Below are 112,863 nucleotides of genomic sequence, written 5' to 3'. Positions count from 1 at the left end.
ATAGAAAGGCAGTTTCCTAAGTTCAAAGTTTTGAAGTGTTTTCTCACACAAAGGCGGTTAAACAAGTTCATGACACTAGCTCTCATTGTTCAGCTCTTTTCAGCTTTCAGATGGCACTAGATTCTTATTCCACCTTATCTTTGTGTCAGGTTAACATATCTTAACAGTCGGCTCTCGAAAAATAACTTTTGTTGCTGTGGTCTTTTCTCGTTTTGCTTAAAATATGTGTTCTCTGCTGTACTTGCCTTCAGAATATTACATTCCAAACAATATGGATGTTCATCTTTTTTGTCTGTTTGGTCTGCTTTCTTAATTTCTGACGTCTTATACATTTTTTAGGGTCAATAGCCTTTTTTTCCTCGTTTCTTGTCTGTCATTGTTCTATTTTTCGTATTTTTCAGATGCAGAAACAACACAGAAATTTCAAAAAATGTCCAAGGTACTCCTGGACAGTGTCCCCCTTCGATGGACACAACTGATGCCTGTTCTCTCTTTCCAAGGAATGTGAATTATTTGACTGTGAGACCTCCTCTAGTTTGTGACCTTAAGAAATCAGATCTTGGGGAGAGTCCCTTCCTACCTGACTGGCCTCCCATAAGGCTGATGCTTATTTGGCCAGAGATGACCTCAAGGCCCACCAAATTGAGCACAACTTCCCTCTGGGGGCTTTGGCTTTTCATCTTGAGTTTATGGATCAATTCTAACCAAGAAAAGCCCATCAAATCAATACTTCAACACCCAAGTTGAAGTTTAATCATTTTGGCTGCTGCTCTTTAATATTCCTCTAGCATGCATGCAGTCCAAGGAATATAAAAATTCTGGTTGTGTAGAGAACCAAAGTTACTTTCATGTTCTTGGAAAAGTAAAAGTTCTAAAATTACAGTTACAAAGTTAAAGTTATTCATATTGTTATGTAAAGTTTTATCCAGTGTTCTAGGAATTTTTGATATTAATAATCAGATTTTTTTAATTTTTAAAATTTTATTTTGGTAGCTCAGTTTTATGTTGTTCTTCACCAAGTGTATTGATGTCCATTTTGTTATGTCTACTTTTGTGCCCTTCTCTTTAAAGCTTTTGTTTTGTGTTTGTTTGGGTTTTTTGTTAAGAGCTCCAATGAATTTCTTAGAATTCTCTAAGATTTCATATAATTACCTATTGGTAGCTCCTTAACTTGATACCTGTTCATACCATTAGACATTGTTACATGCTGTGTCTATCTCTGGCCTATCATTAACATTATCTTAGGGATTATGAATTGGCAAAAAGTTCCCAAAAACTTCTTACAGACCTTAAAACAAATTTTAAAGCTACATTTCTGTACATCTAGTACATAATGTCGTCTTAGCCATTAATGTAATTCCTTTGGATAAAGATAATATATTCAAGAAAATATTGGGACCAAAAATACACTTGTTTCTTGCCCATATATATAGATGTATATTTTTTTTAATTTGGTGTTTGTTTATTTTGGTTACATTGAATATAGATTTGCTGAACAGTTTTGATGTTATTACTTATTTTTTTAATAAAATTTGTATTGTTAAAGTGCCTCGGGAATTATTTTCTAATAAATCATTTCATATAAAAGCTGTAGATCATATCGTATAACTAGGAGCATTGTTTTGCTTTTCTAATAAATCATTTCATATAAAAGCTATATATAATATCATATAAGTAGGAGCATTGCTTTACTTCTAGTTACATAAATGCCAATTGCTTGGCCTACAGACTGAGAGCTTTGTCTACTGAGTGCCTCTTGCATGTTTTCCTCCAGCACAGTTAAAAGCATGAGTGGTTTTCTTACTCTAAAATCAGAACTGCTTGAATGTACTTTGAAACATTGAAAGGCAGTGTCAGTGGCCACTTGTTATGTAATATACTTCTCACAATTCATAATCAAAAGAGTTGAATCCATTAGTTTTAATTTTCCAAACTGACTTCTGCTGTAAATGATTTTCTATAATTTCCAAAAGTGGTTTATATCATAGTAGTGGACTTTGGTGATGCTCTAGTCTTCATTTCCACATCTGTCTAGGATGTTTTATCAATCACCATCTTTCTACCCATCTTTTTTTTTTACTTTTTTTATTATGGTAAAATATAAAATTTGCCATTTAAACCTTTTCCAAGTGTACAATTTAGCAGCGTTAATGGCACCCAATTTTTCTTTAAGTTTTAAACTTTTGCCCAGAAATAACTTCTTTGCATTTTTAACATAGGTCCTCTTTTTATTTACAGATTTTTTCTATCTCTGTCCTAGTTCAAAAATATGAAAAACCACATTCTTGCGATAGCAGTATTTTAGGTAGAGGTACAGCTTTGTGTTCTTCCATGGGATTCTATGTCTCGTAATATGTATCAGGTTATTTTTCTTAAAATATAATAGTCTTAAAGCTTTATATCCTGTAACATATTTTTTTTTGCTTTGTTTGAATAAAATGTTTCACACAGTCAATACTAAGCTTGCTTATTATAGGCAGTTAGTTGAGTTTTACTTGGTGGTAATGGGTTTTAGCTTGACAGTCTAATCCCTCTTTAGGTTATTCTAAATCGTTCTTTTGCTTAATTCATAAATAGCCATCTTGTGCATGTGTGCTTTTTGGTTTCAACTGAATAAAAGCTATGATCAGCTCAGTTTCAATCCATCACCATTATTAGAAAAATAACCACTAAACTACAGAGACTTAGAATCTTACCCTTCTTTTTGTCACATTTTGGCAAAACACCTCTTTGAGACTCATTTATTTCTTCAGCAAATATTTATTGAGCATCTACTGTGTGCCTGGCACTGTTCTAGGTATTGGAAATATAGACTGAAATCTCTACCTTCAAGGGGCTTATATATCAGTGGTGGGAGACAGACAATACAAAATAAATAAAATTATAGAGTGTGTTAGTGATCAATACTATGGAGAAAAATGGGGGAAATAGCAAATATGAATTGGTTGATAGCAAATTAAAATTGGTTGACCATTTTAAATTTAATGGTCAGAGTAGGCCTCCTTGAGAAGATGGCATTTGAGTAAAGACCTGAAGGAGATAAGGAAGTGAGCCACTTGGGTATCTACCAGAGGAGCATTCCAGAGAAAGAAAACTAGTATGAAAAGCCCTAAAGTGTATGAGCCTACCTCATGCATTGTTGGTAGGAATGTAAAATGGTTCAGCCACTATGGAAAATGATTTGGCATTTCCTCAGAAGTTAAATACAGAATTACCATATGACCCAGCAATTCCACTCCTAGGTATATATCCAAAAGAATTCAAAATGGATACTCAGATACTTGTACATACATGTTCATAGCAACACTATTCACAAAAGCTAAAAGATGGAAACAACCCAAGTGTCACTCACAGATAAAGGGATAAATATGGTACAATGGAATATTATTCAGCCACAAAAAGGAATGAAGTGCTGATACTTGGTGCAACATGTATACACCTCTTAAATATTAAGTTAAAAAATTCAGTCACAAATGATTACGTATTTTATGATTCCATTTATATGAAATAGCCTTAATAGGCAAATCCATAGAGACAGAAGGCAGATTAGTTGTTACCAGGAGCTGAGGGGAGAGGGCCATGGGGAGCAACTGCTTCATGGGTCTAGGGTTCTTTTTTAGGGTGATGAAAATGTTTTGGAATTAGATAGAAATGGTGATTGCACAACATTGTGAATATACTAAATGCCATTGAATGGATCACTTTAAGATGATTAATTTTATGGCAAATGACTCACATCGCTTTAAAAAAACTTAGCAAGTTAGGAATATGGAGGAAACCTCCTTAACCTAACCTAATAAAAATCTACAGCTAACATCATAATAATGAGAGGAAGGGGATAAAAAGGCCCTGAAGTAGGCCCATGCCTGGATCAAGCAACGTTAACAGGACTGACTGATGGGGCTGCAATAGAGTTGGAGGGGTGGCTGGAGGAGTAGCAAGAGATGGGGCCTGAGAGGTCATGTGGACCATGTAGTATAGTGACCTATAGGCAATTGTAAAGATTTGGCTTTTATTCTGCAACAGGAAGCTGTTAGTGGATTTTTGAATAGGATATTTTATACCTCAATAAAAATCTGAACAAAACCCCAAAATCTTTAAGTACAGTGTTAACAGAATTACTGTAGCTGCTGTTTTGAGACTAAGCTACAAGCGACCAAGGGCAGAATCAGGAGGATCAATGTGAAGGCTATTGTAATAATCCAGGTGGGAGGTAATGGAGACTTAGAATAGGGTGGTAAGAGTGTAGGTGATAAGTGGCTTCATTTGGGGTATATCACAAAGGTTGATGGTTTGGATGTGAGGTGTGAGAGAAAGCATTGTAGGAGACAGCATGATCATTAGCCTGGGCAACTGGAAAGATGGTGTTGATATTAACTGAGACAGAGAAGACTAAAGGACAAACTTGAGAGAGAAGAGTAGGGCTTTGATTTAGGACATGTTTGAGTTTAAGATACCTATTAGATATCCAAGTGGTGTTGTCATAAACATTCGAATATGAGTTTAGAGTTGAGGGGTGAGATCCTGGTTGTTGGTAACGTTTATTTTTTTAAAAGTCACAAAACTGTATGAGATCACCAAGGGATAGAATAGGGGTAGAGAAAAGACAAGGTCCACAGACTGAGCTCTGGAGTATTCCAAGAACAGGAGGTGAGGGAGACAAGAAGGAATCAGTGGTGGAGACCAGTGATGTGAGACGAACACCAAGGCAGTCACTGAGTTCTTGAAACCTTGAGTGCCCTATTTGTAAAACATGGGTGTTAACTTGTTCTACAGTTCTTGGATTTTGTGACTCTATTTTGATTATACCTAAACATCACTTAACAATTTTTTCTTATGAGAAAATGAATTCAGAATAGTAATCATTTCACAACATATATATATATATATATCTCAAAACACCACATTGTGCACTTTAAATATACAATTTTTATTTGTTAATTTCATCTCAATAAAGTTGGAGGAAACAAAAGAATGCCACATAACCACTATCCCCAACAGCAGAAACTGGGACTCTTTTGACATTGAGAAAATGAAATGTCCCAATTACTCCTAGGCACAGTTAACTCTGTACATGTAGTCTTCTGTAATAAAAGTAATGCTCGTCCATTTCTGTAAAAGAAGGTATGTAGGTCTAGAACTAATGTCCATAATTTAGAAATGATCTGCAAAATAAAAGTCAAATGGTCAAATTTAGGAAATGCTGAGTTAAAGTTAAATAAAGTTCTTTATTATGAATTTTTCATGCTGCATGTGGTCTATGATTCTCTAAGGGGAAATTCAAAGGGCACTTACTTGACCCTGGAAAATGCTCCCCATACTTAGTAACTTCTTGATGTTAATTTCCATAGAATAGTGTGGAGAATGCTAATCAAGTATAATCATTACTCAGACTTTCTGAATTGAGAAATATAAAGTAGTTGGGTGAATGTATTGACTAAGACGAACTTGTAGACATTTCATTCACATTCATGAATCACTTATAATGTCGAATATGTAACTGGAGGCTAGCAATATTCATTTTCATATTTTTAGAAATTATATCAAGAAAAATAATGTTCATTGTTATATTTACAAAATCTAAGAAATACATAACTGGGACAGACCAGTTATTTGTGTTGAAGGGTGTGGTCACTTTATATGATTTCAAACTCAAGAACCTTCAGACTATCTTAATTATGTCTAGCTTCTCTCTATAACTCATTATGCCTAGTTTATTAATCTACCCACTTGCCTACCTTGGAACTATTACTATTTTTAGCCTATTATATATATTAAAGAGTGTCTTACTCTGTAAAGTTTTACTTCTTGCTTAAACAGCTTTAAGAGATCTTCCTGATACTAGGATTATAATATTTGAGATTCAATACCCAACTCCACAGTACCTTTACAGGGACCGTGCAGTGGAGTGGTTAAGAGCCCAGGCTTTGCAGCATACTGCCTAGGTTGGAGTTCCTGCCCTGTCAGTGACTCTAGATGTAGGTGACTTTGGGCTCTGTGCCTCAGTTTCCTCATTTGTAAAAAGCAGGTAACAGCATCTACTAGAGTTGAGGGAATTAAGCAAATTAATACTGTAAGAGTATATGACACTTAGAACAATGATTGGCACACAGGAGTGTTAAGTCAACACTGTGAATATTATTGTTAGTCTATTACTACCTTTCTTGCCTTTATTTCTGTCTTCATTTTATTCAGAAAGAAATGGCTCTAATCTTCATCCAATTTTTCATTTCATCATCCACATCACTTTCACAATCATTTTCATTAACTCTTTTCCTAACCCAGTATATCTTTCTTAAAAGTCACTGTTGAAGCACCATAGTACTAAAGGTAGGAATTCCATTAGAGTTTTGATGTCTCAAGCTCACTAGACTTCCATTTTTAGAGAACATCTATGAATTCTTCTAGGATCATTTTAGTCAATTTTAGACATTTGTCTTTTATAAATAGTATTGGGGTATTTTCCCTAAATTATAGCACTTTATACTTGACCACACCATGGTTCATCTTGTACTCATACTCATACACCTCACTTCTCTGATTTTGAGACCCTTCTGTAGCTTCACTACAGTCACTTTGTTATTTGACCACCTAGAAATGCTTACTGTTGTCAACAAACTTGGAGAGGTTACTGTGCATTTCTTCTACTGTTTTTAATCCTCCACCCTAAAAAACATCATACTGAATGGGGAAAAGTTGAAAGCATTCCCCCTAAGAACTGGAACAAGACAAGGGTGCCCACTGTCACTACTCCTATTCAACATAGTGCTGGAATCAGGCAAGACAAGAATATCAAGGGTATCCAAATCGGAAAAGAGGAGGCCAAACTATCACTCTGTTGGCAATATGATCTTGTATCTGAAAAATATTTGTTTATCTATATCACTGTGATGTACAGTGGGTGAAGAGAGTACAGTCTCAGAATAATACAGTCCTAGGTTTCAGTCCTGGCTTTGTATTTAACCAGCTGTATAACCTTGGGTAAATTACCTGCATTTGTCCAGTCTCAGCTTCCTCATCAGTGAAAGGTATGTAATGATAATTTCCTTGTAAGGATGCTGTAAAGACCATATATATGCAAGTGTTCCTCAACTTATGATGGGGTTGCATTTGATATACCCATCTATAAGCTGAAGATATAGTAAGTCGAAAATGCATTTAATACACTAGCCTAGCCTACCTTAAACATGCTCAAAACACTTACATTAGCCTACAGTTGGGCAAATTCATTTGGCAACACAGTATACTGTTGTGTATTAGTTGTTTACCCTTGTGATCCTGGGAGCTGTGGCTTGCTGCCACCACTCACCATCACAAGGGAGTCTCCTACCACGTATCACTAGCCCAGGAAAATATCAAAATTCAAAATTTGAAGTACAGTTTCTGAACCATTATAACTCGGGGACTGTCTGTATAACCTATATATATGTATAAAACTTGGCACGGGCATGACAAAAAGTAGGCACTTTTTGTGCTGATGCTACTCCTGCCCCTACTGCTATTGCAGCTGTTATTGCTGTTATTTCTGTTGCTGCTGCTACTACTATCACTACTGCCACTACTGCTGAGAAGAGACCTTGGAAACTACACATCAGTGGAATCCATTGACAGTTTTGGTGGCAATCCATCAACATGGTGGTTATTTGTAACTTTGGCTCACAGTTCCCAGGTCTTGCAATACATTCCTTCAAACTGCTGGGTGGATGACGTCTTATCACAGTGCTTTAGTTACATGTGGTGTAATTCTCTAATGCCGGAAATGAGTGTAGCTCTGGCTTTTTCTGTCTAAAGGCTATGAAATGATACTGCCTTGTTGAAAACTAGTACACAATTCCTTTCTGATTTGAAGGAAAGCATTCCTTTTGTGTTTAGAGAATCCCTTCTTTAAGAGAAATTTATTTATTACTAGGAATTTGTTTCCAGAAAGAAATGAATTTTAAATCAATGAAATCTTAGCTACTTGTCCAATACTATTAATTGTATGAAAGTATGTAATTGTAAATAGCAGTAGTAAAGTGTTCTTTCCTTTTGTAAGATTTTAAAATGATTTTTTTAAAACACCTGGTTTCTCAGACTAGGGTTATTGTCGCTCAATCTTGGAATTGCTTTTTTTTGTCTGTTTTTCCCTCATCTCCATTTTTTCCCCTCCTCCATCTTCTCCAATATATCTACCTAAATAGATTCATTATAATATAGAAGGAAAGTTTTAAGCTAGGCAAGTTTCTTTTTGTTTATAAAAAACTTTGGGAATAGAATGGGATATTTCTATCTAGCAAATCTTCAGAGCCCCAGAGCATAAGAATTCTTGGTAAATCAGATACCTCAAGCTTGGAAGAGTAGGCTACTTAACCAGTTGTCTGTCTTATTGATTGAATCAAATGTCTTAAAGGCCACAATTTCAAGTGATTTTAAAGGTTGATTTAGTTCTCTGAATGACTTACAAGTGGCTTTGTGGTCAAGCTACCTCAGTTCTGAATAATTTAAAAGAAGGATATATTCAACATAGCTTCACTTTGTTTTTACTTTTTTTTTTTTTAGACATGGGGTCTTGCTATGTTGCCCAGGTTGATCTTGAACTCCTGGCCTCAAGTAATCCTTTTGCCTCAGCCTCCCAAAGTGCTGCGATTACAGGTGTGAGCCACTGCACCCAGCCTACACAGCTTTATTTTTAAAACTAAATGATTGGGAAATACCTGAATGATCTTCCATTTTCATTTCTTCCTAGTGCCCTTTATATCAGGAAAATTGAGTACAGTATTATATATATACATATATATATATCTGTCCATAAGTTATATTTCACATGTTATTTTATTTAAATCTTCAAAAAAATCCTATAAAGATTTTCAATCCCATTTTACAGTTGAGGAAACTGAGGTAATTGTCATTCTGAAAATAAAAGGTATCAGGAAGTACTGAGTTGTTCACATTATAGAAGCACCATTTTCCCTACTCTGGTTTTAGTCAAATCAGAGCATTTTCTTTAATGGAAGGTCTGCTGACTTCTTATCTGTAGACAAGTAAGCAGTCCTTCTTTAGAGGCCTAAAACTTCATTATCTTCGTAGCTGGCTTAATACAGCTATGGCCAACTTGTTGCACAATCACTATTTTTGTTGTTCATGGAGAACTGAAAAGGTCCTTAGAGGCCATCTCTTCACATCTCTGAAATGGTGCAAGAAACTCCTCTAAAATACCTCTTTTTTAAAAGTTCCAGTTGTTCAAGCCAGCCTGTTTCTAAACTTTCCATCCCCAAGCCTTGCCATCCCCTCTTGGGAGGATAGTTTGATCCTCAGGTGCCTTCTCAGACCTTACCCCCAGGTTCTGGGCCTAAGCCTCACTTAAGAATGCCTTCACCACTTAAAGCCCTGGCATCTAGCATCAACTTCCATCTGATCTACTACTTAATCCTAAATGAAGCAAGGATAGGGTCATTAACTTCGGGCCGAAAAGCTCATCCTCCTCTCAGCTTGAAAGAAATAGAGAAGGATAAGAGAAGTTAACATTGTGCTTGGGGCTGTGCAGTTAGGCAGATCTGGGATCTCCCATGCTCCAGTACTTGGCAGCTGTGTGGCCCTGGGCAAGATGCTTTGATCATTCTGTGCCTCAGGCTGTTGTGAGGTTAAGGGTGACAGTCCACGTTAAGCACATAACATAGTACTTAGTAGTACTCAGGGTGTGCTCAATAAATGTTAGCTGCCATTAGTAATTGTCATTATTTCAGTTGAAGGCATAGAAGCTGAAAACTAGTTGTGGTCCAATATTATCTTTTCCGTGTAATGATCTCCCTGGAAGGACAGGCAGAAAAACAACACGGGTGGGGGGGGATCCCTCTCCTTTATATGAAGCATCAGGTTTTCCACCTGGGATTGGTGGGTAAGGGTCAAGTCAGCCAGGTTTCTTATCTGTCCTTGTACTTAAAGTACTTCCTCCAGTACTTTAAATTCAGAGGGTCACTTTACTTACTTTATCTCTGGGGAAGAGATGAAGTACCACCCAGAGAGTCAGATCAGGTCATGAGGTCCATTTCTCATTCTAGTTCAGCTATATCGTGGCTTAACAGAAATTTCTCTGTGCCCCCAGTGGTCTCTCTTAAGACTACCCAGGCTTACTTACCTACCTAACTTCAAAATCTACCTCCCTGGGCAGGTGAGGTGTTTCTCAACATCTCCCCTCTCTCCCTCCCTGCTGCCAGGCTAGTAGCTCTTACCAGGGTTCACAGACTTCCCTTAGGAGAGGTAAGCCTTAGTGATTTGAGGCAGAGTTAACTTCAGAGCACCCTCCTCAGCCCATTCCCTTTTATAAGAGTAACCTCTCTAGTTCCAGGTGTCTAAGTGCTCAGATTTGGACCAGGATTAGCTCCTTCCTTTTGGGTGTCCATCCCAGGAAATCATCAGTACTGGTCAGAAAAACTACTGGTAAACACTTTCCTGCCTCCTGCCTTCACTAATCTTACCAGCAGGAGGCGCATAGCAAACACGCAATCTCTTTATTGTATCATCAATCTCATCTTGTGCCTTGAGTCCAGAGTGGTACTCAATGTGGAGGTGTTTATAGTCAGGATTAGTCTTCAGTAGTCTCTTAAAGTTAAGAGGCTCTTGCCTGCTAGTTTCAGGCGAACAGCCCAAGGGCATAGGGTATAACTGGGACAGTTTCCTTTAGAAACATTTAGAGCCTGAAAGGATCCGCCTCGCCAGGCCATGTTCCCTAGTTAACCAGATCACCCTGGGGTTCACGCAGCTGGTTTTGAAGCTCGGGCTCAGGAAAAGTAGATTCTGATTTTAGAACTCATCAGGAAGTCTAGGGGCAGCCACACACACACACACACACACACACACACACACACACACAAACACGCACACGCAGAGACCTGGAGGCACATCAGAATCACTTGTGGACATTTTAACACTACAGGTTCCTGGACCCGCTTTTGGATCTACTTGACCGGAGCATTTGGGGTTGGTGCCCCAGGAATCTGTACTTTAACAAGTCCTCCACTGAGTTCATGCAGTCAGCTATGAACGAGTATTTGGGAACCACTAATCCAGGGGAATCTCTAGGACCCCCATCTCAGTCCTGCTGCCCCAGCACCAGCCCTTAGGGGCGTGGAAGTCAAGAGGACTTGGGATCCGAACAAGGTTTTAGCCCATGTGGCCGCTTCATTTGAATCATGCTGGGATCTTCAAGGGACTTAAAGAGATCTCAGAGGGAGTAAGGACCCTTTCCTTTCAGTGAGGCGATGAGGGATGGCAGGTAGAGGGGGCCTCTTTAAGGTAAGATGGCAACTCTGTCCCCTCAGGTGTTAAAAGAGAATAAATACTGGCCTCTCTCTGCATCTGCTGGTCAAAATTGCAGGAGAAGCCGAGCCTTGCCTTCAAGGGCGCTCTCAGCACATCTGCACACCCTCCGCCGCCCCTAACACATACTCAGGGTGGGCTGCAGTCAGCTTCCCTCAGGGGGTGGGCTACTGCAGCTACTCTGGGCTGGGTATCCCTCCCCGCCACTGCTCGAGGTGGTGGTGCACAGAGCAGCACCTGGTCCTGGGCTCTCTGACTGGAGGACCCTACTGAGATCGTCCACAGGCTGGCTCTGGGCCCCCGAGCAGATGAGCAGACACTGAGGGAAGGGATAGTGCAGGGGGTAGGGGGCAGTGACAAGATCCTACAGCCCCAAAGGCTCAGCAGTGCAGTCCAGCTGGCTGTATTGTTCCCAGATACTGTTCAAGGCAGGGACGTTTTAGGGACTCCTTTGGACTCCCAGAGCCAACACTTCTGTCAGCCAACTGGGCTTCTTGGAGGTAACCAGTCAGGGGCATCCTAGTCAGGGAGGAATGTCCCAGACGCCTCCTGTATATTGAATGGCCTGCTGGCCAAACCCCTGTGAGTCAGGGAGACTGGCTGGGGTAAACCTGGAACCCCTGCAAGGGCCCTGGAGCTCGGAACTCAGTGGAAGGACAGTATAATATTGTAGAAAAAGCCTAAACTTGAAGTGAGACAGATCTCATTTCATCACTTACTACCTTGGACAAGTCACTAAATCAGTGCATCCATGTTCTTGTCCATAAAATGGAAATCATTATCCCTACCCCAGAGGGTTAAAGGAGTATTAAAGGAGATAGTGAATGAATGTAAAGTGTTTAAGCATAGCACCTGGCTTATGGTAGACATTCAAATGTTAGAAGTTATTTCTCCAGGTCCTGTCTCCGTAGCAAAGGTGAAGACCCAGGACACACGTCTAGAGAGTGAAGGGGCACTGTAGAAGAGAGACGGCAACAAGCATGGATAGTTCCAGAGATTGGTGAAGCCAAATGAGGAGCCTGGAAGCACCCTACTTCCTTTGAAGCCCTCCACTCCTCACCACCCTCACGGCAACAAGGGTCTCATGGTTCTCTGGCCTTCTGGGTTCCTTCCACTGCGTATTCTCTGGGTCCAGCCCATTCCCAAATCTTCTCCCTCAGTTTGAGGGAGGCCTGAGCACCCTATGCAACCCTGCTGTTGCCAGCAATCAGTTCTGGGGCTGCAAAAGGGATCTTACTAGCAATGCTAGGGTCCTATTGAAATATCCTGGCTCTGTATTAGGATACCATCTTCCCCTGCATCCCGCCCCCTGGGAGAGGAACTGGGGACCCCTGCAAGGAACTAAGAGAAGATCTGGGTGGAGTCTGAGATTCTCAGGATTCCTTATGACCACAGTGGGGAGCACCAGGACTTCTCAGCTGTCCCCAGGTGGCTGAGGGAGAACAGTCTCATACTGTGGGGTGGGACAGGATCAGGCTGGTGAGGCACAGAGGATAGAAGCAGGCAGGACTGGTGAGTGCCTGCTATTTGCAGCGAAACCACCAGAACCTTGGCAAGACCAAAAGGTGACAGTCTAGTGGGAGTGTTCAGAGTCTGGTTTTAAGGTGGGGGCCAGTCAGCATGGAAGTGGCACTGCCGAGGGCCACACTCAGGAGTCACCCAGGAAGCGCTAGCTATCTGTCTAAGAGGAGCTAAGAAAAAGTGGAGGCTTTCCTTTTTATTTTTTTAAGAGACGAGGTCTCTCTCTGTTGTTCAGGCCAGAGTGCAGTGGCATTGTCATAGCTTACTGCAGCTTCAAACTCCTGGACTCTAGCAATCACCCTGCCTCAGTCTCCTGAGCAGCTAGGACTACAGGTGTGCACTACCATGCCTGGCTAAATTTTTTTTTTTTTTTGTAGAGATGGGGTCTCACTATGTTGCCTAGGCTGGTCTCAAACTCTTGGCCTCAAGGCATCCTCTCACCTGTCTCTCAAAGTGCTGGGATTACAGGCGTGAGCCACTGCACTCACCTGGCTTTTCCTTCTTGCAGGTCAGCAAGCCTGCTGAATCTTTCTAAAGTTTACTGAGTCTAGATGGTGCTAAAATCCACTGGCTTCCCACTGCACTTAAATAAAACCCAAACTCCTGGTTATGGCCCACAGGGCCCTGGTACACCTGGCCTTACCTACTTCTCTACCTCATCTCCCACCACTCTATCCCTTGCTCACTCTATTCCAGCCATGCTGGCCTCCTTTCTGTCCCTCAAACATGCCAACCTCTTGCCTGCCTCAGGACCTTGGCATTTGCTGTTTCTTCCACTTGGGGTTTTCCTCCCCCTGATCTCACAACTGGTTGCTTTTCTACCTTCAGTCCTAAGCTCAAACGGTATCTCTTCAAAGATGGCTTTCGTAACAACTCAAGCTAATACTTTGTCCTCCCCAACCTCCCTTACTTTCCATTCATTTACCCTGTTTTATGGCCCTCAGATTCCTTGTCACTCTCTGAAATGAGCTCATTTAGGTATCTCATTTCTTGTTTAGTGTCTGTCTCCTTTATGAGAGCAGGATTTTATTTGTTCACCTATGTATCTCCAGGACTTAGAACAGTGGCACATAGTTTGTTTACTGCCCGAAAGGTGTCAGAGGCAACCCAGGTCTAAGAAGAGGTAATCTTGGTTAGGGGATTCATAACACTCAGAACATTGTCATCCTGGCCCTGTTACAGCAGAAAGAGACCCTGATCAAGAGGGGCCGGGACCCACTGAAATGCACTCATTACGATAGACAAGTGCACCTGCAGTCACTGAGAGGTGGCCCAGACCTGCAGCCAGGTCCCAGGAGCCAAAAGGCACCACAACAGGTTGGGTCTCAGGCAAGGAGTCAGCATTTGGAGTCTGAGACAAGGTCATGGGGTACTCTATCTGAGAGAGGCATAGCAATCAGGGTTTCAGCAAGCAGCTCATCCACAGACAACAGGACCGCAGCCCCTTGGGTGAGATTCAGGGGCCAGCCATTGGATGCGGACAACTGGTAAGAAAAGCAGCTCTAACTAGAGTGCCAAGCAGGTTGCAAATGCTAGGATCCAGACAGAAGCCAAGTGATGAGAACCAGACTGGGAGCTGGGCTGAGCCTGAGGCCAGATGGAGATGGGGTGGGGTGGAGAGGGCAACAGGGACGAGCCAGGCAGGACCAGACAGGCTCTTTGGGTGGGAAGCACATCTGGTGTGTGTTACCCTTTGCTGTCTGGGAGCAGAGGTGCATACACCTAACAGAGGAAAGTGCTCAGGAGCTGTCTGCCTGGGACTCTCTTACAGCAGGATTCCAACGAGAGAGCCCCCTAAAGAGCACCCCTCAAGCAAAGAAATCCACCTGGGGCCATTGTAGATAGGCCTTTCTAGCCACTTTTAGTTACTTTAACAACTAGACAAGGGGCTTTCACATCAATAGGACCAGATGTAGAAGAAATAACTGTAGTATTCTGCTGGGGAAGCACCAAAAACTCCCATTGGCTCCAAAAGCAAGTACAAACTGGTCCGCCCGCGGTGCAGGCCCTCCCGAGCCTCAGCTCCCCACTAGTGCTGCTCAGCTCTCCTAGGCCAGACTCCCAGTTGTCTTCCTGTCCAACCCCCAAGGTCATTCCCGCCTCCCTACTTTTGCCCACTCCCTTCCTCTTTACCAATCCAAATGTACTTTATTCGACATACCGAATAAGTCCAATTATTTTTCTGTGAGCGCTCCTTGATATTGAATATTTAATGCTCTCAATTCCCATGGCACAACCCCACACTTGGTGACATCGTTGTCTAATTTTTGTTCACAGATAGTTTCAGCATGTACATTGCTCCTGCCACTAGATTATGGGGTCTTTGAACATAGGGGACGTGTTCTCTTGGTGTGTTTCTTCCATAACACCCAGCAAAGGGCTGAGGACATAATAGATATTTGTTAGCTTGAGTCCTGCCCCATCCAAGAAAGGGCAGGGTGCGGCAGAATGCTCTTGGTGTCTGAGACTGCCTGGTGACAAATAGGAGGCAGGATCTAACTATTCTGGAAGCAACTGGGCCCACTGGGCAACCTATACTTTTTATTCTTGAACTTTGGAAAATAGGGAGAGAGCAACCTATCTCAGCATCCAAGGCATACATCTAGGGAACCCAGGAAGTACTGATTAAGTCCGTATCTCCTTTCAAGACTTCTCTATCCCTTCATCTGCGTTGGCTCTATAGAAAAACATATCTGGCCCGTGTCCTATCCCCACCAGGCGTTTCTGCCCACTGATGATACCGATTGAGAGAATTAATAGTCCTGAAGAAGTGACTCAAACGATGAGCGTGTCAGGAAGCATAGGAAGCTGGTAGGCAGTATGCCTTGGCACAGGTACATCACTCTAGGAGGGCAGGCAGCCTCTTCCTGTCATCACAATCAGAAATGTCTTCTTGGAGGAAAGCAAGACAAAAAGTCATTGATAATCTATACAAATTTTATTTTGATATCAATTTGTATGGAAACAAGCAGGTGTCAGCGTTATGCAGGCACGAAAAAAAAAAAGGGAAAGAAAAAAACTCCAGTGATAATTTATCTCGTATTTACACCATTTGGTTTCAACAAGGACAGGAAGCTTTACTGTTAGCTTCCTGTGGGAACTCCAGTTTCTGCACCTTCCCCTGCTGCCTCTCAGTGTCACGATACAACAGGGATTTCTGGGCCTTCAATCGGCAAGCCAGGCACATGAAAATTGACTCCACATTCTGGCTCTCTTTGGGGTCCTTGGCTGATGTTTCAAACAAGAGCATGTTGTGGGCATCAGCAAATTTCAGGGCTAAGTTGGAGGGCACCTGGATCTGTTCCCTCAAGTCACACTTGTTGCCCACAAGCACTTTTGGGACTAGTGGGGGCACTGCATGCCCATTGCATTCTTGGATCCACATTTTGAGGTTGGTGAAGGATGTCATCTTGGTGACGTCATAGACAAAGACCACAGCATGCACATTGCGGTAGTAATGCTCCACCATGCTTTTGCGGAAACGTTCCTGACCTGCTGTGTCCCACACCTGAACCTGGAAGAGATAAAAACCCATATGTGGAGTCAGAAAAGGAAACATGAACAGATAGGAGAAAACATGGTTCTACAGCATTATAAAAATGAAGTTACACTGGCCAGGCATGGTGGCTCACACCTGTAATCCTAGCACTCTGAGAGGCCGAGGCAGGAGGATTGCTTGAGCCAGGAGTTCGAGAGCAGCCTGAGCAAGAGCGAGACCCTGACTCTACTAAAAATAGAAAAATTAGTCTCTACTAAAATATAAAAATTAGCCGGGTATTGTGGCATGTGCCTACTGTAGTCCCAGCTACTCAGGAGGCTGAGGCAGGAGGATCGTTTGAGCCCAGGAGTTTGAGGTTGCAGTGAGCTATGATGACACCACTGCACTCTACCTAGGGCGACAGAGTAAGACTCTGTCTTCAAAAAAGAAAAAAAAAATGAGGTTACAAGCCCTGACACAGGAAGTGGTTCTTTGACAGATTAGCAGCATGGACTTATCAAAGCCTAAGGAGAAGTTTCAGAATTTGTGTTCACTGAAAATCTTGAGTTAAAAAATCTTGAGGTTTTTAGTTGAAAAACTGGAAATGTAAATTGGTCAACTTTTCTGGAGGGCAATTTGGCAATATCATCAAGAACTTTAAAAATGTTTACAACTCTTAGAGCCTGTAGTCCCACTTCCAGAAATCTTTACAAAAGAAACAGCAGGCCGGGCGCGGTGGCTCACACTTATAATCCTAGCACCCTGGGAGACTGAGGCGGGCGGATTGTTTGAGCTCAGGAGTTTGAGACCAGCCTGAGCAAGGAGCGAGACCCCATCTCTACTAAAAAATAAAAAAAAAAAACAAATTAGCTGGACAACTAAAAATATATAGAAAAAATTAGCCGGGCAGGGTGGCCAATGCCTGTATTCCCAGCTACTCAGGAGGCTGAGGCAGGAGGATCGCTTGAGCCCAGGAGTCTGAGGTTGCTGTGAGCTAGGCTGACGCCACGGCACCCTAGCCCCGGCAACAGAGTGAGACTCTGTCTCAAAAAAAAAAAAGAAAGAAAGAAAGAAATACCAGAGGCTGGGTGCGGTGGCTCACACCTGTAATCCTAGCACTTTGGGAGGCTGAGGTGGGAGGATCTCTTGATGCCAGTTTGAGTTTGATCACTTGATGTTCAAGTTCGAGAAAAGAAATAGCAGGGATGTGGTCAAAATTCTGTGCAAAGATGTTAATCACAATATTATTTAGACTTTTTATAAAACAGGAAACAACCTAAACACCCATCAGAAGAGGAATAGCTAAGATGTATATCTAGACAATGGGCTACTATTGCACCCATTAAAAATAATGTTTTCAAAGACTAAATGATAAAGGAAATGCTCACAAAATACATGTAGGTGAAAAAAGCAGGATACAAAATTTTTCATATGCTATGGTCCCAATTTTTTAAAAGCACTAAACATAGACATATGCAAAGACTGGAAGTGTATATATCAGAACATTAATGATTATTTATGTGCAATGGGACTATAGGTGATAATTATTTTCTTCTTTTTTTACATTTTCCAACTTTTCTGCTAAAAGCATGCATTACTTTGTTTTGAGTTGGGTTTTGTTTGGCATTACTTTTTTTTATTATTTTATTATTATTATTTTTTTTTGAGACAGAGTCTCACTCTGTTGCCTGGGCTAGAGTGCCATGGCGTCAGCCTAGCTCACAGCAACCTCAGACTCCTGGGCTCAAGCGATCCTCCTGCCTCAGCCTCCCAAGTAGCTGGGACTACAGGCATGCGCCACCATGCCCGGCTAATTTTTTTCTATATATTTTTAGTTATCCAGCTAATTTCTTTCTATTTTTAGTAGACATGTGGTCTCACTCTTGCTCAGGCTGGTCTGGAACTCCTGAGCTCAAACGGTCCTCCCACCTCAGCCTCCTAGAGTGCTAGGATTACAGGCGTGAGCCACCGTGCCCGGCCTGCATTACTTTTTAAAGAAAATAAAGTTAGTCTTAAAATCTCACCTTCTAGTTCAATTTATTTTTAAGTTCACTTTTTTGTTATGTAGAAGGTCATTTAACTCACTGGATTTTTCTTCTGCATCTCAGCTTTTGGGATAAAGGCCAAATTTTGAAGAAAAACAGCTGATATCAGTAACATATGCAAAGACACAACTCCCAGGGGATACTCTGGAGTCAACACACATCAGCCTAATCTATTACCGTTTATACAGCCAATGCCTTGGACAAGGGAAATTCATGCTCAGAATGAAGGTCCCAAGGCCCTATACAATTCTCAGTTATCAAAGAAAATTTGATTATGGCCACTAATTGACTACTACAGCTCTTAAAACGGAGTATAGCCTTTATTTGGAGTTAGCCGTCAGTAAGTATAATCTAGTAAATATAATTGAATCTCTCAGCTGAGTGAAGATCTTACAGGGCCCCAGAGTCATCATTCTAAACATTAGTTTTCATTGTCCAGCCTCCCCTGTACCTCCTCTATCGACATGGCCTTTAAGTTCCTTTGGCACAACCTTCGGATTTGCCCCTTCTTCTATTTCAATTTTCATGTCCCTCAGCCAGACCCTGGTCTCCTCACTCCTGGACTACAGCAAAGTCTTTTGGATTCCGATGTCTCCACTCCAGTGCCTCCTGAATACTGCTTTCAGACTAGCCTTCCTAAATCCCTGCTTGTATCCTCGTGTCATCCTCCTCTTCAGGAAATTACCATAGCCCTCTACTGCACGGGGCATCAAATGGAAAATTTTCTGCCTGCCATAATTTGACCCCTCCCAACCTGGTTTCAAACTACGCAGCTCCACCTGGTTCGCCCCCTCCTGTGCACATCTGGTCCTGCTTGTCCACCCTTCCCCGTCGAATTGGCTGCCCCCTCATTGCCCTGCACCCGTTATTCAAGGTTTGGCTTATGCTTCCACCTTCTTCCTCACACCTTCTCCAACTTCTTTTCAATCGTCTTTTCTTAGAAATTTCTAGTACACTTTGAGTCTGTATCGTACCACTTAGAATATATTTGTGTTTTCTAATTGTTTCATCAGTGCTCCTGGCGTCTTTCCAGCTAAACCGTAAGCAGCCTTTGGTTGTCATCATCATCGTCATTAACAGCATTATCAAAAGGCAGGATTGGCCTGAGCCACCAAAACTACAAGCAGCCTAGCATCCTAGGCATCTGCTAAGGCGATTTCAGTGAGAATGTCTGACTTTGGTCGCACAGAAAAACTCAGTCCTTGAAGGCTGATTTGCTTCTGCAAGCAGAGACAGAACAAATTTTCATTTCTTCCATATCTCTGTTGTTCTGAGCAGGAAGAGGGGGAGAACAGGCCAGGAGCGGGATGGAGGTCAGTGAGAGGAGAGCAGGTATAGGCCGAGAATATCATCACCACTTGGCACATGATCCCCCTCCCACCACCGCCCGCCCCACCCCCCAGTCTTAACTCTTGCCTCTGAGTAAGCCTGAATCCCTAGCAGCCCTCAGGCATGTGGCAGATGCTTTAACACCATGAGCTCAGGACTCTAAAAATACCTGCCACTAGCAGGAACATGGGTGGGAGTGTGTGAGGTGTTTGAGGCTCAGTAAGGTTGGCCGTTTGGCTTTTCTTTGGCTGCATAACCGTGTACGCCACCCAAGTTGCCGGAACTGTGGGGAGGGCCCTCTCTGCTGGAGACCTCCTCTGCCTTTCCAACGCGATCGGAAGCCTCAGAGCTTTTATTTGGAGGCTCAGAATTTAAACTGTAGGCAATGCTCCCATTCCGGCTCTTTATAAACCCCACCCTGAGTTCTTTGCAGCCCTGAGTTGAGAGGGGAGCCAAGAAGCAGGCTGCTCACGGCAGAAAATAGAAGACCCAGTGGTGTGGCCTCAGAGCCATCAGAAAGGAAGAGCATAGCAGTCAGGCTCACTGGACACATGAAACGACCTCATTTTATTTGGGGGTTCGGTGTTCCTGTTCTTCTCAGCATCCTCATAAACACCCGGCCCTTGCCAGGCAGTAAAAGCATCTCCATTTGCAGCCTTTTGCAGCCTTTTGCAGCCGGCTCTCCTCTCACCCTTTCCTCCCTTCCTGTGGGCACTGCAGCCGTACAATGAACAGGGGCACTGACTGCCCCCTTAGTCTCATACACGCTCCTCTGATCCTCTTTTCTCTCAGAGGGCCAGTGGGGTATAGTGGAGTCAAAACAACTTGGGTGCAAATCTCAGCCCAAATCATGCCCTAGTTAGGTGTCCTTGGGTAAATTACTTCCTCTATCTTAAGTGTCCTCATCTGCAAAGTGAAGGTAACAATAGCAATCGTGTGAGGATTAGCATTCCCTATAAGTACACACACTCCTTACAACATACACTCTCCCCTACTCCCTGGCCTGAAACCTGCACCATTAGGTCTAGATGGACAATGACTTGAGTGGGTGCTATTGGAAAGGAGAATCCCTGTTCCTCCCCTTAGTAGCTGAGCAAATGACCAGGCAAGTCCTTTAACCTCCCTGAACTGAGCCTCACTATCCTCATCTCATAATGGGAATTTGATGCTCCCACAGTTGCTGGGATGATCCAATGAAATCACATATGAGAAAGGGCGTTTGCAAAAAGTCAAGTGCTCTGCAAATATTAGGTGTTGCTATCATTTCAGAAAGCCCAACAAAGCCGTCTCCCGTTAGCACTGTTCCTTGGATCCATTGGTTCTCATCCTGGAAAGCACAGAGAGCTTGGCTTCTCGAAGGTGAGACGGAGCCAAGGCAAGGGCAGTCCCGTGGGGAGGGGGAGGAGAGAGCAATGCTGGCAACATGCCATGGGAGGCTGGGGACATGCCCAAAGTGATAGGGTGCTGAAGGAGGGTGGAGGGAGGACAGTGTGGGGAGCTGCCAAAGATACATCTACCCTTTAGAACAATTTTCCTGGGGCTATCTCTGCCTGAGCGAGCTTCAGCAAGCCCCCAACCCCTGAACGTGCTCTTAGCTGACATGGGTCTTTCTATTCCCTAGGGAACATATCTGGCATCTTTCTATAGATGAGGCATGAATGTCCTTTTGTTGGAGGCTGATGGGGGAGGGTAGAAGTGCAAAAAGGGAGACAAATACATCTGTAACCTTTGGAGCATGCCTGAGTGGATGATGGGAAAAGTTTAAAAGAAATCTGTTTTCAACTAGCTGGACTGTCCCATCTGCATCTAAGATCCACACACAAAGCTGACACAGAGAATGGCAAAGGAGGACAGAGACAAAGAGAAACTCACGCATAGAAAGAGAGGCAGCAAAGGAGACAGAGAAACACACACTGATGGATAATTAACCATTAAGCTAACTGGCAGAAAATGGAAGCTTAGAAGCCCTACGGAAGACATGATGTCATTCTGACTGCGGGCAGCTTCTGAGGAACACTTAGCTCAGCCTCCATCCACTCGGTAATGTCACACAGGAAGGTGTTTTATCCCAGTGATGAGCAGAGGAAGAGAAACCCACAGTCCTGGGCCGCACCTGCCCACAGGTCTGTCTGGTCCTGAGGGCTGAGGCAGAGGGAGTGCCCAGCCTGTGGGAGGAACCAAACTAGACAGGAAGGCAGCTTCCGTGAGAATTTATAAAGAATGGTTCAAAAATTAGTTTCTGAGCCTACCCTCTACTACCTACCCCGCTCCAACACACACACCCCTCCTCACACACCCCTCCTCGGCATTTTCCAGCGCTTTTAGACTGAGACAGACTCAATAGATTGAGCTAAATCTGTAGGTGACAGACACATAAGGGTCATTAAGGGAAACTCCACCCATCCTTTGTGGGTTGGGGATGCCTCCACCCTTCCTAGGCCGATGTCAGGAAAGACGGTCAGCTATCCCATATATGTCCCTCTGTATCCCTATCACAGGTAACCTCATGGGTTGGATGAACCATGGAGCTAGCCTGAAGTAGAGATTTATGTCCTCTTTGAAGCCAGAAAGCATGTGTGGAAAGAGCACCAGAAAGGGAGTTAGGAGACCTGAGCTCTAGGCCTGGACCTGTGTGATCTTGGGTAAGTCACTTTCCCTCTCTGAGCCTCAGTTTCCTATCTGTAAAAGAAGGATGTTGGATTAGAGACTCTCTAAGGTCTCTTCTGCCTCTGAACATTCTCTGATTCTCACACCCAAGATGAGACAGACAAGGTGCAAAAAGTGAAACCCAGGTGGTTTCAAGTGTGTTCTAGATGCAGTTGAAGGAGACATCTTAAAGGCTCCTGGGTTGTTAGGCTATAACCCTATGTCCCTTGGCCTGCAAGACTGGCTGCCTGGCATTCTACCTCCCTCTGTGCACTCCCCCAATCCAGGGGGCTGTCTGTTGCCTCCTAGGGTGGAGTGCAATGGTAAAGATCATGGGCACTGAATTTAGGTTGGAATCCTGGCCCTGTCACAAGGAAAACAAGATAGTGAGATGGTGAAATGCTTGGGCTCAAGAGTCAAAGACCAAAGCTTGAATCCATGTGCCACTGGGCAAGTTACTTCATCTCTCTCAACCTAAGTCTTCTTATCTACAAAATGGGAATGATAACAGTACTGATTTCATAGGGCTGCTGTGAGGAGCAAATAAGATAATACATGTAAAGTGTCCTACCTGGGCTCTTTGTTATTCAATAAATAGTAATAGAAGTTACTGTTTTTATTATTATTGCGTACTCATTGGAGGCTTTTCTTGATGTTCATATTAACCAAGAAACACTGGATTGTAAATATTGTGGTGGGGTGAGGGTGGGGGACATAGTGGTTGGAGACACCAAATGGGGCCTCAATCCCTTGGGGTGGCCCTGATGATTAAGAGTGTGGCCCCTAGGCCGGGCGTGGTGGCTCACGCCTGTAATCCTAGCACTCTGGGAGGCCGAGGCGGGTGGATCGCTCGAGGTCAGGAGTTCGAGACCAGCCTGAGCAAGAGTGAGACCCGGTCTCTACTAAAAAAAAATATAAAGAAATTATCTGGCCAACTAAAATATATATAGAAAAAAAAATTAGCCAGGCATGGTGGAGCATGCCTGTAGTTCCAGCTACTCGGGAGGCTGAGGCAAGAGGATCGCTTGAGCCCAGGAGTTTGAGGTCGCTGTGAGCTAGGCTGACGCCACGGCACTCACCCTAGCCCAGGCAACAAAGTGACACTCTCTCAAAAAAAAAAAAAAGACTGTGGCCCCAACTATACCAAATAGCCGTCGCCCAGCACAGGTTGATGTGTGTGCTACCTTAGGACACAGGAGGAAGCCCAGAAGAGGCCACACCCTACTCTTGGACTGAGAAGAGCAGACTGAGACCTCTCTACCACTCTCCTGTGAGAGCTGCTGTTTTATTGCCCAACAACCTTCTATTGCTGGCTGTGGTCTAGGGCTACCTCAGCCTGTCACACTGGACTTTTCTTTCTCTCCCAAAGGGGGGAGCCCTTGGCAGTCACCTCTTAGCATGGCTTTGGCACTTGTTCCTTGAGAAACTCCAGGCCAGCCAGAGAGTGGGGCCAAATCTCCTGTCTGCATCACGTGCTAGCTGCCAGGCTCTGCCACCTTCCCATGGACATGCCGTTCTCCTGCCTGCCCGTTCCAGCCCTGAGGTTGCAGCAGCTTTGCAAGAGGCAAGGTGACCATCTCCCCACTCCCACGTTCCCCTCTGAGTTCCTTCGGAATCTGCCCTCGGAGGGCTCCTCCATGAGCAGTGTCACAAGGCTTTGTCCTCTTCAAAATATCATCTTCCCAAAAAAGCTTTTATTAAGCACTTATCTGCACGTGGTGTTGTGCTGAGTTCTGTTTCTAGTGAGTCACACTGTCACAGGCTCTGTCCCCTGGGAAAAAGTCTGGAATCTTTGGCAGAGACTGTAAAATCCAGTTTGGCTAAGTACAGGGGTGTCAGAAGGGAAGGAATGGTTTACAAATTCCCCCAAGGCCAATGGGTGGCGACTCTTCCCCTCATTTTCACCTCCCATTCCTTACTTTCTAGCTTCCTATTCTCTCCCCTCACTCTTCTTTCCCCTTCCCCCCCTAGACTCCCCAACACTTCCTTTTTTCTACTTCTGAATTTCAGATGGACTTATTTCCTCCCTTTTAAATCCAAGGAACTCTTTCGCTCACTGTACCACTTGATTTTAAACAAATGATAGCATAAAACTGTAAGGTTTTTGAGGGTTTATGAACTCATCCATAAATATATTTCTACTTTGGCTAAAAAAGGCATGTTTTAGAAATGCCAGAATTGTACAGCCTTACATTAAAGAAGCTAGACACACTAGAGGAAGTCTTAACCAAGCAAACGTCAACGTAAGAACCCTAGGAGAGGACAGCGGCAGAGACCTACTTTAACTTTAAAGGGAAATGTACCAATTCTGCAAATTGCAAGGGCCCAAAAAGATCATAATTTCAAAGTGATCCTTTATCTTCCTGACCGTGGGGCTCTCCTTTATCAGTACTGAGCTGTCTGTCTTCCTGACATCTAGTGTCTTGGCCCAGTTTCTGAAGCCATTTTAAAACACGTTCATTTTCATAAGCAAGCAGTCAGGAGTCTTGCACAGTTTGGAGTGTTTCACCAGTCTCCCCAGTTACTCAGCCCTTCTCTGCCCATCACTCAGAAGAGGGACCTTGTGGTCACTTTTGCTGTTTGACCAGCAAGAGGGAGGTTTACCTTCACCCTGACTCTGTCTAGGGTCCAACCATAGGCTCAGGAAAAGGCCCACTGTGAGTCTAGAAGAGCTGGACTTCGGTGTCCCCAGGGCCTTTATTATATGTGCTTTTCTCCCTATAATCCTGCCCCCTTCTGCTCCCCTGACATATGAAGTTGCCCTTGCCACATCCTCCCTCCCACCATCCCCTGCACATTGACATATTCCTGTCCTATCGAGTTTCTACCTTTTGTGAACTAAAGGTGAGCACAAAGGGTCACACAAGAATATTTGTAGTTAACCTATTTCATAAACTAATGGGGGAGGGGAGGACCAAGGCATTTCCCTGGGCCCTCAATTAAGCTGCTCTGCATTTTTTGCAAAGGCCTCCTGAAGACAATACCAGCAGAATGAGTAATGGGCAGTTCATTCATTAGGTACCCTAGACAAGTAAAAAGATATCATCTGAGGGGGCCTGTTCCAAAAGAACAAGTTTTGTCTATTATGAAGGACCAGCAGGTGACCCTGTCTCAATTCCTTTAGAAGGACTCATGGCTTTGTGCCAGAACCACCCCACTCCACCCCCATCCCAACTCAGTCCTTAACTATAAACTGCAATTTAAAATAAAACAGCTTTCATTCTGTATGGATTTCCATCCTTTCCTCCCCTCTAATACCTTCGGCTTAGCCAAAGTGGGGGTTTGCAGCCTATTAGCACCCAAGAGGTAGCAGAGAGACCTCAAGATGTGTAAAGTGCTTTGGGATCCATCCCACAGACTAGGACTGAGAGATGCCTCATGCCTCCCTCTGCCCACAGGTGCCGCTGCTTCGCTTGGGGGGGGTCAGGGATGGGATCAAACATGCTTTCCCTGGCAGGAGCTGTCAGGCAGGGGCAAAGGGTAAGAATGCAACCACTCCCTCCTGCCCTAAAAATTGGGTAAGGTGGGGATGTGGCGACTGGGAGAGGCAAAAGCGGGTGAGGAGGTTCCCAGGGTCTTGGACTCAGCAAGCAGAGACCAGCCATGAGCTGGACGATTACAACCACTAGAGCTGTACCTCAGGCGAGGCCCCCTCCCAGATCCCTCCCTTCCCGGACCTGACCATCTGGATCACCTTGATCTTCTCGCCCTCAATCTCCACGGTCTTCTCCCTGAAGTCCACGCCGATGGTGGCTTCAGTCTTGTCTGGGAAGGTACCCCCGCAGAAGCGGAAGGTCAGGCAGGTCTTGCCCACGTTGGAGTCTCCAATCACGATGATTTTGAAGATGCGAATCTGCACATACTGGTCCAGCGAAGAGTCGAGCTCCAGGGACGCCAGGCCAGCGGCTGAGGCGGGCTGCAGGCTCCCATGGCCCAGCATGGGCTGCGCCATCTCCCCGGGACCAGACCGGGGCCCCAACCCCCCTCAAGGGCTCCACACAAAGAAAACGGCCACGTTAGTGCGCTCGAGGCGAGCGAGCTTTGTGCGTGTGTGTGTGCGTGTCTGTGAATGTGTGTCCGCCCGCGTGTGCGTGCGCCCGCAGCGTGTGCGCGCGCGCGCGTGGAGGGGGTGCCTCTCACCCGCCCCCCCCCTCCTCCAGCGCACCCTCCTTGCAGCTCCGAGGCACCAACACAAAAGCCAGGGAGAGGAGAAGAGATGGAGGAGATGGGCAAGCCGCAAGTCTCGTTCTGCCTGTGCGTGCCCTCGGACCGGACGCTCCTCAAGCCGCCGCCGCGCCTTTGCCTAGACCCTCCCCCGCCTGGACCCCAGGGACAGACCGCAGGGGAAAGGGAGGGGGTGGGTTGAGCGGCACACACCACCCTGAGATAGCTTCTTTCTCCTTGCCCCCATTTATGTTACAGGCTTCCGGCTCCCCACCCCCGCTTGCTCGGAGCCCCCAGGGGTCAGCGGCTAGGGAGTATAGCTGGGGAGGACAAAGACCGTTGCACCCTAAAGCATCACCGGAGCACTTCGGCCTGGGAGCAACACAACTCGGCGAGGGTGGGGTGGGGGCGAAGATACCTCTCTTTTGCCTTGGGAGCAGCGGGCAGCTGAGCCGCGCCTCTGCAGCTCCCTCGCTCCTGGTCCCCTCCTCCCCGACCCTTGGGATAAAGGGATGCTCTGTCTTATGGAGTAAGCAGGTGCGCTCGCGGGCCCCAGGCAGCCGGGGAGGGTACTGCCAAGACACGCAGCGGTTTGCGGGGGGACCGCACAGCTGAGAGCAGGGAGCCAGGGGGCGCGAGTGTGCGTGTGTAGGGAGTGTTAGTTACAGTTTCTGTCACAGACTTGCCAGATGTAGGGGGGCGCGTACCAGGCGCCAACCTCCCCTCATCACACCACGAGCACCCATCCTCTGAATGTTCAGGAGAGCGGCTCCCATTGGCTGCCGCAGTCGGTTGTGTTTGGCTGGCCAATGGGGAAGGCCCGCTGCGGGAGAGGGTAAGAGAAGGGGGGAAGCTGGTGGTGGCAGCTCCAGCAAAAGGGGACTTTGTTTCTGGGGCTAACCATGACAGGCCAAGGTGGAGGGATCTTGGGACATGGCATAAGCCCCACAGTGCCTTGCATTCCTGAGCCCTCCGTATAACCATAAGTCTTTCCAAAATGGTGAAGTTTCAAAGGGAGTTGGGAATTCCTAGGAGGGTTCACCCCCCCTGCAACTGAATATAGAACAAAGTGGTTGGGTCTAATTTGCCAGAAGCCTAGATTATGCTTGGAAGATGATAAATGAACACAACTTCCTTATGGTATTAGGGGGCAGCTTCCCAAAGCTTACTAATCATCACATATCTTGGTCAAGGCCACCATACCCTTCCCACAAGTGATTTGCAGGGTCAGAATTTGTTTGTTTGAAGTCAACTTTACTGAGGTAAAATTTACATACAAGAAAGTGCGCCCATTTTGTTTGTTTTTAAGATTGTACCCCTCCCTCTACATATTTCACAGGCTAAGGTAACATTGACATATGCCAATACCACTGACACGTGAATTATTGCTAATGTCATTAAGGTCAGATTCAAGCAGGACATGTGAGCTGCCACCTTATGTATGTGAGACTGAGCTTCAGGAAGAGAAAAAACGTGACTAAATCCACTCCCACTAAGAGAAAAACAATTCAGTGCATCAGCCATATATCTGAAAGCAAATTGGAATGTGACTATTTAACCAAGTCCAAGTTACTCAAAACGGGGTCTTCTGGTTAATGTTATTAGTTGAGTTAGCAGATATATTTACAGCTAACCCTTTTATCATACATATGGGTCACCCATTTCTAAAACCTTAGATTATAATATTCAACATTAAAACCATCCAGATAAGGATTTAATCTTAGTTGGCTAATCCAAGGCCATCATGATGAAATGCCAATTAGCATTGTACCATGTATCAACCATCATTTTACAGTATTTTGGTTTTTAATTGTTTAATGTCTAGATAATAGTTTGCTGGATCATTCCTCTGTATTTGAAGCTAATGCCCCTGGTGATCTTTACAGAATAGCTGTAAAAAAGTGTGTGTGGGGGGACTATTAATTAGGCACATCCTGTACATAAAGTGGAAAAGAGGCTTTGCCAACTCACAGCTAGAATTAATGCCAACTTCCTAGGAGATGTTAAAAAATCAACATTAAATCCACATAAGATTATTTAGATGTATAATTCTGGCAAAAACTTATCACTTAGTCTACCTTTGTAAGGAACAAACTTTGATTTCTGGTAATGTGGTATCTCAAAATGAGTTCCTTGCCCTAACAAAAAGTGTATGTTACCTCTGTGCCATGAGGTTTTGGGAGCACTTCACGTACATTTTTGGAATTAGTTCAATGAATATATATTGCTTTTGCAAAAAAGAGATAAAATATAATTTTTAATTAACAGGAAACTACTTCATTGCACCTATTGCAAAAAAACTAAATGTACTGTAGAATGTCTTTTTGTTAACTGTGCATTATTAAATAATTGTCTTTTGAATGTATGCAGTTGTTTTCATAGATACCTTATTATCATGATTTTGGCAGTTTTCCAAAGTTTCTTTCACCAACAGACACAATTAACTTTGTATTTAATCAATCCATGTTTATTAATAGTTTTTATGAATACCAATAAACATCAATGTCTTAAGGCCTTTAAAATATTAAGGAAATATAATTTTTACCTTACTCTGAAATTGATATTTTCAATATTTATCCCCCAAAGCAGCTCTAGGTAAAATGTCACCCATTGCCTGCATTTCTTAACACTAATCTACTCTGTTTAATGGGTAAGGGAACCCTGGATCATTTTCACCCAATAAAGATTACCTCGTGGATTAAACTTCCTAAAACAATGCCTTTGTAATTTCATTTCCTATCCCTGTTCCACTATGAAAAATCACCTACAAGGTTAGGGCCAAACAGTTTTGCCAGTTCAAATCTGGCCCAAGCATACTTACCTGTCCTTATCCCTATTTCCAAGTGTGTACATACTCTCTGGTCATTGTCCCCTGAAAATGTGCTGTCTTTTGTTTTTTAATACATTTTAATTTAACAAACAGCATGGTGCTTCCTCTAAGACACTCTACAAATATTAGCTCATTAGGTTTTCCTAACACCCCTGTGAGATTGGCAGATAAGGAAAATGAAGCACAGTTAAGTGACTTGCCCAAATGGCAGAGCCAGGATCCAACCTGGGTGTGTCTGGATTCAAGGTCAACATGCTTAACCATTAAAACTGTTATCTTTTGTCCCAATGTATTGACCATCTGAAATATCGTTCCTTCTCCACTATTTGAATTTTACTACTCATCCTTCAAGACATGGCTCAAATATCACGTCTTGCAAGAAGTTCTTCCTTAGAGATTCCCATCCCATACTCCTCTCTTGCTCTGGCACTAGATCAGATATTATTTATTATTTCAATGACCAGTATATGTCATCTCACCAACTAGACAGTGACCACTTCCTATGCAGATGCTCCTCAATTTACCATAAGGCTATGTCCCAATAAACCCATTGTAAGTCCAAAATATCTTAAGTTGCAAATGAATTTAATGCCCCATAAACTCATTGTAAAGTAAAAAAAAACAATCGTAAGCTGAACCACTTTAAGTCCAGATGCTCCTAGGCTTACAAGAGGTTATGTCCTGATAAACCCATCACAAAGTCGAAAAATCAAAATTCGAACCATCGTGAGTCATAAATCAGGGACCGTCTGTACTTTTCATACCCACCAGAGCCCCTTTCATGGTACAGTTGAAGCGGCAAATGCTCAATAGTACTTGTTAAATGAATATGTAACCCAAATCCTTGGAAAAGGCGCGTTACGTTCTGCACACAGCCAAAACATTATTTCTAATTTAGCTTACATTTGGCAGAGTCAAAACGCCTATTTACACTCAGCCCCTCACCCTAATCCTCCCACAAGCCTGAAAGCCCAGTTTAAGACATCTCTCACACTAAGTCTGTGAAGCACGAACTCTTTTTGCCAGCACCTTGCTCTCAAAGCACCGAAGCCATAATAACAGGAGACTATCCACAGCACCTGGTACAAATGCTAGGACACAGAATTGCACAATATAAAATAATATGGGAAAAGAGAGCACGGAATGATTAGTTGTCCTGGAAACGGGTTAGGTGGGAAAGTGCCAGCAAGTTCTAAAACATGGAAGTACATGCCGGGTCTGGGAAGCCAGGTTCCTCGACTCGGACCCATGGAAAGACTGGAAGTGGACCTTAACAAGAGAATCCGGAAGGCTTAAGTACCCAGTAACTAGTGGCCTAAAAGCAAAGGACAAAGTGCGGTGCTGGGGCCATGCTTTGTAAGGCGCTGTTAGCACTTCCCGTCACCGACACAGCGTCAGCACCAGCCATAACCGCCATGCAAAGCGGCTCCACTGGTCCCTCCCTGGAAAGCTTCCCAAACTCGCTCAACCCAACCCGTTGCCACCAACTCGCGGAAACTTGCTAACGGGAGCCGGGACACTAGCAAGCGTGCGGGCAGCTAAGCGCGTGCGCGAACCTTCTTCCTGTGCGGACCAATCGCAACGCGGCACTGAGTGCTACGCCTGCGCAGTATGCCTCCGGTCGCCTTCCCCTTCTCCGGCTCCCGCGGGCCGGCTTCACTGTCCAATGCCCACCCGGAGCTGGGAGGAGGAGCCTGCGTAGTGTGCGTGTAAAGGGAGGGGGGGGAGCGAGCTGGGGCCCACGGTGTTTGACCCGTTGGTCGGTGAGTAAGAAGAAAAGAAAGGAGGAGGTCCAGAGTAGCGGTCGCCGAAATGTTCCGGTGTGGAGGCCTTGCGGCGGGTGCTTTGAAGCAGAAGCTGGTGCCCTTGGTGCGGACCGTGTGCGTCCGAAGCCCGAGGCAGAGGAACCGGCTCCCAGGTGACTGACCCATCGCGGACAACCCCCCACCTCGGTGTCCCAGGGCCTGGACGCCTTAGGCTCCCTGTGACTTGCAGCCCTCTCCCACCCCCTCATAAAACTTAACACACTCAGTCGCGTGAATTCCAAATTGGCGGGACCCAAAAACCCTGAGTTTTGCAACCAGAGGAGTCGGCCCAGCCGTGCTGACCTGACCTTCAAGAGATTTGAACCCAGTAGCCGGCTTGAGGCCCTTTCCTGGGTGGGTTTCCTGTTCAGGTATAACAGAACAACTGGTCATCTCATATTGTCCATCGCCGTCTCCCCGTGACCCCCACCCCACTTTTTTAGAGCAATGAGGTCAAGTAGACTTTGTGAATTACCGACTGTGAGACTTTAAACAGGACGTTTAAATCCTACGCCTAAGTTTCTTGTGTAAATGAGGGCATTACCTGCTCTACCTTCCAAACCACAGATGAGATCCATAGATTTAAATGCCCTTTGAAACAGACATGGTGCAGTGCAAGTAAGGAGTCAGTCGTTTGTGCACCAGACACCAAGAGAATTGGCCCAGAATTTATTTGAGATGCTTGGTCAGTGTAATTCTTGGTAGCCTTTAATGCTTCAAAGAAGCAGTTTGCAGAACACACTGTATTTTTCCACCATGAAGTTGTTTAATCAAATTTTAGAGCTGGAGGGGATTTTGTAGTAAAGTTCAAGCCACTCGTTTTATAGATAATAAACTGAGGCACAGAGAGGGTAAATTACTTGCCAAAGGTCACATAATTAATTAATAGGTAGAGCTAAGGATAGTTCGCTAGTCTCTAGGTCCCTATCCCCTTGCTACAACACCACACTGCTTCCTAAAGTTTGACTTCAAAAAGAATGAATCCGCCTCCTTCCCAGTAATTAGTCCATTGTGTACCAGATATCTATGAATTTATCTGAACATGGTTTCAGCCTGCTTATTTTCAACCTGCACAACTTCATGGGGATAATGAATTATCCACCTGTAGGAGGTGTATTTAAAAAAAAAAAAAACAGTCTTTGAATGTCCACCCCCAGGGCATTTGCCTTTGCAATGTCAGAAGTTATTTTTGAGGCCTTTGCAATACAGAAACACCTTCTGGGTGCTTTAAAAATAAAAAGTGGAAAATATTACCCTTGGATTGTTAGGGTCTTTGCAAATGTGCAGTTGAACAGTTTTTCTAGTTGCTATGAATGAAGAAAATGTTTCCTGATGGGTTTATCTGAGTTATGTCCTAGGACATATTGCTCTTGGAACTTAAAAAACTTTGCCTTAGCTTTTAAACTAATGACCCATCAATGGATGTCATCTGTGTGGGTTTTGTGCATTGAAATGATGGTGCTCTATGTAAGTTGCACAGAAATTTACACAGAAATTCAGATAACCTGAAGATTTTCATCCACACTGACCTTTCAAACTTTGTGTACTTATTTTGCTTAAGACTCAGCTTTTACCAGTATTCTTAAGTCTGAGCAAAAGTTCTCATCAATTAAATATACATTTGCAAAGTTAAATTGATTTATTAGACATTTGAAGGTGGTTGGTGACATTAGAACTACTGAAAAGTACAGACTCAAATGGTTTTTTCCAGTGCATGGCTTTGTTTGAAGGCAGTCTACTGTACAATATATTCTGACTTCCTGACATATCCATCCATCTCTTTTTATACATGTATTCTTTGTCCTTTGGCCATGAACCAGAGTATGACTTCACCTGCCTTTAAAACTGGGTGAGGGTAGAGTTATAATTTCAAAAAGAAATTTTGATACTCTCATTTTAGGAATTAACTCTTTTGTGGCTTGATTACTAATTGCTTTTAATCTGATTTCTTTTTCATATACTGGCATCTACCATATGTTTTTGCACAAGTGGGGAAGAGGCAATGTTTATTTATATACCTTTTCCCACCCCCCACCTTACCTTTAAACCTGCCTTGCATCTGTCTCATCCACATCTATCACCATTGTCAGGTTCACTTCCATTATATGTTGTGTTTTGCCTTAAAACCATAATGGCTACTATTTGTTTATTTACTTTATTTGGATGCTCTACCTCCTTTTAGATATGATTGAGAGTAACTAATAGTCACCACTCTATGTCTGCATTCAGCACTGAGGAGTGAGCAGATGGGTTAGATAATAGATATTTTCTGTTTTATAATATTTTATTTGGTCACCAAACATTGTGCTGCCCATGGGATCAAACTGATCACCAGCTCCCTGACCTAAGGTTCAAATGTTTGAACATTTTTCTTTATTTGGACTCCTTCTCTCCTCTTTAAAAAGGAAACTGAACTCCTTGTGGGCAAGGATCCTGGCTTCCTGGACACTGCCAAATGACACTTTTTCTTTGAAGCCTAGAAGATGAATCTTCCCCCACTCTTTCTGCTGAGACAAGGCTTTCCAGAAGAAAATCTTTGGGAAGTCCACCTTTTCTGTAACCAGTTAATAAGTTCAATTTTCTAGACATATTCTAACTTTTTGAAGGAGTTGCTATATGTCTTAACTTTCTTCTAGATCACATTTCCAAAAATTACTTAGTCATATGAATCAAGTGGAAGACCGACTCCAAACCTACTCTAGGATCTCCAAGAGAGTCCTGGGAATGAGAATAAGAATGAATGAGAATCTGGGAATCTGTATTTTAACAAGCCCCTGATATAATTGATTTGATCAGGCAAGTTTGATAAATATAGTTTTGGATGAGTAGTGATTCTTTCCTTTCTGTTTCATTGACCTAAGGATCAAAAAACCAAACTGAGCAACCTTGAGTCTCTTGTGAATTATATCAAGCCCATGTTCTCATATTTAGAATAGTAACAGCCATTTTCTCCTCCTAAACTATGTACTACCTGAGGACATGGATTATGTCCCATTTGTTTTTCTGTCCTCAGTGTTTTGTCCAGTCTGGCACATGGTAAATTCTCAGTGACTAAACTCTAGTTCAGTACTATTAAGGACCTAAATTTGCAGAACAGAGTTAGATTTGTTAGATTTATTTTTCTGTCATCTAAATCATTTTTTCCTTTTGTGCCTTTCATCAGAGTGGTTCACACTGTACTATAGTGGTTACTACTCTGATTCCCTTGAAATTCCAACAAGGGTTGATACTAAACAAAGGCTGATAAAGTTAAATAGTTGTTGGATTCTTATAAAGAGTCATCTGGCTACAATAGACAAACTAGGCTTGTCTTGTACTGTGTTTTATCCATGTTGGAAAAATCAGTTTTACACTTAGGAAACAAGTCTTAAGAGCATATAACCTCTTAACCATTCGGGATTCCTAGATGCCTCAATTATGAAGATGTATTTCTGGAAAAGACTATCTGGGAGTATGGAAAAACAGATTATGAAACCAACAGAAATGAACTTGCTGGTTTAGGTACTATGCTAATGCTAGTCTGTGGTGTGTGAGGTTACTAATTTATTATTAAGCAACCTGAAGTAAATGGGATCTGGCTAAAACTTAATTCTTTAAAATGTGCAGTCAGCAGGGTGCAGTGGTGAGTGCCTGTAGTCCCAGCACTCAGGAGGCCGAGGTGAGAGAATATATTGAGCCCAGCAGTTCAAGGACAGCCTGAGTAACATATCAAGACCCTGTCAATAAAAAAAATAAAATAAAATGTTCAGTCAATATCAGTAGAATTAGAAAGAACTTCTGTTTTCTTCCTTCATTCACTAACTCGACAAATATTTATTTACTTATTTTTGAGACAGAGTCTCGCTGTGTTGCCCGGGCTAGAGCGAGTGCCATGGCATCGGCCCAGCTCACAGCAACCTCAAACTCCTGGGCTCAAGCGATCCTCCTGCCTCAGCCTCCTGAGTAGCTGGGACTACAGGCATGCGCCACCATGCCCGGCTAATTTTTTCTATATATATTTTTAGTTGGCCAGATAATTTCTTTCTATTTTTAGTAGAGACGGGGTCTCGCTCTTGCTCAGGCTGGTCTCGAACTCCTGACCTCGAGCACTCCTGACCTTGAGCGATCCACCCGCCTCGGCCTCCCAGAGTGCTAGGATTACAGGCGTGGGCCACCGCGCCCGGCCTGACAAATATTTATTGAACTCTTACTATGTGTCAGGCACTGTTGCAAATTGGCTTATTGAGAATTGAATCCTAAGTGTGAGAGAAAAACCACACCGTCTGTGTAATTTGACTGCAGAAGACCTAAAACAAGTAAACTGGCTCAATAATGAGAAGTCAAGGAGTTAAGCTGGCTTTTCCCACATTAGTAAGACAACTGAAAAGGCATGTTTCAGTCATGATGTAAAATTTTGAAGCCATGGGGAGAAAGGTATGGAAGTAATTTTATGGGTAAAAGAAAATGGGGGGGATGTAAACATACAATACTTAGCATCTTTTACAAAATTAAAGTTACTTAATCACTTTATGGGTATGTAAAAAGTTGGTTTGTTAATGATAAGGTTGTATTACATTTCTTTTCAGGCAGTCAGTAGTTTAAATATTAACCAGTTTCCTTTCTAAAAAATCAATTTACTGATTGCTTCTCAGCCTTTTGGCTAAGCTTGAGTGTGAGCAGTTTCGTCCTCACACTTAGGATTTATGGTATCTGTTCTTATCAGTTTAAACATCAATTTACTTTTAAATGTCTTTTTTCTTTTCTTTCTTCCTTTTCTTCTTTTTTTTTTTTTTGGCAAATTGAGGCAAAAGCTGCTGAACTTTCCCAAATCTACAATCTTAGTTTTATCGGTTTGTGAAAAGCAAGCAAAAACAGAATAAACATATCAGTATTATATTAAAACAAATTTGTTATGATGTCTGTATTTAGGGTCTTCTAGAGAGGTAAACAGAATTTTTAAACAATTATTTTTAGTAAATGAACCTGGAGTGGAGGTAGAAGACAAACTAAATTTGTTGAACTAAACTTAACCATGTTGAACTTTTCCTAACTGGTTTCATTTTCTAAGCTCTGAGAGTTAATTAGTTTCTACTTTTTTTTTTGTTTTGTTTTTTGAGACAGAGTCTTGCTCTGTTGCCCGGGCTAGAATGCCATGGCGTCAGCCTAGCTTACAGCAACCTCAAATTCCTGGGCTCAAGTGATCCTCCTGCCTCAGCCTCCTGAGTAGCTAGGACTACAGGCACATACCACCACACCCGGCTAATTTTTTCTATTTTTAGTTGCCCAGCTAATTTTTTCTATTTTTGGTAGAGACGGGGGTCTCGCTCTTGCTCAGGCTGGTCTCGAACTCCTGACCTCAAGTGATCCTCCTGCCTCAGAGTCCCAGAGTGCTAGAATTACAGGTGTGAGCCACCTTACCCAGCCCAGTTTCTACTTTTAATGTTTCATCATTTTTGTGCCCTTCTGAAAATCAAAAGCTTGCCCAAATTGAGATAAGCTTCTCCCCCATTCATGTTTTTATTTTCATAATTTATTTTTATTTCCAAATTTAAACCATTTTATTTCATGTGATGAAGAAGGATTCTAAAACAGGTAAGAAATAAGAACAGTAAAAAAAAAAATACATTTCCTTTTCTAAGAGTATAGATCCAAAGCATTTTTTTTTTCTTTTGAAGACAGAGTCTTGCTCTGTTGCCCAGGCTACAGTGCAATGGTGTCATCATAACTCACTGCAACCTCAAACTCCTGAGTTCAGGCAATTCTCCTGCCTCAGCCTCCCTAGTGGCTGGGACTACAGGGGCATGCCACCCTGCCTGGCTAATTTTCCTATTTATTGTAGATACAGGGTCTCACTCTTTTTTTTTTTTTTTTTTGAGACAGAGTCTCACTCTGTTGCCCAGACTAGAGTGCCATGGTGTCAGCCTAGCTCACAGCAACTTCAAACTCCTGGGCTCCAGCGATCCTCCTGCCTCAGCCTCCCAAGTAGCTGGGACTACAGGCATGCGCCACCATGCCCGGCTTATTTTTTCTATATATATATTTTGGTTGTCCATATAATTTCCTTCTATTTTTAGGAGAGATGGGGTCTCGCTCTTGCTCAGGCTGGTCTGGAACTCCTGAGCTCAAACGATCCACCTACCTCGGCTTCCCAGAGTGCTAAGATTACAGGTGTGAGCCACCATGCCCGGCCCAGGGTCTCACTCTTGCTTAGGCTGGTCTCGAACTCCTGGCCTCAAGTGATCCTCCCTTCTTGGCCTCCCTGAGGGCTAGGATTACACCTGCATCTGGCCCCAAAGTCTCTTATCTATAATTCAGAAATCAAAATAGGACCATGAGGTTTTTGTAATTCATTTGCCACTAAAACTTGAATTGAACTGGAAAGAGGCTACTTATAATCTTTTTAACATCTCACTTAGTGTGGTCATACAAATATCAATGTGTTTGACTATGGGTTGCAGCCCTTTACTGTGCTTGGTGTCACTATGTGGTATATGCACTATATAATTAAGACTAAACAATTCTGAGTTCCAAAACACACATGGTTCTAAGGCTTTCAAATAAGAGACTGCAGACCTTCATTGGGCTTATTTTTACCCCTCTGTGCCCTGACATTGTGAAAGCAAAGTTGAGCTCTCCCTATTTCTAATATCTACAAGTACAGATGGGATGTTACTACCAGTGCCCATTCTATTTGTCTTTTAAAGCCTAGTCAGGACAGGAACATATGTACCAGCCTCTAGATAGAAGGTTCTCAAAGTATGGTCCCCCACCATAACAGCAGCAGCAGCATCCCCTAGAAACTTGTTGGAAATGCACATTCTTGATCCCCATGCCTGATGTATTGAATAAGAAACTCTGAGGCTGAGGCCTGGCCAGCTATGTATTCACAAGTCCTCCAGGGGATTCTGATGTGCTCTTGAGGGTTGCAAACTACAGCCACAGGCCACACCCGGTCAGCTGCCTCCTGCTTTTGTATGCCCCATGAGCTAAGAGTGGTTTTTACATTTTTAAATGGCCAGGGAAAAAATAGACCATTTTGTGACACATGAAAATTATATAAAATTCAAATTTCAGTGTTCATAAATAAAGTTTTATGGGAACATGGCCACATCCATTCATTTATCTATTGTCTGCGGCTGCTTTTTCTCAGCATCAGCTGAATTGAGTATTTGCAGCAGAGACAAAATGGCCCACAAAGCTAAAAATATTTACTGTCTAGTCCCTTGCAGAAAAAATGTGCTGCTCTAGGTTGATAGTCCACAAACAGGAATAATTACAAGCAGAGAAGGTACCTGAGATCTTCCTTCATCTGAAAATGTCAGCACCCTCCTGGAGAAAGAAACCTATGAAACTCCTATGTTTCCATGTGTGAGTGTTATTGTGATCACCAGATCATTACTTAGGTCTACATAACTTTACATCAAAATATTCTATATTAATTTGGAGGAGTAAGAGCCAAGTAGTTGGTGGACACTTTAAATTTTGTCATTCTAAAAATTATGTCATAGTCCAAAATTCTTCAGTTCTTTGGGGGAGATAAATTCATTTTTAAATTTTGTTTTCTGATTTTCTTCTTTTTTTCTTTAATTTTTTTTTTTAATTTTTTATCTTTCTTTTTCTTTTTTTTATTTTTAAGTGATAGAGCTAGGTTAGTATTAATGTTTTCTGATTTTCTTCTAAGCATTAGTGTTTCTGTCTTCCAGAACACATTGTCTTTCACACAAGACCGAACTGTGTCCTGGTTAGATTGCATTGCAGGGTTTTATTTTGTGCAAGATTTGGGCCATTTAGATTGCTCCTTAAATGGTTGTTATAATGTCCGAGGTAGCCCATTGTTAACTTTTTATATCTACCTATTCAGTCATCTCTCTGTGTTTACTTCAGTTATGGGGAGGACATGAAAAGAGGTATTTGATGAACTGAACTGCTTATACATTTTTCATGATCTTTTCTGGAAGCTATAAATTTCCTCACTGGGTGGCATTTTAAAAACTCCAGCAACTTATGTTCATTCAGATATCTGTAGTATTTATATGTACAGTTTTGATTATATCTCTCTTGGTCATTTAACAGTGAACACCCGCAGCCCAGTAGGCAATAAGTCTTTACTTGTTCAATGCATTGACATTTAATCATAAACATGTATTAACTATTTTATTTTTGTATGTGTGTGTCTTAATAAATTATGTTCCTTAGGCAACTTGTTCCAGCGATGGCATGTTCCTCTAGAACTCCAGATGACAAGACAAATGGCTAGCTCTGGTGCATCAGGGGGCAAAATCGATAATTCTGTGTTAGTCCTTATTGTGGGCTTGTCAACAATAGGAGCTGGTGCATATGTAAGTAGAAAAGCAGCTTGTGTGAAGAAGCTGCCAAACAGCTCCCGTTAATAGACTCAATACTACTCTGCTTTAAAACTTTTGCAACTAATTCCCCTTTCTCCTTTTGGAAAAATTTCCAAAAAGCCTTCTTTAAAGTGCCTACTGTCTGATATCCTATTAGAGCCAATTTGGGAATGATTGAAATTTAATCTCATGTTGATTGATTTCTGCTCTTTTCACTTGTCTTTTTACTTTTTACTTGAATGTCAGTGTGTTTTCTTAGACTTGACTAACTCACACAACTGTCCCTGTTCTCTTGGATGTGACACACTAACCTGTGAATAAAGTCAAAGTTCATTGCAGCTCCTTAGCACAATATTTGATTTTGACTTATTTGTCAAATATTTTATTTTTCCTCAGCTTGAGATTGACATTTAAAAACAACAGCCTTCAATCAAAAATGTTAAGCATTCCTAAAAGGAAAACTATCCCTGAATCTCACCCAAAGACTAAATTATAGAAGCAGGCCTAGAATCTCCGATTTTAGAATGGAGTTTGTATGAGGTGAGAAATATGGCGTTTAACTGCTACATAATAGTAGCACAATTATATCCTCTTAAATTAACTCTGATCAGCTTAGCAGGTCACAGAGGAATTATTCTGTAGGTTTTTTTTAATTTGGCAGGGTTTACTCTGACTAAGCAGATCAGTCTAAAGTTGGATCCTGTAAGGTTGAGTGAACCAACTTAGATAACACCTAGTAACAGCCTTGATTGAAGAAAGCTGTTTGTTTTACTTGCTAAGAGCAAATAGTTAGATGCCATTACAATTGTAGTTCTTTCTACATTGGTAAGACAGTGAACTTTGTTCCTTGGACGCTAGGTTAAAAACAGGGATATGAAAATTACTTGACATGACCTATATCCTTATACTCTGACCAGACTCCCAAATGCACAAGAAAAGTAGACAGCTCTTGGCAGCTGTGAGTCAAATCAGAGTAAGAAATACATGAGATCTGTGTGATAAGATGCTTTGAGGAAATATGTATTCTCCTCCAATCCTGGAGCAGCATTTTTTTCTTTTTTCTTTTTTTTAGCACAGGATAACCAAAACTGCTTCCCTGCCTTTGTATTGAATATTTCTTCATTAATACTTAGTGCACTTTCTATTTCCTTTTGTTTCCTCCTTGGCCTTACCTTTACCTACAGTTGTGCAGTGTCATCACCTAGGATCCCCTTCTAGATCACTAGCGACTACAGGTGCTTCTGGGAAAGATGGCAGCAGCCTAGTATACTTCTTAATTATAGGAGCAACAGTGACTGGGGCAGGAGTTTATTATGTAAGATGTTTACACTAAAATATATTTTGGGGTAGGGTGGGTGAGACCATGGCACTAATGAAAACTTGATCCGTTAGAATACAAAAATATTCACAGCATGTGCTTTCTTTAGGTATTTATTAAAGGGACATTGTCAGTTGCTAGAGAGTCCTTAAATCTCATTCTTCAAAATGTTGAAGTCCTACCAGATATGTCTAATGATTGTTACAAATCCTTATCATCAACTCTTTCTTTGAAACTTTTGCCAATTTCATGATTATGTTTTATGATGCTAAATTATATTGTGCTTTAGTGCTGCATCTCTGACAAGACAGTCTCAAAGAGTAAAATGTTGAATAGCAAGTAAAGAACACCATTTTGAATCATTTTTGTGTTTTGTGGGAACCAACCCAACTTTTACTGTGAAAAGGCATTTTATTGAATGCTTCTGAGGAGGTCCAAAAAGCCATAGAAATTGTAATATTCTCCCCACTCACCCACAGCCTCTATTTAAAAGTAAATTCATTTGGCAGTGTCCCTTTCGTAATCTATAATTTGGTCAAACTAGTGGCTGAAATGGTACAAGCTAACCCATTCATATAGCTTGCTTTCTTAAATGCCTCTCATTCATAACTCAGATACTACCTTCTGAGCCTTGACTTTTCCATTTCATACCTCTCTCAACTTTTCCCATCAGTCCCACCCCATTCATTCAAAAATAGATTTAAAGTGTATGTATTTGATATGTGTGTAACAATTTAAACCTGATAAACCTCTGGTTTGTGTTGCTATACCAGAGTTGGATGCCCTCCACAGAGTTGACCATACAAATTCTCTTGATGCCAAGCTACAAGACAGGGCCGGTCACTGTTGCTTTCTCCTGCCTTAGAAATATCTAAGAACCATAAGTTCCTCTCAAGCCATTCAGTTAAATGCCTCACTGCACTCTGTGTTTATCCAACACTGGTAATAATGAAGCTACTATATTATAGTGGTTCCAAATTAAATGATAAGCTTTTGTCTACCTACAGCTGTTATCAAACTATTTTGCACTAGTTTTGTTTTAGGTTTTAAATCACTGAAAACTTGATCAGAGTTGGCTTAGATTTTTTTTTTCTCTGAAATTGATACTAGTCTCAAGAGAACGGTTAAAGTCAGTGTTCAGAATTTGATGAGACATGGCTATAAGTTGTTTAATGTTTGTGTTAGTTTCTCAGGCTGCCATAACAAAATACCACAGACTGTGCGGTTTAAACAACAGAAGTTCATTTTCTCATGGTTTTGAAGGCTGGAAAGTCCAAGATTAAGGTCAGACAGGGCTCAGTTTCTGGTGAAGGCTCTCTTCTTGGCTTTCAGACAGCCACCTTCTTGCTGTGTCCTCACATGGTGGGGGTGGGGAGGGAGCTAAAGAGAGTGAGCAAGGGAGCTCTAGTGTCTTTTCCTTTTCTTATAAGGCACTAGCCCTGTGAGATTAGGGCTCTACACTTACGACTTCATTTAACCTTTATCATCTCCCTAAAACCCCATCACCAAATATCATCACACTGGGGGTTAGGGTTTCAACATATGAATTGGGGGGGGGGGCGGAGAACACAGGCATTCAGTCCATAGCAGTGTTCCTACGTAACTTTTTTCTCATTTGAGGAAATGTTCCTAATTTAAGTATAAATACTACCTTAGAAATTCCTGTATTGGGGCTCTTCACCTTCCTCCCACTTTATCCCCCCAAAAGAAGGGGGAAAACCAGTGGACTTTTGAAATTTTTACCATCGTCCACAGAAAGAAATACATCGTATCTTGCAACCTGTTAGATAACTACACATACATAAAACTAAAAATTTCAAGAAATGCTGCTCTTACTAGGTGCAGTATACTCTAATACTTTCTATTCTCTTCTGTTTGTGTTTTTTTCTAAGTTGGTCATAACCTACTAAATTGATTTCACAGCCCACTAATGGGTTATAACCACAGTTTGAGAAACAATGATTTGAACAGTGTTTCTGCCACTTGGATTGTAAAAATAAACTCCTGATTGTCGTTGATGTGAGAATTTTTCCTCCTCTTGCTGGTGACATTCTCTAGGACCATAGGAAGGTCCCCTAATCTTGGTCTTCTGTTATTTGTCAGTGGACAGAGCCAAAGTGGCCTGTAGAATACTTAGTGAGATTTTAGTATTTGGGCCCTTTGCCATTGTTAAACTGATAGGATCTCATTGCCTCACTCAGAAAATGACCTGTTTCCTTTCAAATTCAATTAAGTCGAATAAACACCACCATGTTCACCTTTTTAGAAAAGTTATTTCCACTAATATTTTCCATAAATTTGTAGTTTTTCCTAAGCTGAAATGTATTCATGTCATTAACTGGAAATCTGTACAAAGTAAGAATACAGAAACCTCTGGGTGAAGGGTAAAAGAAATACACACACACGCACATGCACACACGCACACACACACATATGAGATAAACCTCTTTCTTGCCCCTTTCCCCACTAAACCCCAAGCAGTTTCTTGGTCTGCTCTTCCTTTCATGTGTGAAGGCATTAGGAAATATGAGCTGGGCTTAGGCTAATCTTTGGTCTCCCTCTCAATGTGAACATGGCCACAGTTTATTTCTCTTTTCACTCATGTTGACCAGATTAAACCATCTTTTTAGGTAAAAGTCCCTTTCTTAAAAGAAATATTTTTTAGGTATGGTTAAATACTGGAATTGTGTATAGTATCTGATGCCAAAATAAAAACTTTCTTCCTGAAATTAATGTTAATTGAATTCATTTATTTGATCAATTTAGTGGTAAATTCAAGGAATAACCATTGTCTTTTAACATATAGCACTTAACTGTCTACTCCATTCCTGTCATATGTTAAATGCTTCTAGGCTGATAAATGTTAAAACCGGATCTCAGGGTCCAGGTTCCCCAATTGCAGCACATGGCCTAATGGGCTGCTCTGTAAGGGGGTCATAGAAATATTCTTGGAATATGTTTTATGATACTTCTTCTGATTGTCTTTAATTTTCCCTGTAATTATTTAATTAATCTGAGATTATATTTGACATAAGGTCATTATATTTGACATGGGGTACAAAAGAGTAAAAGTGCTGTAATTTAAAAAGTCATTCTTGGCTGGGCGTGGTGGCTCACGCCTGTAATCCTAGCACTCTGGGAGGCCGAGGCGGGTGGATCGCTCAAGGTCAGGAGTTCAAGACCAGCCTGAGCGAGACCCCATCTCTACTAAAAAAAAAAAAGAAACAAATTATCTGGACAACTAAAAATATATATAGAAAAAATTAGCTGGGCATGGTGACGCATGCCTGTAGTCCCAGCTACTCGGGAGGCTGAGGCAGGAGGATCGCTTAAGCCCAGGAGTTTGAGGTTGCTGTGAGCTAGGCTGCCGCCACGGCACTCACTCTAGCCTGGGCAACAAAGTGACACTCTGTCTAAAAAAAATTAAAAAAAAAGTCATTCTTACCTTCCATTTTTAAAATTTTATTTCAGGGTATTATGGGGGTACAGACATTTTGGTTACATAAATGAAGATATGGAACGCTTCATGAATTTTCGTGTTATCCTTGTGCAGGGGCCATGCTAATATAGTTCCAATTTTAGTATATGTGCTGCTAAAATGAGCATTGTTACCAACCATTTTTGAAAAAGTCTCTAATAAACAAATTCTGGTGCCGTATGTTAAAAAAACTAGTCATGATGCTAAGATTACCCTTATTTCATTTGAAAGGGTTGAGAAAATAGTATACTTGAAATACAACAAGTGTTTGACCCTTAGTAAATTTCTGTGTATAGTTTTTCTGAATGAGATTCCTTCTGCCTCATGAGTTTATGAAAAGGATAGACCATTGAGGGAAAGATGTGTTACTCTATCAGAATAGGATATAGGTGGCCATGTTTCCAAGCATTATCTGAGTACCCAGCAAAACCCAGAAACATCTATCAGGAAAATTTATGCTCCAGCTTCCTACCCAGGACCATATAGATGGATTTCACAGCTAATGTCTAGCATAGTCCAAAACCTCTTTCCCTACTCGATATAAAGTTTACCCTTTTCTAGCACTTTATTCTTCTAGTATAAAATTTTTTTCTTTTAACTATACATTTAGAAATAAACAGAGAGCGTAAGAAAATCTGAAACTGAAACATTTTCATCTGTTGATGCATTTTCTTTCCACACCAAGTGTGTGCACACGCAGTATATTTTATTTCTTAAGAAATAAAATATACTGCCTTAGTGGTTTTAATATGGAGGAACTAATGCCAAGTAGACAAAAGCTTCTCATTTAATTGAAAGATAATATTACTTATGGTATGAGCTAGCTGTATGATGAAATACTCTTTCTCCATGTTTGGGTCTACAGGCCTACAAGACTATAAAAGATGACAAAAAAAGATACAATGAAAGAATATCAGGGTTAGGACTGACACCAGAAGAGAAACAGAAAAGGGCCGCATCATCTGGTGAGTATTCCCTTATTTCTTGCTATGATTTATGGGTATCTTGTGGAAGTGATGATGGTGTGAGATTGTAAGTTTCCAAAAAGTATAGTATTACCCCAAAACTGGGAGCAATTTGTTAAAGTATTTGGCTGGAATTTGGGTTTAGGAATAAAATTAGTAACAATTATGGTTGGGGTTTTTTTTTTATATACATATTAGACTCCTAAAAGGCAACCTTGGTGAGGAAAACTATTAGAAAAGAGATAAAAGCCATTTTTTCAGTGAGGAAATTCTTTTGGTCTGTTTTGTTCTCCTTTTGTGTCTTTGGAGCTTCAAGTTGTTGAAGATATGTTTATTTTCCTAAAGCACATAGCCCTAGCCGTCACTTCCATCCCATGTAATTTGCTTGATTTTTCAGAGAGAGCTGTTTTAATCCTTTAATAAGCCCCACAACTCTAGGTGGGTGATTGGTGTTGCTTTCTTCAGTAGCACCTCCTTATTCCTGAACATTATGTAATAATCCCCAAACGACCTCCTGGGTTTTCCCACTTTGTTGCTAACAAAAGGTGAAACTGAACTTGATATCTTCCTGGTGATCACTAGGAAATTGATGGGAAGGACAGAGACCTTCTAGTATGTACTTTTTAATGTATTTTAGAAGTAACTAAATATTTAAGGTATGTCCTAATTCTGGTATAGACCTAACAAGTGAATGACTGGTGAAATCATTCACCTTTTTTTTTTTTTTTTTGGTATTTTTCACTTGTGAAATGAAAGGGATACTTGCTTTTCCTCTCCAGCCAGGATGCTGTGAAGTTTGTTAAGATTAGCTTAGGTACTATGTTTTGCTAACTTTATATAAAGGATTGAGACAAGTGTAAGGTGATTTTTTTTTTAAATAATGGCAAGGAGTCATCTGAGACTGCAAGAAGATTCATCATGTCTGATCTGTTGCTTACAGCTGCAGAAGGAGAGCCAGTTTCTCAAGTCAGGGTACCAAGTCATGTTCCTTTCCTACTAATCGGTGGAGGCACTGCTGCTTTTGCTGCAGCTAGATCCATCCGGGCTCGGGATCCTGGGGCCAGGGTAAGGTGCACGTTCTTTTGCTTGGCACACAGAGTACAGTCGGCAAGCACTTAGCCAATGTGAACACTTAGACATTTGCCTCTTAAATGACTTGGCTCTATGTATCATTATTTTTGTGTCCAAAGGTACTGATTATATCTGAAGATCCTGAGCTGCCATACATGCGACCTCCTCTTTCAAAAGAATTATGGTTTTCAGATGATCCAAATGTCACGAAGACACTGCGATTCAGACAGTGGAATGGAAAAGAGAGAAGGTCTGTTCACTTGTATAAAATGGGTCTAACAACTTCAGCTAAACACAGGGTGGGTTCAGATTTTGCCACTGTGTACAGTGAATAGGAGGGATGACTTGGCTGTACACTGGAGTCCACTATGGTGCACACTTGACACAGCTTAGAGGCAATAGGCTACAAAGGGCAAGAGTCCTGAATTCTGTTACCAGATCTACCAACAACTGATGGTATGACGTTGGCCTCTGAAATACTCATGCTCTTATTTTTGGGACCTTTAAGTTACACTTTTCTGGCGAAGATCAGCTTGGTCTGTATTATCACTTCTTTATGCTTGCCTGGGCACGTCCCATAAAAGCAGAAGAAAAGAAAGGGTTTAATGGCACTCTCTTTGACACCCTAGCAGGCATTCAAAACTGTGGGAGTGGAGTGGGAACTATAAGGAAGAGCCTCTTTATTAGAATGTTTGCATGAGAGACTTGAAGACACAGGTCCAGAGGCCTTTTTCTCCTAAAGGACTCTTCAGCTCTCGATTCTAGTACCATGTTCTTTTGAGTTCCAATTTTTTCTCATTAGCGATCCCTTTGATACCGGACTAAATTTTACAAACCTCCCCTCCTCCCTCAGCCCTACTATCATGTTCCATTTTCAAGCAGGATACATACTTCTAATTAAGTTAGCCACCCCTTAATTGATACATCATAATTAATTAATTAACTGCTTGAGGCAGAAGCCTCTCAGGAGCTAGCTGGTTGTTCCATTGACTAGCACCATTCTGGACAACCCATTTTGGTAGATATGTGAATACCCAGCTCCTTGAGTACCTCTTGTTCTTACTTTGAAATAAACCTAAATCTAGAGCAGGGTTTCTCAACCTCAGCACTGTTGATATTTGGAGCAAGATAATTCTTTGCTGTGGCCGAGTGGCCATCCTGTGCATTGTAGGATGTTTAGCAGCATCCTTGGCCTCTACACCCTAGATATCAGTAGCGTCCTTCCCCAAGTTGTTACAACCAAAAATGTTTCCAGACATTGCCAAACGTCCCCTGGGGGAAAAATTGCCCCCATTTGAGAAGCACGGATCTGGAATACCTCTATATAAGCAAGTCATAGCCAAGATTTAGCAGCCTTGGAGACTTACTTTGGAAAATGTTCCTAAAAGTTTTTCATAATGGAAACAATTTTATTAAAGCTATGGGGGAAGTTGATTGCAGTTCCAGGTGCTTATAACACTTTCCCCCTCTTCTCCATACAGCATATATTTCCAGCCACCTTCTTTCTATGTCTCTGCTCAGGACCTACCTCACATTGAGAATGGTGGTGTGGCTGTCCTCACTGGAAAGAAGGTAAGCTAGTAGGCTGCTTCCCTGGTCAGGCTCTACATATGTGCCCGCCAGCAAGTGTGGTGACATGTGTTAACACTACCATTTGTTTGTCCTGCTATTGTAGTTCATCAAAGAAAGATCAAGTCACTTTAAGTTTAATAATGCTGAATGTGTCTTTCTGGGGAAAGCACCAGTATCAAAGCCTAGGGTAGCATGCCAACTAAACTTCCCAGGGAAGTCAAATCATTGGGGACCACGACCCTAAAAGCTGTTACCGCTCCTGTTTGTGCTTCTGCCCTTTCCTCCTCCTTCCTGTTTTTCCATGCTAACTTTTCTCTGGGATTACTGATGACAAGAGGTTGACAAATATATATTATTCAGGACAGTAAAATAATCCAGGCATAACTCAGCATGGAAAATACTGTTAGACTTCACAAAGGTGAGTGCCTGAGTAATGGGGGCAGTTATTAGAGGGTATTTTTGGGGTCCTAGGAGGGTTTTGTTGTGTTGTTTTGTTTTTGTTAATGGGAGGTACTAGAGTGTGTTTGTAAACTAATGGCAATGTTCTAGTAAAGAGGGAGAAGTTCTCTGAAATTAACAAATCCCAGAATAGATGTGATCCAGAGCACAAGTGGAGGGACTGACCTTTGGTAAGGACAGGCCCGCTTCTTCTCCTATAAGGGGACATTAGGCAAAGAAGATGGATATAGGTTTGTGGCTAACCTTATAATGAGACATTCTGTGTTAAGTATCCCTATGTGTAAATAATAGGCCCTACCTTTATAGGCTAACAGTGTAGGGAGAAACATGAACACATAGATGCGTAGTACGAGAGACATGCATAGTGTGTTGTGGGAATTACTGGGAAGAGTGCCCAGTAGGGTGGTGGTTTCAGGGAGGGCTTCCTGGAGAAGAAAGTCTTATAGAATGGGAAGTCTCATGGAATAAAGATGCATTCAAGTAAAAAAGAACAGCATAAGCAAAGGCGCAAGGATACGAAAAAGCATGTTTGATACAAGGAAATACAAGCAGCTAGGTACTGATAGAGCTGTTAGGTACAAGTTAGGGAATGGCAAGAGATGAAACTGAGAAGTTACACAGGGGCTTGATCATGGAGGGCTTTGTTTGTCATGTGAAAGAGCTTGAGATTTATGGGGAGGGGAAGTGGGCTGAGTTTTAGGCAACTGAATTTTAAATAATCACTAGGGGCTGTGAGGAGGATGGATTTCAGGGTGAAAGACTAGAGATAGACCATTTCAAAGATTAGAAGATTGCAATACCTTAGGCAAGAGATGATGAGAGCCCAAATTAGGATAGTAGTGGTAAGTAATGATGATGATGATGATGATGAAAAAAGTAAAAGCTAAAATTTATGTAGTACCTATTCTAATCTTATAAGCATAGTTTTTAAATGCTTTATGTGTATTATCTCATTTCATCCTCACAATGATCTTATAAAGGAGTATGATTATTTCCATTTTACAGAGAAAGAAATTGAGATTTTTAAAAATAAATTTTAGGCCGGGCGCGGTGGCTCACGCCTGTAATCCTAGAACTCTGGGAGGCCGAGGCGGGTGGATCGCTCGAGGTCAGGAGTTCAAGACCAGCCTCAGCAAGAGTGAGACCCCGTCTCTACTAAAAATAGAAAGAAATTATCTGGACAACTAAAATATATATATAGAAAAAAATTAGCCGGGCATGGTGGCGCATGCCTGTAGTCCCAGCTACTCGGGAGGCTGAGGCAGTAGGATCGCTTAAGCCCAGGAGTTTGAGGTTGCTGTGAGCTAGGCTGATGCCACGGCACTCACTCTAGCCCGGGCAACACAGCGAGACTCTGTCTCAAAAAATAAATAAATAAATTTTAAATAACTTTCTTAAATTCACACAGCTAAAAAGCAATGGAGACAGAATTTGAGCCCAGGTCTGTCTGGCCACAGAATTGGAACCCAAACGTTCTGCTTCCAGAGGCCAAGCTCTTAGTATCATCGTCGCACAGTGTATTACTTCCTGATAGAAAGGTGATGAAGAGTAGGGAGTAGACTTTAAGCATGCTTAGGAGGCAAACTTGAAAAGTTTGGTTGAAACTTTGGGTGGTTGATTGCAAGTGGAAAATGAAGGAAAGGGAGGAGGCAAAGATGACTTTCTAATTTCTAGCTGTGTGTCTGAGTGGATTGTGATGTACCCCGAGCTGAGAGAGACATTGTAAGAGGCAGAGTTTAAGGGGAAAGATAAAATTAAGTTTGGGACCATTAAATATGAAGTGGAATGTCTGTGTGAAGGTATCTTCTGGGCAGTTGGATATGTGACTAAGATGCTCAGTGTGTCTGGGCTCAGATAGAGATTCAGGAATCATCTGCATATGTGCAGGAGCTGAAACCATGAGAGCAGGTGAGGCCTCCCAGGAAGAACTTACCTAGTGAGCAGAGGATTGGGGCAAGGACAGAACCCCGGGGAACTCCAACTTTTGGGAGGCAGGCTTAAGAGGAACAATCTATAAAGGAGACTAGGAAAGAATTTAAAGAGCAGCATGAGGAAAACCCAGGACAGGAGCCAGGGTTGTGAGGAATTTCAAGAAGTAGGATGTGATCCACAGTGTTACTGTGGAGAAGAATCTGGTAAGGAAAGAATTGTAAAATGTCCCATTAGATTTGGGGGTTCAGATACCACCGGAACAGAAAGGACACCTCATCCGGAAGCTGGAAGTAAATGTAGATGTGAAGAAGTTTTTATTCAGGAGGTTGAGGAAGTAGGAACCCTCGTGGGAAGTTGAGAGAGATCACAGCTAATGGCTTCACTTGTTTTCACAATAAAATGAGATGTAAGGTGGTTATCTGAGAGTGAACAGCGTGGAGGTTGAGTAGCAGGATTGGATTGAAGAGGGAGCTCACCAAGGACACATCAAAGGGGGCCAAAGCAACTACTCCTCAGTTTCTGTCATTGCCTCTGGAAAGCATTACCCAACCCAGCCTGACCACATTGGCTGCACCTGTCATGTTCCTAGTGCTACTGCACTGCCCTCAGCGCTCCTATCACATTCATTATTCTTGATCATTGTTAGTGCCTGTTAAGTTGGCTTGGCTACTACGCTCTGAAGGCAGGGAGGATATCTGTCTTTCTCACTATTGTGTCCCTAGCATTTAGCACAGCAGTTGACACGTAGTAGGTGCTTAATAAATATTTCTTGAATGAACGGTCTCACAGATAGTAGGGAGTGGAGCAGAGACTGGAACCCTCATCTCTCTGACTCCAAAGCTCAAGCTCTTGACCATAAGAAGGAGTAGGGTGCAAGGGCATTAAAGGTACTGGCAAGAGAATGCTTTGGAAGATCTACCATTGGCTCAGATTGGTTAGACTGGAACAGCCAACCAGGTAAACAGGGGAAATTGAAAGCAAGTATAGGAAACAGTGAGACTGAGAGAAAGCTGAAAGGATGGAAGATTGTGACCAACGAGCGGGAGATCTGAGGTAGAAGGAATGGTTTAGGAGATAACAAAATTCTGGATGTGGCTCAGAGGAAAAGTATGAACCAGCTTCCAAGGTCTTCAGTGAATGAGGAGGGGTCAGGAGGTGGCTCCAAACAGTGATTTGTAGGAATCTAGGTTGGTGTCTGCCAGAGGAGAATAAAGCTACAAGAATCTGGAAGCAGCAGCAGCAATCTCAGGAAACCTGCAGAATACCCACACCGCCTCCTGGCCTTGTGATATGGAGTGTGGGTAAATGAACAGTCGCTACATGTAAGCTATCCTTGGGAAAGAACCAAGTTTCATAAAAAAGAAAAAATAAATAAATGCCACTGTTGAATTACAGATATCAGTAAAACCCTTTCCAAATAATAAAAAAAAGAACCAAGTTTCAGTGAAGGTTAGAAGTTGGAGATAGCAAGCCAGGTGCAGTGGTACACTCCTGTAGTCCCAGCTATTCGGGAGGATGAGGTGGGAGGATCACTTGAGGCCAGCCTAGGCAACATAGTGAGACCTCGTCTCTTAAAAAAAAAAAAAAGAAGAAGAAGAAGAAGTTGGAAAAAACATTCTGTAAAAATGTTGTGGATGTAGGAAACTTGTTAACAAACTAATAAGTATTCCAAACTGCCAAATAAAGAAGGCCTTTTCTGTTCTCCATTTCTACAAATCAGCAGGAATTTTAGGACTGTCGTGACTTGCTCTAATGTTGGCTACTTAGAAACATGACTGCTTGAAGAAACTGGAGACCAGAAACTATGGTTCTGATGATTACTTGGAAATGGTTTCTTGAGGATCACTTTAGGTCAAGAACTAATTCTTCTCATTGGGCTGGCAGCTAAGAAAATAGGTCTGGATTTTTTTTTGGGGGGGGGGCGTGCTGGAAATTCTCTGGAATTAGTAGTGATGGTTGCACAACCTTGTGATTATACTAAAAACCACTGAATTGTACACTTTAAAATAGTGAATTTTTATGTTATGTGGATTACATCTCAATAAAGATTTTTTTCAAAGCTTATTCATCTCTACCTCTTTTGTGTATATGTGTGACTGTACCAGGTAGTACAGCTGGATGTGAGAGACAACATGGTGAAACTTAATGATGGCTCTCAAATAACCTATGAAAAGTGCTTGATTGCAACAGGTGAGCATTTCTGGAGATGACTTTCTTCCCTGGTACAGCTCATTCAAGTTTTAGAGTCCAGCCTTCTCTGTAGAAGGCATTACTACTTCGTCTTAAGAAAACTGAAACCCAGACTCTCCAAAGTGGATGTCCCCTCTCAGTGCAAACCCTGGCTAAGTTTGGGCATCCTGGATCACCAGCCCTTCTGGATTATCCTTGCTGTTCCTCCCAGTAAAGGCTTGAAGAAGTTGCCCTTTTTTTGTCTCCACGCTTAGCATTTGTCCTGTGCCCTGTGCCCTGAAAGTGATATAGCTGTGGCTATATATACTTGTGGCTTCATTGCCAGTTCCAATCAGAAATCAAGAGAGGAGACTGAAGGAGTTGATTAAACCCATGTAACTATGCTCACTGGTGAATCCTCATGAGAAACTAGAAGAGAACATGGAAGCCAAAAATGAGGCCTATTGGCCAGCTAGGGGGAGGGTGGGCCTCTAGAAGGAGAGACTCTCAAATCTTGCTTCTCAAAGGAAATTGATAAAACAAAAAAGCCTGCTGTGAAGTGAGGTGAAGGAAAACAAAGCCACGTATCCTGTTATTGCTGCCGTAGCACCAGCAGGGAGCACACACACTCCTCAGCCTGAGTGAAGAGAGCTCCACCTTTAGGGGGGGGTGTTTGGGCTCGCTCCTGCTTTTTGGGCTAAAGGGTATTCCTCCTCTTATTTCTAGGAGGCACTCCAAGAAGTCTGTCTGCCATTGATAGGGCTGGAGCAGAGGTGAAGAGCAGAACAACACTTTTCAGAAAGGTAATTGTCTGCTTTAGTGTTTTCTTTGTGTTGTTCTCGAAGAGGTAGTATAATCTTGTGGTCCCCAAGTACCCACTTGGGAATTGGGAGATCCAAGTTCTATTTATGGCTCTTCAGACTCGTTATCTGGCCTTGAGCAAGTCACTTCCTCTCCCTGCACCTCAAATACCTCACTCAAGGGTTTTAAACTCTTAGGAGAAAAATACATGTAGTATTTTTATTGCTTGCTATAATTCCTTTTGATTTCCCTTGCATAGTTGTTTTTTTCCTGATGCATTTGATTCATTGGAACCCCTTATAGCCTCTTGGCATTTTTCATTGCAAGTGCTGTGTAGAGACTTTGGGGAGATAAGTTAAGTGTACCTAGGTAAAAAGGAAGAGGGGTATTTTGCTTCTTAACACTGTGCTTTGCTTATAAAAACTTCTGTAATTTTCCAGCCACTCTTGGGATACTTGCTAAGATTCATGCTATCCTTTAAGTTTTTAATAGAACAACGTATGTCCACCTCAGCACTCTTGATGTTGGGGACTGGATAATTGTTGTGGGGGCTGTCCAGTGCATTGTAGGATGTTAGTGGTATCCCTGGCCTGTACCCACTAGATGCCACCTCCCTGCCCTGAAAACCAAAAATATCTCCAGATACTGCCCGATGTCCTTCGGGGGAAGAGGGGGCAAAACTGCCACCAGTTGCGAGCCACTGTTGATAGAAGGAATGTTACTGTGAAGAAAGAAATTTGCGTTAATAACATAAGAGGCTATAATTGAGCCACTTTCTACAAGGAGATGTTCTGTGCAAATTACTGTTGTCAAAGATTTAGAGGAGAGTATTTCCTGGTATTATTATCCTGTGCCCCTTTGGGAAATTAATGGACTAAACTGGTGTTATCCTGCAGATTGGAGACTTTAGAGCCTTGGAGAAGATTTCACGGGAAGTCAAGTCGATTACGATTATTGGTGGGGGCTTCCTTGGTAGCGAACTGGCCTGTGCTCTTGGCAGAAAAGGTGAGTATTGGGGAGTGACCTTAATTTGCTTTCTCTGGTCTTATATCACATGTTTTCCAGTGCACTCTCATGAATTACAGAGTTGTGTTTGCCAGGAGCAGTAGAAAGAGTTTGATTAAGGTTTATATAGTGAAAAGCTAAGCACTGAGATTAGTTCTGGTGAGGGATCCCTTGGTGACCGAAAAGCTGTCTCTGAGCAACTTAACACCAATGCCTTTCTTTCCTTTCCTCTAGCCTTTATGCCAGGACTCCTTAGAAATAAAATATTAAGGAAAGTGAGTTATTAAGATGATAAGGGCACTGCAGGCTACAGAACTGTATGTATCTTTGAACTGCTGTTTCCTGTAAAAAGCCAAAAACTTCCTTCGGGCACATGGTGGTTCCCAGCTTGACAGATCCATGAGTTCCAGTTCGAATGTTTCACAGCAACCAGTTTTCTTAATGTTATTCTTCAGCTATGTGAAATCAGGGCATCTTCTCAGGAGGGTGCTTCCTATGCAGAGGTTGCAAAGCACTTTTGTAAGCCTGAGGTGACTGCATGGGTGGAAGTGCGCCAAGTTCGTGGTCTGTAGCTTAATGTGGGGACAGCAGTTGTGGCACCTGTTGTATTTGCCTTCTGAATGAACTCGAGCCCCAAGGCCCTCACATGCCAGTACCCCACAAGTAGGAGTTCCGGCCTGGACTGGGCTGTGCCCTACATTTAGTAAGGGCTGCCCGCCACTCCTTTACTTCTCTTCCTACCTTCCTAGGATTGGCTTTGGTTTCCTGCTGTAACTACCTATTTCTTCTTCCCAGCTCAAGCCTTGGGCACAGAAGTGATTCAGCTCTTCCCTGAGAAAGGAAATATGGGAAAGATCCTCCCTGAATACCTCAGCAACTGGACCATGGAAAAAGTCAGACGAGGTAGAGAAACTTTTTCCACATGCTGCCACTCTGTTTCCTTTGAGTGTGGCTTAAGGTAAAGTTAGCTTCTCTGGGAACCCCCTTGAAATTAGCCCTGTCACCTGGCAGATGAAATGTTTCCACCATTCTCCAATCAGCCAGGTTCATCTGGGTGTTCTGAATCTGACACACCAAATTTCTAAAAGTGCTGAAAATGAACCATGGGTGTAGGTTCTTGCGGCTCTTGACAGTTGCTTGCATGCTGATGACTATTGGTTTTACAGTGGGGGGACCTCCAGTCAGCTTCCCTACTTCCCATGAAGGTAATTGACTCACAGGCTCAGCCTCGGATCTTGTTTGCCTTTACAGAGGGGGTTAAGGTGATACCCAATGCCATTGTGCAATCCGTCGGAGTCAGCGGTGGCAAGTTACTCATCAAGCTAAAAGACGGCAGGAAGGTAAGGAGGAGAAAGGCAGGCTGCCAGGAGACTTTCCAGCTCTCCTCTCCCCTTTCCTCATTCTTACTCCTCCATTCTATGCCAGTAGATTAGTTTTCTTGGCAGCCACCATTAACCTGTCATAATTTTCTGCATTAACCGTCCTTCCATTAAAACAGACTAATAAGAGCCAGAGTAGGTACCTGTGAACCACTTTCCCTTAGCCCCTTCCTGTCTGGATCACAGATTTTGGAGTCTTTGCTAGGGTGACAGATTCCTGGTCAGATGATATGGGGGATGTGTGTGTAGGAAGGGGTCAAAGAGGCTTATGAAATAGAACTTAAGATTTATTTACCAGAGGTAAGTTAAACCATGATTTTTTAAAGCCCCGATTCTTAATGGTATGATGGCCACTTATTCTGTCTGCAGGTATAAGTGGAACTATGGTAATTGACTGGATTATTTCTTTTTGCCTTAGGTAGAAACTGACCACATCGTGACAGCTGTGGGCCTGGAGCCCAATGTTGAGTTGGCCAAGACTGGTGGGCTGGAAATAGACTCAGATTTTGGTGGCTTCCGGGTAAATGCAGAGCTACAAGCACGCTCTAACATCTGGGTGGTAAGTGTGCTACAGCATGACCAGGCACGATTCATTGTCCCCAGCTTGTGAACAAGCCTGCCCCGTGGTGTGCTAAAGCTCATTGACAGCTTAACCAAATAGGGTCAAAGTGTTTGGAGGCTGAGGGGATAGAGAATAAAAACTTGTAAATTGCTTGGTTTAGACCAGGTATGGCCTCATCTGCAAGCTAGTGGAAGATGAAATGAAGAGTATGCATGCCTGCGGGAGTAAAGCTCTTCCAGTTGTACTTGTTGGCAGCAGCCAGCCATTGGCACAACCCCTGGTGGGCACATGCACAGCCTTCAGATGGATTTGCTGTTGTCTTTGCTTAAGCATGAGTCCAGGGGATGGAGGATGAAGCAGTTTTATAACATGTCCCCTAGAAAGGAAAATTACTCTGTTTTCATTTTCCTTGAGTACTATTTTTAGCTGTTTTAAAAAAATCTATTATGATACAAATAAGAGTGTAGTGTGTAGGAACCATGAGGTAATTTCCCCATTGCTAGTTACAAATGTATTGTGTTTGATTATGGACTCTGCAACTAAGGGCACGGGAGCCTTGGAGGGATTTTTTCTTTCCCCCTGCAAAGCTTCCTTTTTTTTTTAAGATAACATGTACTACAATTTTTAACCTGTTATGAAAGTAATATGTGTTCAATGCAGAGGATATAGACAAGGAGAAAGGAGGAAAACCACCTACAGCAGACCATTAATATTTTTGGTGTATTTCCTTCCCTTGGTATTCTTGCATGTTAGGTTTTTTTGTTTGTTTTTACGCAGTCATGGCAAGGATACTATATATAAACATTTGTATTCTGCTCTTTTTAACTTAACGTCATAAATGTAAGCATTTTCCGTATTGTTTCATACTCTGTAAACAGTCTAATGACTATATAGTATTCCATTAAGTGGATTTCATAGTTTATTTTGTCATTGCTTACTTGTTGGATTTTTAGGTTGCTTTGGGGGGAGAGTCTGAATAGCCACAAAGATGAACAAAGGGTTAGCTCAAATACCACATCCTTCATGAAGCTGGCCCTGTTCACCCCCAGCTGGGGGTTCTCTCCCTCTGCTTGAAACACTTAGCTAATTTAATCTGTACCTCCCATGTGGCTCATTACTTGTTTACATTGCACTGTAGTTACGAGCAATGCTGCATCTTCCTATACTGGGTCATATGCTCCTCGTAGGCAAGGTCCATGTCAGTTCTGTCTCAGTTGCCTGAACAGCATAATGCTTTTGTATATGATAAGTACTCCATAAATATTTGTTGAATGAATGAACACTAAATGACAGAAAGAAATCTTATCTTGGGAAAGATTTCTAGCTGAGAGGGAGTCATATCAAAAAACCAATTTTCACATATAGAAAAGAATATTCTGTAAGTCGTGGTTATTAAATATCCTGTCTGCTAAGGACAGAACGAGAAGCAATAGATATAAGTAAATGGAAGCATAGAAGATTTAGGTTAGCTTTGTGGAAGCAGAATAGTTGTTAAAAAATGGAATTTCAGCTGTTTTTGATAGTTTAGGTAGGATTCTGGCCTGTAGATGAAAAACATTAGTTGCCATTGCAAGGGTTCTTTGAGCCCCAGAAGTTTGTATTTTGTCTTTAACTTGCTTTTTTATCATGTATTCATGTTGTGTATTTGTTTCCAAAGGCAGGAGATGCCGCATGCTTCTACGACATAAAGTTGGGGAGGAGGCGGGTAGAGCACCACGATCACGCTGTTGTGAGCGGAAGATTGGCTGGAGAAAATATGACCGGAGCTGCTAAGCCATACTGGCATCAGTCAATGTTCTGGTAATAGTGTGTGCCGTGGGGACTCAGTAGGCTAGAACACAGTATCACTGGGACCATTGCACAGAGTTATGGTTTAGTTTTGTTGTGGACTAGTTAGCTTCATACAGAGGGGGAACAATTCCATCTTATGTTCACACATTCTACCCCCAGGTAGCCATCTGGTAAAAATGTCCTGTTTTGGGCCAGGCATGGTGGCTCATGCCTATAATCCCAGCACTTTGGGAAGCCAAGATAGGAGGATCACTTGAGGCCAGGAGTTCGAGACCAGCCTGGGCAACATAGAGACCCTGTCTCTACAAAAAAATTTAAAAATTAGCCAGGCATGGTGATACACACCTGTAGTCCCAGCTACTCGGGAAGATGAGGCAGGAGGATGCCTTAAGGCCGGGAATTTGAGGTTACAGTGAGTTATGATTATACCTCTGCACTCCAGTCTGGGCAACAGAGCAAAACCTTGTCTCACATAAAATAAAAGTGTTCTGTTTGACATAAGTTAGACCCGGTAAATGAATGGATATGGCACCAGCACTTCTGGCAAAATAGAGTTTGAACTATAGTAGGTGGTACAAAAGTATACTCTTAGGTGAAGACAGCAGTATATTTTAATTTGTTCTTTGCTAGTAACCCTAATAAACCCCAACATGCTGGAAAAAAAGGCAGCCTATTCATATGTAACCCTTATGATCAGCAATGCAAAGTTAGGCATACATAGGCAATTCTTTGGATAAAGGAAGGTTAGCAGTGGCCATTCCTGAGTGCCAAGGCTGGCCCTATTTGACACACATTCATCTTGTGATTTGAAAGATGGAGTACATAAAAACTTCAAGGTTTCAGAAGCCTCTAAGTGGTTTCTGTTGGAGATATTCTCATCTGGTGGAATTACATTTTAACACAGTTGCACACAGTTTTATGAGTGGGCTGCAAAAAAATAACAGAGGGCGAGGCACAGTGGCTCACGCCTATAATCCTAGGAAAAGCTGAGGCAGGAGAACTGCTTGAGGCCAGGAGTTTGAGACCAGCTAACATAGTGAAACCCCATCTCTACAAAATTTTTTTTTTTTTTTTTTTTTTTGAGACAGAGTCTCGCTCTGTTGCCCGGGCTAGAGTGCCATGGCGTCAGCCTAGCTCACAGCAACCTCAAATTCATGGGCTCAAGTAATCCTTCTGCCTCAGCTTCCCAAGTAGCTGGGACTACAGGCATGTACCACCATGCCTGGCTAATTTTTTTCTATATATATTTTTAGCTGTCCAGATCATTGCTTTCTATTTTTTTTTTTTTAGTAGAGACGGGGTCTCGCTCTTGTTGAACCTGGTCTTGAACTCCTGACCTCGAGCGATCCTCCCACCTTGGCCTCCCAGAGTGCTAGGATTACAGGCATGAGCCACCGCGCCTGGCCAAAATTTTTAAAAATTAGCTGGGTGTGGTGGTATATACCTGTAGTCCCGGCTACTCAGGAGGCTGAGGCAAGAGGATGGCATGAGCCCAGGAGTTTGAGGTTACAGTGACCTATGATGACAGCACTGCACTCCAGCCTGGGCCACATAGCGAGACTCTGTCTCTAAAATAAATAAATCAAGAATGAATGAATGAATGAATACATACATACATACATAGTACATACCTAACTAACTGATGGATTTCATGGTCAACACATGTAAGATAGTGCAGTTAGGAAAAAATAGTCCATAATTGTGTAATTATCGGTGAGAGCCTAGAACAGATTCCAAGGAGTCATTGCAGACTATTCCCTGATGGCACCAGTCCAGTGAGCTACTGCAGCCAAAAAGATAACAAAATGTTGAGCACCAGAAACAAAACAGCTTGGGTATCCTACCTAGATTATTACAAAAAAGCATGGCAATGATGTGTCTGTGCCTCAAATGTTCTGTGAAGTTCCTAGCATATTAAGAAAGGTGTGATGATGATAGGGAAAGTTTCCAAGAAGAGCAGTTAAAACAAAATGACCAAGTGGATGAAGGTGCCTCTTTATGGAGAGCATTCCAGTCTCAGGAAGTGAACGCCAGGGGGAAATACTGTAGGTCAGAGAAACCATAAAACATCTCAAATTCTGAATTCCTAAGTATGGAACACTCTAAAGCTTCAAAAAGGCAGCTTTAAGATGAGTTAAAGGAAGACAGTGAATAGCGAAAGTGGGAAACCTGTCATTTCCCAAATGTGGCATGGGATAAAAGCATGAATACATTTAAGAAAGTTTAGATCCTTGTATGGATATGGGATATGGAGAATAGCTTCTTCAGGACAAATAACAGCTGTTTGGGTTAATCCTGCTTGCTCATAATTGTCCCCAGATGCTCTAGCAGTGACAGATCAGTTTGGCATTTCTCTTTTTACACATACTAAGTTCTTTGGTTGGCATGAGAGTGCAGTGTCATGGAGAACATGTGCTACCGTGTCATTCCTTACTGTCCCTTGACAGAACGCCCTCTTCTTTTTCCTTCCTTAGGAGTGATTTGGGTCCTGATGTTGGCTATGAAGCTATTGGTCTTGTGGACAGTAGTTTGCCCACCGTTGGTGTTTTTGCAAAAGCAACTGCACAAGACAACCCCAAATCTGCCACGGAGCAGTCAGGTAAGGAAACCCAACCACTTCTCTTGGAAGAGTGTTGAGAAGCAGTGGTCCAAATTCTCCTGAACAAGGGGTTTCTTTACTAACCAGAGGGAGCCATCAGTGAAAGCCTCTCTTCATGTTGTGCTTTAAAAGAAACCAAACCCCAAGTCCTCCCTCTTTAGTGGTCTGAGATCTGGCAAAATCAGGTATCCTGGTCAAAGCATAGACTCAAATATTATGGGTATCCATCCTAGACAGTGGACAGTGGCTGGCTCAACAACTCTGTTGTTTAGCTCATCTCTCGTGGATAGGGAGGCCTATGTGATGAAGAAAACAAGAAAACTGGAACTTTTTAGGTTTGGGTTTTGTGTTTTTTTTTTCTTCTTTTTTTGTTTGCGTTTGCTTCATGCTAATCTCAAGAACCAGACCTGAGAATCTTAACTTAGAACCTGCTATCCTCCATGGGCCTGGGCAGTGGAGAACTGGGCTGAGTATTTCTTCAGCTGCCTCTAATTCCATTCGTCAGATCTTAATGCCAGGTTTTCTTTAAATGGGAGGCATCTCTCTTGGAATGGACTTCTCTCCCACACACGTCTCTTTCATTAACTCCGAGGCCTTATTCTATGACCTTGGCTCAAGTTATTTAACCTCTGTGTCCTTTTGCCAGAGGTGTTTCAAGGGCAAGTTGCTCTTTAAGGAGAAAACAAGACATTATATGGCTACGTAGGTCTTCTTTCTGTATAATTTGGGCATATTCCATACTCCTTAATTCTGATCTCTCCTGGTAAGTGGATTCAGGACACTGCTCTGTCCACTGGGCAGTATTATTTGAAGGCTGGTGGTGGTTCTCAGAAGACAAGGCACACCCTTCCCATGCTGCCTTTCCCCTCCTCCTCCTCTAGGAGGAAACACGTCCACTATGGTTTTTCCATGTGGAAGTGCCTTCTGTTTTGACTAGTGTCTCTCTAGGAGCACTGTCCAATAGAACTTTCTGCTATGATGGAAATGTTCTGTCTCTAGTCTGTCCAGGACATTAGCCACTAACCACCTGCATCTATTAAGCGCTTGAAATGTGGTGAGTACAAATGAAGAACTGAATTTTACATTTTACTTAATTTGAAATAATGTTCATTTAAATAGCTCTATGTAGCTAGTGGCTACTGTACTGGACCATGCAGCTCTAGAATGTTTCTCAGAGGACAAGAGCAAGTCTTCTGCAGTTTGAAGAAATTCAGATACCAGGAAATATCCATAGCATAAATTCAAATGAAATAGTAAAGGAGGGAAGTTTGGGGTCAGACTCATCCAATGCCAGAACCTGGCAAGGGAGAACTTTGCTTGGTTTTGTCAGTGCAGAGGGGCTGGAGAGAGCCAGGGCTTACTGAGGGAGCATAGAAAAACAAATCATCTAGAAGCAGCTTGAAGCAGGTCTTGAAAGACACTTGCCTTCTAGAATTTCCTAAGCTCATAATTGAAGTTTTGATTTTGTATGTTTGTTTGTTTTGGGGGCTGCCACAGGGACTGGTATCCGATCAGAGAGTGAGACGGAATCCGAGGCCTCAGAAATTGCTATTCCTCCCAGCACTCCTGCAGTTCCACAGGCCCCTGTCCAAGGGGATGACTATGGAAAAGGTGTCATCTTCTACCTCAGGGACAAAGTGGTCGTGGGGATTGTGCTATGGAACGTCTTTAACAGAATGCCAATAGCAAGGAAGGTAGGTACTTGTCAGAACTCTTAGAGGGAGATGGAAAGTGTGGGTCAGAAAATGCTCCTGTGACTTCATCAGGTGCCCTAAGATGCATTCTCCACCCAGGTCAAATTGTGCCTGATCAGAACAAAGGTATAGCCTTGGCTCAGGAACATTCTTTTTCACTTAGGACTTGGCTGGGTGGCCTGGGAGTTGGCAAGCTGCTCATTTTGGCTTAGTAGAAAGCCGTTCCCACAACTCCCTCCCAGTGTGACGCAGGGACTGGCCCAGGCAGCCCCATTGTGCGAGCCTGGCCTGAGGGCACATGGAGTGAGTTAGGGTCCTGTTGTTACTCTCTCCCTCAGATCATTAAGGACGGTGAGCAACATGAAGATCTCAATGAAGTAGCCAAACTATTCAATATTCACGAAGACTGAAGCCCCACCGTGGAATAGGCAAGCATGTCACCATCCCTGATAGCTGGCTGGATGGGTAAAGGAGCATTTTTTATTCAGCAAACTGTGCAAATGAGTATAAATGATCAAGTCCTTTGCGAATATTTTCAACCATGTAGGCAAATTCTTAATGTTCACATCACGAAATAAAATCTGATTCTTCTAAATTAAATTCTGTTCTCTTTCAAAGGGGGCGGATGGGTGAAGGAGAAAAGCTGTGCATATTAGAGAGCAAGCAAATTGTAGCAGCTACCAAGAACATGATTTTTCTCAGCCATGTATTCCCTACTCCACACACCAAAATCATTTCCTGAGGAGTGAACTCCTCTCACCCCTCCAGACCTCTCTGCATGCACCTGCTATGGCCTCTGTCCACAACGCTTGACTCCTCTCCTCTGCTCTTGGGAAGGTCACTATCTTTCTGGAGACTTTCCTGACCCTCCCAAGCCTGATCCTTGTTTCCGTGTCTCCCTGCTAGCCCATGGCTTCCTGGAAGCAGGAGTCATGGCATGAAGGTCTTGCTCGTGGTTATATCTCCAGAGTTTAGCACTGGGTCTGGCTCATGGTAGGTGCCTAATAAATCACTGCTGAATGAGTGAACAAATAAACATACAGGATAGACTCGGTTTTACCTGGAACAACTCCTGTCCCAGAACTGAATTCTACAGGGGACAGAATGATGTTAACTGCAAATAGAGGAGTTCAGAGACAGGATGCTTTGCAGCTAAATCTGGAGCCATCTCCTTGAGGGATGGTGATCGACTCCTCTGCCTGTTGTCCCCCATGCTATAAATCTGCCCTCTCTTAACTCCTTTTCTCTAAAATATGTTTATAGGCATACCTCCCTCTACAGATGATTTCCTAAAAACACAGTTCAGGGTTTCATAAGTCAACTCATTTTTGGCATTTTAAATTACTTTTAAAAAATCAAATCTTATTTCAGTTAAGAGAAAATTTTTACTACTTTCAGAAGTCCCATTATGAATCTTTCTGTATGTAAAGAGAAAATTATTACCAGTCTGGATTTTCTTTTAAATACTGGGCTTGATTAAAGGGAGTTGTAGCTTCAACCAAATCCCTTGTGAACACTAGGAGAACAGGCCAAATCTCCACTGTAAGAATTAGAGGTACTAGAACAGGTTCTTACTACACAAATAAAGGTTTAGAATATGATCTGCTGCATGACATATCCAAATACATATGTAGATCCTCTTAGCACATCCAGGGCATAAAAAAAATCTATATGTAGAAAACTCTAGTATCCTGTGAGATAGAAGCTATTATACAGCAATAATTGCTGCTTACAAAGATGGGGGTAGCATATTCTGTGATCCTAAAATGTTTCACAAATCATTTTTAAAAGACCAAATTGTGATTTGTCGTGTTTTAGTGTTATGTGCCATTTAGTCTAGCTCTTTGACAGTGATTATCCTTGTATGGTATGTCATTATAATTCAGTTAATTAAAATTAAATGATCTATTCGTCTAATCAGTGTTCACTGAGTGCCTACCGTGAGCCAGGTAGATGCCAGAATAGGAGGATGGATAAAACATGGCCACTGCTTTTAAGGACCTCCTGGTGTTGGTGAGGAATGCAGACACGTGGGTGTAGAAGTATAATACAATGAGCTGTGTCCATAGAAGGACATACAAAGTACTGTGGACATGCCAAGAATGGGGAGATCAACAAGAGCAGCCATTCTTAGTAAACTATTGCTGCTAGGTCACTGCCCAGAGCACCACTTGGTCCGTGTTCCCTCCCTAAGAATGTACAGTGACTCCCTGTCACCAACCACATTAAGTCCAAAGTCTTCCGCTGCAGTCTATGATCACAGCCCACTCTGCCTGTCTACTCCCCTTTCCTGTGACTTTTAATGCACACACATATGTACACACATCTGGTTTATTGCCACTTTTAAAATTGTGTTCATGCTCTTCACATCTGGAATGCCATCCCCCTTCCCTTTTACCTATCCAAATCCTGCTTAATTGGCCGGGCACGGTGGCTCACACCTGTAATCCTAGAACTCTGGGAGGCCGAGGCGGGAGGATCACTCAAGGTCAGGAGTTCAAGACCAGCTTGAGCAAGAGCGAGACCACTTCTCTACTAAAAACAAATGGAAAGAAATGATCTGGACAGCTAAAAATATATATATAAAAAAAATTAGCTGGACATGGTGGCACATGCCTGTAGTCCCAGCTACTCGGGAGGCTGAGGCAGAAGGATCACTTGAGTCTAGGAGTTTGAGGTTGCTGTGAGCTCGGCTGACGCCACGGCACTCTAGCCAGGGCAACAGAGCTACACTCTGTCTCTAAAAAAAATAAAAATAAGTAAATAAATAAACAAATCCTGCTTAATCTTTCAAGGCCCAGATCAAGTCCTACCTTGGTGGCATTGTACCAATAAGACTAGTGCCCCTGCACGAATTCTCACCTCTGAACTCCAATTGAACTTACCACTTTTGAATATAATTGTTCTTTAAGTCATTTAAAAGGGATTGTAAGCTATCCTAGAGCAGAGACCATGTTTTTGTCCTCACGATAGGAACCACATGCCACATCCCAAAAAACCCTGATGAACTGCTGAACAAGCCATTGGTTGATTGGTTGGATGATGCTAGGTAACAGGGCTGACTGTAAAAATGAGCCTCTGTCTTGTAGCCTCTGATCTCCACAATTCAAATTGTTTAAGAGAGGATGTTCAGACCCTCATCACCCCCACTGCCACAACTTGCCACTTAACCCAAGACGCGTTTAATCTGCCCAAGCCCCCACGGATCACGGGGTCTGATTTCTGACTCCACAGACGAGCAGTGCCAATTGAGGTTTGGCGCTTGGTAGCTGGTCTGTGATTAGCTGGGCCACACCACAGCGCAGTACGGGGCTAGTCACGCCCTGGGCAGAAGAGTCAGGCTTTGCCAAAGTAGCAAGTGTCTGGAGCCCACCCACTTGACTTCAGCCCCACTCTCCTTTGCCATTTTACAAATGACATCAGATGGTCCTTGGCACCACTTAGTGATGGTCCTAGCCTTTGCCTGGCTACCTATAAGGCATAGCAGGAGATGTCCCAGTATTTTAAAGCTGAAGAAATAGAACTGAAGGAAGAACTGATTGGAAAGGGGTTAGATTAAGCCTCTGTAAAGGATGAGGTCAACATTTGTGATTTTGTTTTGTTCTAATCAACAGGGCCTGTTTTGGAGACAAGAGGCTTAAAACAGAAAGGGAGGGGGGTGGGGATCCACAGTGACCTACTGCAGGCTGCTTCCTTGAAGGAAAATCAGCAGCTTCTCAAGAGACCCATTTATACAAAGGAACTCTCCCCTCCCTTCCACACTACCCCTTCCCTTTCCCGCTCCTGTCAAGTTTGGCTGCTGCGATATCCCGTCTGTACGTCCTTCCCTGACTCCACCTAAAGCTGGGCACCCCTGCTGCCCTGGAGATTGTTGGGACTCAATCCCAGTGCCTTGCTTTCTGGGCAGAGGGGAAGTCCTGCTGGGCCCAGAGGTGAAGTAGGACTGCCTCTGGCCTCTTTCCCATCTTATCAGGGAATTTCTGGCGGGCACAGACACACGTACACAAAACCACACACAGATACACACAGCCCAAGCCAGTGATGACGTTCCCCTGCCTGGCTGGTTCTACAAATGGGTGTGACTAGGTCAGAGTACAGGGAGGGTCTAAATATTTAGATACTGGACTGCCAAGCCCTTGTTGGAAACCAGGGATCACCTCAAAATGAACATTTGGAGAAAGAAAAGCAGCCCCTGATATCCCGAAGCTGGCCTGGTACTGTTGGCAAGGCCTTGGCGTGGCTACCAACTGGCCTAGCACTCACAGCTAGGTCTGGGTGTTCGGTTGAACACAGATTCACAGGACATCAGCATCATGCAAGGCCACTCTGTCACCATGGTGAGTTGTGACAAAAACAAGACTACTCCATAATCATGTGAACATGGACAAAAGCATGAACATTGCCCAAACCTCAAAAATAACCAAACACCCCCCATCCTGGCTAGTCTGAGTGACTACTCTTCCTTACCAATAGCAGCGTTTGCCTTGCTGTAGTCCTCGCTCCTATTAGATAAGATTTATTTAATAAGATACCCAATCCAATCATAGAATTACCCCTGCTTTCTGGCAGTATCCAATCCAGAGCAAAGCCTGGCTTCCTTAAGCCCTCCCCCAAGTCCCCCAACCTAACTAAAATCCTATAATAAGTCCTTTCTAGAACCCTCTTCCTGAGACACCCCGTGGTTCCCCACAGGGTACCTTCTCCTTTGTTGCAATAAGCAATAAACCCAACAACTTGTTCAATCACTAAAGTGTTCCTGGTGGTCTCTGGCTGGAAGGCATTGACAATTTGGACAAAATAAACCCATATCTCTTCTGGAGGTCCATTACCAGGCAGAGACAACAGTGAATGTTACCTAATCCTGTCTGTGCCTTCCTGTAGACCTTACCTGGTCCCAGTGGAGCTTCTGAGGTCTGTGTCCCAGTTGGGGAAGGCCCAGGCGTTGTTTCATGTTGGCAGGCAGAGGTACCTAGCTTCCCAGGCAGGTTCCCACCTAGAGTGTCTCAGCATTTGCAGTGCAACACAGAGATGTTCCTCAGGGAGCACCTAACATGGGTGTTGAATTTATAAATACATACACACTTGGCTTCAAAGTCACCCCCACCCAACTTGAACTGGTCCACTACCAAGTTGCAGGAGGAGGGGTCACAGTGACCTCTCAAGTAATCAGTTTGATTTAATTCAGGGGTCCAGGACAGATCAAGGCTCCGGGCACTCCCCATTTGTGCCCTTGGTGGCACAAGCCATTCCAAGTCCCACCTGAAGCAAACCTGCGTGCTCACCTGTTCATTGGAACAGGAAGTTCCATAAAGGGACCTCAGCTTCCAGGTGAACTCCCCAGGCAGTTCACCTGAGGAGGGAAGGGGATCCCCAGAGGCCCTCTGTTCCACATGCTCCCTGGATGAGGTGGCTAATTACAAAAGAATACCTTAGTGAGAGCTTTACCCAATGTTGCAAACATGCAGCTCCCTCCTGGGCATTCCCTGTGAGCCCCAGAATGGCACAGGTGGCCGGGCTGGGCAGAAGCTCGGAGGTCTCCACGGGGACTCTTACTCTCCACTTCCCTCCCAGGGGCCCCACCGAATCCTTCCCCGGGAGCCCAGGGCCGCCCTAGTTCGCCTGAAGGGACAGGAGGAAGGGGGAGGAGGCGGGAGCAGGAAAGAAGGGATGGAGAGGAAGTTTCAAGGGGTGTGCCGGGGAGCAGGGAGGGTTCCCATTCTCATGAGTCAGCGGATCAGGCCCAGTGTGACTTCACCGCTTCCCGAGAAGAGGCGCCCGGGGCAGGAGGCCGCTCAGAGCGCAGCAGGAGTGGGAGGTCGGAGCACCGGCTGCCTGCGCCACGCAGGGACGGGGCCCGGGGCTGAGGCGGCGAGGGGAGGCAGCACGCCCCCCGGCGGAGCTCGGAGCAGAGGAGCGGACCCCTCCTCCCCGCCCCCCCCCCAGGACGCCAGTTCCCGCCGCCGGGGTCGCCGCCGCCGCCGCCGCAGCCCGAGGCGCCGAGCGCTCCGCCTGCAGGTGGCGCTGTAGAGGCGCCCTGGCGCCGCGCTAGCGGGGCGAGGGCGCTGAGCCCACGGGAATCCGGGGTTTGGAAAGCGCGCGAGCGGAGAAACGGGGTGGCCAAGGAAAGGCGAGATCGGTCGCCGCAGGCCCCGCTGCCCCTTGGGCAGGTCCCCGCACTCGAGAGAAGGCCGCGCTCCGAGTGGCCGGGGGCGGGCTCGTGCGCGCTTCTTCCCAGCCCCTCGGGCCGCCCCCCAGGCCCCGCAGAGCTCGGGCGGCTCTTCGCTTCAGCAAAAGGATTGCGGCTTCGGGGCGGCCTTTGCTCTCCCGGGATGGCTCTCTTGACCCGGGGGCAGTAGGATGGAAACTTTGAGTCGCGTCCTGGGCGTCGGCGGTGGGTTTCCCTGAACAGCGGACTCTCTAGCTCGGCTCCCTTGAGACCGAGAATGCATCTCCAGCACGGGGATACGGACTGTGGCCACGGCTCGGCCTAGATGAGGGCTAGAGGCCCAGCTTGAGTCACGGTTAGGGGTTCTGTGCTTGTCAATCCGGTCCTCTGCAGCTATGTAAGAAACAAAGTTAAGAGGCTCATCTGGGGCTCAAACCTGCAACCTTGGTCTTTGTAGCTAGAGCTTTGTGTCCTAACTCCTTGCAGGCCCTGAGCTCTAAAAGACATGATGCTGCGTTGGACCTCCTCATGGTGGTTCGTGGCTACGTGGTGGTTTAGTTAACATATTGAGAATATCATGGCACAAAAATAACCTGTGGCCAGACAACTTTGAGCTGGGAGGGGCAGTTTTGGGGGGCTCCAACCTCACCATTTCTAGAGACTAGAGTGGCCTCTTCTGTGATATGATTTTACATATAAAATACATGCGAAGAGAGTGTCCCCCTTTTCTGTGCCAAAACATAAAAGCTGCACCCTGCACTAGCGCTCTGGGTGCCTCTTCTCCCCTGTTGGTCTATCCAGCTGTCCTGCTTTCAGGGTGTCTAATGCCATCTGAGAAAGTTATCTAAAGATTTTCCATAAAGAAGAAGAAAGGGGGGTGGGAACCCAAAGGATCCTAAACGTTCCCAGGTTTCACTGTGTGCCAGGAGAAATACCGTCTGTCTCCTGCCCAGACCTCAGAGCCCGGGCCTCCTTCCTACAGGGCGGTGCCCAGCTATTCCTGGAAACCCCCTCCTTTCTACCAGCCCCCTCCCCAAGGTGTCTCCTCCCAAAGTACCACTGAGGAAAAGGATCAAGCTGGCACAGCTTGACGTCCCCCCACCCCCTCTTTCTGTCCCCCATCTGACCCGCTGTCGTCAGCCTGCACCCTCCCTTGATGCCATCACGGTGGCTTCTTCTCCCAGAGCAGGGCCTGAGCTGTGAGCTCTACCTCCAGCCTGGCCCTGTGCCCCACTAGGTGACCCGGGGAGGATCTGATATACTAATTTGTGTTAATGTGATAATGGGTGCTAATGGGGTCACGTGCAAACCACAGCCGAGTTCTAGCCTAGCGTCACTGCCTCAGCCCAAGTCCAGGCTGCAGGGATGGGAATTTCAGGCTGACTAATCTCCACAGCCGGCTGGAGGGGGCGGGGTAGTGGGAGGAACCGAAGCCCCGGGACCATCCCAGGGTGCTGGTGCCTTTGAGCTGCTGCTGCCTCGGTTTCAGTTTCATCCTTGGCTGACATGTTCCTCCGACGAGTGGAATTGCTTTGGTTTGCCTCCAGCCCCTCTCCCCTCCCCTGCTAGCCTCCCTCGGTCGGCCCTTCACTTTGTGAGGGGAGAGATGGGAAGATAATTTGGCAGCGATGAGGAAAAAATTGTACACGTAGACACCCTCAGACTCACAGGCTCGTACTGCCTTGCAGACACACACATGCACACGCCCTCCACAGACACACTCGCATGCAAGAGGGGACCCGACACATCCAAGACTCAAGCCCCCCCCACACACACACCGACCACAGTTCCACCCTCACTCACATCTGTTTGACCCACACAGACACACACATAGGCAGGCAAGGCCCAGAGACCATCTCACACACGGACCCACACGCACACACACACTCTCACATACACGGGCCAGCAGCAGCAGCCGAGTTGGATGGCTTCCTCAAAAGAGGGCTGGAAAGTTTGTTTGCTGCCAGCGAAGGGGCCTAGACATTCCGTGAAATGACTCATACTGCACCTTTATAGACATTAAATGTATTTTTCTGCATTCGACAACAACAACAACCACCCTGCAGTCCTGACATGGGGGCAGAGTGGGGAAACTGAGGAGTGGCTGCATTCCCATCGGGCCGCTGCTATGCCTCAGTCTGTGGCAAAACCCCCTGGTCCATCTGCACGGGGCTGTGGGAAGATCAGCCCAGGCCAGGGCCCCCCCAGCTTCACTCTGAGGACACATCAGAGGTCAAAGAGGTGACGCAAGAGAGGCACGGGGCCAGAAGACGTTGCTGGCTGAGGGGTAACTCTGCCTCCGCTGGACAATGGCCCCAAACCCCTGGATGCTACACTGCCTCTGATCTGCACCCAAGGCATGTGCCTCCCTCTCTGCCCTTGTCCCACGGTCTTTTGTGGGCTGAGCCTTGGCTCCAAGATAGGGGCTAGGGACCAGTGGGATTACAGACTTCAGGGGGTTTGCCCTCATTTGCTGACCTCTGCAGGAGCCACTTCCTTATTTTTTTTTTCAAATGAACCACAGGCTTGCGTCCCTCTCCCTCCCCCATCCCCCCAAATCTTCCACCATCCCGTCCTGAGGGGCTCTGAATCTGTTTCCCAAACACCAGGCCCACTCCTCAGCTGTGCCTGCAACAGACAGCCCCTCCCCGCAGCCACCGCCCAGGGTTGACATGGTGAGCACACGCTCAGGGCTGGCAGCACCTCCCGTGTCAGCCGGCAGTCATCTGCCTCCAGGCAGACCCCCTGAGCTGCTTCCAGCTCGCCAAGAAGTGAAAGCCAGCAGTCTTCTGAAGTTTCATAGTGGCTCTCATGGTGCCAGAGCCTGTCTCATCAAGGCCCTGGAGGGGAAATTCGTAACTCTCCTTTTTAATGATTGTATACCGCGCCAAGTGGGCTGGGGGGACAAAGTGGCTTTTCAAGATCCCCAGTCAGGCATACTCCCCAGCCAAGGAAAGTGGCTGGCCAGATGAAAGTCATGATTTGGGAAATGGCTACCAACTCCATCCTCCCATCTGCATGCCTGTGCCTTAGCCCGGGTACACCCGTACCCCCAGTACGGCCAAGGCAACAGACCACCATTTGGGAAGGGGAAGGAAAACTTTGGTATAACCTAGCCCAAGGAATTCCACTTTGCAGCTACTCAACAAACTTTTATTTATTTTTGTTTTTTATTTTTTAAAGACAAAGTTACACTCTGTCATCCAGACTGGAGTACAGTGGCGCCATCATAACTCACCGCAGCCTCAGACTCCTGGGCTCAAGCGATTCCCCCCTCCTCGGCCTTCCAAAGTGCTAGGATTACAGGTGTGAGCCACTGCTTTTTAGAACAAACACTGCTTATGCTGACCAGCCACAAACTGGACTTTCAGATTTCTGGCTGTCATTTGGATGCCTAGGACCTTGTCATGTAAACCCAATAGATGCAAACCTGGGGTTACTGATCACAACAGAAGAATGACTACTGGCTTTCTAGAAAGGATTGTAGAGGGCTTCTCAGCTTTATAGGTGAGAAGATTCCTTTTAAACCATAACTTCTCTCCTGGCTTTTGAATATGCTTCTCATTCCAAAAGTCTGATCGATAGGCAACTTTTCTAGCATGTGTCTGTGGTGGCATGTAAGGGACCTGGCCACAGAAGCTGCAGTGTTGTGGTATTTTGTTCTGGCCACAGATTTGAATGGAACTTGTTGAGGCCAAGGAGCTAAGGAGTTGGGGGAAGAACCAGCCACCTTGTCTCCAAAGAACCTGGGGCTCCGAAAGTTATCAAGGTTAGTGCATTGAGTATGCACGGGGAGAGGCAGTGCCATGCGGGCTGTGGGCAGCCAAGAGGGCCCCCGTTCCTGGCAGGACCCGGGTTCTGAGGCCTGAGAGCACCAAGTCAGGGTTGGAGAGTGGGGGAAACAGGGCTGGAAGGAGAGAGGCTGAGAGTGCGCTGCTGATGGCGCGCCTGGGCATCCATGGGCAACTCGAGAAGGGGAATTCCTGCCAAGTCAGGGAATGAGCCATTGGCAGAGACAGTGTGGCTGTCGTCAGGAGAGTGGTGATCTCAGCCTGGCTGGCCCCACCTGGCGGGGGCTCACCCAACGGGTATGTGGCAGAGCCAGGAGCCAGGTAGGGAAGGGCTGGCAGGCTCGGGGGCAGCAAGGTCATGGGGAAGGGCAGCCAGGAAGGTCATCCAGGTGGCCCATGGCTCCCCAAGGTCAGGTTGGCCCAAGATTTCCGTCAAGGGGGGTGGGGTTTGCTTTGGCTACAACTCCCAGGTCATGGGGCTGTGGTTAGTTACAAGTGAGCAGCTGGGGAAGGTGGGAACTTATGGGATTCCCACAAGCCGTGGGCTGCAGGTCACTGGCAGGCATTTAGGCCAGTCACCATGAGTTGGCTGGCAGCGCTGACCTCTCTCCTCACCCTTCCCGAGAGGAAAATGTCTCCTCAAGCTCTGCCTTGGGGCTTCAAACCACACTCACTCGCAGAAAGGATCCACCACTGGTCCTCAGCAGCGCCTGCCCTGGCCCTGTCATACTTCCTCCCAGGAGCTGGGAGGAGAACGAGAAATGAAGACGAAGATGATGGCAAAGACAGCTAGCATTTATTGAAGGCTTACTAGGCACCAGGCACTGCCACAGACATAGGTTATCACATATAATCCTCACCACAGACTTGTGAGGTAGGTTCTTATTATTCCCAATTTAAAAATAAGGAAAGTGAGGCTCAGAGAGTTTGACTTTCCCAAAGTCACACAGCTGGTAAAAGGTGCAGCTGGAACAGGAACCCAGGTCTGTCTGATGTTACAGACCACTGAACTCTTAGCAAAATGAGAAAGAGTGTGTGCATACATTGCGTGTGTGTGTGTCCCCGTTAGTGAATTTTGAGGTGAAGTTAAAGGGGGCTTAGGGGCATCTGGGACCTACCACAAATTTGAGAGGAGAGCCTCATGGGCAAGAGGCCAGCAAAGAACTGTGTGTCTCAAGGATCCAGAATCCCCTGGGGAAAGCACACCCACTTGTAAAAGAAGTGGACATTTGCTCTTGGTGCTTGTTGCAGGGCTTGGCTATGGGTAGCCAGGAGATCTCGGGGGCCAGTGCCCTGGTCCAGCCACTAGATCTTTCCCTGGAAATTTGTAATCTGCACTGCCTTCGCTGCCATAATCCTCCACCACTCCTGTCCCCCCATCCTGTGCCGGGGATCATTCTCAAGGCTGGGGAAGCAGGAGGATTCTGCTGGCTGAGCCCTTGAACCTCAGGCCCTTTGGCCCCACCCCTCAGAGGGCCCACCTCCCCTGGGGCCCCTTCAGCTTTGCTGCTTTCTGCCGAGGCTGAAGCCTGTCTGGGCCCCTCCCCCAGACCATGTACAGCCCTAAGGAGTGACAATTCTCAGCAGACTCCCTCCCAGTTAGGCTCCTAACTGGAGGCCCAGGTAGGGGGCTGGTATGGATGCTGAGGCAGGTCAGAGGGGACAGAGGGGAGACAGAATGGGAGACTGGGGTCCAGGTGAGCACTTCAAGTAGAGCAGCCTTGCTTTGTACTGGAGAAGGGTGGGCACGAGCTTTCTCCCAGCACTCCAACTCTGGCTGTCTTTGCACCTGCTGTGCCAGCCCCTCTCCCCCAACCCCTCCCCTGATTCGTCTCCTCCAGGTCTTGCCCCGCAGGAACCCTAGGCTCCACTTCCCTTAAGAAGTCCCCAGAAACTCTTCTGTCACCCAACCGCAGGATGTATTTGGCCCGGGATTCCATGGTGTTTGGTGTACTACTGTTCCAGAATTGTATCCTCTGGGCATCTTCTGGCCTCACCCACTGCTCGGCCCGCCCTCCCGCCCGGGCCGCACACAGCAGGCGCTCAATAATGTGGAGCTCAGGGCTGGGCCCAAAGGCGTCAAGCGAGTCTCCACTTGCACGGGCCGGGTGAGGGGCTGGACACAGCTTTCCAGAGTCCCCGCGGAATGGGTTTCTCTGCAGGGCTCGCATTCTCTGTGGGGGGGCTCCCCACAGGGAAGGGCCTGGACAGAGCTGGGAGCCCCCGGCCCGGCGTGCGACGTGGGCTCTGTGGGAGCCCTGTCCCCGCCTTCCCCCGGGCGCGATCGAGCTGCGAGGGGAAGGAGAGGCGGCGCGGGCCCCTGGCACGGCTCCCCCTGCCGTGCTGGCGACCGCGGCGGGCCGGGGGTGGAGGGGCGCTGTTTCCACCGAGATGCCTCGTCCCTCCCTCGCTCCCTCCTCCACCCCGCCCGCCCACGGTCCCTCCCGTCGGTCCCTCCCTCCAGCTCTTCCCTCCCTCCCGCCCAGCCTCCTTCGCGCCCGCCCCAGCCGCCGCCTGCGGGGACGTGTGTGTCTCTAGTGCAATTTCCCCTTTCGCTCGGTTGTCTGACTGCAGGTCTCCGCCGCTCGCGCCCCCTCCCGGGGCGCCCCCGCCACCCCGACCCTCCGCGTGGGCCTCCCCCACGTGCCCCCTGAGTCCTCGTGCCCCACCCCGCCCCCCGACTCGTTTTCTCGGGGACGCCACCGTCTCACCTGGTATTTGCATCTCGCCCTCCAACTTGCCATTGGCGGCGCGACGTGTGGGAGAGCCCTGAGCCTCGCCCGCCCGGACCAGCCTGCCCCGGCGCCGAGGTGAGTCACGGGCGCGGGGCGGCGGGGAAGGCGGGGCAGCGAGGGAGGGGGACGACGGCCCCGGCGGCCACGGGGACGGACCCGGCGCCGCGCTCAACTTCCACTTCTCCTTTCGCCGGCGCCGAGTTCCCGGCGCCGCTTGCCCGGCCCGGCTTCCAGGGGAGAAGGCGGGTTGGCGGGGCTGGGGACCCGCGACTCGGCCCCTGGATCGGGGAGGGGATCCTCGGAGACCGACACTGGCCCGGCGACCGAGCCTGGCCCTCGAGCCACTCGGTCTCAGGTACGTCGATGGCGCCGCTTCTTGTAGCCTTCGGGGACCTCGGAAAGTTTGTTTGAGGGCGGGATAGAGAACGCCGAGGCCCCGGAGGGGGGTCAGGGGCCGGGGAAAGGGTGGGAGAGCCTCGGCGTGACGGTGTCGCTCTTGCTTCACCCACCGCGTGTGTGCTGGGGAACTGCGCTCCTGATCGCGAGGTAGAAGTGGAATCGATCCCCCGAGGTGGGGTGGGGAGCCGGTTTGCCCACTCCCTGGGCAGCCTAGGTCCCGTGATAGGGCCGAGCGTGGCAGTGGGCCCCCAAAAGCTCAGTGCCCGAGGGCAGGAGGTTGGGCGGACAGTGGCGAGGCTGCTAGGCTGATCGGGCGGCCCCTAGGGCTTCTGGGGCCGGGCGCTTTAGGGACACGAGCACGCAAACCTATGACTTGGAGAATCGGATCGCCAAGATAGAGACCTCTTGGCAGGGGCCAGAGTTTACGTATGAGGGAGCCACCAGCCTTCCTGCTCCCGCTTTCCCGCTCTCCCGGTTTCTCCCGCCTCTCTGTTCCCTCCTCTGATGCCACCTAGGGGACTCAGCAGCCGCACAGTGCGGGTGCCCTGATGCCAGCGCCTTGCTTTGGGGGCTTGAGGGACTGCAGAGGCGGTAACCAGTCAATGAATTCCTGACCTCTTCACTGCACCCTAACCCTGCCACCCTTTCCTCACGACTATATGCTTTCCTGACCATAGTCACCTCCTGACCGTTTGGCACTCCGGCTCAGTGAGGTTCTCCCGGTCTGCCCCCACCCCCCAAACACCACACCCCAGCTGAGGGATTTGATGGCTATTTGATTCCTGCCCCTCATCCCTCTGCCCGAGATAGAGGCCTGTCTGGTCCTGCAGCTTCTTCTGGTTAATATTTGACAGTTCATTGTGGCTAATCATTTTAATTAGCTCTTAAAGTGGGGAGGAACAGTTAACCTTGGACTTCTCGATTTTGGCCTGGTGGGGCCTCAAATGGGAGGAGTACTGGGGAGGTGGGGAGGTAGGAACGGAAGTGAGGTCACCACCCCAGAGCCCGAGCCACCACTGCTCAGCCCCAACAGCTGGTGGGCACGCCCATTGGGGACTCACCCCCTGCGAGCTGACCCCTGCCCTGAGTGCCAGGTTGGAGCGAGGTAAAGGGAACAGTTCTACTTCTTCCCTTTGGGGAGACGGGACACTTTGGCACTGAAAAATGCCCAGGGAACACATGTGCCCAGCAAGAATACCAATCCCTCCTTGCAGTTAGTTACACAGGGTTTTCCTGGTTATAAAGTGTTTTCTCAACCGTTAATTCAGCGCGCCCAGTATAGAAGTAGCGCGGAGGGAGTGATCTTGAGTCAAGTACAGATTATCAGGGAGGACTTCCTATCCCCACCGGCCGGTATGGGGAAGAGGCTGCCTTGCATGCGGTTGTCTCTGGGGCTGGGTTCAAAGCCCGAGATCTCTTGTAGTGGGGGAACCATGAAGCAGGCTCCACGTTGCCACCCTCACCCAGCCTCTTACTGTGAGCCGAAGGAGTGGCTTGTTTGCAGCTATGTCTGGCATTCCTCCCTTTGCTGCACTCTGTTTGTTCGGTGGTTGCTCAGGAACTGGCGCCCACCCCTGGATGAGCTGGGGGCCCGAAATCCGTCCTCCCCCACCTAGTGCTAAGTGGTGGCACAGTGGCTTCTGTCTCCTCTGTTATATGTTGGGATCTAAAAATGAGGGTACAGTGATCTGTCTGTGTGGACCTGATTGATAGCTTGCCCCAAATGCCCCTAATCCTGCAAAATGCAGAGACCCAGCCAGACACAGGCTGAGGGGATTGCCTTCCCAGGGAAACTTCTGCCCCCAACTTTGGCTTTCATCCTCTGCACACTGTCTCCACCCCAACTTTCTCATTTTCCCTCCAGTTCTTAGGGCCAGACTGGGTTGAAATCCCAGCTTTGTTATTTACTAGCTGTGTGATCCTAGTTGGTTGTTTCAGTTTCCTCATCTGTCAAATGAGACCGACCTCATAAGATTACATGAATACATATAAGCTGCTAACTAGAACAGTGTGTAGCACACAGTAAGTGCGAGCTGGCATTATGATATTGTCTAATGCAGTGCCTAAAACTCAGATTCAACTCAGCAAACATTTGCTGAGAGCCAGTCCCAGTACTGGGCCCCAAAGAAGTGGCAGTGAGGAAAATATTGATGTGAAGAAGATACCACCTGCCTTGCAGGATTGTGTGTACCTTGTTGTGTGGGCTGGAGTGCAGGTGGGGGGATATGTGAGGGGGCCAGTGAGAGGAGATATTGATAATTTAATAAAATTAAATTATAAACAACCATAATTTGAAGCCAGGCTCAAATGCCTGAGCCAGTGTGGGTAGCCAAGCACCCCACACTTGGAGGCTTCTCCTTGCGTGGAAACCCTGGCTAGTTTCTGGTCTCACTGTCCCCCTACTACTACTACACACACACACACACACACACACACACACACACACACACACACACACACACAAACACACACACACAGTCCTGCCCTGGGATTTGGGTAAATGAGAGGGAAAGGGGGAAAGGGACACTGGTTCCTGCACAGGCTGCAGGTGGCAAGCATGCAGGGTGTCATTTGTTGGGTTTCAGGGCAGGATGGCATTACTTAGGGCCACCCTCTAACACTCCTATACCCCCCTGGAGTGGCAGGGCTCACGCCTGCCATGCCCCCTGCATCTCGCTGGGGTCCCCTTCTCTCCTCAGGCGGGGCTTGACCCCAACCTGGGCTTGGTTATCTCTCCCGGATTTCTCAGCTGCAGAGAGGTTTGTGGCTTCACTGCCAATTGATTCCCTTTGTGGTTCTCAGACTGAAAACTAGTTCTGCAGGGGAGAAAAGAAGTTCACGTGAGGTACCCAGAATCCCATGGGCGCTTTCCTAGGGGTCAGGGGCTTTTCTCATCAACACCAACCTGCCTATAAATCTCTGGCCGCTGAGCCTCGTGTATCCTGTAATAGCGGTCGCGCGGCTAATGCCCTGTAGCTCGGGCCCCAGCGCCGGTTGCCAAGAAACTGCTGGTCGAGGTGCTTATGAGGGTTCTGACCTCATAGGGGCTGCTGAGTTTCAATTCAGCAGACATTTATTAACACCTACTGTGTGCCCAACCTGTGCTAGGCGCCATGGGGGAGATGAGAGAGGGATGTGGTGGGGAAAGAGATGACTAAGACACTGAAACAATCAGAGGCGAGGACAAGCAGACAGGCCAGTGGCTGGTCAGGTGCTAATTGTGCTCCTTGGAGCAGAGGCCAGCCCAGCCAGGACTCTGAGGTCAGCAGCAGCTGGAGGAGGGAGGGAAGGCTTTGTGAGGGATGCGGGCTCGAGCTAGACCTTGAAGGGGGGCAGGGGCAGCGAGGGGGAGATTTGGCTCAGCAGAAAGGGGAGAAAAGGCGCCTTTCTCTCTATTCCCTGGCCACAGACTGACCTTGGAAGCCTGGATAATTGTTTGGCAAATGCATGTCACATAAAAGACCAGGTCAGCGAGTGTGGGTGGCTGGTGCAAACCCCAATATCCACTCCAGGAGATACAAAGTGGCTGGCTCAGTGAGCCCAGCATGCATTGATGAGACAAAGGGGTGGCCAGGCTTCCCTGCCACCCAAGATGAGGGGGTTTCATTTTGAACTCCTCCGCCCCCCACAGGCCCAGGGGAGAGGGAAGGAGGGAGGAGAGATAGGGGTCACCGAAGGGACCGGAAAACTGACATGCCACAGGTGTTCACAGGGGCCATAGGCTGGCTGGGTCCCACTTTCCCCAGGGTTCTGGAATTTCTCTGGAAACCCAGAGGTTCAGGTGGAGGAGAGAGGTTTTCAGAATTGTTCCCTCCTCGGCCATCTGGGAACTGAAGGATCTAGAGAGTCCCACTTCTGCGCAGACCACCAAGGACTAGCTATATATCTATTCTGCTGGTTTTGTGTCTCCTGAGGCTGGGCATGGAGGGGACTTGGCCCTTGTTGGGTTTAATTGGATAAAAACACCCTTACATCCTGCCCCCCGACACATACGTTCATCATTTTTCCTCTCTCACTGCCTTCTCACCCTTCCCCCAGCACATTTCAACACCAAAAGGACATACCAGAGTGCCCTGACTTCTTGGTTGAGAAATCGTGTTTTAAGGTGCATTTCTTGGCAAAGAGACCCCAGCCTACACCCAGGGTGAGGAGGAGAGTCAAGTAGCAAGGAAGGGTGTTTCCCGAAGGAGGGTCTGCAAGGGAAAGTGCCAGAACATTTCTTAGAGAGGCTAATAAGAAGCAAGAAGTTAAGCAGCTTGCCCAGGTTGAGCAAGCTTTGCCTTGGGTTCCCACCTCCTTGATAGGCCATTTTCTTGTCCCAGTGTTGGCAGTTCCTGCCTCTCAGAACCCCTGCTCCTCCTGAAGCTTCCTGTCCTCTTCCAGTCTGACCCAATGTCCTTGCCAAGAAATGTCACTGTCTAGACGAGGAAGAGCACAGGTTCTCTGCGTTCTTTCACATCCCGGACATACCACTTACTATGTGACTAAGGGCTTGTTACTTAGCCACTCTGGGCCTCAGTGCCCAGCTCACAGGGTTGGAATTAAGATTAGTGAGATAATGCACGCAAAGCACTCAGCAGAGTGCCTGGCACATAGTGACCACCCAGTAAGTGTTCACTGTTATTATTATTCCTGTGGCGGTTATTGTTGTTGTTGTTGTGATTATTTTCCCTTCACACATCTTTGACTTTGATAGGCTCCTGGGCTCCACCACTTCTCTGGCAGTACTGGCAAGGCATGCCACACACATTCCTGAAAGCAAGAGGGAGATTTTCCAGGTTTCTCTGCTAAGTTTTTGTTAACTCTGCCATTGCACAGGATGGGGAGAGGATGTGGTAGAAGATGCATGTGTGTGTGAAATATAAAGTCTTTCTGAGTGACAGGCAGTGCTATGGGGAAGAGTGAAACTCAAATCTTTAATATTTGTATTAACATTGGCATCTTTGTCCCTTCACCATTTTCATCTTGAGTATCATTTGCTGCAGAAATAAGAGTGAGGTAGTTTCTTGGAGAGAAAGATCTAACATTCTACCCCTGGGAACTATTTAGTAATCATTAGTTTGTTGTTATCACCCTACTGAGTGTAGAATCCTGGGAACCAATGAGCCAACCACTGCTCACTTCTCCCCCTTTCACTAGAATAGATGATGGGTCCATTCTGGGCCGATGCCCGGAGGCCTTGGGTTGAGACTGCCTTTGCCTAGAAGCACTTGCAGGGGGCTAGGGGCCATTCCTTTTCCAAGGGCCTCCCAGAAAGTAACTTGGAGGTTCCATCTGCTATTAACCAGATTGTGTTTGCTTGAGGAGTCTGTGACCACCCGCAGGGACAGGCAGCCCTAGATAAACTGGACTACCCCTAAGTGGAGCACTCCACTCAGTCCCTTGGTCCCCACCCATCAGGTTAGAACTGCTAGGCCTTGGGGGATGGGAAGGTGGGCAATTAGTCTTAACCTCCCCAAATTCCTGATGACCTGATAACAAGGAGGTACTTAGACTTAGACTTAGGAGATAATCTGTCTTTTTCCCATAATGCCCCCTGAGGATAACAGAGCCTAGTTCAGCTCCACTGATTCTGTGAGAATCTGTGCACAGAAAACACCTGTTTCATTAGGGGAGCACTTTCTCAGCGCCACACTGATCCTAAAAAAAAAAACACAACAGGCCCAGTCTCCTGCTCAGAAGGATCTCAACCCAATTCTAGAGCTGCAGTAATGCACGTGCACTCAGCCCCATGGCAGGCAGGAGCTGATGTGCCAGCCGCCCTATGACACTTTATATCTGTAGATTGGTTGATGATGGGTCCCATGGTTGTCTAGAGAAAGATCCTTCTTCTTCCTCAGCTTCATTGGGGAATACTGCCTGGAGGCAAGAGGGCAGATGGCCTTTCAAAAGAGGAAAGAGAGACCATTGGCTGTGCTCTAGGGACACTCCAAGCTCAGGAGGACAATAGCACTGGCATCGGAGTAAGCAAGCTAGAAAACAACACAAGCCCATTAGAATCAGCACACTCACCAAGCACCAAGGTTGAGAATTTGTCTCTACTAATGGCTTCAAGGAATGTGTTTTTTAGGAAAGTATGGGCATTCTTGCTTTTGTTTGTTTGTTTGTTTTTACTACTATTGCAGAGTAATGTTAAATACTAAAGTTACATAGTGGTGTTACATAGCAGAATTACGTAGCGTTTGGCATTATTGTTCCAGTTTTTGTTTAATTTCATCCAATCTGGGGACCTTCCTCTTTCTTTTTATTTGACAGCTTTATTGAAGTAATATTGACATACAATAAGCTGCATGTATTTCCAAGTGCACAGTTTGAAAATATGTGACATATACGTATACCCGTGAAACCACCACCACAATCAAGTGAGTGACCATATGCATCACTAATGGAAAGTTGCCTCATCTCCCTGTGCAATGCCACCCTCCTGTCCTGAGACAACCACTGCTCTACTTTTTGTCACTATCAATTAGTTTGCATTTTTAAAATGTTATATGATAGGAGTCATATATCATGTACTCTTTTTTGGTCTGGCTTCTCTCACTCAGCATATTTATTTTAAAATTAGTCTGTGTTGTTGTATACATCAGTATTTCATTCCTTTTTATCGCTGAATAGCATTCCATTGTATGGATAGACCATACATGGTCTATCCATTTATCAGTTGATGGACAATTGGTGTTTTTGCCAGTTTTTAGCTATTACAAACAAAGCTGCTTATGAACATCTGTGTACAAATCTTATAATGGCTATATATTTCCTTTTCTCTTGGTTAAATACCTAGGAGTAGAATACCTGAATTATACAGTGGTGTAGGTTCAACTTTTTAAGAAACTGTCAAACTGTTTTCCAAAGTAGCTGCACAACTGTACATTTGCACCAGCAGGATATGACAATTCCAGTTGTTCTACATCCTCACCAACACTTGGTATGGGTGGTCTTTTTATTTTTAGCCATTCTAATAGGTGTGCTGTGGTATCTCATTTTGGTTTTAATTTGTATTTCCCTAATGACTGATGATGTTGAACATCCTTTCATATACTTGTCATCCATGTCTTTTCAAATCTTTTGCCGATTTTTAAATTGAGCTGTCTATTTTCTTGTAGTTGAGTTTTGAGAGTTCTTTATATATTTTGCATAGAAGACCTTTATCAGATACATGCTTTGCAAAGACTTTCTCCTAGTCTATGGCTTGCCTTCTATTTGCTTCACAGTGTCTTCTGAAGAGAAGTTTTTAATTTCGATGAAGTGCAACTAATCACTTTTTCCTTTTGTGGATCATGCTTTTGGTGCTATATCTGAGAAGTCTTCACCTAGCCCTAGGTCACAAATATTTTGTCTTATATATTTTTTAGAAATTTTATAATTTTAGGCTTTACATTTTGATCTATGATCCTTTAGAGTTAATTTTTCTGCATGGTGAGAAGTATGAATCCAAATTATTTTTTTGCATGTGGATATCCAATTATTCTAGCACCAGTTGTTGAAAAGGCTATGATCAATCTACTACTGCTGTCCTTATATGCATGGGTTTACTTCTGGACTCTATATTCTATTCCACTGATTGATCTACTTGTTTATCTTTATGCCAGTACCAACTTTTTAATTACTGTAGCTTTATAATCATTCTTAAAATCAGGTAGTGTTAACCCTTCAACTTTGTTCTTTTTCAAAGTTGTTTTTGGCTATTTTAAGTCCTTTGCAATTCCATATGAATTTTAGAATCAAATTCTCCATATCATTTTCTTTTTTTCTTTTCTTTTCCTTTCCTTTCCTTTCCTTTCCTTTCCTTTCCTTTCCTTTCCTTTCCTTTCCTTTCCTTTCCTTTCCTTTCCTTTCCCTTCCCTTCCTTTCCTTTCCTTTCCTTTCTTTTCTTTTCTTTTCTCTTCTTTTCTTTTCTTTTATTTCTTCTGACAGAGTCTCACTCTGTCACCCAGGCTAGAGTGCAGTGGCATCATCATAGCTCAAACTCCTGGGCTTAAGCGATCCTCCTGCCTCAGCCTCCCAAGTAGCTAGGACTACAGGCACATGCCACTATGCCTGGCTAATTTTTCTATCTTTAGTAGAGATGGGGTCTCACTCTTGCTCAGGCTGGTCTCCAACTCCTGGCCTCAAGAGATCCTCCCACCTTGGCCTCCCAGTGCTAAGATTACAGGTGTGAGCCACCAGTCCCAGCCTTCATTTTCTCTTAATACTGGAATTTATTCTGTTTGCATTAATTTTTGTTGTAACAAATATGTTTAGCCTTGCTTTTTAAATCTTATTTTATAATCATGTTTATCCCTGATGTTACTGTTATTTTAGATGATTATCTTTTCATTACTATTCTTAGGCTAAAGAGTTCCTTGACTTTACTATGCATTTGTAAAATAGGACTATTTATTATTGTGTTTTTATTTATAACCCTTTTTGGTGATTGGGTGCATGACTATCTTCCCCATACATCATTTTATAGATGCCAATCATATCCCTGTTCAGCATTGTCTGTCTAGACCACAAAAGGCCTCTTTTTATTTTTATTTTATTTTATTTTAGAGGCAGAGTCTCGCTCTGTCACTCAGGGTAGAGTGCCGTGGCGTCAGCCTAGCTCACAGCAACCTCAAACTCCTAGGCTCAAACGATCCTCCTGCCTCAGCCTCCCAAGTAGCTGGGACTACAGGCGCACACCGCCACCTCGCCCAACTGATTTTTTCTATTTTTAGTAGAGACAGAGTCTCATTCTTGCTCAGGCTGGTCTCAAACTCCTGACCTCAAGCAATCCTCCTACCTCAGGCTCCCAGAATGCTAAGATTACAGGTGTGAGCCACCGCACCTGGCTACAAAAGGCCTCTAGGAATAAAATTGTGTCCTCATATAGTTATCTTCACACCCCACTCTCTTGAATCATTTTAGCTCTTAGACCTGATCCAGCATCATGAAGTCTTTCCTGAGGGTCCAGTGATCAGACCAGCAGTCAATATTCCCAGGGTAGAAACACTGTGGTTTTGTACAAAAAGAGAATGCTTTGATGATGACCTGATCATCAACGGCCTTCTCGAAGCTGCTTGGATTAAATGACTCTAGCTGGTACGTGTTGCCTGTAACAGAGAGGCTTGGAGCAAGAGAGAAAAATTAATGGTGGAGCCCTAGAAACAGTTTTCCCCAACTCTACCCCAGCCCACCCCTAGTCTTTAAGCCCTAAGATCTATGAGGACCTGTAGCCTCATTTCTAGAGATCTCACTCCAGTTGAGAATTTACACGGACTTAATTCATGAATGCCCAGACATGTGTTAGAGTCAGGAGAAGAGGAAATAACCCTCGATTCCATGGATTTTACTGCCTGTTGGGGAAATAAGAGATACACATGAAATAATGAAAGAGCAATTCAAAGCCCTGTGGGATTAAGAGATTTTTGTGGCAGAATGTATGGGCTACGGGAATTTATAGAAGGGGGGGGTCCATGGGTGTGAACTATATTTATGGGGGCATAGCCACCTCCATGGGGTTGCGGAACTTGGTTGGGACCTTGCTGGATGGGCACTATTTGATTAGCCAAAAAGGAGCAACAAGGGCATGGAAGGCCTGAGAAACTCCGTGAATGAGCCTGGAATGTTCCCTCAGGGGACCATGAGGAGACCACTGGGCTTGAAGCCCAGGCTTGAGTTGGGAAATCATGGGAAAGAAGCCCAAGTAGGTAGGGTGGGGTCAGACTGTGAAGGACCTTTGGAAACCAAGGAGATGAGTTTGGACTCTAAGGCTCTGCCGTGTCCAGCTGGTATGGCCACAGCCGTAGATCTGAGTGTGTGTCCTGGAGTAGGCGTTGGCACCCGCTCAGAAGCTGAGGGAGGAGCTAGACAGAGGCAAGGCCAAGACTGGAACTTGATCTGCCTCACTCCCAGTCAAATGGGCTTTCTGCTGCACCAGTCCTGGTTTTTAGCTTTTCAAAGGACTTTCACATCCACTTCACGTAGCATTCTAACAGAGCTCACAGGCATGGGGCATGGATGCGAAGGCCAGCTTGCTCAATGGCTGCTGATGTGACGGGAGGTAGAACCCGAGAAGCACCCTCTAGCTCACCTACCCCACTGGTCTGCCCCACCGCTGGCCCTGGAGCTCCTCCTTGGAATAAAGCATGGTAGCTCCAGATGATGTCCTTAAATGAAAATGTATTAAGGATAGAGATGACACTTAACCGAGTATCAGCTATTAACACACTAAAATGGTTTATGATTTTTCTGAGTGGTAGGAAAGTCCATTCCCTGGAGAGATGAGATGGCAACCTGAAAGTTTTGATAGAGGGAAGAAACATGGAGCCCTGACAACTACTAGGGTCAGTAAGCCTGCGAGGAACTCTGAAATCTCCAGTGGCAGGGAGGCCCAAGCCTGTGAGAGCCATGTGACATGGCATGCCTGTGGTTACATAGCCCATTAATGGCAAAATTGCCTTAGCAGAGTTTTTCTAAACTTTCCCACCCAAGTGCCTCAAACTATTGAATTGTATTCCAGAGACCTAGAAGGACATAGTCACATAAAATTTCTTGGAAACATGGCATTTGATCTTAAATGTGAATGTTGCACTCTATTGCCTCAAATATATTTTCAATGATTTAGCAGTGAACACAATGAAAGCTTCTGGAAGATGAGCTGGGTCTGGACCGTGGCTTTGACTCACAGTCTGGGGCTTGGTTAGCTTTAGCAAGCAGGCCCTGTCCCTGTGGGACCTGCCTACAGGCAGGTCAGAACGTGAACTTTCAGGATTTTAGCCCGAAGTGCTGGGAGGGAAATCCATTATCCTAAGCATCTTTATTTGCCTGCCGTCCTCATCCCTGTCGCCCTCCCTGGTTCAAGCACATTTGATGGAAAAATCTAGGCCCTTATATTCTGGGGGGAAGATCTTTTGACTTGCTCAGTGGTTAGCTCCTGCCTCCTCCCGGCCTCTCGGTGGGTGCAGATCCTAGGGTGGGATGGACACAGACAGCTTGGGATCCGTGAGGCTCAGAAGTCTGGGTGTGGAATGGCCAAGACTATGCCCAGGCATTTCCAAGCCTCACCTCCTCCATCACACTCAGCCTGCAGTCCCTCATTCAGCTCCTCCTTTAGCTTAGTGTTTACCGTGCTCTGTAGTTAAAAACAATAAATCAATCTGCCTGCAGTCTCGGAGCCTTCCAGCCTAGCGCTGCCCTTGCTCATCCCTAGGTGGCTAAGGACAGAAGAGCCATCCAGACATTCCAGGCCAAAGTTAGCCTCCTCAGCAGCCCAAGCCTCTCATTCCTGTCCCCATAGCCTGCAGATAGAGAAGAGGTCAATTTCGAAAGAAGAAAGAACGCATGCCCTCCCAGCTTGGGAAAGCCGGGTAAAGCACTATGCATATTCAGGTTTCACTCTAGCAGGCAGGGCCCCAGGCACTGAGGACCTGTGCCAGGCAGCAAGACTTCATCCACACCCCCTGCCTGCCAGCAACGCAGGGGGGCTCCAGGTTGCCGGTGCCTTTAGTGACGAAAGAGCAGGTAGGGCCCTGGGCAGGCCGTCTGGGCCGGGTGGGGCGGGGCAGCCAGCTGGGTGAGGCCCAGATTCCCCAGGCTGATAAGGCAGCCTGTAAACACCCAGCAAGGGGAGGGGGCAGAGGGCAGGCAACCAGATGGCAGGAGAGGGGGGAAACCGGAGCCCAGACCTAGCTGCAGGAAGTGGGGCCTGATGGTGGAAACATCGAAACATCCTGTCCGGCAGAGACTGGACCGATGGCCATTGGCAATCACTCCCTCCACCATGGAGGCGAGCTCAACCCAAGGTGGGGCTGCCTGCCTGGGCACCCGGCCAAGACCCTGGCTCCTGACATCTCAGAAGGACATGATCGATGGGTCTCTATTATGGGTTGCTTTGCCACCTAACACTGCTGGCTGGGGCGTGGGGGGGAGCTGAACCAAGCTACCCCCCATGGAGAAACGCAGCAGAAGGATTATCTGAGAGAATTTGACGCTCACGGGAAAGCCCTGATCATTGCTATCAGTGAGGAGCATCGATTCCAACACCTAATTGTGTCAAAGGCCTCCTGTAGCACTCCAAGAAGAGCCCCGCATCTGACACTCCATTCTGCTCTGTCTTGCCGTGCTTTCTAATTAGAACCTCAGAGGGTCAGAGCCGGCCAAGCCTTTAGTAAAGGACCCCCAAATGCATGCACTTCACTTCACAGCTGGGAATGCTGGGATTGAGACAGAGGCAGGGACTCAGCCACATTCATGGCAGACCTGAAATGAAAGCCCCTGGTTTGGAGTGTTTTCCCCTGCCTACCCTAATGCTTCAGTTCCAGCCTCCAAACCGCACGCACAGGGCCGGACCACCGTGCACACACGCTGGAACTGAGCTTAGCCTTGCTTATGGTCGCAGGGAGGCTGGGAGGAGGAAAGAGCCTCAGAATCATAAATCAGGAGACCTCAACTTGTGCATGGCCTTGGATGGGCTGCTGCCCCTCTGTGGGCCTTGGGTGTTTTTTTAAAAACAGCTTTCTCAGATACAGTTCACATACCATAAAGTTCACCCACTTAAAGCGTACACTTCAGTGGTTTTTAGTACATTCACAGAGTTGTACATCTATCACCAGAATCCATTTTAGAACATTCTCATCGCCCCCATAAAAAAAACCCCGTACCCATTAACACTCAGTCCCCATTTCCCCCCAACCCCTGGGCCTCAGTTTTGTTTTTTTTTCTCCTCATCAGACAGCTTGATAGGCCTCATTTTTGAAGAGATACTTGCTATAGACATGTTTTTTGGGGGAAAACCTTGCAATGTTGTCTAGGCAGATGGGCTAACCCAGCTTACTGGGAACTTAGATACCTACCACAGAGAAGAATAGGGTGGGCCGGGCGATAAAGCCCCTGGCCACCGGCCTGGCACATATGAGGTGTTCAGGGCTGACTTTCCATAAATATTTGAATAAACATGTGAACCAACACCCCAAGATAAGAACCCAAACTTACATTATGTGTAAGCCAAGAGCAAGTGTATATTTATGGGGCAGGGACCATGCCATGGCTACTTCAGGTCTGAAGCCAGGAACTCTCTGGAAACAGTAGGCCCCTGAGTACAGGAAGAGTCAGCTTCCACATCAACAGAGCTGGAAGCCTCCTCCTCCACAATCCCCCTCCTCCGCAGCTGGCCACGGGAGCTCCAGTGGTCACCATTTTGGTGCGGACTTGGCCCAGGAAGTTAGGATTCTCTTATGAGGCCCAGCTTTGGTTTGAGATTGAGGCCTCAAGGGGCGCGGGACACAGGCCTGGGAAGCCTTTGTTGAAGGGACCTCACGGGGTCTCTGAGGCTTTGAAGTTGAGATTTGTGAGCAAGCCCTGAGCTAGAGATCCTAGGGCAGAGGGAAATGCAGGGACTTGGAGATCAAGGTCATACAGGCCTAGGTTTGAGTTCTCCTTCCATTCTTTGGCAGTGTGGCCTTGGTCATGTTACCTAATCTCTGAGCCTCATTTTTGCTGTTTTTAAAATGGAACTGTTAAAACAGAATTATTAGCAAAATAGATTTCACTGAAAACAAAATTCAACACATGTAGTAGTTGGCAATAAACCTGGGTTCAAACCCCGGCCCTGCCACTCGCTAGCTACTTTGTAGGGATGATGTAAGATTGCAAGGAGATGACGTACGTCAAGTGCCTGGCACAACATTAACCCCACAGCCCGAACCCCAGAACTGTAAATCCCTGCTGCCTTCCCTGAGCTCCACCCTGTCACCCTGTAATTCTTACTGTTTGGCTCCTTTGCCCAGAAGCAGAGGGAGCAACTTGAAGTGATATCAGAGGGCGCTGAAGAAAATCTTGCCCACATTTACACAACCACCCACGCCCCTCTGCCCTTCCCCCAGCAGGCTGTGACCAAGGCCACAGCGGCCACACCTGCCACCCTGGGCCCACCACCGGCTCAGATCCGTGTCAGCCCTACAAGTGCTCCCCCTGAGCTGGCACCGACCTCAAGTACTTCCACCCCCTCCACCCAGGCGCTGTGTGCTTTCCGAGCACGTGCCACCAGCTTTGAGCAGGGCTTGTAACCAAACCCTGGCCCTGGGTTTGCACTGCAGATGTAGGGAGGGGCTGGCAGGGGCCCAGGTGCACATCCAGATGTTGCCTCTGAGGCTTCCTTGGCGTCCCCCATGCCAGCTGTGAAACAGTATTCACTCCAACTCACAGGGGTGGAGAAGCAGGCCCTCCCCTCAGGGGCGACAGGGCCTGTCTCAGGGGAAGTGGTTCCTATTTGTCTTGGGGGGCCATGGAGGGAGAGTGGATAGGAAAAAGTGGGACTCTGCTCTCGTGACAGGAAGCCTCTCTGGGCAGGGCTCTTGCCCAAAGCTGCCAGAGGATGACTTCTAAGAGCCAGGGGAGGTATCAAGATCATCTTCTCATCCATTTTTTTGTTGGCGCATCCAGAACCATCACTTCTAGGACTCCCCTTAGCTTCTCTCACAAATCCTTGACCCTCATGGAAAAACACCACCATGAGGGGGGACTAAGGTGATTGTGTCCACCCACCAGTAGTCCCCTGTCCCAGGCCTCAAGGCTTCTAGAAACAGCATCACGTGTTCTGACCTGTCCCCAGGGGCACTGACAACTGGGCAGAGGTCCAGGATCTTGGGCGGCTACTGCTGCTGTTCTGACCCGTGGCTTTGGGAAGGTCTCACTGAACAGGTCACCTGCCTGCAAGATCCATCACAGGCACAGAAGCCTACTGCTAGGACCCCCATCTTCCAAGTATAAGTCAACACACCAAATCATCAGCCACTACAGAATGTGAGAGTTCCTTGCCCCATCACCCAGAAAATGCCACTACCCTTGACCCACATGTGATATAATCCAGTTGACCCTTGAACAACATGGTTTTGAGCCGCATGGGTCCGGCTTATATGTGGACTTTTTTACAGTATTTGCCAGGTGTGCAACTCACATTTTCAGAGGACCAACTTTTCACACATGTGGGTTATGCAGAGCAGACTGCGAGACTTGAGTATCCTCAGATTCTGGTGCACCCGGGGGTCCTGGAGCCTGTGGCCTGCGGATACCAAGGGATGACTTGACTTTGCTGTCCATTGTTGCTTCGTCCATTGGCAGTAGGGGACGAGGTCCCTGAAAAACTGTGCAGTGACATTGATTTCAGTGTCACCTGGCCCTCCGAATTAACCCCACATCCTTGGCCTGCTTTCAGGCCCTCTTGCTTCAACCTGTCCCTTCACGTGAAGCCACCCAGGGCTAATCCTTACTGGACATTGACCTCAGCATTTATGTTCCAGTTTTTTATCCAATCTTCTAAGGCTAGGCTCACCCCACCCCTGGGCGATAGCTAGGTAAAGTGATGACGTCATTTCTACTCATTTGGTAGCAGGGGACAGTTTGTGGAGACAGCCCCAGTCTCCCTCCCAGGTAATGCATCCCTCTGTACCCGCCCCCTAGCCCGAAGCAGGCGGTAGAGTTGCTGCTGGGGCGTCCCCTTGTGTAGCCAGCTGTCTCCTCTGCCTTCCTGTGAGGGATCCTCCCCTCTCTGCACTCCCTGACCTGTGTGAGGCAGGGGCGGGGCTGGGAGGGCCAGCAGGCCCCAAAGGGGAAACTGCTGAAACCCCTGGGACAGGAAGTGGCAGAGAGGGGCTGTTTCCGCTGGCAGAGTTGGGGTGCGGTGAGAGCTAGCCCTATCTCCTGCCCCACCGCCTGTCTGCTCTGGGCCCCGAGAGGTTGGGGAGAGGTGAGAGTCCTTTCCCTGCCTCCCCCAAAGTGGAGGCTTTCAGCCCACCCGACTGGGGGGGGAGGGGAGGGCCCTTGCAGAAGAGGCCATCTTCATGTAGCAGGGACAGGAATTCAGAGACAAGGGCAGACAGGTCAGCAGAAGGGAAGGGCGGGGCGGGGCAGGTGAGTGTGGAGCGAGGGGGGCCCACAAGGGCAGCGGAAAACCACAGCTGGGCAGGGGACCCTTCTGTAAGCTTTGCTTCTGAGAGTAAATAAGCAGGACTGTGCCTGCTAAAAACTGGGGGCGTTGGAAATGCGACAGATCACTGACTTTCTAAATCACAGGGCTAGAAAGGACCTTAGGCCACCCAGTCCAACCCCCTCATTGTGCAGATGAGGAAACAGAGGTGCACAAAGCAGAAGTGAGTTGCTGGAGGTCACATCATGGGCAGAGCCAGGCCCAGAACTTAGGTCTTGCTAGACCAGGACTTTCTGATGAAAATCTGCTGACTGGTATTTGGTGTACCACACCTCCTCCCAAGCACCTCCCATCCCCAAGTGTTCTGTGACATTCTTCTCAGAAATGAGCCTGATGAATTCATTCACAGTCTAGGGGTCAGCAAGCTTTCCCTGTAAAGGTCTAGATGATAAATATTTTAGGCACTGTGGCCCATATGAACTCTGTCACAACTACTTATAAGGCAAAAGCAGCCATAGACAATATATAAACAAATGAGCATAGCTGTGTTCCAATAAAGCTATGTGTCACAAAATATTCTTCATTTGATTTCTTTTTCTCCAATCACTTAAAAATATAAAAAACCAGGGCCAGGCGTGGTGGCGCATGCCTGTTATCCTAGCACTTTGGCAGGCCAAAGTGGGAGGACTGCTCGAGGCCAGGAGTTCCAGACCAGCCTGAGCAAGAGCAAGACCCATCTCTGCAAAAAAATAAAAATAAAAATAAAAAATGAGCTGCGTGTGGTGGCATGTGCCTGTAGTCCGAGCTACTCGGGAGGCTGAGGCAGGAGGATCACTTAAGCCCAGGAGTTTGAGGTTGCTGTGAGCTAGGCTGACGCCACAGCACTCTAGCCCAGGCAACAGAGCGAGACTCTGTCTCAAAAACAAACAAACAAAAATGTAAAAACCAGTCTTAGCTCATGGGCCATCTAAAAACAGACAGTAGGCTGGATTTGGCAGATGAGCCATAGTTTGCAAGCCCTGCTTTGGTCTGAGAAGCCAAGCTAAGGTGTCATGAGGAAGAGGAGGAAGAGAAGATACCAGGTGGGAAGGAAACAGAAGGCTTTGAAAAGGTGACATTTGCTTCAGATCTTGAAGGACATATGGGCATTAGACCTGTAGAAGTTGGGGATGGGCCTATCAGGCCTAGGGGACAGCATGAACAAAGGCGGAGGTGAGAAGTCACTGTGAAAGTTAAATGTGTTCTGCATATGTGTGGCCTCATTGTTGTTTGCCAGCCCTGGGCCTTTGCCTGCTGTGTGGTTCTTGCCAGAGGAAAGGGGTGGCTTTGTTGAGGCCCCAGGGACACAATGAGAAGGGGGGGAAGAAGGATCACCTGGGAATCACTGGTGGGAGACTATCAGACAAGACTAGCAGTGCGACCTTGAGCAAGTCACTTTCCCTCCCATGGGGACTTGGTATCTGACGTTGGATAACAAGAGGGATGGATGCAGTGATCTTTCAGGTCCCTTTTAACTTTGATATCCTGGGACTCTGACTCAAGGAGAGGTTTCAACAGTGCGGGTGAGAGAGGAGGAGGAGCCCCAGGAGCTCTCAATGACTTCCAGAGCTGGAGCTGCCCGCCCTGTCTGGCCAGGTCTGATTGGCTGTCTTTCCACCTCATCCTTTCTGGCGCCCTCCCCTCCGAGTAGGGGATGCTGGAGTACCCGGCCTTGTGTCTGCAGTACTCCCCTTTGTTTTCGTTGGCCTGAGGAGTGGCCAGTCAGGGAAGCGGGTATTTGGGCTGCCAAGGAGGCAGTGATCCTACCATGGCTCCTCCCACAAAGGAGCGTCACAGATCTGAGCAAGGAGCCTTGGCATTAGTTTCTAGGACACACTGTCAGGGGCCTTGATAAAGAACACTGTCCCTTCAATAAAAGTTATCTGACTTAATATCCTGTTGGGGCCGAGTCACAGATTACTCCATTGCTAAAAAACCCACTAATGAATTTAATTAGTCTCTAGTCCTTTTGTTTTGTTTTGTTTTGTTTTGTTGAGACAGAGTCTCACTCTATCACCCTGGTTAGAGTGCTGTGGCATCAGCCTAGCTCACAGCAACCTCAAACTCAAGCGATCCTCCTGGCTCAGCCTCCCAGGTAGCTGGGACTATAGGTATGCGCCACTGTGCCCAGCTAATTTTTTATAGTTTTAGTTGCCCGGCCAAATTTCTTCCTATTTTTAGTAGAGACAGAGTCTCACTCTTGCTCAGGCTGGTCTCGAACTCCTGACCTCGAGCGATCCTCCTGCCTCGGCCTCCCAGAGTGTTAGGATTACAGGCGTGAGCCACCTGGCCCATGAATTTAATTAGTCTCTAGTCAGTGTTTCTGTTCCCTCCCTCACTCCCCCAACAATGGAAGCAAGCAGGCCTTCCTGGGGCCTGGGTGTGGGTGTCATTCTAAACCGCTGTTCATTCAGCACACGCGATTCTCTGCCACCTCATCATATTGTACCGACTGCTCTAGGCCAGGCCGGCTTTTTCAGCCCCTGAGCCCCTGTCTGCACCCCTCCTGCCCCACAGCCCCAGCCCCAGGCAAGATGGAGGCTTAGCAAAATGACTGTCTGGGTCCTTTTCCCCGTTATTAGTCCTGGGGTTTTCAAGATAATCCCACCTTCAAAATGTCCAAGCTGAACCCATTGTCCTGCCCTATTTCCTGCCCCACTCACTCTTTAGCTTTTAACATTCTTACAGAAAAAACAGGCTGACATCTCGGCGTCTCCTAATATAGCTACTGTATTAGGCTATCAATTTTTTTTCCTTCGGGGTGGCTCTGGGATCCACTTCCTGGCTTCCAGCTGCCCCACCTGGTCTCCTTCCATCTCCTCCACTCATGGCCCCAACCTCATACCCAGAGCAAACTGCTCTTCACAAAGAACTGTTTTGCTGAGCGCAGTGGCTCACACCTGCAATCCCAGAACTTTGGGAGGCCAAGGCAGGAGGATCGCTTGAGGCCAGGAGTTTGAGACCAGCCTGGGCAACATAGCGAGACTCCATCTCTACAAAATAAAAAAATAGCTTGGTACAGTGGTGCACACCTGTAGTCTTAGCTACTTGGGAGGCTGAGGCAGGAGGATCGCTTGAGCCCAGGAGTTCGAGGCTGCAGTGAGCTATGATTGTGCCACTGCATTCCAGCCTGAGTGGCAGAGTGAGACCCTGTCTCAAAAAAAAAAAAAAAAAAAAAAGAAACGAAAGAAGTGTTTTTTTATGTTCAGGAATCTACAATAATTCTCAGTTGCTCTCCATATCAAGTTCACATTCCACTGTCTGACAGATCTAGGTCCTGTCCACTTATCCAGCTTCACAACCAATCCTCCCCTCTCCCTGTAGTCGGACTGGTTTCCTCTCTCTACCATAAATTTTATAGTTGTTGGGTATGTCCTCTCAGCCTTCATTTCATCCCTCCATCTCTATTTCCGTTTCTTCCCCTCCATGCTGGTAAAGAAAGGTGGGCTGAATACTGACTGAGCAACCACGGCTCAAAGTCAAAAATCAGACCAGTAAATTGAAAAACACATCCAGGACATAGCAGAGAGCTTTTGCCCACATTAACTCATTGGCCTTTTGCAACAACCCCTTGAGCTGGGTAGAATAGCCCTGTTTTACAGAGGAGGAAAGTGACGTGTCTCAACCCAAGGCAGAGCTGGGTTCTAGCTGGGAAGCCCACACTCCGAGGGTCTGCAGGGGATTCTGGGGGCTCTCCTAGGCTGTAGCTGGCAGGGGGTTTCGTAGCTGCCTCAGACGTGGCTTTGCTCCCTTTTCTGGGGTGAGTTCTCCCATCCTTGGCTTAGTGCCACTCTGTCCCTTCCTCTTCCCTGAAGCACTACAACTGAGGATGTGGTGGCCACAGACACCTCCAGGGGGTGCTGTTTTGGCTTTCTCAGGGCGGCTGGAGAAATAGGTTCCCTTTGTCAGTAACCCTTCCCCCGCCTCTTCCTCCCCTGCTGGGGCTTCTGTAGTGTTCTTCTTGCCACATAACCACAACCCAAAGGGCTGGGGCGGAGTGAGGACAGGGGACTGGGAGTACAGCACCAGCCACAGCAGTCTGCTCCTCCCCGCAGGGCCCCCAGCCCAGGCGAGGAGCCAGTCCCTTCCCAGTCAACAACTGGAACCCTCCAGCCCCACCCTGTCTATGTTCTGGGGCCAAAGGGGGACCTCTGTCTGGGGCTTAATGGGGCCCCCAGCCCCTGTTGCTCCCTGGGAGGTCACCTGAAACTCATCATCTGGATGAGTGCTTTTTTAATTTTCAAAGTGCTTTCCCACCACCATCTTCATTCCCCCGAGACTCCCTGGTGAGCACCTGCTAAGCCTGGATTACCCTCACCCACTTGAAGGATGACAGAAACCACCGCCCAGAAGGATGGCCGACTTTTCCATGGTCACACATCTTGTTGGGATGCAGCCAGGAGAGCACTTCCCTCCTCCTCCACCAACCTGGACAGGGTACACCATGGGTGGGTTGTGGGGCCCCTGGAGAAAGAGGAGGGAGCATCTCTTTGCCTGGGGCCTGCCATCTCCTGCTGCCCTAATCTCCTCCGGGACAGATCAGGGCCCGGGAAGGTAGGGGCGAGAGGAGAGCAAAGGTGGGGGGCCACCTTGCCATCGGCATTGGGAGAAGCCCTGTGCTGGAATCAAGCAGTGACAGAGGGGCAAGGAAGGAAACCAGGTTTCTTGTAAATAAGCACAGAGAAACCCCAACCAACAGAGCTTGCAAAACCTTTATTTTTTTTCCCTCCCTCTTCCTGATTTCATCTCAAATGGAGGGGGTGGTAGAAAGAAAGGGAATAGAGGAGCAGGAGCTGACAAAATAGCTGTGTGTGGAGTGGGGAGGTTCTCTGGGCACTTGCTTAGGGAGGAAGATGAGCTCGCCGGTTGGAGTCCAGCCCTAACTGGGCCAAGGTTGTGGGTTTGAGTCCTGGGGATGGGTTAATTCTGCTCTGGCCGGGACTACTCACTGGGTCCCTGACTCTGGCCTCTGTCTCTTCAATGCACGCCACTGGTCATGTGACGCAGCAGGCTATTCCCTGCTTGATGACTGTCAGGCGAGGAGGGGCTGTTTTTAAGCAGAGGGTACAGCTGTTCCTGGGGTAGTTTCCATTTTGTTTGTGGTCATGGGGGAGGGGGTGCTGAGGGAGTGGGAAATGGCATGAAGGAAATTGTCACTTCCTTTCCAGAGAATTCCAGAAAGGTTTCATGGAGGACGAGGTATTTCAGGAGTGAGAGCTGGCTCCAAGGGGATGAGGAACTGGAGGAGAATTGTGCTTTGTGGCCCAGCTGACCATCTGGCCTCCATGTTTCCTGGCCTGTGTGAAAATGCCACGGGTGTTACCAGCAATTCTGTGAGAGCCATTGGCTCAGCTGAGCGAGTGTAGATTTAAACCCACTCCACGCAGACTGTGGACGTGGCTTTCACATCGGGGCCGTTTCCTGTAGGGGAGGCCCAGATGGGTGGGTGCAGGACACCGCTTGATATGTTCCAGTGACAGCCCCAGGAAGGGTCTGTGTGTCTGAAGGGGGCCCAGTTGTGGCGACACAGGAGCAGCTCAAACCACTTCTATTTTGCTTTGGTTTTGAAATGCAGTCAGAACCACAGAGAGCCAGAGGTGTGCATTTGCAGGCCAGGAGGCCTCGCCTGCTTGCTCCCTCCTGCGGTACACAGGCGCACGCAGGGTGTCCAGGGCCCATAGCCTCTCACAAAGGCCTCACTTTCAGCCCTGGGAGCCAGGGACCTTGCAGTGCTGCGAATGGAGCCAGGAAGCAGAGCTCTTGCCACCCTGGGAGCAGACTCTGGAGCCGGCAGTGAGCTGAGCAGTGATGGGGCACCTGGGGGCAATTCACCACCAGTTGCTAAGGGCTCCCAGGGGCCTCAATTGCCTGAGCCCAATGTCCCTGTGTGCCTCCGTTGTCCCCCACTTGCTGGCGAGGCAGAGTCCAGGGCTCTAGGCCGCTGAAGCTATGTCCCTGCCAAAGGGCTCGCTGGAGAAGGGAGCCCCTGGCGTGGGCCTCTCCAGCCTCCAGCAGGGCGGGCCTTCTGTGGTGGTGGCTTCTTTGGTTTCAGGTTCCTGGGAGAAGGAGGTTATTTTGAGGGACTTAAAAGGGGGGGGGTGGTTCACTCCTCTGCTGGGGAGAGTGAGTGAACATGCAAATGAGCCTCTCTCCACCTCTCACTTTCAAATCCTCAAACATCTGAAGGGGGAGGGGGGAACTTTCTGGACTAGAAGGTTCCAAGGTAGGGGGGGAGTATTTCTTAGCCTTGGCCACCAAGAGAGTAGGACAGCTACTTCCTCTCCCTGTACCCCTTCGCTTTAGCTTCAGGCTAGGGCAGAAGATGTCCAGGATCGGCCTCGGGTTCTGGGTATACCCTCACAATACCTTGCAATCCTGGGCCAACAGAACCTGCACCAACCAAGTCCTGGATTTAGATAATTCAACATGCGGACACATACAAGAATGTGATTGGACTTGTCTCTTTTATTGCAAATCTCTCTTCTACACTGATGGCCAAGGGTTCCTTCCAATACAGTGCAGTGGCTGCCTCCCCTCCCCGACCCGCTCCCTAGCAGGTGGTTCTTGGGGGACTCACCCCAAAGACCGTGGGCCACATACCTACTCTGGGGCTGGCATTCTCTTCCTGAGAAGCACAACCCCACGGGACCAGCAGAACCCCTGGCCCTGCCCCAGGTCCGCCTCCTCCCCTCAATCTTCAGCACAGCCTCTTAGTGCCAGCATTAGCTCATGTTTGTCACTCACACAGCAGCCCAGAGGGGGAGGAACTGACGACTGAGCTTGTGGCTTTGCTGGCCAGACCAGGGCAGCCCTTTGACACACAGAGGCTCTCACGCACATGTGCCATCCTTGGGACACACGTGCACACCCCACACATACGTGTACCCACAGTGTGTGTGCACACCCACAGCGAACACAGGTGGCACACCTGTGTAAATAACAATGCAAAAATATACAGAAGTTGCCTCAGCGAGTCCGCACATTTCCCTCTGTCTCATGCGAGAGTATGTGGCACCCACACCTGGTGTACACATGGATACACATTGCCCAGAAAACACACCTCACAGATGCTGACTGACCCACGCGTCCGTTCATCCGTCCATCCATTCATTCCACACACACGAATTGAGAGTCTGCTACATGGCAGGCGTGGTGCAAGGTGCTAAGGTTTCATCAGTAACCAACACAGTCGTCCCTGCCTTCAAGGAAGCTGCTGTCGAACGGGGGAGAGGTAAGGAAGGTGCATAGAATTACCCCAGGAGAAAGCACTGGCAAAAAACTTGCACAAATGAAATAGTAATCTGAAGAGAAGGCAAAGAGATGAGCAAACCTGGAGGGAAGGGCCGTAGCAATGACCTTGGGGGGGGAGGGGGCAGACAGGAGTTTCTTGTTTAGACAAAGTGGGATTAGGTGAAAGTGATCGCCTTTCATTTGATTAGTATGAGAATGTTTCCTGGGGGCAGACAGCCGCCTGTGGGAGGGCGGAGCTGCTGCGGAATGCAGGCCTTGGGGCGCTTAGGCTAGTCGGGGGTGGGGGGGGACAGACCTTCCAAGCATAAATGGCCCTGGGAGGCTTCGCAGGCCACAGGAGAAGGGTCACTGGCAGGGTCGGGTGGGGGCAGGGTGGGGGTGGGAGGAGCAGACCCAGGGCTAGGTCCCGCCGGGGTGGACCTAGCAGGGCTCCGTCTCTCATTCACCTGAAGAGCAATTCAGACCTGACAGGTTGAGTTGAGTTGAGCGACTTCTCCGGACTTTTTTTTGTTGGGGTGGGTGGAAAGGTATCAGGGTGAGGGTGGGGGTGGGGAGAGGGTGGGGCCAGCCCTGTGGGCTAACGGAAAGGAAGTGGGAGAGGCCTGGGTGTCTCCGGTGGGGCAGAGTGGTCATCAGGGAGGTCACCACCGTGGTCCCCCTCCCTTTCCTCCTCTTTACCCCTTCTCTGAAGTTCCTCATTTCTTTCCGACCCAGGAGAAGGTTTTGCCACCCTGGGACTGCCAAGGGAGTGTCAAGGACGTGGGCTTGTGTCACTCCTACACGTGGGAGTGGACCCTAGTCTTCAGGTACTCACGGTTGAACCAGGCTGTTTGTAGACCCATCCACACTCACGTCCACACACACCAAGCGGAACCTGAAGGGCCAAAGACATGGAGCCTGGAAGGGGAGAAGCGCAAGCGCTGGGGGCGGAGCAGCGGCGCAGGCTGGCAGGAGGGAAGTGGGAGCGGGGCTAGGGCCGTGGCAGGCAGGCATGGCTGTGACCATGACCATGACCACCGCTGACAGCGGATGGGCGGCCAGGGCACTGACCGTGAGGAGTCATGAGGAGCCGAGGCTGGGGAAACAACTGCAGGCCTGGATGCCATGGGAACACCGAGGTGCAGACCACCAGCGCGGGAGGGAGGCAGGGAGATAAGAGGCCTGTGTGGGCTGCAGCAGACACAGATTTCCTGGAAAAAGGGGCCCGAGCTGGCCCTGGAGGATGGGGAAGGTTCCACCCGCCCCTCCCCCAGCCGGGGCTCTCCTTGCAAGTTCCCAGGGTGACAATTCAGTATTGAAACTGAAAGCAAAGCTGAACCAAGCACACAAACCCACATAGAGCACAGAGGCCATCCTCTCTGGCGGGCGGTGGGGGTAGGGGATGCCGATGAGCACACAGGGCGTGTGGCTCACCTGTCCCTCTGTCTCCAGGCTCTCTGGAGGTGTGGCCTCGTCTGAGAGTCCCATCTCTAAGAGTAGAGTTAGGCCACTGCTGGCCCTGATACAACACAACGCCCACAGTGAGACATTTCTTCCTACTCCCAAGGTAAACTGAGCTTGACTTTGACTGGAGCCAGGCAGAGTTGGGAAGAGCACCCTGTGCACCCAGGTGTCCGCATTTGCACCCCCTCACGCCCAATTCTTCCCCAAACCAAGGAAGTTGTAGGGATCCTTATGCTACTGTCCTCTCCATGCAGACGGGGCTGGGTGCCCTGACTTCCCCAATGGCCATGCCCTGGGGATTTGTCTTCAGGGTGGAGACAGCCAAAGTCCTTCTGTCTGGCAGCTTCTCCAGGGCAAGGGGGTGGGGAGGGAGGGAGGGAGGCCACTTGTCTTTGGGGCTAGTGTGAGATACAGGTGCTGGTGACCCAGACTGGCACCAAGGCTCAGCCACTTCCCACTGGAGGCCATTCCATTGACTTGCTCTTTTTCCTTCTTTCTTTACCTGCCTCCTTTCTTCTCTTTCCCCTTTCTTCACCCGTTGTCGTCCCCTTTTGGCCGTCCCTCTACTGGCAGTCTGCCCTGGCATAGCGGGGTCTCTCTGGTTCGCTGGCTGTCCTGGCAACAGAGCTCAAGGAAGGTGACTTACCCACTGTTCCCATCTCTCCTTTCTCCCTAGGTCACTCCTGCGGTTGGCCCAGCCCAGCATGCAGCCTTGAGCCTGGCTTAGGCCATCACCTCCTCCAGCTCTCTACACCTGCTATCTTACAGCGGCTTGGGGGTAGGCTCTAGGCTCCACGGTACCTGAGCACATCTCTTCATCAAGAAAGCCGCAGGTCCAGAGGGCCCTGCGAATCCCGCTGTTGGCTCTCTGGGAAAACAGCATGGCTATTGCCCTACAGCCCAGTGACCTGGTCTTTGAGTTTGCAAGCAACGGGATGGATGATATCCACCAGGTATGGTCCCAGAGGACGAAGCAGGGTTGGCCAGTGTGGGTGATCAGATAGGCACAAGCAGGCAGGCAGATAGGCAGGGAACAGATATCCACCAAGCATCTATATGCTCAGGGTACTGAGCCTGACTGCAGCCAGACTGTATACCAGCTGGTCACTCGTATGGCTGGTCAGTAGCCATTGGGTGGTCATTTAGGGAGCTGGTTGCCCACATGCAATCACCAAGCCAGACAAGCAGCTGCTAAGTCAATCAGCTGAGCTGTCAGTCAGCAACGTGGGCTGAACGCATAAGGTGTACACTGACCACCGTATGCGTTTTCAGCCACTCCCTTCACCTGAAGTGTCACAGGGAGAAAGCTCCTGGGTCAACCACATAGCAAGAATGAGTACTATCAGCTGGAACTTGCAGGTGAAGTCCAATCCTTGGCATCTTCAAACTCATGTCTCTAGCCCTGTTGCTGGGCCCTTCCATAACTGTCTTTCTGGTCTCAACCTGAGGACCCAGGACAAACTGGAAATGGGGTCTTTTGGTGGGAAGAAGTTGGAAAATAGGACAGGATTCTTGTGCTTCTCAGGTCCCCACTGCTCCATACCTTCCCTGCACTGGTCCATTTTCCCTGCACTTGATCTACCCATTGGATGGTGTCCTGGCCCACCCATCGTTACCCTCCACTCTCCTCCTTCCACAAAATGGAGAAAGAAGAGGCAGGCAGGTATGGTAGAAGGAATGGAGGATTAGGAGACGGGAGTCCTGGGTTCTGATCCCAGTCTGACCACAGGGTCACCTGGGGCAAGTCCTGTCCCCTACCCTAGCTGACTGCCATCTCCCCATCTTCGCCAAGAGGAGATCCAGCTGGATTATCTCAAAGGGTATCCCAACCTAACTTGATGCTTTCTATCCTAAATCTTGGTGAGGATGAAAAAAACTGCCCAATTTCTAGCGGCCTGCCAAAGGCTGCCCCCTAGTGTCCTTCAAGCACCTTGAACTTTCTGTCCAATGCATTCTTACCTAAAGTTGCTCAATTGTATTTTATCTTTATTTTTTTAGAGACAGGGTCTCGCTCTGTCACCCAGACTAGAGTGCAGTGGCATGATTACAACTCACTGCAACCTCCAATTCCTGGGCTCAAGCAATCCTCCTGTTTCAGCCTCCTGAGTAGCTAGGACTACAGGCACGCACCACTGTGGCCAGCTAGTTTACTTTATTTTTTGTATTTTTATGTTTATATTTTTTTGTTGTTGCCTAGGCTGGTCTCAAACTCCTGGCCTCAAGTGATCCTCCCACCTTGGCCCTGCCCTCAAAGTGCTAGGATTACAGGCATAGCGCCCATTACTGGACACCTTTGGTGTGCCCATCCTCATGGAAGGCATCGGGCGAGGAGAGGGGAAGAAAAATCTAACCATACCTGGGTTCTCAATGCTACTTCTCATTTTTTCCTTGTTTCCAGTCCACTCAGCAACTTTTTCTGTTCTTTGTAGAGGCTATTCTTCACAGAACATGCTCTTACCTCCCAGCCTACTCCTCCACTGTCAGCAGACAGCCTCTCCTCCAATCCACAGACAAGTTCAAAGCCAAGGACGCCCTCAATTCCCTCCCTTCTTTTTATCTATAACATATCTTATTCTTGTCTCCTTCCCACTGGCCTTCGAGAAAGAATCGTCCTTCTTTCCAAGGGTAACTCCCGTTTCTGTACTTAATCTGTTCTCTCCTGCCTCCTTCAAGATCCCAAACTATAAGTCAGACCTCCTCTCTGCCTTGTATCTTTGAGACCTCCCAGATCTTTCTCCTCAACCTTGAACATCTTCAGGTCTCCCAACCTTAAAAGAAACCCTTCCCTCCCTGCTGCCCCCGCTTTCAAAAAACCACTTTCTTAGCTCCTTTCTTCCCTACAGAAGGACACTTCTCCACCCTCTGTTTTTACTTTCTTGCCCCTCTTTCACTATTTTTAGGAAACAATTTCTATTGTGAAATGTATCATGAATACAAAAGAGCGCATAAATCACATATAGATATAGACAACTATAAAATGAACACCGAGGTTAAGAAATAAAACTAAGTTAAGAATGTAGTCTATACCAGACCCTGTTCCGAGTGCTTTGTGTGTATTGATCTGTTTAAACAATCCTATGTGGTCAGTCAAATAATCACCCCAATTTCATAAATGAGGAAACCAATACACAGAAAGGGTAGGTAACTGGCCCAAGGTCATACTGCTTGGAAGTAGCAGAGCTTGGTTTCAAACCTAAATAATCTGGGTTTAGATCAGCACAATTCAATAGAATTTTCCGGAATGCTGGAAATTCCTATTTGTGCTGTTCAGAATGGGGCCACCGGTCACATGTGGCTATGGAACATGTGAAATGTGACTAGTACAACTGAAGAAATGAATTTTTAATTTTTCCAAAGTTTTCATTTACTTTTTACATTTTTATTTATTTATTTATTTTTGGAGACAGGATCTCACTCTGTTGCCTGGGCTAGAATGCAGTGTGGTGTCATCCTAGCTCACAGCAACCTCAAACTCCTGGGCTCCAGCAATCCTCCTGCCTCAGCCTCCCAAGTAGCTGGGACTACAGGTGCATGTCACCACACCTGGCTAATTTTTCTTTTTTTCGTTCTCTTTTTCTTTTTTTGTAGAGACGGGGTCTCAGGATCTCCTGGCGTCAAGCAGCCTTCCCACCTTGGCCTCCCAAAGTGCTAGGATGGCCCTCGTTCACATTTAAATTTAAATAGCCCCCTGTGGCTAGTGGCTATCATTTTGGATGGTAGCACAGTTCTAGACTCTGGGGCCTTAAATGTTAAACCCAACTACTTGCGTCAGTCTGTCCTCTCTGACGTGTTGTAACTTGGCCTGGGACCTCAGCACTGCCCTGAAACTGCTCTAGCCAGGGTGACTTACCAGTGGCCAAAGCCAAGGCCTTTTATCAATTTTTATTTCTTCTGGCTCCTTCAGGAACATTAGATGGGACAATTCTCATTCCTTTTTAATGAAAAAAGAATTAACATTCCCATGAAAAAAAAATTGGAAAATACAGAAAAGTAGAATAAAAAGAAAAAAAAAATCACCCAAAGTCCCACAACCAAAATATAACTATTATTAACATTCTGATGTATTTTGGTATATTTATTTCTATATGGAGGTTTTTTTTTTTTGATAGGCACTCAAATGTGATAAATACAGAGTTTTAGAAAAAAACAGTTGCAATCACACTCCTTTTTAATTTAGCTTTGCTTAATTTCAGAACACTTATGTTGTCTTGGGGTTGAATTCTCATTCCTATTATCCACTCCAAGGGACTGAGTGACCACCAGTTACCTTTTGAACTCTTGGATGCTTATTTTTGACTCTGATAGGCATCTCCATTTTAGATATCCCAAGGGTACCTCAAGCTCACCACATCCAAACATGGTTCCCCTTATCTTTCTCCAAAACCTGTTCTCCCTCCTCCCGGGCTCTCCCCTAACACTAGCAGTATCCCTGCGTGCCCACTGAATAAGCTAGAAACTGAAACCCCCTCCCTCATCCAGGCAGTGACTGGACCCTGACCTTTCTACTTGTATAATGCCCCTGTTTTGTCTTCATTCCCACTGTCATTGCCACAGGCTGAGCCCTAAGATGTCTGAGCCCCTAACCCTGGCCATAAACTAGGTCCCCAACCCTGACTCTGGGCGGTGTCTCTCACCTGAGTACAGATTGAGCCCCTCGCGCTTGCCATCAACTAATCCTTTCCCACTGGCCTCAGCCCCCTCTCCATAGTCTGAGCTCTAACCGTGGCCATGGAGTAACCCATAACTACAACCAATTAAAACTACTTGCCCTTGGTTGAGTGCAGAGGGTCTAGAGATAACCTGTCTCTATTAATCAAGAACCCACTCAAGGAATCACCTAGTGAGGTTGGACCCAGAGCAATGCCGTCCTATACAAAGGACGGCCTCTGAGGGCCCCAAGAGTTAGGAATTGCACAAAGGGCCAGATTCTGGTAGGGCGGGCTTCCTAGAAGAGGCGGGTGGGCCTTGAACCAGACTCTATCTTCTCCACAGTTGGAAGACCCCTCGGTGTTCCCAGCTGTGATCGTGGAGCAGGTACCCTACCCCGAATTACTGCATCTGTGCTCAGGACTGGACCTGGACGACATTCACAATGGCATCATAACAGACGGGACCTTGTGCATGACACAGGATCAGATCCTGGAGGGAAGTTTTTTGCTGGCAGGTCTGTTCCCTTCCTGAGCAGGGACAGCATGGTGGAGAGAGGGCTTCTGTCTTCACGGAACAGCAGCCCACAGTGGCTTCTGGTAACCCCATGCAGAAGGGCCAAGGCCCTTGCTTCATAGAGAAGGAACCATCTTAGTGGATTCCTGATCTTTCCAGATGAGGTGGGACAACGAGGAGTGGAGACCAATTAGGGCAGGAGGGGTGCTGGGCCCTTCCCAGCTGTCCCTAGTACCTCTGGCCAGGGTCCTGGGGCTCCTCTGCTTATCACCATCCTCAAGCTGGCCCTGATTACAGCTGTCCCCCTGCCTGTACCCTGAGGTAACTTGTCTTCTTTTCTTCTCTCCTGTGGCACCCCCACCCTGTGGAACCTGGAACCAGATGACAATGAGGCCACCTCGCACACCATGTCAACCACTGAAGTCTTGTTCAATGTGGAGTCTCCCAGCAACATCCTGGATGAGAAGCAGATCTGTAAGTTCAAGCCTCAGTGCCTTAACTCAAGGCAACAAAAAAATTCCATTTTAAAATGTCACATCTGCATAATGGATTCCCAGGCACATGGACATGCAGGCATATGTCCCATACCCACCTATAGACGTGACTTTTGTCTTTCTGTGACTGCTTATTTCACTTAGCATCATGTCCTCAAAGTCTGTTCGTATTGTAGCACGGGTCAGAATTTCTTTCCTTTCTAAGGCTGAATAATATTGAGCAGGGTGACTTTTTCAGGCCCATCTGCTCTTTTGTTTGGCTCCCAGGAAAACTAAGAAATGCGGGGTGTCACTTATTTAGAAACGTACTAGGCTTGGAACATCTTCATCCCTCCCCTGTTCTCGGGGGCCAGCCTGATCCCTGCTGGCCCTACCTGGCCCCTGGCCTCCCAGAAGGTCCCCAAGGCGGGCTCCTCCCAGTGCCCTCTCAGCAGATACCGTAACGCCACAGGAGGGTTCCCCCGACTCCCCTCTCCTGAGGGGGTACTGTGATATAGGGGGGAAAGAAAGCCCTAAAGCTGAACGTTAAGAGATTTCTAGTCCAGACTCTTGCTAACATGCATCCAGGATTCAACAAATATTTACTGAGTGCCTCCCTATACCAGGCGCTGACTCACTGAGACCTTGGGCACATGACTTGCTATCTCTGAGTCTGTCTCAGTCTCCTCACCAGGAAAGCAGAGCAGTTGGGCCAAATGATTTCTAAGGCCCCCTATAAAATGAGTGAAGGACTAAATCAAGGTGGCTCTTTACTCTGAATGCCGCCTGGAACTTCCCCGCACCCAGCAGTGGGCTATAAATGTGGCAGCTGTGATTGGGGCCAGCTCGTACCCACAGCTCTGCAGATGTTTCCTCCCCTCGTGGTACGAGACACGTGAGGCGTTCTCAGGTGCATCCTGTGTCTGGGGCCATGGGGAAGAGCCCCGCCCTCCTGAGGAACCCACCATTCTCTCCAGCTCTGGGAGACCCCGCTCTGGCCCTGCACCGGGCCCCGCCCACCTCAGGCCTTTCTTCTTGCAGTCGGTACCTCCGAAATGCTTCCAGACTCAGACCCTGCTCCAGCCATCACTCTGCCCAACTACCTGTTTCCTGCCTCTGAGCCCGGTGCCCTGAACAGGGCGGGTGACACTAGTGACCAGGAGGGGAATTCTCTGGAGGAGAAGGTCCCCAGAGAGGAAAGTGCCAAGAAGACTGGGAAATCAAAGAAGAGAAGTAAGGGAGGGGAGAGTGAGTGTGTGTGTGTCCAGGGGGTGGGCGGTGTGGGTGGGGGGGTCAGGAAGATCTTGAGGGCTGAGTGGGCCAAGGCTCAGGGACACAGCAGGAGGCCAGCTCTCTAGCGTGGCCAGGATGGACTAAAAGGCCTCCCTTCCATAAAACCTGGCCTTATGTGTTGGCCTGCCCGCGCCTGACATTTCCCCTGCTGCTTCTGTCTACCCAGCGTATGCGTCAACCCCGTCAGAAATGCCAATGATCCCGGTGGAGGGAATCCTAGGCTGGGAGCTTAGACACCAGGCTTGGCCCCCTGGCCAGTCCCTGGATCTCTGGGGCCTCTGCCCATAAAACACACGTCATGCCAGGTGCTTATCTCCCTTCTGTGGAGCTTATGAAGCCGAGGCCATATATGAGAGAGGACTTTGGGCTTTCCCAAGCCTGGGTGTTATTGATTTACTCAGGTGATGGCTGGTTGATACTGCCTTGTTAGCATGGCAACCAAAACCTCAGCGCCACACGTACCTGCACAACAGTGGTGCCTTTAGGCTGGACTTTTCATATCAAAAGCAAGGCGAGGCAGATTCTGTTCTCATAAAGGTGACGCATTTGCAGCCACTCCATTTCCCCACATCATAGCCGTGTTGCGGCACTACCTTGGGGGCCTGAAAATGAGGGTGCAGATACCTGAGGGCTGTGGAGAGTGACCTGGTCCCTCCTTGTCAGCCTTGTCGCACCCAACGTGGCCAGCTCCTGGGCCCTCCCTCTTGGGAGCTGGTCCTCATCCTCCTCCCCCACCTTCCTCTCACAGTCCGGAAGACCAAGGGCAACCGAAGTACCTCACCTGTCACCGACCCCAGCATCCCCATACGGAAGAAATCAAAGGATGGCAAAGGTAGGGCTGGGAGGCAGGTGAGGTCGGAAGGGAGCCCCTTCCCTGCCGCCAGGGTGCCCCTCACCAGCCGTCCCTCTGCAGGCAGCACCATCTATCTGTGGGAGTTCCTTCTGGCGCTTCTGCAGGACAGAAACACCTGTCCCAAGTACATCAAGTGGACCCAGCGAGAGAAGGGCATCTTCAAGCTGGTGGACTCCAAAGCCGTGTCCAAGCTGTGGGGGAAGCAGAAAAACAAGCCTGACATGAACTACGAGACGATGGGGCGGGCACTAAGGTAGGAGCTGCTGGGACAGAGAATCCCTGCCCTGGGGGAGCCAGCGAGCCCTTCCTTGTGTCCCAGGAGTCTCTCCCACTTTAATGGAGACCTGATTCATCCTTTAAGAAAACAGGTCTCATAACCGTCCCATTGGCTTGTCCCTGTGCCCCTTCCCCAGGCTCCCTCTGGGAGGAAAAAAATCCCCTCTCATGATTCTCTGACCTGGCCTTTTTACTTGTCGTAGTGCAAGAGCAGCTTAGTTGTCCCCTTCCCCAAGAAGGGCTTTCTTCACATGCTGCGAGCTGGAGCCCCAGGAAGGTGGGCCTGAGTTGCCCTAGAGGTGGTTTCTCAGGCCTGAGGACTGCTGGGCCCCCCCATCCATCCTCTCATTCATAGTTCCTCCCTCCACCAACTCCCTGTCCCCTGCCCCAAAGCAGGCTGGGGGGTGGCATTTGAAAACCCTTTTTGTAGATCCTTTGAGTCCTCAGGGGGAAATCTCTCAGGAATTTCGTAAAAGCTTTCCAGGCCCAAGCATGGGCTGGATCCCTTCCCCTGCTCCCTGGGGGCCCCCTGCCGGCTCCCCACGGGCTCCCCAGCCAGCTTCAGTCCTCAGGCCGTGTGCTGGGGAGGAGATGGAGGACCAGCCTGCTTAGTCTCTGACTAACTTCCCGCCCTTTGTCCGCCAGATATTACTATCAAAGAGGCATCCTGGCCAAAGTGGAAGGGCAGAGGCTGGTGTACCAGTTTAAGGAGATGCCCAAGGACTTGGTGGTGATTGAAGATGAGGACGAGAGAAGTGAAGCCACAGCGGCCCTGCCTCAGGCCTCCACAGCCTCCGCCAGCACCACCCGGCGAGCCAGCTCCAGGGTCTCGTCTAGAGCTGCCCCCCAGGGCAAGAGCGGCTCTTCCTGGGAGAAGCCAAAGGTTCCGCACGTCGGTCTCCAGCCATCTGCGAGTCTGGAATTGGGACTTTCTCTAGACGAGGAGACCCCCACTACCTCCACCATGCTTGTCTCCCCAGCAGAGAGCAAGGCCAAACTCACCAAAGCTGTGAGGTAAGGGCACCAAAGTAGTTACGAGTCTTCGCACAGTACCTCGTGCTCGGGGTCAGTTTTCAATTTCTTGCCAAGCCCTGCTGCGTGTCCAGGCTCATGGGGTCGTCACAGAACCCCTGGGAAGCCAGTAGGGCACTTGTTGGTCAAGAGAGGAAAAGTGACTTGCCCGAGGTCATACATCAAAGTAATGGCAAAACCAGCACTTGACTTAGGTGGCTTCTCCCACCAGCTAGGGCTGTTCCTGTTACACCAGAGGGCTCCCCAAGGAGCCACCAGGGCCTCCATGTCTGGGCCTATCCCCCCAAGCCTCCTTCACTCCAGAAAAGAGGCAACAGAATGTTACAGGGACGCCTGCTCTGCCTTCCTCAGGACTTCCAGGTCCACCCCGCCAGCTCTCACTACTTCTCATCCCTGCTAAGGGACCTCCAATTTTCCCTGAAAAGGTTGGACTTTGGGTTATGTGTAGGTAGCTGTCACTACGCTGTCGTGGGTCACCGAGATGCCCTGCTGAGGAGGGGTGGCAGTAGAGTGGAATGGTGCAGAACGTGAGCTCTGAGGTCACCAGGCCTAGATGCGAGTCCCTGCTCTAGTGCTTACTAGCCATGTGGTCTTGGGGCAGGTTACATAACCTCTCTGTGCCTCAGTTTCCTCAAGCTGCAAAACCAGATTATCCTTATACAACTTGTGGGCTGTTTTGAGGATTGAGTGAAATGCCACATGTCAATCACTCAGAATGATCTCTGACTATACTAAGTACTCAATAAATGTTAGTTATGACAACAACGAAGAAACGGACAAAGCACCTTCAGCTCTGTTCCTCTCATGCCCTCCCTCCTAGCCAGTTGGGGGACACCTCCTGCCCTAACCAACTCTGTTCTCTGTTTCTTCTCAGTACGACTTCGGTGCCCAGCAACATCCACCTAGGAGTGGCCCCTGGGGGGTCAGGCTCAGCCTTGACCCTGCAGACAATCCCGCTGACCAGGGTGCTGACCAACGGGGCCCCCGCCAGCACTACTGCTTCCACCCAGCTTGTTCTGCAGAGTGTTCCACCTGCCTCGACCTTCAAGGACACCTTCGCTTTGCAGGCCTCCTTCCCCCTGAGCGCCAGCTTCCCAGACAACCAGGTGGCAGCCCCAGGGGCTCCGCTGATCCTCAGTGGCCTCCCCCAACTTCTGGCTGGGGCCAACCATCCAACCAACCCAGTGCCACCCTCGGTCACAGGGGCTGGACCAGCAGGGCCCAGCTCTCCGGCCCCTGGGACTGTCATTGCTGCCTTCATCAGGACTTCTGGCGCCACCGCAGCCCCTGGGCCACTGAGGTCTTCCTCATATGTGCAGGGCATGGTGACGGGGGCCCCCATGGAGGGTCTGCTGGTTCCTGAAGAGACCCTGAGGGAGCTCCTGAGAGATCAGGCTCATCTTCAGCCACTTCCAACCCAGGTGGTTTCAAGGGGTTCCCACAATCCGAGCCTTCTGGGGAACCAAACTTTCTCTCCTCCCAGCGGCCCCACTGTTGGGCTGACCCCCGTGGCTGAACTTGAGCTCTCCTCAGGCTCAGGGTCCGTGTTAATGGCTGAGCCTAGTGTGACCACATCTGGGAGCCTGCTGGCCAGATCCCCAACCCCGGCCCCCTTCTCCCCATTCAATCCCACTTCCCTCATTAAGATGGAGCCCCATGACATGTAGACGAAGGGGTCAGAAGTGTCATCCACCTGGTGAAAATGAGCTGCATTTTCATACAAAGTGACTTAAGTAGCATGCCTGCCCCTGTGTTTCAGTGGGATGTCAATACACCTGACTCCCAGGCCCCCAGCCCTGCCTGATGTCACAGTGGCCAAACTGTGTCCAGTTTGTGCATCCCTGGCATCAGACTGTGGCCTTCAAGAGCACTAGGGGATATGCTCTTGGCAGGATAATGGGCTGGCTTGGTGATGGAGGGCAAACCCCCAGAGCCAGGGAGAACTCTGTAGCCAAGGCTGGTGCAGGGGCTCCACGAGAAGGTCTTTCCACCTGGCTGGGTCTCGCCGCCTACATTCCCCCTACTTGCTAGCCCATATGTGAATATCTCTGTATTTGTGTGTACTTGTGAGTTTGTATCTTAGTTTCTTTGGGGAGGACAGGAATGTAGCCGTGAGGTCTGGTTTTCAACAGTGTGTGTGTGTATCTCTCTGTGGGTCAGCCACAGGGATGGGGATTTTTTAAAGGGAAAGTATCCCCCTATTTCCTTTGTACATGCCAACATTCAGTTGCTCTGAGACTAGGGGGTGCAGGTTTGATCCCCCAAATTGGAGAGATGTCACAGAGCTGGAACAGGTACAGGTAGGGGAGCTTCAGTGGGCATGGGTGTTGGAGAAGACGTCCTCCTAAGGGACGAGAAGGCCAAGTAGGACAAAACCACAAGGAAAGGGAAGAGAACTCAGCCTGGGGAGCAGCCCGCGCAGATTACTCACCACAGTCACCATGCTGCTGGGCTGGAAGCTTGGCCACCCCAGGGTGCTCTGCTGAAGGATTAGTCAGGGGCAAAATCCCCCCACCCTGCCAGAGTCAGACCCAGCCAGAGTCCCCAGTCAGGGCTGAATTCATTGGATGTTTGTGCCCAGGGATTGTGCTATTTTGTGTAACAGCAGCCCTGTGCCAGAAACAGCTTTTGCTGGCACCCCAAACCACATGCCAATCCTGGGTTCCCTCTTGATTACTTTCGTGCCTGACATTTTTCAGCTGTCCCGCACAACCTAGACCGGGCCACCTCTATTCCTGCTCGTGGGGCGGGGCGACTGCTGCGTCATCCCTGCCGCTCAGCCTGCCTTCTGCTCAGCGGGGCCTGCCGCTCCCACGATGGCTACAGCAGACCTCGGGGTGGCCCGTTGCCCCTCATCTCCAACTTTCACACTTAGCCCTGATTCCTTCTGCACCAAGAAGACAGGAGCCAGCAGACAGGCGTTCCTGGGGCATTTCCCCTGTGGCTACATGGCTCCTCGCGGTCCTCAACCCATTCTCTTAATTAAAGTCAACCCCTAGGCAGCAGCACAGGGCCTGGATCCTCCCCCGATCCCCCCTCTTTGAATTAGCTTGCCTCTCTCCTGCCAAGTTTGGGGGAAAGGCTAAAAAATGTCAGCCTCAGAAACAACTGTGTCATCTGGTGGCTTTGGTTAATGTGAATCGGTGCCTCAGGACCTGTGCTATGTCCTCGGTACAAAACAATCCACGTGACCTAACTACCTCCCCTGGCTGCTCCCCTCTCTCTTCTCTGTTCTCCCTGTCCAGCCCCCTGGAGGGTTGTGCAGGTGCGTTTACTACATATTTCCAGTAGTTGGCATTAAAGTGCCTTTTTCTAATAAAGTCAGTTTATTATGACAATTTCCTGATGGTTGAAAGTAAGTATTTTGAGAAAGGGTCACTGTTTTGTTTTTTTAAAAAAGAAATTGCATGAAGGCACCGCATGGGTCAGGGGTGGTGGCCCCTGGCCCTGCCTAAAATCTGGTTTCTGCCACTCCCGCCCCAACTTCACGGAAAGTCATCATCGATCGCAAGGTCATGTGTGCCCTGAGGGTGAAAGCAGATGTCTTCACGGTTCTGGCCCCTGTGAGCCGCACCAGCTGGGCTCTCCTGCTTCCCCATTGCCCTGTCTCTGCACTACTGCCGCTACTGCCGGCTCCTCATCTGCCACGTCCAGTGTGGGTGTTCCCCAAGGGTCTCAGCCATTCTGGGCTCATTCCCAGTCCTAAATCTAGGGCCCCACCCCCTACTTTTTTCCCTAAGCTCCTGGCCCACATTTCCAGTGATCTGCCGGACATTCCCACCTAGATGCCTGTCAGGCCCTCAAAGATAGCCCCTCTATCAAAAATGGATT

The 112,863-nt window shown here is 46.9% G+C and overlaps 3 protein-coding genes and 1 pseudogene across 4 annotated transcripts; 2 read left to right on the top strand and 2 right to left on the bottom strand.

Moving 5' to 3' along the window:
• Nucleotides 1–15,739: 15,739 nt before the first annotated feature.
• On the bottom strand, nt 15,740–26,628 carry RAB33A (RAB33A, member RAS oncogene family). Its single transcript, XM_045538013.1, has 2 exons — nt 26,009–26,628; nt 15,740–16,330 (listed from the first exon to the last, which is right to left on the bottom strand). The coding sequence occupies exons 1-2, from the start codon at nt 26,264–26,266 to the stop codon at nt 15,875–15,877; spliced, it is 714 nt and encodes a 237-aa protein (XP_045393969.1). The 5' UTR covers nt 26,267–26,628; the 3' UTR covers nt 15,740–15,874.
• A 4,260-nt stretch (nt 26,629–30,888) lies between these two features.
• On the top strand, nt 30,889–62,832 carry AIFM1 (apoptosis inducing factor mitochondria associated 1). The gene is made up of 16 exons (XM_045538012.1): nt 30,889–31,226; nt 39,289–39,431; nt 45,099–45,198; nt 46,139–46,263; nt 46,389–46,519; nt 47,751–47,841; nt 52,338–52,422; nt 53,128–53,204; nt 54,099–54,207; nt 55,003–55,110; nt 55,459–55,547; nt 56,005–56,145; nt 57,806–57,948; nt 60,414–60,538; nt 62,036–62,232; nt 62,571–62,832. The coding sequence occupies exons 1-16, from the start codon at nt 31,121–31,123 to the stop codon at nt 62,640–62,642; spliced, it is 1,842 nt and encodes a 613-aa protein (XP_045393968.1). The 5' UTR covers nt 30,889–31,120; the 3' UTR covers nt 62,643–62,832.
• Nucleotides 44,264–44,361, bottom strand: LOC123628961 (annotated as a pseudogene).
• Nucleotides 62,833–74,715: 11,883 nt separating the features above from the next.
• On the top strand, nt 74,716–112,370 carry ELF4 (E74 like ETS transcription factor 4). 2 transcript variants are annotated; one of them, XM_045538010.1, is made up of 9 exons: nt 74,716–74,999; nt 100,619–100,895; nt 104,935–105,106; nt 105,487–105,579; nt 106,620–106,811; nt 107,620–107,703; nt 107,785–107,977; nt 108,646–109,014; nt 109,907–112,370. In XM_045538010.1, the coding sequence occupies exons 2-9, from the start codon at nt 100,824–100,826 to the stop codon at nt 110,697–110,699; spliced, it is 1,968 nt and encodes a 655-aa protein (XP_045393966.1). In that variant the 5' UTR covers nt 74,716–74,999; nt 100,619–100,823; the 3' UTR covers nt 110,700–112,370. The 2 variants fall into 2 exon arrangements, with proteins under 2 accessions (XP_045393966.1, XP_045393967.1); XM_045538011.1 differs by lacking the exon at nt 74,716–74,999 and adding an exon at nt 75,066–75,279.
• Nucleotides 112,371–112,863: the final 493 nt, after the last annotated feature.

This window comes from Lemur catta, chromosome X, assembly GCF_020740605.2.
Source record: "Lemur catta isolate mLemCat1 chromosome X, mLemCat1.pri, whole genome shotgun sequence".
NCBI lineage: Eukaryota > Metazoa > Chordata > Mammalia > Primates > Lemuridae > Lemur > Lemur catta.
This window is presented reverse-complemented; position numbering and strand designations above follow the sequence as displayed.

Coding starts and splice junctions, on each gene's coding strand:
- RAB33A (XM_045538013.1), bottom strand. CDS start 26,266: ATGGCGCAGCCCATGCTGGGCCATGGGAGCCTGCAGCCCGCCTCAGCC. Junction 16,331..26,008: donor TTGAGGGCGAGAAGATCAAG/GTGATCCAGATG, acceptor TATCTCTTCCAG/GTTCAGGTGTGGGACACAGC.
- AIFM1 (XM_045538012.1), top strand. CDS start 31,121: ATGTTCCGGTGTGGAGGCCTTGCGGCGGGTGCTTTGAAGCAGAAGCTG. Junction 53,205..54,098: donor GAACAACACTTTTCAGAAAG/GTAATTGTCTGC, acceptor GTTATCCTGCAG/ATTGGAGACTTTAGAGCCTT. Junction 57,949..60,413: donor TGGCATCAGTCAATGTTCTG/GTAATAGTGTGT, acceptor TTCCTTCCTTAG/GAGTGATTTGGGTCCTGATG.
- ELF4 (XM_045538010.1), top strand. CDS start 100,824: ATGGCTATTGCCCTACAGCCCAGTGACCTGGTCTTTGAGTTTGCAAGC. Junction 107,704..107,784: donor GAAATCAAAGGATGGCAAAG/GTAGGGCTGGGA, acceptor GTCCCTCTGCAG/GCAGCACCATCTATCTGTGG. Junction 109,015..109,906: donor AAACTCACCAAAGCTGTGAG/GTAAGGGCACCA, acceptor GTTTCTTCTCAG/TACGACTTCGGTGCCCAGCA.